Genomic DNA, 113,495 nt, shown 5'->3' with positions numbered 1-113,495 from the left:
TTTAATTGCTTTCCCGATGTCTCGACTGACATACACACCAGGCCCAAGTTCTTCTCTTGATGGTGTGAAACCATTCTTCTTTATCAACTCTGTAGCCTCTTTTGTGGTGCCGTGGAACATCACATATTCTTTGTGATCCTCTGGATGCTCATTGGTCTCAAGAATGTTTTCTAAGTAGTATGGTGAATTTGTTTTGTTTTTCTGCTTGGTGTACCCCTTCAACGCCATAATAATCAAACTGCAGCTGAATACACCTCTGACAAATGAGCTGTAATCCCCAAAACTATTTTTAAGGCCTAGCCATTTTGCAAATGATTTAGGCTGGAACCGTTAAAGCAAATTGTAATGTTTAAATAACTATTCAACGTATCCAGAATCAATGTTACAATAGTATTAGAATAGCATTATAACATTCGAAAGTAAAGACTGGTAAACAAAACAGTATTTGACTTATATCGAGTGTTCAATAATAAGACAGCTAACTTCTAGTGTTTCAAATAACATTATTCTCACCCGCTAAAGTAACAGACGAATGCAGGACTATACCGTATGTGAGGGTTTCCTCCCACTCAAGTTTCATTTCCTGGTTCTTGAGGAAAACGTTAGGTTTTCTGTTTCTTTGTAAGTAAAAACCACACCCACTCACGTTAGAATCTAATCTAATGGGTACATGATCATGAACATATGTGAAACGTCATGCCGTATTAAGACCTCTGGAGCGTTTTAAAATTGCAATGCGGACACCTTTGACAAATACATTGACGTTTTTTGTCTTTATACAGGACCAGTCAAAAGTTTGGCACGCCTACTCATTCAAGGGTTTTTCTTTATTTTTTACTATTTTCTACATTGTAAAAAAGTAGCGAAGACATCAAAACTATTAAATAACACATGGAATCATGGTCACCAAAGAAGTGTTAAACAAATCCAAATATATGTTATATTTGAGATTCTTCAAAGTAGCCACCCTTTGCCTTGTATATCAGACTACGATCAGAATCAGTAATGTGTTGTCGATCTAAACAGTGATCACACAACCACTGTCTGCGACTAACAGGAAGACACCGTTGATACGTCTATGGAAGGCACAACATTGACCAATATTATCAATATATTTCTACACCACAGACGCTGTACATTAATAAAACCTGTTTGGATTTTGTGGAGGTAAAACACTCAAACAGTATAGGGAACTTCTACAGTTTATTTGAGATGTATTATAGGAAGAAAACCCTTCTTTAAACAAGGTATGATCATTGATACACGTTCATTATCAAGTAAATATGATTGATTATATTTCTAAAATATATGATAAGGTTATATGATTGATTGCACATCAATTCCCATATCAAATCCTCAGCCTTTTGTGAGCCTATTTTGCTCCTTCTTACTGTGGACTGTTGCTGCATCATGCTGGACATTTGAACCATCCACTTCTGACACCGAAAATCCAGAAGAAAACCCTCTTGGGGTTCCAGACACTAAGACAAGAGTAGCTTAAGGGACATTTCAAAGTGTTTCAACTTCATTTTCATCATCTCCAGCACCACCCCAACATCAACATGCAGGGTGTGAAAATTGCACATTTCTATGTTTTGTAGTTTAAAAAAAAGATGTTTCCAATGACATCATCAACCAATTAGTAGAGAATTATTAGGCAACGTCTACTCATTATTTGTTAAAATCACACAAACGCACACCGATGACGTCATCTTTTTTACCACAAAACATAGAAACATGCCATTTTCTCATATGTTGTTGATGTTGGGGCAGTGCTGGAGATAATGAAGTTGAAGCATTTTGACGTTGCCCATTAGAGTCAGAGTGGATGCAGTACCACCCCAAGGGGAAGACCTGGCACATTGAGTATGACACTGCCTGGGTTTTACCTGGTGTTGGCATGGTGCCGAGCAACCAAGAGGAGGACTGTGTTTACGACCCAAAATGAATCATGAAGGGAACCATAGAGAACTTGTCATTCTGAATAATCCTGTTGAAGTGCAAAATACAGGTAACTGCCAAAATAATAGAAACAGTTGAGTAAATGAGGGGTACAAACTATATTGAAACCAGGTGCTTCCACACAGGTGTGGTCCCTGAGTTAACGAATCACTTAACATTCCATCATGCTTAGGGTCATGTATAGTATAAAAATGCTGGGCCATTATTTTGACTACCATGGCGATGCCCCCATCCACAGGGCACTAGTGGTGACGTAATGGTTTGATGAGCATGAAAACAATGTAAACCATTTGCCCTGGCCGTCTCAGCCACCAGATCTCAACCCAATTGAACACTTATGGGAGATTCTGGAGCAACGCCTGAGAGAGCGTTTTCTACCACCGTCAACAAAACACCAAATTATGGAATTTGTCATGGAAGAATGGTGTCACATCCCTCCAGTAGAGTTCCAGACACTTGTAGAATCTATGCCTGGGTGCATTGAAACTGTTCTGGATCGTGGTGGCCCAACACCCCATTAAGACACTTTATGTTGGTGTTTCCTTTATTTTGGCACTTACCTGTACAATACTGCACTTAAATATATAATGCACTTTAAAATAATGTACCTACTGGACAAAATGTATAATATTAGTCAATAGGTGTCTTCTATAGACTAATAGTATCTTCAATTTAGTCGCAAATGACAGCTGTGTACTCACTGTTCAGATTGACTCAACAACTGATCTTAGTCTGATGTATAAACACTACAGACATCAATTTACTGGTCAAAGGTGTCAGCATTGCAATTTCAAAATGCTCCAGACGTCTTGCTGGTGTAAGATGTACCAGACATGTTTATGTACCCATTAGATTGGGCTTCTTTCTCATTTGAGTTGGCGTGGTTGCTTTTCACTAGCAAAGAGTTATCCTGGTCATAAATATGGATGGACTTTGCTCTCTCTCTCTAATTAGAATTTGAGAGAGAGGGGGAGGGGGGAGAGAGCGAGGGAGAGGAAACCGAGGGGAAACGAGAACTAAACTCTGTCATATAATCCTGAATTAGTCTGACTGGTTGGTTGAATCTGATTCCACAGTAGCAGGTAAGGATGACCAAATTATAATTTGACTTTTTAGAAAGTTGCTTATTAGCTACTTCACAAATGTTAACATCGCATTGAAAAATTTAAATCACAAGCCAGAGGATATAATCCAATATATAGTATTTTCTATAAAAGTGAATGATACAATAGAGATTATCTGAATTATAATGTATTTATAAAATTACAAACAAGTTTCAAGTGCTTGTAACATACCAAGTACATTGTGCACTATTGACGTATTATTCATGTGAGCCAAAGAAATATACTAAGGCAACACAGTAGTTGGCAAAAGCATGTGACATTTCTGAATTAGTAGCCTGGATAAAGTCTATTTGTGGTCGACATGTTGCCCTTTATAATTCTTATTTAATTGGCAAGTATTACAATGTGCAGGCGGAGTCTCCTTTTATTACACTTCAGGTTACTTCCACAGGGCCTTCAGAAAGTATTCATACCTCTTGATTTATTCCACATTTTGTTGTGTTGCAGACTGAATTCAAAATCAATTAAGTAAATAAAAAATCTATTTGGAATGTCAAGGCAAAGGGGGTGCGAATACTTGTGTAAATGAGATATTTTAAATATTTTCAATAAGCTTGCTAAAATGTCTAAAAACATGTTTTCACTTTGTCATTATGGCGTATTGTGTGTGTAGATGGGTGAGAGAGAAAAACATTGAATCAATTTTGAATTCAGGCTGTAACAACAACATGTGGAATCAGTCAAGAGGTATGACTACTTTCTGAAGGCCTTGTAGGAGATCTAAATCGTTACTACAGGATTGCAGAAGTTTGTATATTCATAAAAGCATATTTTGCTACAGGTTCTCACAGCTAGAATCATCATGTTGACTAGGGCTTGCCTGAGGAAAATGAAACCAAACTCTCCATACTTAGACAACTTTCTCGACACTGGTGAACATCCTGAGGATCAACGAACATATGTGATGTTCCATGGCACCTCAGTAGAGGCTGCAGAGCTGATTAAGAAGAATGGCTTCATACTATCAAGAGCAGATATCAGCATGCTTGGTGCTGGTGTTTATGTTACACGGGACATTCAAAAAGCCTGTGAATACCCCCTTGGTGTTTCCAACTCTAAGAGAAGAGTACTAAAAGTCAGAGTGGATGTAGGGAAGGTTAAGATCATAGACCAGCAGGATCACCCCATGCAGAAGACCTGGCATACCGAGCATGGATATGACACCGCCTGGGTTCCACCAGGTGTCGATATGGTAGAAAGCAACCGACAGGAGAACTGTGTCTACGACCCAAAGAGAATCAAAGTCATGGAGGTCATGAAAGTAAACAAAAAGACCATGTAAGTATGAAAGAGACTGTTGTAGTGCAAACCCTCTGATTGGTTTTACCTGTAATGATGCAATAGATATAATTCTAGATCTTTCTAACGGATTTGTTTTTAGAGCCTAGTTTGGGAGGTCAGATGACCAGGAATTTAAAAAAACTAAATTTCCCCAATGACCTAAAAATCAAGTCTCCTTTAACAAATCATTATTTTAAATAAACTATGTGAAGATTGGAAGCTAATATAATATCATATTGAAGCAAAAACGGTCTGCTTGTCTTACAGATCTAGATACCGTCATCTTCAGAGTGGAGTCTCCCCTGAGGACAGCCACGTCTATGTGATGTATCATGGAACATCAAAACAGATTGCTGTGGATATACAGAGAAATGGATTCAAACCTTCCAAAGATGGCATGCTTGGTGCAGGTGTTTACCTCAGTCGAGACATCCGAAAAGTCATTAAATACCCCATTGGGGCCGATGACTCAGACAAGATGGTTCTGAAAGTGAAGGTGGATGTTGGCAAGGTTAAGATCATTAACAAACAGGATCACGACATGCAATACAACTGGCACACTAAGCATGGGTATGACACTGCCTGGGTTTCACCTGGTGTTGGCATGGTGAATAGCGACCAAGAGGAGGACTGTGTTTTCGACCCAAAGAGAATCACAGTGCTGACAATGCTGAAAGTGTCCACCATGAAAATGTGAGTGATATTGAGCCACAGTCAGTACCTTATCACAATGGAAGTACCCCTACAGTAGAAGGCTTGAAGGGCACTTAGTGTGAGTTCCACTATACACACATGCAGGTTTTAATTGAGACAGCTTGTATTCTATTCTGTTTCCTGCAGGTTAAACCCGTCACTGTAGAACTGATGGCGTTCTGCATTCAGTGGGAGCATCCAGCATCACCTCATGGTCACCAGAAGAGGATGGTTAGAATCAGACGGACCCACATGATGCAGTTCATAGGAAGAAGAAGCTATATTTTGCAGGCCAACAAGATGATTTCACATGTCAATCTATATGCAATCAATCATTTAACCTCATCATATTAAATATTCATATTTACGTGATGTAAATAATGCATGTGTAACAATGATCCTCGTTCCTATAATAAATCTCAAATAAACAAGTTTCACACATTGTTTGTTGTCTTTTCCCCCCCTCCGAATTCCAATCAGTTAATCTATTGAAGTATCTGTGCTGCGGAAATATATGAACTAATTTAGTCAATGTTGCGTGTCTTCCATAGACTTCCATAAACAGAGTTCTCACTGTTTGCGGAAGGTGTCAGCCATTTTGAAATGCTCAGATTGGGATACCATATATGTTTTTAGTTCGGTATTCATTAGACTACCTCTACTATCTGAGTGGGTGTTGTTGCTTTCCCCTTACATAGAGGCATCATGGTTCTACATTCCGAGGGACTACTATGCTCTAGGTCAGCGATCATCAACTAGATTCAGCCGCAGGTCCCATTTCTTTCTTGAACGGATGGTCGGGGGGCCGGAACATAATTACAAATCATTTGTAGACTGCAAATTGACCGCAAGAAGCACAAACAAATATGTTCGACTAAAACATAATTACAAACCTCTATTATACATGGAAATACCTTAGAACAGATTTCACAAATGAAAATCACTTGGAGCTGATTTGCTGGTGTTTTTACAGTCTTTTATGTCCAACCATTTAACTGGGCCACCAGTTGGAGATCCCTGCTCTGTGTGCCTTATCCATCTCTATAGAGACAAGCGTTGTAACCAGGAAATGAAATCAGTAAAGCACTCTGTATGAAGCACTACTGTAGGTTTCCTAAGAATACAGTATAATAATCCTGCATTTGTCAAGTAATAGCAGGTAAGAAAAATATCCTGTAATTCTAGACAAATGAACAGTCTTGTTATTGACTAGTGGAAAGCATAGTAGCGAGATCAGTAAGAAGCACTGTTTCCTAAGCATACACAGTATAATAAACAACAGTCTTTATTAAACAGTCTTGTTATTGGACACTTATCTTAGATATATTAAACAAACCCTGTTTACAAAGTACATTTATATGTAAGCATGATAATGTTACAACACTTGTAATATTACTGTAACAATAGTGATTCAGCATATTGTTATTTTCTAAACATCACTATTTGGTGTAACAGTTTCAGTTAAAGGACTATTTAATATTACAATGTGTTATTGTGCATTGTATTGGCTTATAATACAGTTCATCTCAGCAGAGGTGTATCCAGTTGCAGTTTGGTTTCTAGTTTATGGCTAACTCCACATACTACATCAACTTCCTAGACAGCAACACACTTCCTGAAGACCAGACAGAATATGTGATGTTCCACGGCACCACAACAGAGTTGATTAAGAACAATGGTTTCACACCAAGTGCAGACTAAAGTGTTCTTGGAACTGGTGCCTATGTTAGTTGGGACATTCTAAAAGCCATTGAAACCCCCCCTGGTGTCCCCTACTGGGAGAAAAGAGTACTTCAAGTCAGAGTGGATGTGGGGAAGGTTATTATCATAGAGAAGAAGAACCACCCCAAGCAGAAGACCTGGAACACTGTGCATGGCTATGACACTGGCTGGGTTCCACCTGAGGTTGGCATGGAAGAGGAGGACTGTGTCTACAACCCAAAGATAGTGAAAGGTCATGGAAATAACTTGAAAGTATGAAAGACTGTTGAAATACATTGCAAGCCATTTTTCTTGTTATTACCTGCGATGGTATGGGGTGGTACGTGACAACTTCACAGTAGAGCAGTGATTCCATTTGGTGATGAATTGTAAAAATATTTTACTCCCCCTTCCTCAGTCAAACAACAAAATAATTTGCCTACAATATGAAATAATGTAACATACCTACAAATGCAATATCTAATTTCAGCAAATACTGTCTGTTTTACTGATCTAAAAACAATCATGTTAAGAGTAAAGTCACCCCTGAAGGTTGCCGTGTCTACGCCATGCATGTTGAAACAACAAAACAGTCTGCGGTGACACTACAGAGATATGGCTTCACACCATCCAGAGATGGTATGCTTGTTGCTGGTGTCCGAAAAGCCATTAAATACCCCATTAGGTGTTCCTGAATCCAACAGGGGGGTTCTGAAACTAAGGGTGGATTTTGGAAGAGTTCTGATCATAGACAATTACCACTTGTTCTGACTCTGCCTGGCTACCAGCAGGTGTTGGGACGGTGCAGATCAACCAAGAGGAAGACTTGTGTGTCTACAATCCAAAGACAATCAAAGTGTGGGCAATGACATTGTGAATATTATTGATTATATTTCTGAAGTATTTGTTATGATTGTTACATGAATAATTGCATATTGCAAAAGGTGGCCTGAGTAGGCCTATTGTGAAATATAGCCTTAATTAGTGAATATGATCTATTCACTCATTAACGCATGGTGACGTCACCATGGAAGGCCAGAACTCCATCCCACCAAAACAGTCTTCTCAAACAGCTCTTACATTACCACTGAATGCACAAAACATTATGAACACCTGCTGTTTCCATAACATTAACAGATGTTTAAACCTTGAGACAACTGAGATATAGATTGTGTATGTCTGCCATTTAGAGCGTGAATGGGCAAGACAAAATATTTAAGTGCCTTTGAACGGGGTATGGTAGTAGGTGCCAGGTGCACCGGTTTGTGTTAAGAACTGCAGCGCTGCTGGGTTTTTCACAATCAACAGTTTCCCGTGTGCATCAAGAATGGTCCACCACCAAATGGGCATCCAGCCAATTTGACAACTGTGGGAAGCATTGGAGTCAACATGGGCCAGCATCCCTGTGGAACGCTTTTCCACACCTTATAGAGTCTATGCCCTGATGAATTGAGTCTGGATGGCTGAGGGCAAAAAGCAGGGTGCAACTCAATATTAGGAAGGTCCTCTTAATGTTTTGTATACTCAGTCTATAAAACACAGGAGTATCACGTTTTTGACTGCGCTGGGCCTTTAAGATGTCCATACCAAAGACCATTTAGCCATTTCATATAGAATTTTAGGACTCCTGTAGGGGGTGCTATAGCCCATAGAAACACATTGAATAACACATTCACTCACGGCAAAACAGATGGTAAAAAAATGTCATAACAAGGAAGTATGTTTTGAAACATGTTTCCTGTATCTGAGAGATATAAGAAAGCTCAGGATATTTTTTATGTGTAATAAAATGTGGAATGGCTCTATTCACCTCCAGTCATTTTTACCACAAAGTCACTGAATGACCGTCTGACTAGTCCTGTGAAGCTTGTGGGCGTTGTAGAGAAATAACGGACGACACTGCAGCTGGAGCCTCAGTCAGCACACCTGCCTAGCCAAGGGCCACAGGCCCCTTCACTAGACCAGCAGCAGCCAGAACCCCGGCTGACCCAGCATTCGTCGGCCCTCCAGTCCACTCGGCAGCCTCAGCGACGCCATCTATCCTCATCCAGGGTCCTCCAGTTCCTGCACTAGTGGGACAGCACACCTCGGGCCTGCTCTCCAATGCTGGATTGTGGCCCTCCTCTGTTGGGGAGACACCACCAGCACCTGACTGGAAACCTGCTGCCTCCAGAGTGCAGCCGTGGACTAGCCATGCCATGGAGTACTTGTCATATGGACACTTTCAACACTGTCCCCTGGCTACTGCTTGCTGCTGATGGGGTGGACCTGCCTTGGCCAAATGGACTTCATATTGACATTGGAGCAGGGAATTCTTTATTTTTGTAAATATGATACTCATACGTAGGGGTGGCAGTTACGAATTCCCTGCCGGTGAGCTCAACCTGAACTCAGTGGTAGATGTAGTATAGTAAATGTAAATCCGAGACACTCCATATAGTGTATGTTACGTTTCATATGGTATGTATTACATTGAACACAAATGTAAACGCAACATGTAAAGTGTTAGTCCCATGTTTCATGAGCTTAAATAAATGATTACGGAAATGTTCCATATGCACAAAAAGCTTATTGCTTTAAAATGTTGTGCAAAAATTAGTTTACATCCCTGTTAGTGAGCATTTCTCCTTTGCTGACATAATCCATCCATCTGACAGGTGTGGCATATCAAGAAGGTGATTTAACAGCATGATCATTACACAGGTGCACCTTGTGCTATGGACAATAAAATGACAAATCTAAAATATCCAGTTGTATCACACAACACAATGCAACAGATGTCTCAAGTTTTGTGGAAGTCCATCATCCATTTCGTATGATATATTACAAATTACAATTTGTTGTGGCTAACGCTAGCTAGGCTAGAGTTAAGGTTAGGATTAGGAGCTAGTTTAAAGAGTTAAGGTTAGGGGTTAGGGGAAGGGTTAGCTAACATGTTAAGTAGTTGAAACATTTCTAATTAGTTAAAGTAATCTTTGATGAGATTCGAATTGCACACATTTTGGATTGCAAAATGTGTGCATATTTTTCAAACATTCACTATGGGTTTTTACAAAGTGCAGGCCAAGCCATTCCATCAGAAATTCAGAACGTGTCATCTGACAGCTAGATATACCTACTTACATTTTGGAAGCTAATAGGTTGCATTTAGTTAAAATATGAGTCATAATAATTGTAATCAGAAGATAATATTAACATGTAAATATTATTGGTAACAGAATAAATATCAGAAGAATAACTGCAGATGAAATAATGCTGTAATTGAAAATCATAGATTAAATGTAGGCTACTGACATTTAATTTAAGAGCTAGAATATATTTTTTTGAGTACTTTGCCTTTCATCCAAGAGGTTATAGGTTCAAAACTCAACACTTGTGCTTTAGGTGATAAACATCGATGTCAGAATCCGAAGTGTAACGAATGTTAAGAAGTCTGTGGCTCTGGCGTTGTAGGTTTGAAACCAGTGCTGGCTCTCTATCATGGTTGCCTTAAAACTGAGCCCTCTGTTGCTGAGCAAGTAAAGGCTGCTGGGGGTAAAGGCTGCTGGGAGTAAAGGCTGCTGGGAGTAAAGGCTGCTGGGGGTAAAGGCTGCTGGGGGTAAAGACTACTGGGAGTAAAGGCTGCTGGGAGTAAAGGCTGCTGGGGGTAAAGGCTGCTGGGGGTAAAGGCTGCTGGGCGTAAAGACTACTGGGAGTAAAGGCTGCTGGGAGTAAAGGCTGCTGGGGGTAAAGGCTGCTGGGGGTAAAGGCTGCTGGGAGTACAGGCTGCTGGGAGTAAAGGCTGCTGGGAGTAAAGGCTGCTAGGGGTAAAGGCTGCTGGGAGTAAAGGCTGCTGGGGGTAAAGGCTGCTGGGAGTAAAGGCTGCTGGGGGTAAAGGCTGCTGGGGGTAAAGACTGCTGGGAGTAAAGACTACTGGGAGTAAAGGCTGCGGGGAGTAAAGGCTGCTGGGGGTAAAGGCTGCTGGGGGTAAAGGCTGCTGGGAGTAAAGGCTGCTGGGAGTAAAGGCTGCTGGGAGTAAAGGCTGCTGGGAGTAAAGGCTGCTGGGGGTAAAGGCTGCTGGGAGTAAAGGCTGCTGGGAGTAAAGGCTGCTGGGGGTAAAGGCTGCTGGGAGTAAAGGCTGCTGGGAGTAAAGGCTGCTGGGGGTAAAGGCTGCTGGGGGTAAAGGCTGCTGGGGGTAAAGGCTGCTGGGAGTAAAGGCTGCTGGGAGTAAAGGCTGCTGGGAGTAAAGGCTGCTGGGAGTAAAGGCTGCTGGGGGTAAAGGCTGCTGGGAGTAAAGGCTGCTGGGAGTAAAGGCTGCTGGGAGTAAAGGCTGCTGGGGGTAAAGGCTGCTGGGGGTAAAGGCTGCTGGGGGTAAAGGCTGCTGGGGGTAAAGGCTGCTGGGAGTAAAGGCTGCTGGGGGTAAAGGCTGCTGGGAGTAAAGGCTGCTGGGGGTACAGGCTGCTGGGGGTACAGGCTGCTGGGGGTACAGGCTGCTGGGGGTACAGGCTGCTGAGGGTACAGGCTGCTGGGAGTAAAGGCTGCTGGGAGTAAAGGCTGCTGGGAGTAAAGGCTGCTGGGGGTACAGGCTGCTGGGGGTACAGGCTGCTGGGAGTAAAGGCTGCTGGGAGTAAAGGCTGCTGGGAGTAAAGGCTGCTGGGAGTAAAGGCTGCTGGGGATACAGGCTGCTGGGAGTAAAGGCTGCTGGGAGTAAAGGCTGCTGGGAGTAAAGGCTGCTGGGGGTACAGGCTGCTGGGAGTACAGGCTGCTGGGGTTACAGGCTGCTGGGGGTACAGACTGCTGGGAGTAGCTGTGACACGTAAGATGGCTGTGCCTTGTTGGCCGGAAGAAAGCGATAAGTGGAGAGTGGTTCATCCTGGGATTCCCCTCTGCGGATATGGAACAGTAACCAGCAGTGGTTATGGAGGAAAAAGTAGACACTTTTGTTCCCGAACCACAGGATTAACCGGAGAAGGAATCCAATGCTTCTATCACCATCAGGTTAGTGCTACCAAAACCACATTGACCAGTCCAGGCTTGAATCTGTAACACCATGCTTCAAGGGCAAGAGCCACCAGCTACTTCACACGTGGAAAAGATCCCAGCATAAATCTGTGAAGGTAAAATGGGGCGGGACTAAAGGAATAAGCTAAAGACTTCGACCAACTAGTCTCATTGTACTAGTCTCATGTAGCCATACCTCCAAAATCACATTGTTGTCATGCTGGAGAATTGGAGAATTTTGTATGAGCCAAAACAGAATGGTCTGCTGGGTTCCAGCGGCTACATTTTGATTGGATGTTATATTTCAAGAAACCTCCCCCACATGCCCTTAAAAGGGAAGCTGCGTGTAATGTTCATCACAAGTCGATGAAGGCATTACAACTGCTCTACTAAATACATTTTGTTATGGTGTGTGTACATACAGCCTATGTTATACATCAGCGATTTCCTGGGCATCCTCACACACTGTTCCTCCTATGGCACTAGTGGCTACCTTTAGTGCTCCGCCAAAGCAAGGCAATTGATTGGTTTGACGTGTTGCGAGGCATCAATGGTTTCCACCCACTTGTAGCTACTTTCTGCCCTGAACTTCACCAGGGCTGCGTTCAGTATGTTTCTACGTTCTGAAACGGTTCAATTGAACGTAAACGGTGCTGTACTGAACAACCAGTTGAAAAATGGGGAGGGGTTGGGTTGTGGGTTGGAGAATGCTGTCAGCATGGCCACGGCCCTTTAAAAATAAAAATATGTCAAGCCACACCTCGCTACACCCACCAAACGTACCTCGAAGTCTGTTCAGGAACATTTCGGGGAAACGTGTCATTCAGTACAAAACGTTGCACAACATAGCAAACGTTCAAGAGAAGTCAACACATCTCTTGCTTCCTGAATAGGGAAGCTTGGTTCTCAACAGGGCTAGCCTGAGTAACAATACCATGAGGTTGACCTGCAACAAAACACTCATGTATTAAGTCTCCCACTGCAACTGTAGAACACATTCACATCAACCTGATAAATACTAGACTATAAAAGCACATATACAATCCATTCCTTCTGAAGGAATTTCACAAATTGTCAGATCACAAAAATCATCTAGTAAAAACGTTATACTACACATGTTCCTGTGTTTTTCAGAACCATGTAAGAGGTAAATAAAACTACACATTCCTATCCATTACACTCAGAACATTCCAGAGTTCTGGAGTCTCAACTATTTTTACAATACCTTAGTCCCCAAATCCCTGATGACATCACTTGCAGTTCTTCTGACACCATGATGAGGTCAGCTAAAAACTAAGGGTGTGTGGCTTTCATTCAATATTTAAGAATTGGTTAAAATTAGGATACGTTTAGTGTCCAGGTTAAGGTTGATGAGATGAGGCTTCGTAGCTACTACACCCATCTTCAACATCCATCTTCGCTTCCTCTACCTCTTCAACATCCATCTTCGCTTCCTCTACCTCTTCAACATCCATCTTCGCTTCCTCTGTCTGGACTTGGACCTGATGCTGCTTCACCAGATGTCAAACCTCTTGTCTGTCAGGAACGGACTTCTGTCCTTGATTCTGTTGCTGAAGAGCCTGTAGAGAAGAACACTATCATCATCATCATCATTATTAGTTTTAGAACATTACACTACAGACAACCACCATTAAATAGTTGCACCCAGAAAAAGAGACCATATGATCTCACGTGCACACACAAACTGACATCACACACACACTCACCGTACGGTGCGGATTGAAGTGTTGGTGGAGACCAGTTGGAGAATTCTGTCGGTCAGAGCATCAGTGATGTCATTGTGACTCAGGCTAAAATACAGAAACAGGAAGAGAATGAAGGATCAGACATTTGTCATGTAGTCACATGGACACACACACACAGAGTGAAACCCACTCACTCAAGGACTTCAACTTTGTGCAGGTGTGTGAGCAGGGGCTGTAGATGGCGGTCTGTGAGTTGGCAGTGGCTGAGGTCCAGTTCTGACAGCCCCTCTGAGTGTTCCAGAACCAGGGCCAGAGATCCACAGGCCTTTTGGTTCAGCCTGGTCTCACTGAGGTCCAGCTCCCCATCCAGGGCTCTGCACAGGGATACTGCGTTCCTCAGCACTCCCTCTTCAATCCCCTCACACACATGGTCCACCAGCTGAAGTAGCAGAGCTTTGCTGGGGCTGAGGGAACAATAACCAGAGATAACATTATGAGACAGCTCTAACTCCTACTTTTCTAAACTAGTTTGTCCTTGTGTATCTAACCTCAGCTTGACAATATGCAGGATGGGAAGCAGCTCTCTCAGTGCTCCGTGCTCCACCTCACAGTCTTTAAGGATGAGCTGCACCTGGGGCTGGTTTCGGGACTGGTTCTGGGTCGGGTTCTGAACCAGCTGTGTGCTGTGCTGGCTCTGCTTCAGAACAGAGTTTATGGCCCTACAGTGGTCAGTGGTCAGACACAGCGCCTCCCCCTGGTCGTGAGCCGACAGGTCCACAGAGGAGGAGCAGGAGAAGTCCAACCTGTGCTGCAGAGCCCTGAGCAGCTCTGCTGCTGCTGTTGTTATTGCTGAAGGTGGTGATAGTGCCCCCTGCAGGATCTGAGAGGCAGCGCAGGAGTGGAGGAAACTCAGCAACAGCATCCTGTCAACACTGCAGGAGAGAGAGAGAGAGAGCGCGAGAGAGAGAGAGCGAGAGACAGGATTCGTTTCACACCAGCACACAATAAAAACACTGATAAAACACACTACAACTCTGTGATTCACGTCAACTCCCATGCATTCCCCTTCAATTCCAACCCTGAGGGTAAGGTAAGTAAGTGCATTACACTAAGGTTAGGGTTAGTGGTTAAAATGAGTCTGACAGTGTAAAGCATCACAGTTCTATCCATTCTAGAATGGTCAAAGAGTGCCAACGAAACCTGAGTTGGGAGACTCTGTCCAGAAGAGGCAGGATGCTCTCTATCTCCCCCGGTGGTATGGAGGTCCACAGCAGGTTGACTTTGACTTGGTGGCTGTGCTGCAGGGTGAAACACAGCGCAGTACAGTCCACTCTGTCCAGCTCTCTGCTGTTCAGGTTGATCCAATGGTCTGAAGACCTCAACAAACTGGACACACAGTCACTGGCTCTACTGTCATAGATCTGTCTGATGGTGGACTTCACAAAGCTGGAACTGAGCCTGCAGAAAGATGTAGAATGGATTGTCATGGTTGTGTTAAGGTTATAAAAAGGATAACTCACATAACAACTACCTGGGTAGAACACTAATAGTTGAAGTCTATCAATATTAAATAAAGATCAAACACCTCTTGAATATAACCCTAATGATAATACAGGGTATAACTCTAAATAATGTCACTGTAAAATATTTGTTTTCTTCTTTCTAAAACGTCTTTAAATATAAAATTAAGTTCACTCACCTCTTGAATATAACCCTTCCCAGAAAGGGGAGAAGATCTGAGATGTTCTTCTCTAGAAGCCTGTTCTTCCTGAGGTCCACTGTGATGTTGTGGGTTGAATGCTGCAGCAGAGAGAGAAGCACCTCCCAGTCCAGCCTACAGGAGGTCAGGTCTCCACCAACCTTCTCCAGGAACCACCGAGTCAAGTCCTTGTCCTGAGCTTCATACACAACTACAGCCAGCTGCTGCAGAGTGTCTGAGTGCAGTCTAGGAGGTTGGAACATAAAGGCAGTAAATAACACAAATATAAATAAGAACACATACATAAGTTACTACTTCTACTTATTTCTACCACTTTTAAAAAAACAACAGCTTCAAACTGACCTGAGAGTGAGAGGGCCTTGGTGACAAAGTAGTGTGATGAGAGAGTGACCCTGGATGCAGAAGTCAGTCAGGTCCAGACACTGCACCGTCCAGAGTCTCAGCAGGGACGCCACACTACTCAGAGCCCTGGATAACACTCTCTCTGGTGGCTGGCTGCTCTTTAGGACCAGGGAGAGCTCTAGGACAGTCAGTGGAGAACCCCCTCTCCCTGTCCTCCTAGCCAGCCTGGCCAGTCTCACTGCCATGCCCACATTCAGCCTGGAATAAAATAAAATAAACTCAAGCCACTTTTAAACAGAGAAACCTTCTCAGATAAAATGCACAATAAGAAATCAAACTAAATAGACCTGTAAAATCTAGCTTACAAAACATACCTGAGCTTGTGTAGCTGTGATACATGTGTGAAGAGAAGTGAGGCTCCTTTCAGAGAGATCTTGCTGGGGGTGAGAGTGAGGTCCACTCTGGAGGCACAGAGGCCAAGCACTCTAACCACAGACCTGCAGGTTTTCCTGGGTAACTGTCCTCCCAGTGACAGGGTGGAGCCCAAGGCCTGGAGGAGAGAGGCCAACTGCTGGGCATCCTCTCTGGACCTCACAGGGATGGATTCACACACATGCTGGAAGAACCTGTCAGAATCACAGCTGAAACAGCAGAACATGAGGGACACATGAAATCAAACGACAGTTAGAATACATGAATATTGAACTGTCGCATGGAAAAGTAATACCATGTGATGTTACAGAGAAAGTTACATAATATGCCATGACATAACGTAATACGAGTTTTATAGATCAGGTATTCTGAGTAAACATTGAGGTTTCATGTTACAAGATTTCATAAAGACACATCACTATTAGCATCACATAATCACTAACCACACACATTATGTTCAGACTCACCTCAGCTGTGAGATATAGGGCAGACACTGAAGGAAACTCCTCACTTCACTCTCTTCATCTGACCAGCCTGTCAGCTGTACTGGTTTCTTCTCTGGTTGGAGTTTCAGCACTTCTAGGAGGAGGGAGGCCTTTCTCTCGGAGAGGTCTATGGACCAGACTGCAGGAGCTGACTGGTAAAGTGGCTGTAATGCTGGAAGGACACTCCGGCCTGTTTGAGTCTCATAGTCCTTCACATGTGAATACAGATCCAGCAGGAGATCACATTGAAACGACTCATCAAAATCATCCCCGTCACAGAAAGGGAAGGTTCTGTAAATACACACTGATGACACCAGCTTCAGTGTCTTCTCTCCTGACTGCTCCTCCCACTCTGCTGCTTGAGACAGGAGACCCACCAGGAACTTGATCAGCTTTGAGATATCAGACCACCATGGACAGAAACTGCAACAAGGACAGTAACAGCTGATTCAGACATGGATGGACACGTGAAACCAGTCATCGCTAAAATATATATGAAGCAGTTATACATTTACATAAATGTACTTCTGTTTGATGAAAAAAATTATTTTAGAGAAATTCAAAATATATATGTGTGACATTTCTTAATGCAACATGTTCATTCAGGAAATCTGAGTATAAATGTTACCAGATTCACCAACATTTGAACTTTTATATTTACCAGGTTTCTAAAAGACAATAATCATTAGCATCACATAATCACTAACCACCACACATGTTCAGACTCACCTCAGCTGTGAGATGTAGGGCAGACACTGAAGGAAACGCCTCACTTCAATCTCTTCATCTGACCAGCCTTTTAGCTCTATGGATTTCTTCTCTGGTTGGAGTTTCAGCACTTCTAGGAGGAGGGAAGCCTTTCTCTCTCTGAGGTCTATGGACCAGACTGCAGGAGCTGACTGGTAAACTGTCTGTAATGCTGGAAGGACACTCCTGCCTGTTTGAGTCTCATAGTCCTTCACATGAGAGTACAGATCCAGTAGGAGATCCCATTTCCGACCCTGATAAACTTCAGACAGTGACAACACTTTCTCTACAGTTGTTTGTATGGTTTCTCTCTCATGGAGGGCTGCTTGAAGACACAGATTCAGTAGGAATGTCTTCTCTCTCTTTCTCCACTCTTCAGGTGATCCTATCTGATCCTGTGGTGGAGCAAACCTGAACAAACAGTGTAACATTAAAGAGATGAAGAAAGTGTTGGATGGAGGATATGAATTTTGAATGGTTACATTATAGTAGATAAAGTAGAACTATCTCTCTGCACTCATCATGCACTTCCATTGTTCCGTAGACTACAAAGTAAGATTGCATCTTTTCAAAACAGTATGTGTATACTTAGCATATTAGGCTAATGCAGAAAGCTACAAACAAACCTCTCTAAAGGGAAATAAAGGGACAGACAACTACAATCCATGAACTGTACTGATTCAACTCACCTCAGCTGTGAGATGTAGGGCAGACACTGAAGGAAACTCCTCAACTCAATTTCTTCATCTGACCAGCCTTTCAGCTCTACTGATTTCTTCTCTGGTTGGAGTTTCAGCACTTCTAGGAGGAGGGAGACCTTTCTCTCTCTGAGGTCTATGGACCAGACTGCAGGAGCTGGCTGGTAAAGTGGCTGTAATTCTGGAAGGATACTCCTGCCTGTTTGAGTCTCATAGTCCTCCACATGTAAGTACAGATCCAGAAGGAGATCCCATTGAAACGACTCATCAAAATAAACCTTGTCACAGAAAGGGAAGGTTCTGTAAGTACACACTGATGACACCAGCTTCAGTGTCTTCTCTCCTGACTGCTCCTCCCACTCTGCTGCTTGAGACAGGAGACCCACCAGGAACTTGATCAGCTTTGAGGGATCAGACCACCATGGACAGAAACTGCAACAAGGACAGTAACAGCTGATTCAGACATGGATGGACACATGAAACCAGTCATTGCTAAAATATATATGAAGTAGTTATACATTTACATAATGTGCTTCTGTTTTATGAAAAATATATAATTTTAGATAGACATTGTTAATTCATGTGACATTTTGTATGTCCATTCAGGAAATCTGAGTATAAATGTTACCAGATTCACCAACACTTGAACTTTTATATTTACCAGGTTTCTAAAAGACAATAATCATTAGCATCACATAATCACTAACCACCACACATGTTCAGACTCACCTCAGCTGTGAGATGTAGGGCAGACACTGAAGGAAACTCCTCACTTCACTCCCTTCATCTGACCAGCCTTTCAGCTCTACTGGTTTCTTCTCTGGTTGGAGTTTCAGCACTTCTAGGAGGAGGGAGACCTTTCTCTTTCTGAGGTCTATGGACCAGACTGCAGGAGCTGACTGGTAAACTGGCTGTAATGCTGGAAGGACACTCCTGCCTGTTTGAGTCTCATAGTCCTTCACATGAGAGTACAGATCCAGCAGGAGATCCCATTTCCGACCCTGATAAACTTCAGACAGTGACAACACTTTCTCTACAGTTGTTTGTATGGTTTCTCTCTCATGGAGGGCTGCTTGAAGACACAGATTCAGTAGGAATGTCTTCTCTCTCTTTCTCCACTCTTCAGGGGATCTTCTCTGATACTGTGGTGGAGTAAAACTGCATGAACAGTTTAACAACAAATAGATGAATATGTGAGATATAATCTGCATTTCAGATGGTCACATTATGTCAGGTAAAATAACATGACTATCTTTCTAAACTCATCATCCACTTCAACTGTTCCTTATAATCTTCACCACAAAGTAAGATTGTATATTTTCAAAACTCATCATCCACTTCAACTGTTCCTTATAATCATCACCACAAAGTAAGATTGTATCTTTTCAAAACTCATCATCCACTTCAACTGTTCCTTATAATCATCACCACAAAGTAAGATTGTATCTTTCCAAAACAGTATGTGTATGTTTAGCATATTCGGTTGTTACGAACAAACTTCCTTTTTAAAAGGGAAATACAGGGACAGACAACAATCCCTCAGCTGTACTGATCCAACTCACCTGAGCTGTACTGATCCAACTCACCTGAGCTGTACTGATCCAACTCACCTGAGCTGTACTGATCCAACTCACCTGAGCTGTACTGATCCAACTCACCTGAGCTGTACTGATCCAACTCACCTGAGCTGTACTGATCCAACTCACCTGAGCTGTACTGATCCAACTCACCTCAGCTGTGAGATGTAGGGCAGACACTGAAGGAAACTCCTCACTTCACTCTCTTCATCTGACCAGCCTTTCAGCTGTACTGGTTTCTTCTCTGATTGGAGTTTCAGCACTTCTAGGAGGTGGGAGGCCTTTCTCTCTGAGAGGTCTATGGACCAGACTGCAGGAGCTGACTGGTAAAGTGGTCTCAATGATGGAAGGACACTCCTGCCTGTTTTAGTCTCATAGTCCTCCACATGTGAGTACAGATCCAGCAGGAGATCACATTGAAACCACTTATCCTCATCATCCCCGTCACAGAAAGGGAAGGTTCTGTAAGTACACACTGATGACACCAGCTTCAGTGTCTTCTCTCCTGACTGCTCCTCCCACTCTGCTGCTTGAGACAGGAGACCCACCAGGAACTTGATCAGCTTTGAGATATCAGACCACCATGGACAGAAACTGCAACAAGGACAGTAACAGCTGATTCAGACATGGATGGACACATGAAACCAGTCATTGCTAAAATATATATGAAGTAGTTATACATTTACATAAATGTACTTCTGATTTATGAAAAAATATATAATTTTAGAGAAATTAACTATATCTATGTGTGACATTTCTTAATGCAACATGTTCATTCAGGAAATCTGAGTATAAATGTTACCAGATTCACCAACATTTGAACTTTTATATTTACCAGGTTTCTAAAAGACAATAATCACTAGCATCACATAATCACTAACCACCACACATGTTCAGACTCACCTCAGCTGTGAGATGTAGGGCAGACACTGAAGGAAACTCCTCACTTCACTCCCTTCATCTGACCAGTCCCACAGCGCTACTGATTTCTTCTCTGGTTGGAGTTTCAGCACTTCTAGGAGGAGGGAGACATTTCTCTTTCTGAGATCTATGAACCAGACTGCAGGAGCTGGCTGGTAAAGTGGCTGTAATGCTGGAAGGACACTCCTGCCTGTTTGAGTCTCATAGTCCTTCACATGTGAATACAGATCCAGCAGGAGATCCCATTGAAACGACTCATCAAAATAATCCTCGTCACAGAAAGGGAAGGTTCTGTAAGTACACACTGATGACACCAGCTTCAGTGTCTTCTCTCCTGACTGCTCCTCCCACTCTGCTGCTTGAGACAGGAGACCCACCAGGAACTTGATCAGCTTTGAGGGATCAGACCACCATGGATAGAAACTGCAACAAGGACAGTAACAGCTGATTCAGACATGGATGGACACGTGAAACAAGTCATCACTAAAATATATGTGAAGTAGTTATACAGTGCCCTGTGAAAGTATTCGGCCCCCTTGAACTTTGCGACCTTTTGCCACATTTCAGGCTTCAAACATAAAGATATAAAACTGTATTTGTTTGTGAAGAATCAACAACAAGTGGGACACAATCATGAAGTGGAACGACATTTATTGGATATTTCAAACTTTTTTAACAAATCAAAAACTGAAAAATTGGGCGTGCAAAATTATTCAGCCCCTTTACTTTCAGTGCAGCAAACTCTCTCCAGAAGTTCAGTGAGGATCTCTGAATGATCCAATGTTGACCTAAATGACTAATGATGATAAATACAATCCACCTGTGTGTAATCAAGTCTCCGTATAAATGCACCTGCACTGTGATAGTCTCAGAGGTCCGTTAAAAGCGCAGAGAGCATCATGAAGAAAAAGGAACACACCAGGCAGGTCCGAGATACTGTTGTGAAGAAGTTTAAAGCATGATTTGGATACGAAAAGATTTCCCAAGCTTTAAACATCCCAAGGAGCACTGTGCAAGCGATAATATTGAAATGGAAGGAGTATCAGACCACTGCAAATCTACCAAGACCTGGCCGTCCCTCTAAACTTTCAGCTCATACAAGGAGAAGACTGATCAGAGATGCAGCCAAGTGGCCCATGATCACTCTGGATGAACTGCAGAGATCTACAGCTGAGGTGGGAGACTCTGTCCATAGGACAACAATCAGTCGTATATTGCACAAATCTGGCCTTTATGGAAGAGTGGCAAGAAGAAAGCCATTTCTTAAAGATATCCATAAAAAGTGTTGTTTAAAGTTTGCCACAAGCCACCTGGGAGACACACCAAACATGTGGAAGAAGGTGCTCTGGTCAGATGAAACCAAAATTGAACTGTTTGGCAACAATGCAAAACGTTATGTTTGGCGTAAAAGCAACACAGCTGAACACACCATCCCCACTGTCAAACATGGTGGTGGCAGCATCATGGTTTGGGCCTGTTTTTCTTCAGCAGGGACAGGGAAGATGGTTAAAATTGATGGGAAGATGGATGGAGCCAAATACAGGACCATTCTGGAAGAAAACCTGATGGAGTCTGCAAAAGACCTGAGACTGGGACGGAGATTTGTCTTCCAACAAGACAATGATCCAAAACATAAAGCAAAATCTACAATGGAATGGTTCAAAAATAAACATATCCAGGTGTTAGAATGGCCAAGTAAAAGTCCAGACCTGAATCCAATCGAGAATCTGTGGAAAGAACTGAAAACTGCTGTTCACAAACGCTCTCCATCCAACCTAACTGAGCTCGAGCTGTTTTGCAAGGAGGAATGGGAAAAAATTTCAGTCTCTCGATGTGCAAAACTGATAGAGACATACCCCAAGCGACTTACAGCTGTAATCGCAGCAAAATGTGGCGCTACAAAGTATTAACTTAAGGGGGCTGAATAATTTTGCACGCCCAATTTTTCAGTTTTTGATTTGTTAAAAAAGTTTGAAATATCCAATAAATGTCGTTCCACTTCATGATTGTTTCCCACTTGTTGTTGATTCTTCACAAAAAAATACAGTTTTATATCTTTATGTTTGAAGCCTGAAATGTGGCAAAAGGTCGCAAAGTTCAAGGGGGCCGAATACTTTCGCAAGGCACTGTACATTTACATAAATGTACTTCTGATTTATGAAAAAATATATAATTTTAGAGAAATTAACAATATCTATGTGTGACATTTCTTAATGCAACATGTTCATTCAGGAAATCTGAGTATAAATGTTACCAGATCCACCAACACTTGAAGTTTAATATTTACCAGGTTTCTAAAAGACAATAATCACTAGCATCACATAATCACTAACCACCACACATGTTCAGACTCACCTCAGCTGTGAGATGTAGGGCAGACACTGAAGGAAACTCCTCACTTCACTCTCTTCATCTGACCAGTCCCACAGCTCTACTGATTTCTTCTCTGGTTGGAGTTTCAGCACTTCAAGGAGGAGGGAAGCCTTTCTCTCTGAGAGGTCTATGGACCAGACTGCAGGAGCTGACTGGTAAACTGTCTGTAATGCTGGAAGGACACTCCTGCCTGTTTTAGTCTCATAGTCCTTCACATGAGAGTACAAATCCAGCAGGAGATCCCATTTCCGACCCTGATAAACTTCAGACAGTGACAACACTTTCTCTACAGTTGTTTGTATGGTTTCTCTCTCATGGAGGGCTGCTTGAAGACACAGATTCAGTAGGAATGTCTTCTCTCTCTTTCTCCACTCTTCAGGGGATCTTCTCTGATACTGTGGTGGAGTAAAACTGCATGAACAGTTTAACAACAAATAGATGAATATGTGAGATATAATCTGCATTTCAGATGGTCACATTATGTCAGGTAAAATAACATGACTATCTTTCTAAACTCATCATCCACTTCAACCGTTCCTTATAATCTTCACCACAAAGTAAGATTGTATCTTTTCAAAACTCATCATCCACTTCAACTGTTCCTTATAATCATCACCACAAAGTAAGATTGTATCTTTTCAAAACAGTATGTGTATGTTTAGCATATTCGGTTGTTACGAACAAACTTCCTTTTTAAAAGTGAAATAATGGGACAGACAACAATCCCTGAGCTGTACTGATCCAACTCACCTGAGCTGTACTGATCCAACTCACCTGAGCTGTACTGATCCAACTCACCTGAGCTGTACTGATCCAACTCACCTGAGCTGTACTGATCCAACTCACCTGAGCTGTACTGATCCAACTCACCTCAGCTGTGAGATGTAAGGCAGACACTGAAGGAAACTCCTCACTTCACTCTCTTCATCTGACCAGCCTTTCAGCTGTACTGGTTTCTTCTCTGGTTGGAGTTTCAGCACTTCTAGGAGGAGGGAGGCCTTTCTCTCTGAGAGGTCTATGGACCAGACTGCAGGAGCTGACTGATAAAGTGGTCTCAATGATGGAAGGACACTCCTGCCTGTTTTAGTCTCATAGTCCTCCACATGTGAGTACAGATCCAGCAGGAGATCACATTGAAACCACTCATCCTCATCATCCCCGTCACAGAAAGGGAAGGTTCTGTAAGTACACACTGATGATACCAGCTTCAGTGTCTTCTCTCCTGACTGCTCCTCCCACTCTGCTGCTTGAGACAGGAGACCCACCAGGAACTTGATCAGCTTTGAGATATCAGACCACCATGGACAGAAACTGCAACAAGGACAGTAACAGCTGATTCAGACATGGATGGACACATGAAACCAGTCATTGCTAAAATATATGTGAAGTAGTTATACATTTACATAAATGTCCTTCTGATTTATGAAAAAATATATAATTTTAGAGAAATTAACTATATCTATGTGTGACATTTCTTAATGCAACATGTTCATTCAGGAAATCTGAGTATAAATGTTACCAGATTCACCAACATTTGAACTTTTATATTTACCAGGTTTCTAAAAGACAATAATCATTAGCATCACATAATCACTAACCACCACACATGTTCAGACTCACCTCAGCTGTGAGATGTAGGGCAGACACTGAAGGAAACTCCTCACTTCACTCCCTTCATCTGACCAGTCCCACAGCTCTACTGATTTCTTCTCTGGTTGGAGTTTCAGCACTTCTAGGAGGAGGGAAGCCTTTCTCTCTCTGAGGTCTATGAACCAGACTGCAGGAGCTGGCTGGTAAAGTGGCTGTAATGCTGGAAGGACACTCCTGCCTGTTTGAGTCTCATAGTCCTTCACATGTGAATACAGATCCAGCAGGAGATCCCATTGAAACGACTCATCAAAATAATCCTCGTCACAGAAAGGGAAGGTTCTGTAAGTACACACTGATGACACCAGCTTCAGTGTCTTCTCTCCTGACTGCTCCTCCCACTCTGCTGCTTGAGACAGGAGACCCACCAGGAACTTGATCAGCTTTGAGGGATCAGACCACCATGGATAGAAACTGCAACAAGGACAGTAACAGCTGATTCAGACATGGATGGACACATGAAACCAGTCATCACTAAAATATATGTGAAGTAGTTGTACATTTATATAATGCACTGTTGTTTATATTATTTTAGAGAAATTCAAAATATCTATGTGTGACATTTTGCAATGCAACATGTTCATTCAGGAAATCTGAGTATAAATGTTACCAGATTCACAAAAAAAATTTACTTTTATATTTACCAGGTTTCTAAAAGACAATAATCACTAGCATCACATAATCACTAACCACCACACATGTTCAGACTCACCTCAGCTGTGAGATGTAGGGCAGACACTGAAGGAAACTCCTCACTTCACTCTCTTCATCTGACCAGTCCCACAGCTCTACTGATTTCTTCTCTGGTTGGAGTTTCAGCACTTCTAGGAGGAGGGAAGCCTTTCTCTCTCTGAGGTCTATGGACCAGACTGCAGGAGCTGACTGGTAAACTGTCTGTAATGCTGGAAGGACACTCCTGCCTGTTTGAGTCTCATAGTCCTTCACGTGAGAGTACAGATGCAGCAAGAGCTCCCATTTCTGATTGTGATAAACTTCAGACAGTGACAACACTTTCTCTACAGTTGTTTGTATGGTTTCTCTCTCATGGAGGGCTGCTTGAAGACACAGATTCAGTAGGAATGTCTTCTCTCTCTTTCTCCACTCTTCAGGTGATCCTATCTGATCCTGTGGTGGAGCAAACCTGAACAAACAGTGTAACATTAAAGAGATGAAGAAAGTGTTGGATGGAGGATATGAATTTTGAATGGTTACATTATAGTAGATAAAGTAGAACTATCTCTCTGCACTCATCATGCACTTCAATTGTTCCGTAGACTACAAAGTAAGATTGCATCTTTTCAAAACAGTATGTGTATACTTAGCATATTAGGCTAATGCAGAAAGCTACAAACAAACCTCTCTAAAGGGAAATAAAGGGACAGACAACTACAATCCATGAACTGTACTGATTCAACTCACCTCAGATGTGAGATGTAGGGCAGACACTGAAGGAAACTCCTCACTTCACTCCCTTCATCTGACCAGCCTTTCAGCTCTACTGATTTCTTCTCTGGTTGGAGTTTCAGCACTTCTAGGAGGAGGGAGACCTTTCTCTCTGAGAGGTCTATGGACCAGACTGCAGGAGCTGACTGGTAAAGTGGCTGTAATGCTGGAAGGGTGCCTGTTTGAGTCTCATAGTCCTTCACATGAGAGTACAGATCCAGCAGGAGCTCCCATTTCTGATCGTGATAAACTTCAGACAGTGACAACACTTTCTCTACAGTTGTTTGTATGGTTTCTCTCTCATGGAGGGCTGTTTGAAGACACAGATTTAGTAGGAATGTCTTCTCTCTCTTTCTCCACTCTTCAGGTGATCCTATCTGATCCTGTGGTGGAGCAAACCTGAACAAACAGTGTAACATTAAAGAGATGAAGAAAGTGTTGGATGGAGGATATGAATTTTGAATGGTTACATTATAGTAGATAAAGTACAACTATCTCTCTGCACTCATCATGCACTTCAATTGTTCCGTAGACTACAAAGTAAGATTGCATCTTTTCAAAACAGTATGTGTATACTTAGCATATTAGGCTAATGCAGAAAGCTACAAACAAACCTCTCTAAAGGGAAATAAAGGGACAGACAACTACAATCCATGAACTGTACTGATTCAACTCACCTCAGATGTGAGATGTAGGGCAGACACTGAAGGAAACTCCTCACTTCAATCTCTTCATCTGACCAGCCTTTCAGCTCTATGGATTTTTTCTCTGGTTGGAGTTTCAGCACTTCTAGGAGGAGGGAGACCTTTCTCTCTCTGAGGTCTATGGACCAGACTGCAGGAGCTGGCTGGTAAAGTGGTCTCAATGATGGAAGGATACTTCTGCCTGCTTGTTTCCTATTGTACTTCACATGTGAGTACAGATCCAGCAGGATGTCATATCTTTCAGTTTGATACACAGAGAACAGTGACAGCAGTGTGTTCACAGCACCCTGGAACGTTTCTCTGTGACATAATCCTGCTTGTAGACACAAATCTAGTAGGACTGCTTTCTCTTCTGTCTCTAGTTTTTCAGGGGATTCTCTCTGATCTTGCAGTGGGGTAAAACTGTGAACCATAAAGCATAAGAAAGTCTTTTTTTAGATACTGTAAATACAGGTAGAAAGTGACTGCCTCTTTTACAGGCTAAATGCTGTTGCCATGTGTCTTGTTGTATTGTTGCAGTGACTTCTTTGTCTAGATATTAACCTCTTGATATTTACATTGACAACCTATGTTTTTAATCGACTTAAATGAATTAATAGTCACAAAGACATTGAATAAATATATCCTGGCAGTGTAAACACTCACTGGAGTTTGTTGATATGTGTTAAACACTTTAAAATGGTCTTGTTGAGAGCCTCACTGAGAAGAGTTCTCCGATCCCAGTGTAGACAGAGGTTAACCCTCTCTAGGCTCTGCTTCATCACTTCTTCTGCTCTCTCAAACACTCGTCTTTCACCCAGGAATGGAAGGTGCAACTCATTTCCACAGAGCCCAAGTAAGCTAGTGAAGTCAATGTCTGCCTCGCTGCGCAGCAAAGTTGTCCAGAGTTGACACAGCATTGAGGGGTCAGATCTATGATCAGAAAAGGGTTTTAAAATAGAGTTTATTATAATTACATTTGTCAAAAAGTTTCAAAGTAGCATGAAACAGAGGTGTTTATAACTCAGTATCTGAGTGGAGGAGAATACAACATATAAATGTATCATGTTTAGGATAAGGTTAGCCTTATCCTCATTTTTATTTATTGACTAGTTAATTGGAAATAAATTGGTGCATTAGATAACTAAATTACACAAATACATAACAAATATTACCTGAGATATCGGACATTCTTCAGAGAGCCCAGTATCAGCCTTAGTCCTTGGTCTGACACAGTGCAGCTGTTCAGGTCCAAGTCAACCTTTCTCTCTGCAGACTGACTGATCATATAGGAGACTGCACAGCACTGGTGAGGATCAAGATGTTCTTCATCCAGGTCTAGAGTGTAGTCCAGTTTGTCCAGAAGAAGCAAACAGGCCTCAGTAGACTGAGATTCATACAAGCACTGACATAAAAACAGAAGATCTATCTCAAACTCAGGAGCACCACCTTCTGCATGATCTTGGTTTGTTTGAAGTGGAAGAAATGTGTTCACCACTTCCTTGAAGAACCAATCTGATGTCTTCTTGATCTGTTGAGCTGGAACTAGACCATTTACCAATCGAATATTCCTCTCATTCAGAAGCCCACACATGAAAGGAACCATGTGTTTTGTATGTTTCCATTCTTCAGTCTGGCACTTCTGTAGAACCTCTCTGATTTTGTCTGGATTCTGTAAGAGCCAAAGGGCACCAAAGAACTCCTGCATTGTGTAATGGAGAAATGCAGAGTAAGTGTCTGATACTGTGGGCTCGACCATAATCATAAGAGCCCCCAAGAAAGAAAACTCGACACTGCTTACTTCGCAGCTCAGTTCTGTCAAGTTCATCGTTTTTTGCTGTGTTGCATCGAAAGCCATTTCTGCTAAAGACAATATTTTTTCTCTGTTTTCTGCGAGACACTTGTCGAGATCATTCATCTGTTTGCCACTGTGTTTTAGGATGCAGTAACGGAGGATGTTGATGTACATCTTAGTTGTAGGCCATGGCTGCTTAGAAGCCTCTTGGGTGGAATAATACATGCAGGCAACCACCATCAATGCATACATCGGGACATGGCACAGACTGAACAACTCTAGGTTGTTTAACACAATGCTCAAGGAATCATGGTTTGGCGTAGGGTTAGGCTCAGCACTCAACATCTTTGTTAAGTAAGCCCGGATGGACTCATTACTGAACCCTTTCACCTCCACTCTGAACGAGGGCCAGTCTGTCAGGAAGTCTCCTGATGGAACCTCTGGTCTGCATGTGATCACAATCTTTGCATCAAGGAGGAGGTCCTTGTCCACAAGTTTCTTTATCACCGAATGAGAGGAGAGGTCTGTGATTCCATCAAAAATGATGACAACGTTTTCAGAGTTCTTCTTAATATCCTGTAACACTTCTTCTCTACTTTCTTCTGGCTCACTGTACATGTTAAAGAGAAGGTCCTCCAGTCTCATGGGATGTGTGCTGGGTGAAATGTCTCTCACATCAAAGTAAAACATGTAATCTAGTTCTCTGTGATCTTTCTGTGCCCAGAGGTTCAACATTTGATGGGCGACTGCTGTCTTTCCAATTCCAGGTTTTCCAACTAAGAGGATCCTTCTCTTGGGTGTTTTAAGCAGGTCAGTCGGGGACGTTTCCTGTTTGGCCACGGGGATGAAGCTCTTTAGCTTTTTAGGGCGAGCTTTCTTGCATCTTTTGCTCTTCGTTTCGATTTTAGAGAGAGATGAAGGCACGTCTGTATCTAACACAAGAGGGGTGTAAGAGAAAGTCACCTCATTTCTACACCTCTCTGGTAGGAGACTACAGCTTTGTCTCCATGCAGCCTCTGTGATCTTTCGAGCTTTACATTTCAGCTGTGACTGATATCTGTGACAGGGTTTTGAACCTAAAATAATGATACAAAGGAAAAGCGAGAGTAAATGCACTGTGCCAACAGAAACCCTGTCCACCCGATGCACACAGTAAGCTAAATCAAACACACCTAAAAAAATATATATTTTCTGCCCAGCCAATTGTATACTATGTACTGGATACTAATTGTATAATATAATAATCACTTGCCAACAAGGTAGTCTGACATCTCTGGGTCTTCCTTGAAGGGGAAGCAGCTGATCCATTGCTGTAAGTCAGCGTTGTCTAAGGTCCTCTTCCTTGTGATGTCTAGAATCATCAGTAACTCGTAGCATGCAGCTTCTCCTTTGGCCGTGACCCAGTCCAGTATTTTTCTGGTTTGGTCAAAACGGTCAACTTCTGCCTGAATTTTACTGACTTCCTCCTCCTGAAGAACCTTGCGCTGGAACAGGTTTTCCACAATGAGGGACAGATTCTGGAGCCTTTCAACAAGGAGTCTCCTTCCATTTTGAATGTACTCTAAAGCGGATTGCCTTGTACAAGCCATGTCACCGGGTGTGATTCTGCCCCATCACTGGTATGTCACAACATGAAGGATATCTAGAAGATAGTATATAGTCAGTCAATAGTCGAACAGTCAAATAATGAGGTTTATTTACTCAAAAAAATCTTCTATTTTGAAAAAACATACCCCAACTGAATGTCAATTTATCAATTTATCTATGTGTTAAAACAGGCTTATATTTGGGGTTTTGATTTGGTTCGAACATTGATGTATGACAGTTAAACTATGGTCATTGGGCATGTATTAATCTCTGTTAACCCAGAAGTAAATCCCGCACTTGTGTTTACACATATTAGAAATGGAGAATTCCGCAGCAGGACCAACTCATGGAAAGAGCAGTTGTCTTTAATGTATATGTTCCATGGGTATATAGCCACAAACTTGCCAAATAATTCGCATTTAATAGTTAAAAAAAATAGGTAGTAGGACAAAGGCTGGGCACAGCAGATCATGTGTTGGTTTCACAATCCGTTATCGATTGTTAGAAAAGCCTTACCTTGTCCCCAAAATCTTTCTCGCGTCGTATTTCAGTGAGCTCGTGTAGCTTTAGCTATTTGTACTTTCACTTATACTTCGGCGTATAAAAACATTATTTGGGCGACGTTTGGCTACTAAACGGGGTGTTGTTGTATCACTAAAACTGCGCGCGTTGGTTTTAAAAACTAATACAGAGAAGAAAGGAGATAGGGGGTGAGTAGATAAGAGAGGGGTGAGAGGAAAGAGAGAGAAAAACAGTACATGCCAGGGTTGACTTCACAAGTGCATAGCGTAGCACAATGTTTTGCAACGAAAACGAGCGTTTCTCAGGTTAGTCCCGCCCCGTTTCTGCCCGTTTATTTCCGTTTGGATCTTAATGAATACACCCCACTTTAGATCCGGAATGTGAGCGAACGGCCGAGTGAACGTCGAACATCAAAACAACGTCCTAAAAAGCCCACCGAGTTCATGAGCTGGTCAAAAAAAATCTCCATAGACAGTATATTAGGCCTACCCAGATATCCTGAAAGTGAATTCTGAGCAGAATTCTGCATTTAAATTGGACAATTATGTAATTACATGATAACATTAATATGTGGCCTAACTAAGACAACACATAGGCTAAGTGTAGGGTACCTGCCATAAGTATTCAGTAAAATGAATCCTTCCTCCTCCTCTATGACAGATCCAGCCTCTCCAACCTAGTGTGTGTGTGTGTTGGGTACAGCAGAAGAAACGTTGCCATCTTGTGTGGATAATAAAGTATTTTTCTTCTCCTATACAAGTTAAACATTAGAATTATTCAGTACAGATTCCCCCAGACCAGTTATGTCTGATCAGTGCATTGAAGAAGGATGGATAGCCTGGCTACCTATTCACATTGCTCCGACCAACTGACATTTCTTCTCTAAGATGAGTATGGATTTGCCACCCTAGAACGCAAACTCATTCTGACTGTTCTGATTGGTTCCAGAAACCGAAGGGATGGGCCAGAACTAGCCTACAAATTGACAATTTCAGACCACAGTTAGATTACCCTAAATTTGACTGGTCCCCCAGGAAGACATGCTGACGTCATGGTAACACTCCTCTTCTCCCCTCTTTCCTCTCTTTCCTCTCATCCCTTTCTCTTCACCTCTCTCTGCTTTCTTCTCTGTTTGCATTAGTTTTCAAAACCAAAGTGCCCAATTACAAGGATCTGTCCAGAAACAACCCCTAGCCTAGCGCCTAGACACTTCTCCCCTAACCCATATCCCCTAGACACCAGTGTAGATCTAAGAGCATTGTACAGACGTTAGAGATATCTTGCTAACACTAATTCAATCCCTTTAGATCTACACTAGTGTCTAAAATGATGTCAGGCCCAGTGGGGAAGAAGGGAAGGTGTACGTCCCAAATGGCACCTTATTCCCTGCACAGGGCTCTGGTAAAAAAGTAGTGCACTGGAAAGGGAATAGTGCACCTTTTGGGACTCATTCCAAGGGGTTGTGGTTAGAGATTGTTTTTAGACTGAGTTCCACATGGTGCCTTCCTCTAAGACGATTTGTCACAAAACGATGCGTCTGAAAATGTAAACAGAAAATAAAGACGTCAACGAAAACCCAACTTAACAGAAATTCCCACTAGACAGTAATTATTACAATACAAACATTTAGAAAAATTAACCAGGGTTCTTTTTTCTTCTCCTCATTCCTCCTTTTCTATATAACATGTCAGACTGTGTATTCCAAATAGCACCCTATTCCCCTTATAGTGCACTACTTTTGACCAGGGCCAAAAAGCACCCTCTAGTGAAGTGGAGCGTTTCTTTACAGTTAAATTAGGGTTGTAAAATTCCTCTAACAAACATTTTTGTCAAGTCATTTAGCCTAATTAATGACTGATCAGGCTACATGCATTGGATTCCCAATCATCTGCAGAGCCACACTATTGGCTGCTGTCAGCCCTCCTCTCTGGTTGTGACTAGATGGAGTACAGCTACGACCGGATGTTACTTTTCGTTACAGGTTAGGAGAGCAATGTAACTAACCCTAACCTTAACCTCAGTCTCCTAACCTTCTACGTTAATTCTCCTAACCTGCTGCATAAGTTCTCCTAACCTGCTACGAAAAAGTCACTTCTGACTAGGTGGAATACATAGCTGGAGATGAAAACTAGGTTACAAATGTTATGTTCTGAGGCAGTTGTCATTCATTCATTTGTTGTTGTTGTATTATTCATTATATTCAACAACCTTCTATTTAAATAGCATAGTAATTCTTTGAATATTGTAGTTCATGATACAAAACAATGTTTATTTCATGTCAAGACAACTGTGAATATAACAACAACAAAATTCTTCCCACATTAATCCCATTTCAACTTTCAATCATTTGACCGTTAAACATTTGGGTATGAATAATTTGGGCATGAATAATTTGGGCATGAATCATTTGGGCATGAATCATTTGGGTATGAATAATTTGGGCATGAATCATTTGGGCATGAATCATTTGGGTATGAATAATTTGGGCATGAATAATTTGGGCATGAATCATTTGGGCATGAATCATTTGGGCATGAATCATTTGGGCATGAATCATTTGGGCATGAATCATTTGACTCTAATATGCAACACATATATTAGCAGCAGGTTTAAGGGGAGAGAGTCAGTATAGTGCAATAAGCCAAAGTAAACGTAGTTTATAACAATAGAGAAACCATTAAAAAGCAAAGCAATACATTCCTATTGACCAGCAATGGAGGCAAATCTCTACTAAGACTGAAATTAAGAATGGACAGTCTTAGACAAGAGAACATTTATGAACAGGTGGATATACATTTTTGTTTTATAATGTCCTAGATGGGTTGTTAGGAACATCATCCGTAGAGTATGAGATTTAGTCTACTCTCAGCAACTCTCTGTATGATGGGTTGTTAGGAGCATCATCCGTAGAGTATCATCTTTAGTCTACTCTCAGCAACTCTCTGTATGATGGGTTGTTAGGAACATCATCCGTAGAGTTTCAGATTTAGTCTACTCTCAGCAACTCTCTGTATGATGGGTTGTTAGGAGCATCATCCGTAGAGTATCATCTTTAGTCTACTCTCAGCAACTCTCTGTATGATGGGTTGTTAGGAACATCATCCGTAGAGTATTATCTTTAGTCTACTCTCAGCAACTCTCTGTATGATGGGTTGTTAGGAGCATCATCCGTAGAGTATCATCTTTAGTCTACTCTCAGCAACTCTCTGTATGATGGGTTGTTAGGAGCATCATCCGTAGAGTATCATCTTTAGTCTACTCTCAGCAACTCTGTATGATGGGTTGTTAGGTGCATCATCCGTAGAGTATCATCTTTAGTCTACTCTCAGCAACTCTCTGTATGATGGGTTGTTAGGAACATCATCCGTAGAGTTTCAGATTTAGTCTACTCTCAGCAACTCTCTGTATGATGGGTTGTTAGGAGCATCATCCGTAGAGTATCATCTTTAGTCTACTCTCAGCAACTCTCTGTATGATGGGTTGTTAGGAACATCATCCGTAGAGTATCAGATTTAGTCTACTCTCAGCAACTCTCTGTATGATGGGTTGTTAGGTGCATCATCCATAGAGTATCATCTTTAGTCTACTCTCAGAAACTCTCTGTATGATGGGTTGTTAGGAGCATCATCCATAGAGTATCAGATTTAGTGTACTCTCAGCAACTCTCTGTATAAATGGTTGTGAGGATGTGGCATCTCTACACCTCATGGCTGAAGACGTGGTCTTCAAATATAGTCTGCTCCACTCCGTCACAGATGAGGGTGCAGTAGGGGCACAGTCTGTGGCTGTCCTCATGCAGCCTCAGCTCATCCTGGGTGATGCCAGGGAACCACTCATGGCAGTGACGACACTCCAAGGACAACTATGGGACAGGCACATGTCTTAGGTGGTAACATCCGATAGATGGATAGTTAACTATAGTGTAGTACAGAAATGATGGTGCATAAACCATTGTGAAATCAACCCTTTGATCCCAAATCACTAGTGTATCTTGTTGTAAACGTGTAAACTGCATTTATACCATGTATATCAGGGGTGTCCAACTCATTCCACGGAGGGGCCCGTGTCAACGGCTTTTGGTTTTTTCCTTTCAGTTAAGACCTAGACAACCAGGTGAGGGGAGTTCCTTACTAATCAGTGACCTTAATTCATCAATCAAGTAAAATGGAGGAGCGAAAACCCACAGACACTCGGCCCTCCGTGGAATGAGTTTGACACGTGATGTATACCAGGGATGTCAAACTCCAGTCCTCGAGGGCCGAGTACCAGCGGGGTTTCACTCCTCCCTTAGTAACACATCCCCCTCACCTGATTGTCTAGGTATTCAATTGGTCAGTAATTTAAAGTAAATAACAAAACCAGGAGACACACGGTCCTCCAGGAAGTGAGTTTGACACCCCTGATTTATACCATAGGAATGACTCTACATACCTCTTCCTCCTGGGAGTTTGGAGCAGTTTCTGCAAACAGAATCATATGTCAATCATAATTGAACATGTTTTGTTATTTTTCAAGGAGGAGTGTCCGTGAGGCACGTGGCGTTCATTTCTCATTCAGGAATATTTAGGTGAGACTTTCCAACAACTGGAGAATTGAGATTACCTGGGGTCTCATAGTGGTTCCCAGAGAGTAGACAGGCAGATAGTACATCTAGCTGCTGCTCCTCAGTGGGGGTGAGGTCAGTTGGAGAGCCATAAGGGCTGGGATGCTCCATGGACACTGGAGCAGCCTGGAGGTCAGTGAACTCCTGGGAATATATTCAGTAGAGTATCAGATTTAGTCTACTCTCAGCAACTCTCTGTATAAATGGTTGTGAGGATGTGGCATCTCTACACCTCATGGCTGAAGATGTGGTCTTCAAATATAGTCTGCTCCACTCCGTCACAGATGAGGGTGCAGTAGGGACACAGTCTGTGGCTGTCCTCATGCAGCCCCAGCTCATCCTGGGTGATGCCAGGGAACCACTCATGGCAGTGACGACACTGCAAGGACAACTATGGGACAGGTACAGGTCTTAAGTGGTAATAATATCAAAGTCACCATTGGCCTCATGGTGAGATCCCTGAGCAGTTTCCTTCCTCTCCGGTAACTGAGATAGAAAGGATGCCTGTATCTTTCTAGTGACTGGATGCATCCAAAGTGTAATTAATAACTTCAACATGCACAAAGGGATATTCAATGTCTGCTTTTCTTTTTACCCATCTACCAGTGGGTGCCCTTCGTTGCGAGGCATTGAAAAACTTCCCTGGTCTTTGTGGTTGAGCCTGTTTGAAATTCACTGCTTGACTGAGGGACCTTACATATATACTTGTATGTGTGGGGTACAGAGATGAGGTAGTCATTCAAAAATCATGTTAAACACTGTTATTGCACGCAGAGTGAGTCCATGCAACTTTTTACGTGACTTGTAAAGCACATTTTTACTCCTGAACTTATTTAGGCTTGACATAACAAAGGGCTTGAATACTTACTGACTCAAAACATTTCAGCTTTTCATTTTTAACTAATTTGTTAAACAAGTTACTTTGACATTATGGGGTATATTGTGTGTAGGCCAGTGGAACAAAATCTCAATATAATCCATTTTAAATACAGGTTGTAACAAAACAAAATGTGTACAAAGTGAAGGGGTGTGAATACTTTCTGAAGGCTCTGTAAGTGAAGGGGTGTGAATACTTTCTGAAGGTTCTGTAAGTGAAGGGGTGTGAATACTTTCTGAAGGCTCTGTAAGTGAAGGGGTGTGAATACTTTCTGAAGGCTCTGTAAGTGAAGGGGTGTGAATACTTTCTGAAGGCTCTGTAAGTGAAGGGGTGTGAATACTTTCTGAAGGCTCTGTAAGTGAAGGGGTGTGAATACTTTCTGAAGGCTCTGTAAGTGAAGGGGTGTGAATACTTTCTGAAGGCTCTGTAAGTGAAGGGGTGTGAATACTTTCTGAAGGCTCTGTAAGTGAAGGGAAGGGGTGTGAATACTTTCTGAAGGCTCTGTAAGTGAAGGGGTGTGAATACTTTCTGAAGGCTCTGTAAGTGAAGGGGTGTGAATACTTTCTGAAGGCTCTGTAAGTGAAGGGGTGTGAATACTTTCTGAAGGCTCTGTAAGTGAAGGGGTGTGAATACTTTCTGAAGGCTCTGTAAGTGAAGGGGTGTGAATACTTTCTGAAGGCTCTGTAAGTGAAGGGGTGTGAATACTTTCTGAAGGCTCTGTAAGTGAAGGGGTGTGAATACTTTCTGAAGGCTCTGTAAGTGAAGGGGTGTGAATACTTTCTGAAGGCTTTGTAAGTGAAGGGGTGTGAATACTTTCTGAAGGCTCTGTAAGTGAAGGGGTGTGAATACTTTCTGAAGGCTCTGTAAGTGAAGGGGTGTGAATACTTTCTGAAGGCTTTGTAAGTGAAGGGGTGTGAATACTTTCTGAAGGCTCTGTAAGTGAAGGGGTGTGAATACTTTCTGAAGGCTCTGTAAGTGAAGGGGTGTGAATACTTTCTGAAGGCTCTGTAAGTGAAGGGGTGTGAATACTTTCTGAAGGCTCTGTAAGTGAAGGGGTGTGAATACTTTCTGAAGGCTCTGTAAGTGAAGGGGTGTGAATACTTTCTGAAGGCTCTGTAAGTGAAGGGGTGTGAATACTTTCTGAAGGCTCTGTAAGTGAAGGGGTGTGAATACTTTCTGAAGGCTCTGTAAGTGAAGGGGTGTGAATACTTTCTGAAGGCTCTGTAAGTGAAGGGGTGTGAATACTTTCTGAAGGCTCTGTAAGTGAAGGGGTGTGAATACTTTCTGAAGGCTTTGTAAGTGAAGGGGTGTGAATACTTTCTGAAGGCTCTGTAAGTGAAGGGGTGTGAATACTTTCTGAAGGCTCTGTAAGTGAAGGGGTGTGAATACTTTCTGAAGGCTTTGTAAGTGAAGGGGTGTGAATACTTTCTGAAGGCTCTGTAAGTGAAGGGGTGTGAATACTTTCTGAAGGCTCTGTAAGTGAAGGGGTGTGAATACTTTCTGAAGGCTCTGTAAGTGAAGGGGTGTGAATACTTTCTGAAGGCTCTGTAAGTGAAGGGGTGTGAATACTTTCTGAAGGCTCTGTAAGTGAAGGGGTGTGAATACTTTCTGAAGGCTCTGTAAGTGAAGGGGTGTGAATACTTTCTGAAGGCTCTGTAAGTGAAGGGGTGTGAATACTTTCTGAAGGCTCTGTAAGTGAAGGGGTGTGAATACTTTCTGAAGGCTCTGTAAGTGAAGGGGTGTGAATACTTTCTGAAGGCTCTGTAAGTGAAGGGGTGTGAATACTTTCTGAAGGCTCTGTAAGTGAAGGGGTGTGAATACTTTCTGAAGGCTCTGTAAGTGAAGGGGTGTGAATACTTTCTGAAGGCTCTGTAAGTGAAGGGGTGTGAATACTTTCTGAAGACTCTGTAAGTGAAGGGGTGTGAATACTTTCTGAAGGCTCTGTAAGTGAAGGGGTGTGAATACTTTCTGAAGGCTCTGTAAGTGAAGGGGTGTGAATACTTTCTGAAGGCTCTGTAAGTGAAGGGGTGTGAATACTTTCTGAAGGCTCTGTAAGTGGTAATACCAGATAGATGGATAGTTAACTATAGTGTAGTACAGAAATGATGGTGCATAAACCATTGTGAAATCAACCCTTTGATCCCAAATCACTAGTGTATCTTGTTGTAAACGTGTAAACTGCATTTATACCATGTATAACAACAGGGTTCCCCTATAGGCGCGCCGGGATTTTTATGAGCCACAAAAAAGAACACAAACACACATAACAGACTTTAAAAGAAGGAAATCAGGAAATCAGCCCAAAGTGATTTTAATTTAGGAAATCTGTTCCCAACTATTCCCACGTATAAATAGATATATGTGATCGTATCCCCATGTAATCAAGGTTTGAAATTATTCTGTTTTTGTCAAATACTTTATCTGTTTGAGATTCTTTAGGTCAATTTGAAGTGTACAAATGATTTACAACTATGTTCTGGCTTCCTGACCATCCGCTCAAAGAAAAATTGGGTTGAATGTAATTGGGGACCCCAGATTTATACCATAGGAATGACTCTACATACCTCCTCGGAGTTTGGAGCAGTGTCTGCAAATGAAGTCATTTGTCAGAATTGAACACGTTTTGTTATTTTTCAAGAAAGAGTGTTCATGAGGCCCAAGTGGCGTTCATTTCTGATTCAGGAATATTAAGGTGAGGCTTTCCAACAGCTGGAGAATTGAGATTACCTGGGGTCTCAGATAGTACATCTAGCTGCTGCTCCTCAGTAGGGGTGGGGTCAGCTGGAGAGCCATAAGGGCTGGGAGGCTCCAAGGACACAGTCTGGAGGTCAGTGAACTCCTTGCGAAGTCTCTCAATATCTCTTCTGAGGTCCTGACAGAATACAGTGGAAAACTCCATGATGAGAAAACATCACCAACTCTACAGTAAAAACAATGAAAAAATTGAATGACTAGTAAATAGTAGCAAAATTCATAGCAATCACCTGATTTTCTCTGGACAACTCCTCATTTTCTACTTTAGCCATCTCTGCTATGTTTTCTTTCTCCTCAATGATTCTGCGTAACTCTAAAAGTTGCATCTGGGAGGAGAGAACAGGCAACTCGTGATCAGCCAAGAGAATAAGGTTAGTGTGTTCTCTATTCATTTACAGGTGGACTAACTTCACAGAACAAACAACATATTGATAAACAAAAATCATATCCCTTTTGGTGGATCGGAAAATTCAATAGTGTCTAAGATATCCTTAAAGCACTTCTAGTTTAGGCCTCCTGAGTTGCGCAGCAGTCTAAGGCACTCTATTGCTGTGCTAGAGGTGTTACTACAGACCCGGGTTCATTCCCGGGCTGTCCCACAACCAGGGTTGGTTAGGTTACTTTCTGAATGTAATCTGTTAGTTACCTGTCCAAAATTGTAATCAGTAATATAACTTTTGGATTACCCAAACTCAGTAACATAATCTAACTACATTCCATTAGTTTTAGATTACTTTCCCCTTAAGAGGCATTAGAAGAAGATAAAATGTATCTTACCAATTAAACAACATCTATTGAAGGATAAATCAATGTTAAAGTTTACATAGCTGGCCATATACAGATGTTAAATGTTACTTTATGGGTTGGTTATGTAGGCTTCTTCTAACCCATCGCTTTCTACTACATATAATATAATATGATTAAATGATATCTTTACATTAAAAACCAAAGTATATTAGAATTCCAGTCATTCCAATAAATGTCATACCCTTTGATATCTTGATAATATGCAGCTGTTTAAAAGGCACATCCACTGATGAAACAATAACAAAACCGCCACCCCCGCCTCTGTTTTGGTAAAAAGCTGAGGGATGGGCCTGGAGAAATGTAACCACTCTTGGATGAATAGACAGAGCTACGTATCTAAGGACTGACCATCCATGATATATATTTTTATTTTAACCTTGTCATGAGGCTACACAGTGTTTGTTTACATTTACAATGTTTACAAACATTGGAATATTTTGGGTTCCCATGGAGTGTAACAGTTGAACTAAGCTCATGGGGGATTTAGAAGTTATATTCTTCAAGAATCAGTGGATATATATATATATATATATATATATATATATATATATATATATATATATATATATATCCACTGTATATACAGTATCTTGCGAAAGTATTCGGCCCCCTTGAACTTTGCGACCTTTTGCCACATTTCAGGCTTCAAACATAAAGATATAAAACTGTATTTTTTTGTGAAGAATCAACAACAAGTGGGACAATCATGAAGTGGAACGACATTTATTGGATATTTCAAACTTTTTTAACAAATCAAAAACTGAAAAATTGGGCGTGCAAAATTATTCAGCCCCCTTAAGTTAATACTTTGTAGCGCCACCTTTTGCTGCGATTACAGCTGTAAGTCGCTTGGGGTATGTCTCTATCAGTTTTGCACATCGAGAGACTGAAATTTTTTCCCATTCCTCCTTGCAAAACAGCTCGAGCTCAGTGAGGTTGGATGGAGAGCATTTGTGAACAGCAGTTTTCAGTTCTTTCCACAGATTCTCGATTGGATTCAGGTCTGGACTTTGACTTGGCCATTCTAACACCTGGATATGTTTATTTTTGAACCATTCCATTGTAGTTTTTGCTTTATGTTTTGGATCATTGTCTTGTTGGAAGACAAATCTCCGTCCCAGTCTCAGGTCTTTTGCAGACTCCATCAGGTTTTCTTCCAGAATGGTCCTGTATTTGGCTCCATCCATCTTCCCATCAATTTTAACCATCTTCCCTGTCCCTGCTGAAGAAAAGCAGGCCCAAACCATGATGCTGCCACCACCATGTTTGACAGTGGGGATGGTGTGTTCAGGGTGATGCGCTGTGTTGCTTTTACGCCAAACATAACGTTTTGCATTGTTGCCAAAAAGTTCAATTTTGGTTTCATCTGACCAGATGTTTGGTGTGTCTCCCAGGTGGCTTGTGGCAAACTTTAAACAACACTTTTTATGGATATCTTTAAGAAATGGCTTTCTTCTTGCCACTCTTCCATAAAGGCCAGATTTGTGCAATATACAACTGATTGTTGTCCTATGGACAGTCTCCCACCTCAGCTGTAGATCTCTGCAGTTCATCCAGAGTGATCATGGGCCTCTTGGCTGCATCTCTGATCAGTCTTCTCCTTGTATGAGCTGAAAGTTTAGAGGGACGGCCAGGTCTTGGTAGATTTGCAGTGGTCTGATACTCCTTCCATTTCAATATTATCGCTTGCACAGTGCTCCTTGGGAAAGCTTGGGAAATCGTTTTGTATCCAAATCCGGCTTTAAACTTCTTCACAACAGTATCTCGGACCTGCCTGGTGTGTTCCTTGTTCTTCATGATGCTCTCTGCGCTTTTAACGGACCTCTGAGACTATCACAGTGCAGGTGCATTTATACGGAGACTTGATTACACACAGGTGGATTGTATTTATCATCATTAGTCATTTAGGTCAACATTGGATCATTCAGAGATCCTCACTGAACTTCTGGAGAGAGTTTGCTGCACTGAAAGTAAAGGGGCTGAATAATTTTGCACGCCCAATTTTTCAGTTTTTGATTTGTTAAAAAAGTTTGAAATATCCAATAAATGTCGTTCCACTTCATGATTGTGTCCCACTTGTTGTTGATTCTTCACAAAAAAATACAGTTTTATATCTTTATGTTTGAAGCCTGAAATGTGGCAAAAGGTCGCAAAGTTCAAGGGGGCCGAATACTTTCGCAAGGCACTGTATATATACATCCAAAAATAGATGTAACAACTACTGATTGCCCCTTTAAGTCTATCAAAAATGTGAAAGTTTGAGCATGTGCCCATTAGGTCTATGGATTTCTCTTTGTTTGTCAGCATGAATTAGATTGAGCAATACAAGCCCCACTTTTATTCCATAGGCTTGGATCTGCACTATGCAACTGTTGCAAGAGCGCATTTTTCACTGGCTGTCTAGTGAACTGTGATTGATAGGCACCTTAAACCTCTTGAATTCAACCATTATTAGGTTCAAATACACATTTAAATTTGTGAACAGCCATCCACAACAACCACAATCAGCAAGGTGCAAATAGCTAAATGAGAGAGCAGCAGTGTGATTCACATCAATGCGCTATGTAAATATCAATAATAGGTGATATCCGTATCGTCCATAGGCTACAACACCACTGCTGTCATCCTTACCTCCAAGTGTTTATTCAAGTTGGATAATCTTTGGATGCCGACAGCATTGGCACCATTGGAAGACATAGCTTGGACTGTAGCCTACAAAAGCCTATTCCTGCTCTTTTCCCGCAATCCATCAAACACCTTTGGCGTGTCATCATAGTCGTCTCTGACTTGTGGTCAGACTCGCTGAGGTGGAACAAACTTAAATTTGCACCTTTTTTGTCATTGAGAAAACTGATTTTTTTTCCACAAACATCCTTTCTGAATCTAAAAGTAATCCTCGATGTAATCCTCAAATGTATCTGTAATCTGATTACAATATTTTTGCTGGTAATGTAACGGATTACAGTTACAGGTTTTGTAATCCTCTACATGTAATCCTCTACATGTAATCCTCTACAAGTAATCCGTTATTCCCAAACCCTGAACACAACCGGCCGTTGTCCGGGTCAGGGGAGGGTTTGGCCGGGGGGGGCTTTACTTGGCTCATCGTGCTCTAGCGACTCCTTGTGCCGGCCCGGGAGCCTGCAGGCTGACCCCAGTCGCCAGTTGAACAGTGTTTCCTCCGATACATTGGTGTGGCTGGCTTCCGGGTTAAGCTGATGGTTGTTAATGAGCGAGGTAAGGCGGGTCATGTTTCGGAGGACGCATGACTCGACCTTCGCCTCTCCCGAGCCCGTTGGGGAGTTGCAGCGATGAGACAAGATCAAAATTGGGGAGAAAAAGGAGAGTAAAATATATATTTTTTTAACTATAAATGCACCTCTAGTTTGCTGCTCTTCTGCTTGGTCTGAGCAGTCGTCATGGAAGTGCTCTCCATGCGCTCATAGACCTCCTCCAGTTCCCTCTCGGCTTTCTCTGCACGTCTACGGGTGTTGTTGGAAGCCTGCTGCTCCTGGTGCAACTGTGTCCGAGCCTCCTGCAGATTCCATGACGTTGAATGAATTAGTCAACTAGTCTTTTAAAGAGCGTATGTGTGTTAAAAGCATTCACTCTCATTGATTACTCTGCTGAGTGTGCTGACCTGTAGAAGTTGAATGTAATCCTTCAGTCTGCGGTTCTCCTGCTCAGATTTGAGCCTTGGGGTCAGCCTGTTTACACAGACACGGGGGCATGAGGAACCACATTGGTACACTAGTGTCAAAAAAATCCAAGGCAGCATGATATCATGATATGACTGGAAAGGTGTTGGACTAGAACGCTATGTTCCCATGCATTGAATGGATTGCTTGAGACAAGAATGACTCACTGTGCAATCTCCACACTTTGGACCTCAACCTTCCCTTTCAACTCCTCTTGCTCCTTCTTCAGCTGTTGGATCTTGATCAATGCTTGTTCATATTTTTCATGAATAGATGTCAGAGACTGCAGCCATTCATGGAAAGAAACAGTTAGAAATAAGACAAGCAGAGAGAAACCATTGAAAAGCATTGATGGTATTCAGCTGTATAGTGTAGAGCCTACAGCTGTCAGATTGTATTTTATTTTTTACTACCAATAATAATTAGTTGTAGTAGTACTGGTAGTACATATATATAAAACATATATTCTCATTTCCATTCTGACACAAGACTAGGGTCTAGAAAGGCAGCCTGGTCTCATAGACTACACGTAACATAGTTAATGTAAATCCAGGACACTCAAATTAGTATGATATATTACGAAAAGACAGATGGTTACTAAGACAAAAAAATTAAAGTAGGGTTGTTGGTCGGGGTGGGAGTATAATGCGAACGTCTAGCAATGTCTAGCAACCCAAAGCTTGTGAGTTCAAATCTCATCACAGATAACTTTAGCATTTTAGCTAATTAGAAACGTTTCAACTACTTACTACTTTTTAGTTACTTTGCAGCAAACCCTTCCCCTAACCTTAAACCTTTTGGCTAATCCTTCCCCTAACCTTAAACCTTTTAGCTAACCCTTCCCCTAACCTTAAACCTTTTAGCTAACCCTTCCCCTAACCTTAAACCTTTTAGCTAACCCTTCCCCTAACCTTAAACCTTTTAGCTAACCCTTCCCCTAACCTTAAACCTTTTAGCTAACCCTTCCCCTAACCTTAACCCTTTAATCTAACTCCTAAACTTAACCCTAACCTATAGCCGAGCTAATATTAGCCAGCTAGCTAACGTTAGCCACCTATCTATAATTCGTAAAATATCATACGTTTTGCAAATTTGTAACATATTGTACATTTTTCAGTCGTAACATTTTGCACGTTTTGCAAATTCTTAACATTTAATACGAATTGTAATTCATAACATATCAAACTAAATGAGTGATGGACTTCCACAAATGAATACATACCATGCAAAACGTAACATATAGTAAAAGGAGTGTTTGTCGGATTAACCTACAGAATAATACAAAATGATCTGAGATCAGCTTGAGAAAGAAGCTGCTGTTGGAACAAACAACTTGAAAACAAACCTTGAGGCGATCAATCTCTTGCTGTTGCTCCTTCAGGACACTTCTCAGAGTCTCATGTTGCTCTTTCAGTTGCTCTATCTCCATGACCAGCTCTTTTTTCTCTCTCTCACTTTACTCTACCTGTTCCTAGATTCAGAAACACACATTATGTCATGTACATATCCTCTCCTATGGATCATTTTAGCTAATATGTTCTTGTGAGGAACATCATCAATCCCAACAGAGAGTGCTGCCTTTTAAAGACAAGTAGTTCACGCATGGTCTTCAAAACACAATCTTTGGATTTGAGATATTGTGGATTGTATTGTTCCTGTGTTGTGATGACCAACTGGTTGTTTTCCAGGCAGTAGTCTGTGTTTTGGGGTTTTAAAGCAGAGGGGGGTGCTGGCTCCTCTCACTTGGTCATTACTATCAGCATACCAGAGCTGATAGAACTCTGCAGAATCCTCTGTATGTTATCAGGAATACAACATCATTGTCAGTGTAATCCCCAGCATAATATTGATCACTTAAATATCAAAGGAAAAGTACATTTACATTTGTTTGTGTATAAAATCAAGAAGTTAACATAGGCCTACTGGTACCATCAAGAAAGTGTAACCTAAACTGAGCACACTGATTAATATCAAAGTCCATGTTAGTTGAAAAGTCTGAGGATAAAATGCACACATGGTCTTACCACGAAAAACCACTTGTTTTCTAACTAGATCCTGTCCTATCAGATCCAATGATGGTTCTACCCACACAAATGTGTCCTTTGTGGTGCTCCGCTCCAGCCCACCTGCACAATAATGCAGTTATTAAACAATCAAGACTGACAACATAGGGAGGTATTCCAGACTATGGATATTTATTGTTGAATATAGGTTAAAACAATGAACATTCATGACTAAAGGTATATAATCTAATCTTGAATACCCAAGCCCAGTCTCTGGGGTTCGGTTTGATGGTTGCTGTCAGAGAGTAGCAGCAAATCACCCGCAGCATTAGTGGGGGATTACCTGGGAAACATTTGCCTGCACTTTTGCTGCTTTCCATTGACCTCTGAAATGGGAAATATAGCTAAATGAAAACAAGCAGGCCAAGATGCCCATAAAAAATATAAGGTTTGAACTAAGCAGCAGGTGCAACTCGCTTAAACCTTAATTTATGTTGTTAACTGAACCCTTAGGCTATATATCTTCTTTAGCAGCACACATTGTCCAAGAAGGTCAAAAATGTTATATTACATAAAAATGTAATTAGCCTACACCATCATCGTTATACATTCTGATGTACTACGACCTAGGTCAGGAATCATAAACTAGATTCCGCCACAGCAGATTTTTGGTCAGGGGGCTGGAACATGATTACAAATCATTTGTATACTGAAAATTGACAGGTTCAGATATAATATTTTACTTAACATTATAATTTCAAACCTTGCCTACTTTTGTATACGATCACATATTGTAGCCTATATCTCTCTATTATGCGGGGAAATACTTTGGAACAGATTTACAAAATGTAAATCACTTGGAGATTATGTTATGGTGTTTTTAGTATTGCATGTCCAACACTACTGACTTTGTTATGTTCGCAAAACCTTTTGACAAAGTTTGACTTTCATTTTAAATGTGTTGTGTAATTTATAGGTTTCCTACCGACCTGGCCCTCATATATAGAGCTATTTTTTTTCAGAAGATTTATGGCGTTTATAAAATCGTCAAACATACACTTCTAACTCAATACGTTACGGCAGGTAGCCTAGTGAGGTAGCCTAGTGATTAGAGCGTTGAGCCAGTAACCGAAAGGATCCCCGAGTTGACAAGGTAAAAATCTCGTTCTGCCCCTGAGCAAGGCAGTTAACCCGCTGATCCCCGGGCGCCGACGACTTGGAAATCGATTTAAGGCAGCCCTTGCATCTCTGATTCAGAGGGGTTGGGTTAAATGCGAAAGACACATTTAAGTTGAATGCATTCATTTATACAACTGACTAGGTGTCCCCCTTTCCTATTACCTTATTCGAAATTGTTTTACTCTGTTTAGCCTACTCAAGCCATGAACATATACTGCAGGTAACGTTACAAGGCCACAAATAAATAAAAAGACGGAGAGAGAACGAATATGAAAGTAAACGCAATTATGTCATTATTACGATCAAATATGTTATACTGTTTAGCTCAAATAAATGATTTAAATTGTTGACCTTACAAGAAGTTTGGACTGCCAGTTCAACTCAGAGTGGTGTCGCACTCGCAACTCAAACGTCAAATCGGAATAGGCTAGGCTACTTGGTTTGTTCAAAACATCCCGGAACTCGGAAATCTTCGACTTCAGTGCGTTCAAAACAACTGGAAACTAGGATAAAAATTAACTTCAACTGGGAAAATAGTTTTGAACTGTCATCCAACTCGGAATTTGAAGTCGGAAACTCAAGCATCAACCGGTTTGTCTATAAGGGATACAGCTTTTCTCAAAATTGACTTTTCATAGCAGGTTTGGGAGAACCTAAGCAGCAGGTTAGGATAACTAACGTAGCAGGTTATGATCATTAGGTTAAGGTTAGGAAAAGGGTTAGGGTTGGCTAAATGCAACAACAAAACGTTTTAAGTCAAATTGACCAACTGTATCCCATCTGGTAATTTCGGCATCATCCTAGAGCTCCGACTTCTCCGCTCTGAAGGTCACTGTCGTCACAGTCTGTGCTCGTTTTATCAGAGATCACAGGTGTCGTGAACAACCATGCGAAAATCTCAAATTGTCATAAATCTGTCTCCTCGCCTCCTTTTCAAAACTCTTTGATGAGGTCAGAGGGGCGGGACCTCTGACTTTGGTTTTGAGAAGGAGGCGAGGAGTATTCAATTGAGATTCTCTCCCAATGTCACAGGCATGGGACACTTTTCACCGAACTTCGATACAAATTATTTTTCGTTGCAGTTTAGGACATTATTTTCGCTAACCCTAACCATTTCCCTAACTTTAACTTCCGTATCCTAACCTGCTACTGAAAAGTCACTTCGGAATCGAAGTGCAGTGAAGAGTCTCCCTCACCGGTATTGGTGGTGTTCCTGCCCGAATAGATCCACAGACGTTGCATTGCATCAACCATGGGTCAAATTGCTAGATCACATTATTTGGTTAACTCACCTCAGCTCGTGTTGTACGGGGTGGGCCGAAGGCCCATTCCACCGAAGGCCTTCACCAAGTTCTGGCCCACCCTCACGTGCCTGAAGGAAGCACTGTGGTCCTCCCGTAACCTGCTGGTAGCAAAAAACGTAGAGACCACCCCCCAGGCAGTGGCCATGGTAGCCACGGAAGCCCTGGGGTGGTACGGAAGGAAGGGGGCCTCGACCCCAGGCGAAGGGTCCCCCACAACACCCTAGGTCCCGGCGGCCACGGCCTGCCAGCGCTGCGGCGCCTAGGGCGATGCGCCTAGGGGAGGGATCTCCTCTGGGCCCCGAAGGACGGGACGATGGTCTATTCGGAAGAGCAGGATGAGGCGAGTTTGATAAGGACTCACTCACCCCGCTCCTGTACAAGGGACAGAAGACAGCCTTTTAACAAAGTGGCTTTTTAACACGTTTCTCATGTCTTAAAAATGTTTTACCTTTGTTAGATCATTAGTACATATTTTAAATGGCTTTTACAGATTTGATGTCTACAAGGAAAGTACTTTTATTCATGGTTGTTTTCATTGATTTTAACAACACGTACTTTTTAACAAATTTAAATGTAACCTTCAAATGCTGTGTTTTATGCCTTGTTGCCGTTTTTTATGTGTATAAATGATGTAAAGAATGTATGAGCTGTTTTTAAAGGAATTGTGTTAATAAAACTTTTCAAAAAGAAAAAAAATGGTGTATATACAAATCACTGGGTTAGCTGATATGTTAAACACTTATCCCGCCTTTGTGAGATCTGGAATTAGTAGGGCAGGAACACCATCATTAATTTGAAGTGCGCACAAACCTAATCATAACCCGTACTGGCGAAATGTAGTTTCTCAAGGGGATGGCCACGACCAATCAAAAGGCTACTTTCCCTTTTATCTTGCTGATTAACGGATTAAAATATTCCAAGGGGAAAAGGGAAACACACTCAGACAATGTGGGGAACTTTTACATATTTATTTGAGATGTATATCAGGAAGAAAAACGTTTTTATTTTATTTTTTACATATGATCATTGATACACATGTATTATTGACATCAACTAAATATGATTGATTATATTTCGAAAATATTTGATATGATAAGGTTATATGATTGATTGCATATAGATTGCCATGTCAAATCATCAGCTTCTACTTCCTATGAGCTGTATCATGTGGGACCGTCTGATTCTAACCATCCTCTTCTGGTGACCATGAGGTGATGCTGGATGCTCCCACTGAATGCAGAGTTCGAGTTCATCAGTTCCACTACACAATGTTTAACCATGGGTTTACCCTGGGGAAAGAATCAAATAGAAACGCCTCAATCAAAACCTGAAGTGGGGTAAGCATAGCATATGATCTGGTATCAAGTAGTCTTTCAAGTCTTTCTTGAAAAAAGCATTACTTTACTGATTGTGTTATATGACTGTGGCTCAATATCATTTACTTTTTTAAATTGGCGACATCCAGCATTGCCATCACTTTGATTCTCTTTGGGTCGTAGACACAGTCCTCCTCTTGGTTGCTTGGTACCATGCCAACACCAGGTGGAACCCAGGCAGTGTCAAAGCCATGAGTGTGCCAGTCGTATTGCATGTCGTGACCCTTTTTGTCGATGACTTTAACTCTGCCAACATTCACCTTCACTTTCAGAACCATCCTGTTTGAGTCAGAAGAACCAAGGGGGTATCTAATGACTTTTCGGATGTCTCGACTGAGGTAGACACCTGCACCAAGCATCCCAACTTTAGATGGTGTGAAGCCATTTCTCTGTATATCTACTGCAGCCTGTTTTGATGTTCCATGGTACATCACGTAGACGTGGCTGTCCTCAGGGGAGACTCCACTCTGAAGATGATCATACTGAGATCTGTAAGACAGGAACACCACTTGTGTTTATAGATATGTAAGAAATGATATTGTGTTCAGTAGGTTAATTATTTATAGATATGTAAGAAATGATATTGTGTTCAGTAGGTTAATTATTTTTAAGGTACATTATATCTTTACATTTATTGAAAAAAAGTGTTGTATATGAAACTTTAAACAGTCTTTTTCATACTTACAAGTTCTCTTCGGTAACCTTCATGACCTCGATGACTTTGATTCTCTTTGGGTCGTAGACACAGTTCTCCTGTTGGTTGCTCGCCACCATGCCAACATTAGGAGGAACCCAGGCAGTGTCAAAGCCATGCACAGTGTGCCATGTCTTCTGCATGGGGTGGTTCTGCCTGTCTATGACCTTAACCCTGCCGACATCCACCCTGATTTTTAGTACTCTTTTCTCAGAGTCAGGAACATCAAGAGGGTATTTACAGGCTTTTCGGATGTCCCGACTAACATAAACACCAGCACCAAGCATGCTGATATCGGCTCTTGATGGTTTGAAACCTTCCCTTTTAATAAACTCTGCGCCCTCTTTTGAGCAGCCATGAAACATCACATATTCTCTGTGATCTTCAGGATGAGTCTTGCTGTCAAGCAAGTTGATGTAGTATGGGGAATCAGGGTTAACATCCATAGTAACCAAACCGTTGTTAAATACACCTCTGCTGAAATGAGCTGTAATTTAAGTACATACATTGCAATTACCATTTGTAAGTTAACATAGTTGAACATTCCTAAGGCTGAAACTGTTACACTAAATTGTTATGGCTGAATAATATTTCAAAATATGCTGAATTATTACACTAGCATTATAACGCGATCATGTAAAGACTTATTTAGTAAGTAAACAGGGGTTGTTTGATAACCACGTGTCCAGTAATAAGTTAACATGTCCTGAAAAACAGATGAGACCGTTCTTACCTGCTGCTGCAAGACAAATGCAGGAATACTCCGTATGCTTAGGAAACCTAGCGCTTAGGTTTCAATTCCTGACTGCAGGCCAATCTTACCTATTTAGGTTTCGTTTCCTGGTCTAGTCTTGCAGTGGCGACCCGTCATTCAAGGAAGGTGAGAACCACATTTTTAGCAAAAACAAATGTAACCCTCTCACCGGGTTCGAATTTGACTCTCACGATATTACCTTACATAGAATATCTCGAATGTTAGGTGAGAAGGACATCTCCAATAAGAATCCCTATTGTAAACTATCTAGGGTGATGACAACTAGGGTATTAACTTCAGATGGAATGATTATAGGTTTGCTTTGACACCCAGGCAGTGTCAAAGCCATGCATTCAATTCAATTGAAACAGTAAATGACTCCACCAAGACAACATACACAAGGTTCAAAATGTGTATTATTACATTTTCAAAGCACCACATCAAAATAAAAATAAAACACTTGTCACCGTTATAGGGCAATTAATGTATTGATTAGGGTTGCGTCTTTGCTGGCATGCATCTAAAAACATACAGTGCCTTGCGAAAGTATTCGGCCCCCTTGAACTTTGCGACCTTTTGCCACATTTCAGGCTTCAAACATAAAGATATAAAGATAAAGATTTTTTTGTGAAGAATCAACAACAAGTGGTACACAATCATGAAGTGGAACGACATTTATTGGATATTTCAAACTTTTTTAACAAATCAAAAACTGAAAAATTGGGCGTGCAAAATTATTCAGCCCCTTTACCTTCAGTGCAGCAAACTCTCTCCAGAAGTTCAGGGAGGATCTCTGAATGATCCAATGTTGACCTAAATGACTAATGAGGATAAATACAATCCACCTGTGTGTAATCAAGTCTCCGTATAAATGCACCTGCACTGTGATAGTCTCAGAGGTCCGTTAAAAGCGCAGAGAGCATCATGAAGAACAAGGAACACACCAGGCAGGTCCGAGATACTGTTGTGAAGAAGTTTAAAGCCGGATTTGGATACAAAAAGATTTCCCAAGCTTTAAACATCCCAAGGAGCACTGTGCAAGCGATAATATTGAAATGGAAGGAGTATCAGACCACTGCAAATCTACCAAGACCTGGCCGTCCCTCTAAACTTTCAGCTCATACAAGGAGAAGACTGATCAGAGATGCAGCCAAGAGGCCCATGATCACTCTGGATGAACTGCAGAGATCTACAGCTGAGGTGGGAGACTCTGTCCATAGGACAACAATCAGTCGTATATTGCACAAATCTGGCCTTTATGGAAAAGTGGCAAGAAGAAAGCCATTTCTTAAAGATATCCATAAAAAGTGTCGTTTAAAGTTTGCCACAAGCCACCTGGGAGACACACCAAACATGTGGAAGAAGGTGCTCTGGTCACATGAAACCAAAATTGAACTGTTTGGCAACAATGCAAAACGTTATGGTTGGCGTAAAAGCACAGCTGAACACACCATCCCCACTGTCAAACATGGTGGTGGCAGCATCATGGTTTGGGCCTGCTTTTCTTCAGCAGGGACAGGGAAGATGGTTAAAATTGATGGGAAGATGGATGGAGCCAAATACAGGACCATTCTGGAAGAAAACCTGATGTAGTCTGCAAAAGACCTGAGGCTGGGACGGAGATTTGTCTTCCAACAAGACAATGATCCAAAACATAAAGCAAAATCTACAATGGAATGGTTCAAAAATACACATATCCAGGTGTTAGAATGGCCAAGTCAAAGTCCAGACCTGAATCCAATCGAGAATCTGTGGAAAGAACTGAAAACTGCTGTTCACAAATGCTCTCCATCCAACCTCACTGAGCTCGAGCTGTTTTGCAAGGAGGAATGGGAAAAAATTTCAGTCTCTCGATGTGCAAAACTGATAGAGACATACCCCAAGCGACTTACAGCTGTAATCGCAGCAAAAGGTGGCGCTACAAAGTATTAACTTAAGGGGGCTGAATAATTTTGCACGCCCAATTTTTCAGTTTTTGATTTGTTAAAAAAGTTTGAAATATCCAATAAATGTCGTTCCATTTCATGATTGTGTCCCACTTGTTGTTGATTCTTCACAAAAAAAATACAGTTTTATATCTTTATGTTTGAAGCCTGAAATGTGGCAAAAGGTCGCAAAGTTCAAGGGGGCCGAATACTTTCGCAAGGCACTGTATATTTTGAGTTTGCCCCACCAAGATTTACATGCTAAAATCGCCACTCTTGTCTTGTCCCAACAGCTTAGCATCATTTTTATCAAATCTCAAATGAAAAGCAACCGTGCCCACTCAGATAAGCCTAATCTAATGGGGACATTATGATACTTCTTACTTTCAAAATGTTTGTTATTGCACCACTGGCAAGTTGATGTTCCTTTATCACACTAGAATCAGCTTCAGTAACATGTTAGCATCTTAATCGTAGTAGCATCTGTAAGGTTCTAGAACGCTCATGCCATCCACATGAAAGGATACCCACTCAGGCAGTAACCATTACATATGTGGCCTCCAACGACGAGCCACTGGCCAATGCTGACTTATTCAATATCAGCTGTTGATTTCAGTTTTGAAACATTTATTACTATTTACAACTCCACAGTTACAACAACAGTCTTTCCCATTCCCATATTGATTTATTGGCTAGTATTAAGAGCAGTTTTCCATCAGATTACAAGAACAGCAGGTAGACAAGGTGTTTGGTTTCAACACAACGGTACAAGCCACATCAGCTTTATTGCCCATGTTATCCCTGAGAATGATGCATAGAAATGAATGACTGATAAGAAATTAGTTGAAGTATTTTATACAAATACTTTTTAAATGTAGGCCTTTACAGACAGTCACTGTAAATAAGACAAATAAAACCCAATCTTTGACCCCCTTTTTTTTTTAACCTCATACAGCAAAGTGGCACATCCCAAATGAAAGAGCACCTTTTGGCAGAACAGTACATAACATCCTACATAGTGAGGTGTAAAACTAACTTTTAAAGGTAAATTAAATGTCTTCCTACCCACCGAGGCCAGCATTATGATTCTTCCAAAAAATGACTTGTGTTGTCATTTGAAGGGCTATGAGAGTTCGCCTCATCCGCAGAGGCAGATTGGGACAGAACCCCCTCACTATGTGTGGGTGTGTCAGAAGCAGCAGCAACATTTATAGGAGGCTTGGCCTCCAGCACTCCACTGTCCAGACCCACAGGTGGAATCTGCTGTTCCCAGTCTTGTAACATGGACTCTAGCAGGCCAGAGTCTGCAGGGTTGCCTGTGGTGGTGGTTGTGCTAGGCGCTAGCACGCTGTTGCTTGTGCTGCTGCTTACCGGGCAGGTGTGGTTAGCATCGTTAGCGCCTTCGGCAGTATGTTGGTCACTGTCGCTGTCTATGGTGATGACAGTGGGCGAGTGTTTCCTGGACCCTGTGCGCTCTTTGCTCCTGTGCCTCTTGCCCTTCTTCTTGTGCTTCTTCTTCTTCTTCTGGTGCTTCCTGGTTTGCTCCGAGGAGCTGCCCTCAAAGATGATCTCCACGCTGAGGCTCCTGCTCCTCTTCCCCCCAGACTTCTCCTTGGACTTCCTGTGACGCTTCTCTTTGCTCTTCTTCTTGTCTTTCACATAGGACGAGGTGGTGGAGGAGGGAGGCTCGTCGAGGGCTTTGGAGGACTGGTCTTTGGGGGAAGGTTCCTCCAGGTGTCTCGATTTGTACTTTCTCTTCCCGCTGGGCTTCTCGTGACGAGACTTCCTGTGAGCGCCGGACGGCGAACAGGTGCTGGAACGACTTCTGGAGCGCCTCTTATCCCGCCGGTGGGAATCAGGACTCTGGCTCGGGGACCTGCAATCGATGCTCCTGTGTGAGCTGGAGTAGTAGGACCTCCTCTCTGTGTAGAGCGTGGCACTGCTGTCCCTCTCACTCTCCCGGCTGTAGTAGTGCCAGTGATAGGAGTGTGACGATGAGTCGTGGCTGCGGCCTGATCGGCTGCTATCTTTATTGTCCCTCGTCTTCTCCCATTTAGTGTGGGAGCGGTCGCGGCTTTGGGAGCGTGACTGCCTCCTGCCTCTGGACAGAGTGCTGTCGCTGTTGATGGAGATAGCCGGGCTCTTGGTCGAGCGGCTGCGGTCGGCGCTCCTGGACCTCCTCCCCCGGTCTCTGCTTCTCGACCGTGGCCTCTCTCTAGATCTATCTCGACTGTGACATCTCCTGCCGTCTTTCTCAGTTTGTCCTCTGTTTTTGCTTGCTGACTTACTGGATGATGTCTCACATCTAATTGAGGGTGAGGTGTTACGTCTCTCCTTGGAGCACGATACATCTTGCTTCCTTTCCACCCCCTCTGCCTTCCCAGGACATTGGCCTTGAGAGGAGGCGGGGCTAAGGCTGGTGAAGCGGATGTGTTGAAGCAGCCTGGGCACTTCATCTTTGATCTCCTCCAGAACAGACTCCTCTGAGTCAGAGGACAGCTTGACCAGCTCCGGAGTCCTTTCAGCAAGGGGTTTTACAAAGCCCACAATGATGCAATCCTCATCGCCAGAGGAGGTACACGCCTGTCCGTCCTTGTCGGTTTTCACCCAAGCAGAGTCTGCAGTCAGGCGAGGGGCCTTTGGCTGTAACACTGCTCCGCACTCCTCCCCCACACTGCTCTCTGAGTCAGAGTCTCTGATGGATAGCAGCAGGGCCCTGGTGGGTTCTGTTGTGGAGTACGAAGGTCCGGGTGTCTCGTCGTCCCATGTTGACTGGCTCAGGGCGCCCCCGGACATGGGATCCAGCTCCACAGAATCGCCCTCCTCCTCATCCTCGGAGATGGCAATCACCGAGGAGTTGGAGCTGCTGCCCTCGTCCGAGGACGGCGCAGGGCAGTCGTAGACAGCATGCTGGTCGTAGGCCTCCATGTTGAAGGGTGCTCGGGCGAAGTTGACAAACTCATGCAGGAAGTGATCGGTGCGGGCCTGGAGGAAAGGCTGCAGCTCCTCGTGGATGGCCCGGTCCTCCATGTCATAGCGGGTGATGCGGGACATGATAATGTGCTGCACGATGTTGACCAGGGAGCCGTGAGCGCCGTACAGCACCACCAGCTCTCTCTTCAGCCAGGGCAACAGGCGGTGCAGGCAGGCCGGGTTCTTCTGAAAGAACTCCGCCGAGATGTCCCGGGAACGGCCACCGTCTCGCACGCTCCGCACTCGCACCCCTCGCCGGTAGAGCGCCCGTCTGAACTTGATCATCTCCTGCTCACGGAGGCTGCGCACGGTCCGGCCCTCGCTTTCTGCCCGCCTCCTGGCCGCCAGGCGCGCCATCATGCGGCGGAGGCCTCGGTCCTGTCGAGGAGGGGGGGAAGCCCCCGTTAGGGCCTCGAACATGACCCCGTTGTCGGGGGGAGGGGATGTTCTTCTCTGGTCCTGCCGACGCGCCCCCGTCAGCGTGGTGCGGTAGCGGAACCGTTCCCCTGCGAAACTCCCAAAGGAACCGTTCTCCGTGGGCCGCAGGTCATACTTCTTGAAGTCCTTCTCTGATTGTATACTGTGATAGATAGAGTTGAATGGCTGCTTGCATAGCGGGCACTCAGCTTTGTTCTTGGACCACTCGTGGATGCAGCGGAAGCAGAACTTGTGCAAGCAGAGATCGAGGTAGGCCATGTTGTTGAATCGGTCCAGACAGATGGGGCACTTAGAGTCTGGAGACGCCTCGGCAGACAAAACCTCAGAGGACTTGTCCAGGGCACTCTTCTTGCGTAGCCGTAAGGTCATCTTTGCTGCTGCCATGGTGATAGTCTAGGGAAGAAAATATTGCCTCATGTTAAACAGTGTTTTCAATAAAGGGACACAACACAGCACCGACTTTGTTCAAACTTAATTTTCTGTAATATACTGTCACTAGCTAGGCCCATTGGCAGATGCAGAGACAACTCTTTCATCTACACACCCTTACATATAATTTCAAAGGTGTTAATTCAACCTGCAAACAGGGAAGAATTTTGCAAGAGGAGCATCTAAACATTTTGTCATTATCCAATGTGTTACATAATCAGAACACTATAATAATAAAGATTGTACAGGGGTCACAGCTAACTGTGTCAGAGCCATTTAGCCACATTGACCATGGATGGCAAAATGACTGTCAACCAATTTCAACAGAATCTTACAATTAGCTCACCACAGTTGTAAAATGATAATAAAGCCCAATAACTTCCCATGTAATGTTATATTACTTGAACGTGTCTTTTACTTGGTACGGTTAACGTTAGCCAGCTCGATAGATAACTTTAGCAGCTACGTTAGCTGTTCTGACTCATCTAGGGTTGGACAGTGAACACTCATAATGGTTGACTTTGGCCCTAATCTCTGACCGATAATCCTGACAAGAAATTATGTATTCATGACATGTTTGTGAGTCTGAATTGTGATAAATGACAGCTTGGGTAAATTAGCAAAATAGCTTTCAGCTAGCCAGCTTTCAGCTAGCCATCTTTCGTCCCTTTGCTTACCCAAAAAAAAGCCGGGGATCCGAGGCAAATGTCTAGGAATCCTGTCGGCGACAACACTCAAGACCTCTCATATTATCTTTTCATATTTCACTATTTCCATATGTACTAAAGAGAAGTAAATTAATTTAGTTGTTTACCACACTCTTTGGAGTTGGCCTCCTGTTTCATACCGTGATGTAATGCTACATTTAAAAAAAAAAACGCAAAGGATGATGGTATACTGGAGGGTGTTGACCTTCCGCTTTGGAGTGAAGTACTTTTTTTATGGTCTCGTGCGCCACCTATTGACAGTAACTTTTAACACAGAGGATGAATTATCTGGAAAGCAACCTAATCTGGACATAGACGACAGTAGTGTACTAATAAACCATAGCCATCCATAATATACAAACATCAAATATGATTATGAGTTTGGTTACACTATTGGTTACTTGTGTCAAATCGTTTGCAAAGCTCTTATTTTAAACGTTTAAACAGAGGGTAGTGTGAACGGCCCAATACATCACTGAGGCCAAGCTTTCTGCCATCCAGGACCACTATACCAGGAAGGCCCTAAAAATTGTCAGACTCCAGCTACCCTAGTCATAGACCGTTCTCTCTGCTAGCGCACAGCAAGCAGTACCGGAGCGCCAAGTCTAGGTCCAAGAAGCTTCTAAACAGCTTCTACCCCTAAGCCATAATACTCCTGAACACCTAATCAAATGGCTACCCAGACTTTTTGTATTGACCCCCCCCCCCCCCTTTTACACCACTGCTACTCTGTTGTTATCATCTATGCATAGTCACTTTAATAAGTGCCCCCACACATTGACTCTGTATCGGTACCCCCCCTGTATATAGTCTCGCTATTGTCATTTTACTGCTGCTCTTTAATTACTTGTTACTTTTATTTCTTATTCTTATCTGTATTTTTTTTAACTGCATTGTTGGTTAAGGGCTCGTAAGTAAGCATTTCACTGTACCCGTTGTATTCGGCACCTGTGACTAATACATTTGGATTGAAACACTGGATCTGAATTAGTCAAATAAATGCAGCACTCTTTCCCCCACATTCTTGTCCAAATATACTTCTCTGACATGTATTAGTATTGTAAATATTATTTAATGACATATACATAAAGTTTTTTTACAACAGGGCAGGGACAAAAAGACTGTGTAATTCTTTCAACTATGTCTTCTTCAGTGGTGACCATGGCTCTCTGGGAGGTCTGGAACAACCTCTCCCGTCTCCAAGATGGTGTCGCCCTGAACACAGACAGGGAAAATTAACAGATAATGAAAGAGTCAGTTGCTAGATGTCCCTACTCTTTCATTGCAAGGTCTAGGAAAGCTGTCTGGGAATCCAGGGCTTTTGTGGTCCGTGGTAGCTCAGTTGGTAGAGCATGACTATTGTAACACCAGGGTAGTGGGTTCAATTCTCAGGATTGCCCATATGTAAAATGTATGCACGCATGACCGTAAGTCGCTTTGGATAAAAGCATCTGCTAAAATACATTATTTTGTGTTACCATAGTAGGCCACAATTACAGTGCAGTTTATATATAAGCTACACTGCAATTCAGTTCTTTACTGTAAACTGCCAAAGTGCACCATTGTGTCACATGCATCTGTTAATAAATCTATAAGCAATAAATCACATTTTATTGGTCACATATACACATGGTTAGCAGATGTTACTGCAAATGTAGCGAAATGCTTGTGCTTCTAGTTCCGACAATGCAGCAATATCTAACAAGAAATCGAACAATTCCACAACAAAACCTAATACACACACATCTAAGTCTGATATCCAGTAGTTCTTCCCGGCTGTACGTAATAACACTTAAGATTTTCTGGGCTAACAATGTAAGAAATAACACATAAAAAACAAAACACGGCAAAGCTTCCTAAGGACTAGAAGTGAGGTGACCCTCTGTCGGCGCCATCTTGTCCAATCATCAATACAAAAGGAAAGGGAAAGGGGGATACCTAGTCAGTTGTTCAACTGAAATATGTCGTCCGTATTTAACCCAACCCACTGGGTACAGATGGCAGTTCAACATCTACTTTTGATTTACATTTGGTTGAGTTGTCAACTAATATGAATTTAATGTGAAATCAACCAAAAATGTCACCCAGTCATGTAGGTTAAAAGTTAGGTGAAAAAAATACAAAATTCCCTAATGACTTTTGCAAAACCAATTAGTTTTCCATGTTGACATTTGCATTTCTCGGTTGAAATGACATGGAAACAATGTATGTTTCAACCTGTTTTTGCCCAGTGGGCAGTGAATCCACTGTAACACTAAGAGCCAGTTCACAGACACAGATTAATCGTATTCTGGACTAAAAAGCACTTACAATGGAGATTCTTCATTGTATGTGCTTTTTCATACAGGACTAGGCTTAATCGTGTTCCTGTAACAACACATGAGATGTACTTACAGGGAACAGTCTGGGCTTCAGCTCCACGATGCCATAGGGCTTTTTCTGTGACAAACACAAGCAGGACAGGTCAATGTTTTAGATTGAATTGAAGACTCTTCTATGACACATGCATGATACAACTTTCAATAGAGCAGGTATAGTGAATGAACACCAACAACACAGGGCTAAAAACTGCAATCCACTACTGTATAATAACATTTCATAAATCGATGCACAATTAACTTTGAACATCCAAGGTCAAACACATGATCAGTCTCCTTGACCATTAGGTCTCAGCCTTTTAAATCAAGACCTGTCTGTCTAGGCAGTAGGTCAAGGGAAAGCATTAGCAATGCTGATTTTTGAGTGACACAGCCTGGCATTTCATGTCTGATTTAGAGCTGGGAGGCCTGGTGTTTTAAATCGAACCAATTAGGCCTGTGAGGTGGTTGGAAGAATCCAGGTGGTATCTGGTTGGGCCAAAAATCCTCTTACACTAAAGGAACAGGTTTTCCTAACAACAACATTACTACATGAATGAAAAGACAATATAATTGTTGGTGTTGAATTGATTGAACTTACAGCAACATGATACTTCACATAATAATGCACAACCCAGGCAGGGATCAGCAACCGGGTCAAGGCGAACACTCCACCAGTGTAGACTTTGTAGGTCTGGAAAGAGAGCAACACAAAGGGGACGTGTGTCACAAATGTTAACAGGTGTTGTTGATTTCTTGCTGACAACAGTTGATGCACTTTTTCGGTACAACTACTAGTTAGCAACATGCCAGTAGCTATGTTACATTCAGGTTGGCAGTGGCACAGGTGACTGGCATCACACCAAGCATGAGAATACTAGTCAATGTGGCTATGGTAACTAGTGACGACCCATGCAACTGGCTAGGCTAGCTAGTAAGCAGTAACACCGACGTCTCAAAACAAAAACATAGCACGTAGCTATCACAAATACTAGCTAGTTCGTCATTCTAATCCAATTCACACAGTGTTGTTCGTTGATATAGTACAATGAAATGGCCAAAATGATGAACTCACGTAAAGTCTCCACAGGGTCTTCGGTTCCAGAAAGCCAGCCCAGAATTTTGCCACCGGCCCGGGGGCTGTCTTTGGCAGCACGGGCTCTCTGGGACTGAGCTCTTGGTCCTTCAGCCATTTCCTCCTGAGGTTTGAAATCTGCTCTACGCGGAGCTTTTCGTCTGCTGTGTAACCAGTCATGATTAAGAAGGGCTAGTTCTTATTTTCTTGATATTCAACCTCACTACAATGACACCATGGAGGACACCGCCATGGAGTGCACCGCCAAAACTCACGAAGAAGAAAACAGTCAACGACAACGGTAACTACACATTTCCCCCCTTGGCTGAGTGTGTGAGTGACATCTACGGGACTGGAGGAGGAAACAAAACAGGGATTTTTCATGATCACTGATTTCTCTGATGCCTTGTGCAAAATATGCTACACACAATTGCTTACTACATTTTTTTACATTCATCCAAAATGAAGGAAACTCTGTATTATGTATCCATATGCTTTTTACTATAATGGTAAATGTCTTTGTGAATTGCTATTAAGATGTCATAAACAGTGAATGATAATGAGTTTTCTGTTTGGATGCGGTTGCAGCATTATAAACTGTTGTCACCATATGACCATTCTACCACTGTCCCGAGGGCATAAGCAAGTCCTCAATCAATTGTATTTTATAAAGCCCTTTTTACACAAGCAGTTGTCACAAAGTGCTTACAGATACCCAGCCTAAAACCCCAAAGAGCAAACAATGCAGTTGTAGAAGCACAGTGGCTAGGACAAACTGTAATCTAATTTGTGCCCAGTATAGACTGGTGAGGTGTGAAACCTTAGCTATCATCAAACATTATTGCTTCAGAGGGCTTTTTCAATCATTAGTCATAACACTTAAAATACGAGCTGAAATGTTTGACATTTGTACATAATATGGGTTATATAAGGACTAGTTATAATGTGATGTATTATCAATAGTTAGTGATACAGTATAGTCAACTGTCTTGATCATCAATTTGTTAAGCAAACTATATCAATGTCTTCTGAAATATAGTGGACTTTATCAACACATCCACAAAATCATTCATCCGTATGTGATGCAGAGTGTAACAGAGTAGGTCAACTAGTGTGTAAGTTGCCATCAATACATAAATCAATGAACAGAAATAGTGTGCTCTCCTGACAGTAGTACTACAGCCAAATATATAGTTGAGTGTTCCCTCCATTCCCCGTACTGGGTTGTAAAACAACATGATTGCTTTCTGATGACGGACAGTGTCGAAATACTCACGACATTAAAAATATATAAAATACGGATATTTTATGTCACTCATCAAATAAAACCACTGACATGTCCATCTGAAATGTCTCTCTTTTCTTATTAGAATTATGAATTTATTTCCAACTGACCATAGGCTTATATATAGGCTTATATATATTGGAATATATAGGCTTATATATTCCAAGTACAGAGGACATAAAGGCTTGACGTAAACTCTGTTTCAAGTGGACTTTTCCCCATTGAAACTGATGTGTGTTGTCTTTGCATTTGGATCCGATTGAAATAAGATCTACTCCAAATCAGATACGCTGTGACGGCTTTACATGTGTACAGAACGCGCCCAAGCATAAATCAATAGTGATTTATTTTAGTAGCATATCATAAGAATTGGCATTATCCAACGAAAGATATGCACCAGTCCTGTCTATGAAATGCATTGGGAATTGTTTTCAAACCAGAGTCATTTAAATGACACAGGCCCCAAATTATGCATCATTAACAGTGTCATATGCAGAGATAGTTTAGTAAACTGATAAGCCTTTCATCAGAGTCCATGAGGATTTGCACAATATAGACTTATATCAGGCGGAATTCCGAGGCCACCAAGTGTACAGTAATCCAACCTGCAGCTTCTATCTAAACCACACACTAATCAAGTGGCTGTGGTGCAACCTAACCCAAGTGTTCCGTTCCTTGCAGGAAGTTGGCACTCGCCCCGATGAGTGCCGAAGAAACCACAGAAGGTTGACGAGAGCGGATACAACCCCAATAGCAGTTAGATTAGGAGAATGGCCTCTCCTCCACCTTTATCAGTGTATGTCTCCTCTGTGTGTATACAGCTTCTCTATGAGAAGTATATACTATATATATATATATATATATATATATATATATATATCTTACTTTTGGACTTTGACTCTTACAGCATATTAGGAAAAAGTGAAAAAATAAAAGGTTTGTTGTAGATGTAGGATCTTTATTCAATCACCCTGTTGCAGGAGAACGTTCCTGCAATGCAGGAAATTAAAAACGTGTAGTTTTCCACTTTGAAATTTCAGACTTGATGTGTCAACCCCTACAAAATGTCCATTAACTATAATCCACATAATAATTCTAATTTCCTCTTGCTGCAGGATATTTTCCTGCTGTAGCAGACTGTCTCATATTAAAGATCCTACATCTGTAGGTCAGAGTTGTTAGAGCGATAGTGCCATTGACTTCAGAGTAAAACATGATAAAGAAAACATTACAGTGGCAATCAAACCAGGCTCTCTTTAGTTGCATGCACATCAATGAACCCATGACCCTTTCCGTGTATTTTTCCAAAACATTTTGATACCCCAAGGATGACTCCCCATGCACAAGCAAAGGGACACACCCAGTTTTGATTTACAGCAAGGGGCTGGTTTTGCTACCGCCCTCCTATCATGTATCACTCAAATACGAGACCATTGAAGGAGCATCTCCGACTCCCCCATATGCATCAGACAGCACTGGGGGAATTGGCGTCTTCCTCTCTCACTAGTAGAAGCTTGACCCATGTCAAAACATCTTCCCTTGAAATGGGGGCCAGGACACACCCCGAAGCCATTTAAATCAAAGTCCAGAATTAGGTTCATAGGAGGTATCGTCATCTGTTGGACCAAGGTTAGACCCAGAGAGCTGATCTCGTTCTCTATATATTTGTTTGTGGTTTGGGTAAGGCACACTGTGTCTCTTGGCTAGAACCACAGAGCAGATGGAAGTGTTCGGGATGACTTTCATTCCACCTCTAGTAAGTCAGATCCTGTTCTAAAGGGTACGTGTCCATCTTCAACCTCCCTAGACTGTCTCCAAACACACAACCAACCACAGTTATATCTAGACAGACTTCATCAGGCGATGCAGCACAGACCAACTACACCCAGCCTTTCCATTGAATGAATCATTCATAAAGTGTGAATATAATTCATGTTTGATAGAGGTTTTTCTACTAATTCAAAAGTGACTATTTTCTGAGTAGTTCAAGTGACTTGCAAAGGAAAACTGCAATTTACTTTTTGACAGGGGAAAGTTTATACTTCAGTGAATATGGCAGTTGCCTACCACCATTTGTTATGAAGTGGAGAAGGTAAGTACAACACAAACTAGTGCTGTGTAATAGTTAAGAAAGAGAGCTGAAGGCATGACATGCCTGGTTGAAAAGTGTGTTAATTAGACACTCAATGCCATTTGAGTGATCGACAGATTGCATGCGCCCGACATGTCCCATCTTGTGAGTGGATTAGGGTTAGGGTTAGACTCTGGAATACAGTGTTACAAGAGGACTGTGAGGAGTGTACCGTCTCGAAGTGAGCAAACTCAGTGACGTGGAGGGCTGGACACCATGAGGGTCGACGACATGAACCCCCGCACAGGGATGGTGGTGGCCATCAGCAGCCCCTTACTGTTCTTTGGCTTCATGTTCACCATGTCGGGCATAAAGGGAGAGACCCTGGGCGGGATCCATCTCATCGCCATTGGACCTGCCATCTGCCTCCCAGGGGTGGTGGCTATCATTCTGGCTAACAGAACCAACGGCTGCACCAAGTTCCCCACCCGGCGCCAATGTCTCAACTGCCTCTGTCGCAAGTGTAGGAGGAGGAAGCAGATGCCTAGAACCAAAGAGTCTTCCAGGGTGGCCAGAGACTCAGAGGAGCCTGATGGGGACAAGAGGACTGAGACTGGGTATAGATCTGGGGCTGGAGCAGACTCTGTATCCATTACCATTACAACAGTGAAGGAGTCTGGTCATCTGATCAATAAAGTGAACCACAACCATGATGAGGTGCGACGCTACCCAGCTAGTGCCTTGATGGCCATGGCAGGTGCCCCTAACTACAGTATCTATGATAGTAAGTCCTACTCTATGGACAGTCACTGTGGGGCCTATAGTAGTAAGGTGCATCGTGTGCCTCAGCAGCAGCGGAACAGTTTTGTGGTGTACTACGAGGGAGACTTCTCTCCGTACGGACCCGGTCACTGCTACACCAAACTCAGAGATTTTATGTGGGGCATAGAGACTGTGGTCTAAGTGTGGATACTGAAGCCTACTGGGGAAACCCTATTACTGGAACTCGTAAACTACTACATCTATTTAGGTGTACCTGGGACATGAATAGTAAGCCTGTTTATCATACAGATAAATAATACTGCAGTACTAATGTTGAAGCAGGTAACATAAGAAAGACATCTGCAGTATTTGTTTCATGAATGAATTGTGTGTTCCCTATTTATTTTGGATTTTTATTTCATATTGTATAAATATCTAATCTAAATGGGCATTAAGATATTTCTCTAAATGGACATTTACATTTGCACTATTTTATATATTTTTGTCTTAATGATCAAGTATCTATTGCATATCTTATTCAGCAAAATCCATTTAATGCATTGGTGTGTTTGTGGTATAGTTACTAAATAAAGAAATGATGAAACGTTTTTGTGATTACATCTGCCCAGATCGACGTGAATCATGCAAACAGTTCAATCTGCACATTACAAACCTGTTACAGAGACCACTAGAAGGGGATATACCACTGCCAATGTACTGTAGAGGCTACTAAAAACAAATTATTAACAGTTTGGATGTGAATTATTACCTTACATTATTTCAAAATGTAAACATCTCCAAGAACAGACAAATAACGAAAGATATTCCTGTTTAAAAAAAGTATACATCATGACAATGTATCTTCATCGGCGTGGTTTTCACCAATGAAGTCCAATAGAAGAAGAGAGTTGTAGTCCTATCATGAATATTCATGATTAAAGCAGTGCATTGTTGGATACTACACATGCCATTTTTGGACTAGGCAACTTCCCGATTCAATGACGACTGCTGTTACGCTACTATCAAAATAGGGAACATGACGGAGGAAATCTAACTATTGGTGCACTGAAAATCCCCATAAATGCTGCGATAGTATATCAGGTATGTGAACAGTAAATACTTGCCATAGTTCAGTACAGTTTGATAACTTGATATAATCTGTATTTTGAGGAATTAGCTAGCTAAGCTACTCATGCTAACACGTAACAAAACGATAGCTAACGTTACATTTCACTCTGTGAAACTGCTAAAATTATGTCAGTAAGCTAGACAAACCCGTATAGTAGCGAATTACTAGCTAGCTAATAATTTATGTAGCCTTCATAATCGTGCATGAATTTAGTGTTTTTGCCAGCTAGGTTGCATAATAGCACGATCAGTCAATGTGACATGTTCCACAAAGACCAGCACGCTCAATCCAGACAAGTACATTGTAAAGGGAACGGGAGTTATGTTCTTGGCAATGTAGCTAGGTATTAATAGAACAAGATTAATTTCAAAACCGGTATGCTTTTTCGATTGAATGAGCAGTTTGATGGTTGTCACTAGTTACCACAGTCACAAAGTCAAAATGGTCAAGTTCGTAAAAATGAATTAAAACAAAAATGTGCTTTTTGGTCTTTAAATTAAGGTTAGTCATAAGGTTCGCAGTGTGGTTAAGTTGAGGGTAAAGCTTGGATTTTAAGGAGATAATTTGTATGAACAGGCGGGGTTTAGTGATAATTATGACTTTGTAGTTGTGGTAACTAGTGAAGACCTTGTGCCAATCGTCATCTAACGTCACAACTGTCACATGTTGCAGGGGGTCACGTTATTTCCCATGCAACCTGAGCAATGTTGCTTCTCCCCTTGTACAGTATGTGACTGAATCTGTGACAGGTCTAGTAAAGCGAACGGAGATACCCCGCAGGGTGTACTGGTCTAAGTTCATATGATACCTGTGTGTATTTGACCCAGCTGTCAGGAGATACTAAGCTAGCTACTTTTACACAGTACATCCTATTTTGTGGGACTGGCAGCATGTAGCCTAATGGTTAAGCGCATTGGGTCAGTAACTGAAAGGTCACTGGTTCGAATCCACGAGCCGACTAGGTGAATAATCTGCCAATGTGCAAGGCACTTAGCCCTAATTTCTCATGTAAGTCGCTGTTAAATTGTGTCTGTTAAAAAGTGTCTGTTAAATGACTAAAATGATTGAAGCTGCACATAATAACCACAGAGGGCTGTATCTAGCCAGTAGTAGCTACAAACCTAGAGCAGAGCAACACATCTTTTTGGTTCTGTTTTGAACACATACAGTATCTGATGTTATCAGACCTACATGTAGCTGAGATAAAGGTCTGTTCTATTATACCTGTTATCCTGAAATATCCCTCTCTCCCTCCCTCCACCTCTCTTCCTCGCCAGGGTTCAGTGTGTGCGTCAGGTGTGGATGGAGTCAGTAACATCAGAGCACCCAGCATAGTTATCACAGACAGGACAATTCGAAATAGTCCGTGTTCAGACCAACAGCCTGCACATCGGCAGGCAGGGGGAGAATGGTCAAGTACTTCTCTAACGACGTAGACATCAGGACCACGTGGGACCATGTTGTCTCTGCCTTCTGGCAGAGGTATCCCAACCCATTCAGGTACAGGACCTCGCGCTGACCTTTTTATGGCGGATGCCTCAATGATTTGGTGAGATGCGCATCTAGTAGGAGAGAGAAGGGATATGCCTATTTACCATTGAGTAACAAACTCCAGACCCATGGAAAACCTGTCTGCTTTCTCCTACTATCAGCTGTGAATGTGAATCTGCACAAACGGCACCAACTGTCATTCTATAGCCAAACTGTGCATCTGCACTGTTCAACCAAATGTGTTTTTGCAAAATGTTCAGTGGACATTGGTACAAGTAGTCCTTATGCATAGAGTTGTACAGTTTGTTTAACTTTGCAGTCATTGTTTTTTGTTTGATATACTTTCTAAAGTGAAAGAATCGGAGTCTCAGCATCATTATGTTACTGTGGAATTGCCCTGCTCTCAATCACAATGAGACGATGGTGTCTGACGCTGTTAGACAAGTTTAGAAAAAACAACAGTGAGAAGAGTTTATTAAGATGGAGAACTGAGAATGACCACAGTGGAGAAGTGATGCCAAGCTTTGTGAGATCAGAAGGAAGTGACTTAGTCAGTCAGTGGCTTCATTTAGTTTGTATTGTTAATTTCTGCTCTGTATTTAACCCAGCCATCTTTCATTTGACTACTTGATTCAAGGTTTGTATTCGATTGCTAATAATCAAATACAAGTACTTGAAATGTACAAATCTGCAACTATTTAGCAGGTTAAATGCAGAAGTACTGACAATGTTCAAAATTTGTTTGTGGAGTATGTTAAGTGTCGTGAAAATATGTTATGTTGTCTGAACAACTAGTAATTGGACCAACTGATAGCATACCGCAAACATTGTGTGTGTTCCCGTGCATCAGCACCCATGTTCTCACAGAGGACGTGGTGATCCGTGAGGTGACGGCGGACCAGCGGCTTCTCTCCAGACGCCTGCTCACCAAGACCAATCGAATGCCTCGCTGGGCCGAGTTCCTCTTCCCCTCCAACCTATCACGCTCCGTCTACATCGTAGAGGACTCCGTCGTCGACCCGGTCACCAAGAGCCTCACCACGTACACCTGGAACCTCAATCACACTACGTTAATGGTGAGGTACACCCCGACATATGCTCCGTTCTGAGTCGACCCCTAGCCCCTACACCAAGAAGTGAGTAGGGGCTAGGTGTTGATTTGGAACCCAGGGATACTGGTTCCCACAGCGTAGTGGTTGGAGAATGGTGCTTGTAACACCAAACGTGTGGGTTTGACACTCATGCCAGGCACATGTAGTTCATGTATGTGTTTGTTAGTACGTGTAGATTTCTCTGTTTTACTAGGTTGGTGGACGCTCATGTCCCTGTACAGTACACTGACTCAGCACCATGTAGTGTCTTGTATTTGTTAGAAATCCGTGTTCTGTCTTTAGGAGATGATATCAGCACCACCACCAGACAGAGGAACACACTGCGTTTCCCCTACTGCATCTAGCAGCGGAGCACCGCCTATAAAAAAAGGAAACACTGACTCTATTAGTATTGACTAAGATAAGAATGTATCTACGTATTCGCACACAGCCTACGATTGAACAGAGACTTTGATATGCACGTCTACATGAAAACGGCTGTCCAAATAGTGTTATTATTGCATATCTTTAGATACGGAAGGAAATATATTTTCCTCAATGGTTTAGGCTAGGTTGGTATCTGTCCCTTCATGACCTCCAGTGGTTGACCTATATTACAGCCACAAGACCCTAGACATTGACAAGAAAGTGCCCTCTGCGTTGCCCCGCCCCCCTGAGAGACTGGCTTGTTTACTGGTTGCGCTTGTTTGTTTTCTCTAGCAACCGACCGTCTCCAAGCCTACAGCACAATGAATATACTGTTTCCCAGAGAAATTCCTTCATGCTGATACCCACAACGTTTTCCATTGTATATAATTTGTGACATTTCCTAAAAAAAAGAATGTGCAACAGTTCCGCAGTCTGGCTGGATATTGGTTCAGACTGGTAAGCCCTTGACTAAAGAGACACAGACGTGAAATGTATTGTTGGTGGTTTTCTGTTTCTCAGGGACCTGGTTTGTTGGATGAGAAAGAGATGAAGTTGTGTAACCTCCTTTGAGTCAGCCGGGTGGGTGGATATCTCATGGTTTACATCTCAAGTCTCTACGAGAGTCAGAGTTCACTCCATTCTACGGTTAGCAATAGAACAAGGCTTTAATGTGAGAGACTGAAGAGACATTTTATCTCACCATACTTGGTCAATGTCAACTAGACCTACACTACAATCATACACAGACCTTTTCATGATTCAACCAACACTTTGTCCATCCCCTTCCCACTTTGTGTTCGTCTCAAGATCACCAACACTTTGTCCATCCCCTTCCCACTTTGTGTTCGTCTCAAGATCACCAACACTTTGTCCATCCCCTTCCCACTTTGTGTTCGTCTCAAGATCGCCAACACTTTGTCCATCCCCTTCCCACTTTGTGTTCGTCTCAAGATCGCCAACACTTTGTCCATCCCCTTCCCACTTTGTGTTCGTCTCAAGATCGCCAACACTTTGTCCATCCCCTTCCCACTTTGTGTTCGTCTCAAGATCACCAACACTTTGTCCATCCCCTTCCCACTTTGTGTTCGTCTCAAGATCACCAACACATGACGTCTATCTAACAAGATATGGTGCTGTCAACTTGATGGATGAGCAAAGAGGAGCACCATAAGGAACACACAGCCACCCACCCACACCCCACCAGATTATGTCCTCCGTCTAGTTAACGCGAAGCGTTGTGGTGGCGTGCTAGCGAGCGCTGTCTTGTTTTGATTCCAGTAGACGGCAGCTGAAGGAGAGAATGACTCATATCACTAGACAGATGGAACAACTTTGTAATTATCTACAAGATCATATTTCAAAACAAAATGTCAGATTCTTCCAAAACAGTATGTTATTATCGCATGCAACCAGTTCCTCAAAATGAAGTGGAATTGATAACTTGTTCTTCATTCATTTTGCATTGAAGTTGTTTGCTTCTTTATGTATTGTGCCCTATAGTTGATGTCAGCAAACCAACACCACCTGGTTAACAACCCTCTCTCTTCCATCCCTTCCTCCTTTCTTTCCTAGACTGTGGAGGAGCGCTGCGTGTTCCAGGAGTCAGAGGACCGGCCTGCCTTCACGCTGCTCAGACGAGAGGCCTGGATCTCTTCTGGAGTCTACGGCTTCTCCAGACCTATCCAGGTACAGCACCGATGTAGTACAGACCAGCACAACAGAAAATACCACAGCCCCAGAGCAGCTATAGGACAGGCCAGCCCCAGAGCAGCTATAGGACAGGCCAGCCCCAGAGCAGCTATAGGACAGGCCAGCCCCAGAGCAGCTATAGGACAGGCCAGCCCCAGAGCAGCTATAGGACAGGCCAGCCCCAGAGCAGCTATAGGACAGGCCAGCCCCAGAGCAGCTATAGGACAAGACTGCCCCAGAGCAGCTATAGGACAAGACTGCCCCAGAGCAGCTATAGGACAGTCCTGTCTCCCTGTATGGATACAGTGCCTTGCAAAAGTATTCGGCCCCCTTGAACTTTGTGACCTTTTGCCACATTTCAGGCTTCAAACATAAAGATCTAAAACTGTATTTTTTTGTGAAGAATCAACAACAAGTGGGACACAATCATGAAGTGGAACGACATTTATTGGATATTTCAAACTTTTTTAACAAATCAAAAACTGAAAGATTGGGCGTGCAAAATTATTCAGCCCCTTTACTTTCAGTGCAGCAAACCCTCTCCAGAAGTTCAGTGAGGATCTCTGAATGATTCAGTGTTGACCTAAATGACTAATGATGATAAATACAATCCACCTGTGTGTAATCAAGTCTCCGTATAAATGCACCTGCACTGTGATAGTCTCAGAGGTCCGTCAAAAGCGCAGAGAGCATCATGAAGAACAAGGAACACACCAGGCAGGTCCGAGATACTGTTGTGAAGAAGTTTAAAGCCGGATTTGGATACAAAAAGATTTCCCAAGCTTTAAACATCCCAAGGAGCACTGTGCAAGCGATAATATTGAAATGGAAGGAGTATCAGACCACTGCAAATCTACCAAGACCTGGCCGTCCCTCTAAACTTTCAGCTCATACAAGGAGAAGACTGATCAGAGATGCAGCCAAGAGGCGCATGATCACTCTGGATGAACTGCAGAGATCTACAGCTGAGGTGGAGACTCTGTCCATAGGACAACAATCAGTCGTATATTGTACAAATCTGGCCTTTATGGAAGAGTGGCAAGAAGAAAGCCATTTCTTAAAGATATCCATAAAAAGTGTTGTTTAAAGTTTGCCACAAGCCACCTGGGAGACACACCAAACATGTGGAAGAAGGTGCTCTGGTCAGATGAAACCAAAATTGAACTTTTTGGCAACAATGCAAAATGTTATGTTTGGCGTAAAAGCAACACAGCTCATCACCCTGAACACACCATCCCCACTGTCAAACATGGTGGTGGCAGCATCATGGTTTGGGCCTGCTTTTCTTCAGCAGGGACAGGGAAGATGGTTAAAATTGATGGGAAGATGGATGGAGCCAAATACAGGACCATTCTGGAAGAAAACCTGATGGAGTCTGCAAAAGACCTGAGACTGGGACGGAGATTTGTCTTCCAACAAGACAATGATCCAAAACATAAAGCAAAATCTACAATGGAATGGTTCAAAAATAAACATATCCAGGTGTTAGAATGGCCAAGTCAAAGTCCAGACCTGAATCGAGAATCTGTGGAAAGAACTGAAAACTGCTGTTCACAAATGCTCTCCATCCAACCTCACTGAGCTCGAGCTGTTTTAAAAGGAGGAATGGGAAAAAATGTCAGTCTCTCGATGTGCAAAACTGATAGAGACATACCCCAAGCGACTTACAGCTGTAATCGCAGCAAAAGGTGGCGCTACAAAGTATTAACTTAAGGGGGCTGAATAATTTTGCACGCCCAATTTTTCAGTTTTTGATTTGTTAAAAAAGTTTGAAATATCCAATAAATGGTTGTTCCACTTCATGATTGTTTCCCACTTGTTGTTGATTCTTCACAAAAAAAATACAGTTTTATATATTTATGTTTGAAGCCTGAAATGTGGCAAAAGGTCGCAAAGTTCAAGGGGGCCAAATACTTTCGCAAGGCACTGTAGTGTACATCCAGGACTAAAGTAATGTTCGAAGCAGACCTGGGTTCAAATAGTGTTTGCTTTCTTTCAAATACTTTGAGTGTTTGATTGAGCCTGTCTGGGTTGCCGAATGAGTTTGGTTTTGGGACTACTCCATTGGTGACATTGCGCCAATCAGGCTCAAACAAGTGCAGCTAAATTATTTTAATGGATAACAAATACTATTTGAACCCAGGCCTGATGGCTATTGAATACATCCACGTATACGAGGCTCAGAGGACCACTACACTACAGCAAAATAGTTCAAGTACCTCACCTCCAGTTCACCTCAGGACAGACGATCCCTTTTCATCACCAAAGCCATGACCCGTTTAAATGGGAGCAGATATTGAATAGCAGCAGTCTGCAAAGCAGCAGTACATTTGGATTTGTAGCCTGGGAAATCAATTTGAAGGATCTGCTTGCGGTCGTTGTTGGACACCTATGAGAACATATGTATATAATCCATCTATAACTAAAGCCCAGTCTGAGTTGAAAAACAGATTTTCCCTTAAGTTCCACCCAGATATTTGGTCGGACAAATCTAAGAGGCCCACATAAGTATTTTCCACCTCAGCAAGCTAGGCATTCTCTCTCTCTCTCTCACACACGAGAGGGTTTATAGGGTCGAGTAATGGCACAAGAGGAAAAGTGTCTGCAGATGCCAAAACAAAGAAATGGTCATCTTCCACCAGGAATGTTTTCTACGCAAGGCCAGTTTTCTACGCAGGGTAGAATTATTATTATTAGCAGTGTGGGCTAGCCTTGACTACCCCTAGAGAGAGAAAGGAAGTCGAGATGAAGGGAAAGAGAGAGAACAAGAGAGATGAAAGGAGGGAGAGAGAAAGAGGGGGGGGGGGGGGGGGGGAGTACCCTGCTGTTCTCATGTCTCCCCATTTAAATCCTGCTGTTTCCTGTCATGTCTGTCTGTTCTATTCCCCAGGAGTTTGGCTTGGCCCGCTTCAAGAGCAACCAGGTGAAGGCCATGAAGGGCCTGGAGTACGCTCTGACTAACTTACACGGTACGTACTGAAGTAGGAGAAGCAGGGAACCAAACAACTTTATTTCTGGGATTTATGATGTGGTTGGAGGCGATGGGCAAACTTTTCTTAGAGGGAAAAAGTTATATTTTTGGGAGATTGTGTAATGTGGAAAATATGACGGAAAGCACCAAAAAGTATGTCAGTCTCCTCATGGCTGATTGCTGTGGTATGAAGTGAAGTCGTGAAATTAATCACAGCTCCCACCCACCAATCAACTCTCAACACTAACCCTCTCATCATGCCTTTGGGTGAGCAGACGCCAGATCTCTCTCCCCTGGAAGTGTAACACACAATCGTCTGTAGATAATCAGGCCGTGATTGCGTCTCTCGAAGTCCTTCGCCGAGTGGAGTGATACGACGATAATGATTACTGATTTACTGCATGTCTTGAGTATGGCCATTTTCTCGTCTCGGAGATATCCCTCCCTAAAGATTGACACCTACTAGTTCCCACTCTCCTAATTGAACGAGTCTGGTTGAGTCAATGATTCAACCGTTTGTCTGTCTATGTTCAGAGGCTGAAAACATCCCATGTGACTAGCTTAAGCCGTATAGTCACAGACAAGTGTTTGGTCCCACGCGTTGCGTGACTGCGCCATATGCCACAGGGCTTTCAGGAAGTGTTCATTACCCCTTGACTTATTCCACATTTTGTTGTGTTACAGACGGAATTCAAAATGGATTAAATATATCGGTTTTCCTCAACCATTTACACACAATACCCCATAATGACAAAGTGAAGACATGTTTTTTGAAATTTTTGCAAATTTATTACAAATTAAATACAAATCTCATTTACATAAGTATTCACACCTCTGAGTTCAATACTTTGTAGAAGCACCTTTGGCAGCGATTACAGCTGTGGGTCTTTCTGGGTAAGTCACTAGGAGCTTTCTACACCTGGATTGTGCAACATTTGCCCATTCTTTTCAAAAATCTTCAAGCTCTGTCAAATTAGTTGTTGACCATTTTCAGGTATCTCCGTAGATTTAAGTCAAAACTGTAACATGGCCACTCAGGAACATTCATTGTCTTCTTGGTAAGAAACTCCAGTGTAGAATTTGGCCTTGTTTTAGGTTATTGTCCTGCTTATAGGACATATTTCCATTGTTGTGTCTTTGTCCCCTCTGTCTGTGTGCATCATGCCGTCACTACTCTGGACTAGGCCTCAGGTTTATTGCGATGGTAAGTACAGTACTGTCACTAGGTCTCATGTTTGTGGTGGTCAGTACAGTACTAGGGTCTGTCACTACAGCTGGAATAGGTCTCATGTTTATTATGGTGGTCAGTACAGTACTAGGGTCTGTCACTACAGCTGGAATAGGTCTCAGGTTTATTATGGTGGTCAGTACAGTACTAGGGTCTGTCACTACAGCTGGACTAGGTCTCAGGTTTATTATGGTGGTCAGTACAGTACTAGGGTCTGTCACTACAGCTGGACTAGGTCTCAGGTTTATTATGGTGGTCAGTACAGTACTAGGGTCTGTCACTACAGCTGGACTAGGTCTCAGGTTTATTATGGTGGGTCAGTACAGTACTAGGGTCTGTCACTACAGCTGGACTAGGTCTCAGGTTTATTATGGTGGTCAGTACAGTACTAGGGTCTGTCACTACAGCTGGACTAGGTCTCAGGTTTATTATGGGGGTCAGTACAGTACTAGGTTCTGTCACTATAGCTGGACTAGGTCTCAGGTTTATTATGGGGGTCAGTACAGTACTAGGGTCTGTCACTACAGCTGGACTAGGTCTCAGGTTTATTATGGTGGTCAGTACAGTACTAGGGTCTGTCACTACAGCTGGACTAGGTCTCAGGTTTATTATGATGGTCAGTACAGTACTAGGGTCTTACTACAGCTGGACTAGGTCTCAGGTTTATTATGGTGGTCAGTACAGTACTAGGGTCTGTTACTACAGCTGGACTAGGTCTCAGGTTTATTCTGGTGGTCAGTACAGTTCTGGGATCTGTCACTATGGTGACGGTATGGCTACGTTCCAATATCCATACTATTGTACCACTTGTCCAGTGCAGACTGTCTGAAGTTGATCCCTGTGCCCTATATAGTGCACTACTTTAGTCTTATGGGCCCTGGTCAATAGTAGTGCACTGCACTATATAGTACATAAGATACCCTTTCAGACACACCCATAGCTTCCTCCTAAATGGTATGCATCAAATCAAAGTTTGTCACGTGCACCGAATACAACAGGTGTAGACTTGTGTGGATATTGCAACAGAGCCATGGATCTGTGACACCCTCGTCCCAAACCCTTGCTGGGGGATGTCACTCGTCTGTCTGGTAGTAGCTTCTGTAGCCACTAGGCAGCCATTTCTAGAACAATCTCTAGTATCCACAGTAGTTCAGGAACAATGCAGTCCAGTACAGTCATGATTCCCTTAGACATCAATGTGGACAGACATGACCAGCTATTCTAGAGCATTAGATCCTGTATTGTGTTTCTGTAGCTGCTGCAACTACTGTGTACAAAACATTAAGAACACCTTCCTAATATTGAGTTGCAACCCCCTTTGCCTTCAGAACAGCCTCAATGTTTCGGATCATGGACTATAAGGTGTCGAAAGCATTCCACAGGGATGCTGGCCCATGTTGACGCCAATGCAAACTGTTAAAAGTGGAAAATCCCAGCAGCGTTGCAGTTCTTGTGCACCTGGCATATACTACCATACCCCATTCAAAGGCACTTAAATCTTTTGTCTCGCCTATTTACTCTCAGAATGGCACACACACACAATCTGTGTCTCAAGGCTTCACCTATACTGATTTTGAAGTTGATTTAACAAGTGACATCACACAATTGGCCCAGCGTCGTCCGGGTTAGGGAGGGTTTGGCCGGCAGGGATATCCTTGTCTCATCGCGCACTAGCAACTCGTGTGTTGGGCCGGGCGCAGTTCACGCTGACTAGGTCGCCAGGTGTACGGTGTTTCCTCTTCTGGGTTGGATGTGCATTGTGTCAAGAAGCAGTGCGGCTAGGTTGGGTTGTTTCGGGGGACGCATGGCTCTCAACCTTCGCCTCTCCCGAGTCCGTACTCGAGTTGCAGCGATGAGACAAGACTTAACTACCAATTGGATACCACGAAATTGGGGAGAAAAAAAAAGGGCAATTTAAAAAATAATTTTTTTTTAAAATTTAAAGTGACATCAATAAATGATTCACCTTGTCAGTGTGTTTCATGGAAAGCGCAGGTGTCCCTAATGTTTTGTAGACTAGTACCATCATTTTGCCGCGGTTGATGCAAGTGCATGTAGGCTGAAGGAATTCTAACTTGAGATGAATGTCAAGGGGGATTTTATTTTAATGAAAAAAGTAGTTTAGCTGTGAATCATGTAGTTATGATTCACATAATATTCCACTCTAAATTGATTTGATGTAACTTCTGTGATATATTTAATTTTCCTATTCAGGCGACATGAACAAAGGACATTTTCTAGTTTCATGCGTTTTTATTAATTCACTTACTCTGAGAATATAATATTTCCTCAGGGTGCAGAACCCCTGCCAGATCATTCCCCCACATAGTGGAGGATCGTTCCTAGCGTTTTTAAAGCTTTACAGGGTCTCTTTATCTTAGCACCGCTCTGCCTACCCAACCTCCCACTGTGCCAGACTTTTCAGTTAATTGGGCTCCACCGCCTCCACAGGAGCGGCCAGAACCGATACACCGTAGCTCCAGTACTGTGAAAGGAGTTGGAGCAAGGATGATACAGAACTGAGAAATAGTCAAACGAGCATACCAGATGTCCAAGAAGGTTTGATCAAAGTCACGTGCGTCTGGAACAACACCCTATCCACTATGTAGTGCACTACTTTTGACCAGGGCCAATAGGGAGTAGGGTGCCATTTCAGACAGTGTGGTAGAAACAACCAGGGCCAATAGGGAGTAGGGTGCCATTTCAGACAGTGTGGTAGAAACAACCAGGGCCAATAGGGAGTAGGGTGCCTTTTCAGACAGTGTGGTAGAAACAACCAGGGCCAATAGGGAGTAGGGTACCATTTCAGACAGTGTGGTAGAAACAACCAGGGCCAATAGGGAGTAGGGTGCCATTTCAGACAGTGTGGTAGAAACAACCAGGGCCAATAGGGAGTAGGGTGCCATTTCAGACAGTGTGGTAGAAACAACCAGGGCCAATAGGGAGTAGGGTGCCATTTCAGACAGTGTGGTAGAAACAACCAGGGCCAATAGGGAGTAGGGTGCCATTTCAGACAGTGTGGTAGAAACAACCAGGGCCACCTCCTGCTGTCATTGTCCAACATCAATCAGGTTTTTATTCATAACGGAGTGTGTGAGACTGCACGTATTTCTGTTGGTGTGTGCGCTAGAGACTATCCGACCGCGTCGGTGTGTCTGCTTGTGTTTGCGACTGCGTACATACACACACGTCCGTTTGTGTGAAGCGACTAATCTTCCCTCCTGCCTGCATCTCCAGCCACGAGGTTCGCGACAGCGTCCGAGGAAGAGAAGCGAAGAGAAAGAGAGCGGGAGCGAGGGTTGAGCTCAAAGAGCCCAGAGGAAAGATGTGGCTTTGTGTGGAGGCCTCAGAAGCCTTCTATACCCCCCAGAGAGAGGGTGCTCTGAGGGTCAGCCAAGGCAGCCGGCCCTGGGAAGGGACCAGGGCTGTGGTTATTCTGGTCAGTGGCTCCAGACCTGCAGCTGGGCTGGGTTCAGTCAGGGGGAGACGGAGGGAGAAAGGGAGCTACAGTTACTGTAGCTTCCTCCTGTCCCCTCTCTCCTTGTCACTGTTCCCAGTACAGTTACTATAGCCTCTGTCGCCTCTCCTTGGCCCTGTTCCCAGTACAGTTACTCTATTAGCCTCCTCCCTCTGTCCCATCTCTCCTTGTCCCTGTTCCCAGTACAGTTTATCCCCTGAGCTAAGGTTCCTCTGGGCCACATCACGCTATGCTGCCACTGACCCCATCTCTTGTAGGCTGGCCAGACTCGGTGGGCCTGACCAACTCACTGACCAATACACTTTTGTCTAGATCTCTCTTACTGGAGTACCCGCCACCTTTTTCTGAGTATCTTTCTCTCGCCCTCTTTCCTAACTTTCATCTTAGTCTTTCTTGGCCTGTCTGACTGGATCCATTGTGCCTGCCGTGTGTGTGTGTGTCTCTCTTTCTCCCCCTCCTCCCTACTGGTCGCTCCAGATAGGATCTCTCAGCCTCAACAACCACTCCAAGATTGGCTCCTCTCCTCTGACAGTCTAAATATTTTCCAGATGTTTGAAGTATCTGTTAGAAGCATTTGGATGGCCTCCGTGTTCACAACTCACACTGAAGAAGAGGAATGCTCTGCTTGTCTTTGTTGTGACGGTGCTAGTGTGTTGACTAGGAGACCTCTGAGGATGGTAGAGATCTACTTAACTCTAACCCCTACGTCTAAAATAATATTTTATAGGTGGATGGATAGATGGAGGGAAGATTATGATATTGTTTCACACATATGTTTTAAAATTTATTTCCAATCAAAATCCTATTTTCCCTAAACATTTTGACCGTCACTCTAACCCCTAAAATAGCCTTTTTCCTTGTGGGGACAGGCAAAATATCCCCACTTGTCAAATGTTCCTTGTTTTACTATCCTTGTGAGGACTTCTGGTCCCCACAAGGATAGTAAAACCAAACCACACACACTGTTTGAGAGAATGCTGACCCAGGAACAAACCCCTGACCAGAAGTCCTGCTGGCTTCCTCATCATGACAAGAGTCCTGTTACCTGAGCCTTGTGATCTTTCCAACACACACACACACACACTTTTAGACTCAGGATATCAAATCTTGAAGTAATGTGGAGTTGTATTCATTCACTCCAGGTTCACATTTTGCATTCATGGTACCACCAGTTTTGGAACCGAGTTGGTTAGTTTACTGTATACACACTCACTCCATGTCTCTCTCGTCTTCTGCCCACAGGAGAGGCACCCCAGCGCCAGCCCTGCGTCCGGGACACAGTGAAGACTGCTACAGAGAAAGCCAAGACCCTGGCCTCGGCCGCCGCCCCGCAGAAACAGCCCCAGCAGTACGTGTGACAACAGGGGAACATCCACTGCCCCCGGCTGGAACGGGACACTGTGCACGCAGGGCAGGCACAAGCAACACATTCACATGCAACACACAGACTGGCCAATTCTGATCTTTTTAAGAGCTGATCTGATTGGTCAAAAGACTAATTTGTAAGGAAAAACAAATCAGAATTGAGCTGTGCATGCACACACTCTTTTAGCTGCCTTTTCATTGACTGGAAGTTTGCTTGTATCAAGGTCTCGGTGTACAGTATGTGTACAATATGTCCATCTAAACCACTAACAGCTCTGCTCCTCTGGGGTTAGGCTCTGCTCCTCTGGGCTTAGGCTCTGCTCCTCTGGGGTTAGGCTCTGCTCCTCTGGGGTTAGGCTCTGCTCCTCTGGGGTTAGGCTCTGCTCCTCTGGGGTTAGGCTCTGCTCCTCTGGGGTTAGGCTCTGCTCCTCTTGTTTTCATTAGCCTAGCATTAATACATCTCAGGTACTGAGCCCCTGTCTGACTGCCTGCCACAACCTAGGGACATGTTCAATAGGCACCAAACGCGAGAAAACGTTCTCAAACCGAGTGAAACTGAGATAAAAGTATGTGGACAGCCCTTCAAATGATTGGATTTGGCTATTTCAGCCACGTGTATAAAACCAAGGACAGTCATGCAATCTCCATAGACAAACATTGGCCTTACTGAAGAGCTCAGTGATTTAACGTGGCACCGTCATAGGATGCCACCTTTCCATCAAGTCAGTTCACATTTCTGTCCTGGTCAACGAAGTGCTGTTATTGTGAGGCGGAAATGTCTAGGAGCAACAACAAGCTCACAGAATGGGACTTCCGAGTTCCAAACTGGGTCTGGAAGCAACGTAAGCGCAATAATTGTTCGTCAGGAGCTTCATGAAATGTGTTTCCATGGTTGAGCAGGCGCACAAAAGCCTAAGATCACCATATGCAAAGCGTCGGCTGGAGTGGTTTAAAGCTCGCTACCATTGGACCAGCGGAAATGCATTCTTTGGAGTGATGAATCACGCTTCACGATCTGGCAGTCTGACGGACGAATCTGGGTTTGGCGGATGCCAGGAGAACGCTATCTGCCCCAATGCATAGTGCCAACTGTAAAGTTTGGTGGAGGAAGAATAATGGTCTGTGGTGGTTTATGGTTCGGGACCCTTAGTTCCAGTGAAGGAAAATCTTAACTCTACAGCATGCAATGACATTCTAGACGATTCTGTGCTTCCAACTTTGTGGCAACAGTTTGGGGAAGGCCCTTTCCTGTTTCAGCATGTGCACAAAGCCAGGTCCATACAGAAACGGTCTGTCGAACTTGACTTGCCTGCACAGAGCCCTGACCTCAACCCCATCGAACACCTTTGGGATGAATTGGAACGCCGACTGCAAGCCAGGCCTAATTGCCCAACCTCACTGGCTGAATGGAAGCAAGTCCCCGCAACAATGTTCCAACATCTAGTGGAAAGCCTTCCCAGAAGAGTGGAGGCTGTTGTAGCAGCAAAGGGGCGGGGGGACCAACTCCATTTTAATGCCCATGATTTTGGAAGAGCAGGTGTCCACATACTTTTGGTCATGTAGGGTACTTTCTGAACTTATCCAATAGAAACACTTTTCTGTTGCAAAATGTTTTTATACGGTGTGCCATAATGAACACGACCCTGACTTGAGTAAGCTCTGGGATACATCTCTTGTGCACTCAGTGAGGCCTGTTTTGAAAAGCATAACGTGACAAATCAGACATGCCAAATAACAGTGAAGGTACCAAGACAAGCTGAAGAAATAATATAAATTCCACAACACTGGATGCATGCTGGAGTTTGAGAGTGTATCAAATAATATAAATGATTAGTAATTATTGTATTACCCTTCAACTGCGTCGTTTGACTGAATTTGTCAGTGAGGTCTACGATTGATTTGTTGGATATATCAAGCTATATCAAATTAGGAATTTGACTTGACATTTACCAGGGACAGTTGATGTATTTCATTTGTTTTATTGTACATTAATAATGTATTAGTCTGACATTGGTTTGTCTGTCTCTTAATATTTTTTGCTGCATTCCTTTTAAGGTAGAACTAGCTATTATGATTTTGAAATCATTTTGGCTGTGATTTTAGACTGGAGGAAATTGTCATAAGTCTTAACATTGAAAGAATACTGCACTTAAATAAACATCTGATTTAATGTTATTTGGGATACAACTTTATCTATCTTCATTTAGTTTTGGTTCAGGCGTTGTAAACTACTGCATATTATTGTCATGAAATCGGGTAATGTTCAATGCCATGGTTGTCATATTCTTATGAACTAAGTCGCTGTGATGCTATTGCAGTAATCTGACAACAGGGGGCCTGAAACAAGCCTGTAGAAGTTCAGCATGCCAACTATTTAAAGGGGCAGTGCAGTCAGGGATTTATATAAGTTGGAATAATACTGTGAAATTGTCCTTTTTAGCATGAGAGCTGTTGGAAAAGACTGCCTGAACTTATTGCATTTTGCTAAGAAACTATTCTTTCTTTGACGATTTTAACTCTGGCTTTTAATTGTTACCCAGAACTGATTTGATATTGAGATGAAAACGGCTGCATTGGACCTTTTATATTACTGTTTGGCCATTTTCTCCATAAATCACTTCACCGTCCTGTGTTTATCATTCTCTCCAGTCTCCACCAGACTACAGAGGTTATTTTACATAAATCACTTCACCTTCCTGTTTATCATTCTCTCCAGTCTCCACCAGACTAGAGGTTATTTTACATAAATCACTTCACCTTCCTGTTTATCATTCTCTCCAGTCACCACCAGACTAGAGGTTATTTTACATAAATCACTTCACCGTCCTGTGTTTATCACTCTCTCCATAAATCACTTCACCGTCCTGTGTTTATCATTCTCTCCATAAATCACTTCATCGTCCTGTGTTTATCATTCTCTCCATAAATCACTTCACCGTCCTGTGTTTATCATTCTCTCCATAAATCACTTCACCGTCCTGTGTTTATCATTCTCTCCATAAATCACTTCACCTTCCTGTTTGTTTATCATTCTCTCCAGTCTCCACCAGACTACTCCACCAGACTAGAAGTTATTTTACATAAATCACTTCACCGTCCTGTGTTTATCCTTCTCTCCAGTCTCCACCAGACTAGAAGTTATTTTACATAAATCACTTCACCGTCCTGTGTTTATCATTCTCTCCAGTCTCCACCAGACTAGAAGTTATTTTACATAAATCACTTCACCGTCCTGTGTTTATCATTATCTCCAGTCTCCACCAGACTAGAGGTTATTTTACAAACTCTATCGCTTCACCTTCCTGTGTTATTGCACAGTAATAGGATCATTTGAAATTCCATTGAATCAAGTACTTACAACAGCCTGGACAAGCCTATCTCAACCCAATCCTCGTTGCTCCCCAGTCGTTCCATAATGATGGTGTAACACCAGCACACCTGATTCAAATTAACAGCAGCTTGATGATTAGTTGACTACTTTCAGGTGTGCGGCTGTTAGAACTACATCAAATCTTTTTAACGGCTGGCCTAGACCACAGGTGGTTGGTGGACCCTTCATTTGGGAGGAGGGGGCTCGTGGTAATGGGCTGGAGCGGAACAAGTGGAATGGTAGCAAATACATGTTTGATGCCATTCCATTCGCTCTGTTCCACCCCTTATGAGCCGTCCTCCCCTCAGCAGCCTCCATTGGCCTGGACGTTAGTTAGACCTTCTCAGAACCACTATAAATATTAAAACACAAATATATTTAAATCATGCAAATAAGGAGGCTGCGACAACCTTGTGTAAAAAACATTTTTTTAATTATATTACAATTAAAGAATACACCGTAATACCTTCAAGTGTGTGCCAAAATGTTATCCAGCACCAGGTAAACTCATGTATCCATACATAGGAATTTATATAATATAGCACATCTTTTGAAAGCATATTACAACATCTGCTATTAAAGGAACATATTCACAGGTCTCTGGCACAGAACTCTCCCTACTCAGTGTTTTGCCTGACTACGATGCCAAGCTCCCTCAGACCCCTTCATCCTCTCCCTCCCTCTGAACCTAATCTCAACCAGCCCCCCCCCCCCCCCCGGCCAAAGTTCCGAGGCCCCTAAACTGTCTATCAACGAGACACACAACACCCTCGGGACTAAGAGTTCTCTCATGCCAACTCGACAACAAGACGACAACAAGAGAACGATCGCAGAACTCATAACATAAAAGAGGAAAGAAATCATTCCTATCTTCAGACGGTGCTCTAGCAATGTCACACAGAAAGAAACAGAAAGGACAGTAACGGGTTAGAGGGATTAAAAAGAGAGACAATGATACATTTGGGACTAAAATCTACATGTCATGTTGCTATTAAAGCTGATTTAAGATGGGATTCCATAGGTGTCTGATGACTGTCCGCAAGGGGGTGGAAAGGAAATCAAAGTGACTAGTTATTTGGCAGGAATCGGGTTTTCGTTACGGCATTATTCGATTGTTTGTTCATAGAGCTGCACTTGGAGAGGACAGAGGACAGGAATGGGTTCTATTTGTCTCTGAAAGTAACTGTCAGACCTGAGCTCAAATAGGAAGATTTCAAATACTTTGCTTGTTAAGTCTGCCTGCCAGCCAAATGGGTGGGATTTGCTCTTTTGGGCCCATTCCATTAAAAACAGGCAGACAGCCACAATCAAACACAGCTAAAGTGTTTTCAGAGATTTCACAATACTATTTGAACCCAGGTCTGTTGACTTTCCCCTTGCCTCTATACAGGCTTCACTTGTTTGGTCTGAGCCTCAACCTTATTTCACCCCAATCTCTCCCTCCCACCCTCCTGCTGACTCCCTTGGCAGCAATAGCCTGGCAGACAGACTCAATCATCATTTTGCTGTGCTTTTGTGCTTTAAAAAAGAAAAATCAAACACACTTGGATAAATTTCAGACTAGATGATTTTTAAAGCAGGGATCAACCACCTCTCGGCTTCGACAAAAGTCAACACATCTTGATTGATAAGTGTGTCAATCCCCCCCCCCCCCCCCCCCGCTCTGACGTTTAAAGGAAGTTTGTTGGACAGCACCATTGATTACTTTTACAATAATGTTGTTTTTGCATTGTGAAAAGGTTGAGAGTCGAGCACACATCTTTCAACCGATACTTTCCCCAGGCGTTTCCAAACTCATTCACAAATCAACACATTTAGTGTTCAATGCCTGTCGCCAAGTGATTTGCTCGACAATCTCTGTCACACTTTAAGTACAATCTCTCTGGTTAAAAGAAAACAACGTTATTTTCAAGGCACATCATTGAAAGAAATTCCATAACCACCATCCAGCAGTCTTATTCCCTGAAACCTAGTGAGCGCAAGGCTTTGAAAAGGCCACGTCTTTTCAACCAAAAAAGTCATTTTCAACACAAAATGTACATTTTTCAACCAAAAAGACGTCTGCTTAACGTCTTTTCAACTTCTTTTGCTCCTACATTCAGTATCTGAATCAGTATCCTCCTCTGCTAATACACCCGCCCTCCAACCACTCACTCTTTCTGAACGTGCGCTATGTGCATTATAAAATGATGTTGCTGAACATGAGAAATCTCATACCTGGCCCAGGTGTGTTTCCGTTTACTTAATCATTGCCTCACATTAGCTGATGGGAGGTTCTGTGCAAGACAATATTTAGTTTTCATTTGACAAGTTTTACTCAGTTGTTCATTTCAAAAGCAAACTGAAAGAGTAGTACATCTGTGCTCCTAACAGTCGTAGGTCCTTGACATGAATGTAAACTCAAGAACTGTATCTTTCTCGGTTAGTTTCTTTTCGCCCTCCTTCAGTGTATGGAGAGAGTTCAGAGGTCAAATCCATCAACAGAAATGTTAACATTGTTGGTCACAAAATGAACCACAGAGTCGAAGCACGAACCTGGCTTTTTCTTCTTAATTTAAAACCCAAGCCTGCCTACCAACCAACCGCCCACTTCCTCTTTAAAAAGCACAAGATGGTCATATTGCTGTGTCTCGAGACGCCCCATGACCACCAGGGTCACGGTAAAACTATGGTAGTAGAGTAGAGTAGGGAAGGTGCCACCGGGAGGAGGGAGGGAGGAGAACACCACGAGCTGCCTTCATTGATTGGATTTCTCCTCCCTTCTCCTCGCCCAATGGTTTCCTGTTCAAAAACAAGTGCATTTCATAAACAGAGCTAAAACAAAATGGCTGCCACAACAACAAAATAAGCAGTTTAAACCCCTAATCAGGTTGACTGATTGAACCCCAATAATGACCAGCCAGGGCGAGTGAATGGAAGCTGCCATCGGGAGTTACCAGTATGGTCAGTGTTGACTTTAAGAGGCGTGGCAGGCAGGCGTCAAGTGGGTAGGGCGTACCTGGCAACCGCACCAGGGGTACACCTTGAGGAGTACTCGATGGAGGCAAAAGGGGCTAAAATCAGTTCTTCACGTGCCCCTTCTTCACTCAGGGAGGAGACAGATTTACCATTTGGCTTGGGGTGGAAGGGGTTAAAACAAAGTGTTCATCTACTCCGAAAAGGGGTGGAGCTGGGGGGCAAGGGGGTGGAGCTGGGGGAGTGTGTAGCAGGGTCAAGACCTGAGTAGGGATGGAGGGAGGAGGAGGGAGGGGGACACACGACAACAGTCACCAAGGCTCACCAAGGCACAGAATGACATTGGGGAGAGATCTAGAGAAGGGGGCAACCAGGTTCCTAGCTTCCCTGTTCTACACTCTCTCTACCTTCAACTAGCCTGGCCTTCTGTCTGTCTGCCTGTCATATATTTATATAGATATACTCTTCTTTTTTGTCTTTTCGTTAAACGACAACATTTAGGAAAATAGAATAGAAAATATAGACTACAGTATCACTTTCAGTGACCGATAGCTGTTTTTTTTTTCATTGCAACGTTTTTCTAAGTCTTTTGTGATTTTTTTTGTTTGTTCTTTTTTTGGTCAGACCTGCCAAGTCGTGGACTGGCCCTTTTTGGTCAGACCTGCCAAGTCGTGGACTGGCCCTTTTTGGTCAGACCTGCCAAGTCGTGGACTGGCCCTTTTTGGTCAGACCTGCCAAGTCGTGGACTGGCCCTTTTTGAAGTGTTGGAATGCCAAGCTCTAAGTGTTGGAATTCTAAGGATTACGAGAGAAACTCAGGCCTAAACGGTTAAATGTTCAGAAGGCCAAAGATATGCCTCTTCCGTCAATATTTTACACTAGTGTGCATGGCTTTGGAGACAGTGCTGTACATTTCTAAGAATACATTACATTGGTCTTTTACAATGTCCCCAAAGCTTCAGAAGTAGTATCTAGCTAACAGATATAGCAGAGAAAATACACTAATCTACCTTTGAGTTAGAGAAATGAAAGCATTGTTATGATTAGTTTTGATGCAATACCTATTCCTCTACAGAGAGCCGATCATTAGAGCTGGCTTTTTATTCTTATGCACTTCTACAACTTTGACTTGTCAATGTGTACCGACCGTGCACACACACACTTACGCATGCACGCCTGCATACACACACACACACACACACTTACGCATGCACGCCTGCATACATACACACACACACACGCATACACATACACACATCTAGAACTGTTGGAGCTAGGAGTAGACTGATGACAGCAGGGTAATAAATGGATCTATTAGTGAATAACAGAATGGTTAGCCTGATCCTGCTGATCCACTGTCTTCCCCTCCAAAATGCCCAGTTGTCCTCTATAACTTAGTAAAAGAGGACAATCATGCTGCCATTTTGGGACAAAATTGACCCACCAGAATCGCTTAAATGCCTGAGAAAGCAGTATCTTCCCGTGTTTTATTGCTACATCAATATGCTACTGAAAAGTAAAGTATGGTCTTCGATTCTGAGGATGCACCGTGTGTGAATATTTAGGGAATAGGGTGCCATTTCAGACACTTGCACCATATAGGGAATAGGGTGCCATTTCAGACCCACTTCTAGTGTCGTGTTCAGTAGTGTGGAGTAGTGGTTAAGGAACTCAGCCAGAGGGAGAGATATCAATGTGCTGCCCTTAGAAATATTGACCCTAATGGCCAGTACATTTGGTAACATTGATTGGGGTTTGCAGATTAACAAGAGATATGTTCCAATAGAACACTCCAATTCTTTTTTTTCTCCATCAGAAATTGTGCCTCATTCAAATGACGGAGTTGAAGTTTGTCCCCAGCTAATGCTCTATCCTATACCACACACACACACACACACACACACACACACACACACACACACACACACACACACACACACACACACACACACACACACACACACACACACACACACACACAACACACACAAACAGAGTTAAACACACACGCTGAGTTCCCATTGACAAGTCAAAGCTGTCTGCCACCACACCACAGAGGTCCCCAACAAAACCACAAACTGCTCTGCTATATCCGAGCCTGCAGCCACAACAGGTAGAGAGAGGTGAGGGAGGTCTGGGGGTCAGGTTAGGCAAGATAAGCGGGATAAGGGGTGATAGGATAGGGGTGAGGTAGGGTGTGGTGTAGGGGTTAGGACAGGAAAAAGTCAGGAAGTCAGCCACGACAGGAACGTCTACAGTCTACTTCCTGGTTCCAGGGAATAAGCGCCAATGGGGACATTGGGGAGGGGGAGACCACAGCCGCTGTTTGCTGGGGGGGTGGCTGATGACCGCGTAGCGTGGGCTGGAGGGGGTGCGTGCTGGGGCAATGTTAGGGGGGGTAGGAAGGGAATAGGAGGGTACGCGGGGCTGGGGTCATAGAGGGCTGATTGGAGGTGTGGCCCTCAGGGGCCCCCTGGTGGCCCCTAGCAGTGGTGCGGCTGCAGTCTGTGTGAGGAATGCTGTGTGTAGCTGGCGTCGCTGGAGCTGCTCTGCAGGTTGTAGTCCTCCTCCTCCTCGCCGTCCAGGAGGCCGTCGTCACTGATGCTCTCGTCCACGCTGTCCCCCTCGCCCTCGCCAAGCTCACCCTCGCCCAGGGGGGACTCCATGCCTTCAATGTCCACCTCTGCATAGAGAGAGAGGGGGACAGACAAACTGTTATTCTCCACATTTCATGGAATCAAATCAATAACTACAACAGGACTTTCAGAGAGATAGAAGCAAAAACAAAGAGAGAGAGATGGAAAGGGAGAGGGAGGGAGAGAGAGGGAGATGGTGTGTGTGTGTGTGTGTGTGTGTGTGTGAGAGAGAGAGAGAGAGAGAGGGGTACAAAACAGCGTTGTTGTATTTTGTTCGTGTTGAACTTTGGGCACGTACACTGAGGAGCCCTCTCTGTGTGTCGCCGGGCGGATTAGGGCCGGATTTAGACGGCCATTAACTTTGTATAACAGGCAGGTCTCTGTACTACCTCCAGTAATCCCTCCCCCTACTGATAAACATCCCCCACGTGTTTACCACCCTCATGATCAGTAAACAACAACACCCGTCTCCTACCCAGGGGCCTCCAGGAGTCAAGTAGGAGAGATACTGTATACATTTCTTCCACTAATTGGTATGTTGACAAATCAAATCAGATTTTTTCACATCATATATTTTTCAGAGCTGATCTGATTGGTCAAAAGACCAACTAGTGAGAAAACATCAGAATTGGACTGCATGTGCAAACGAAGCCATAGAGCTTGGTCACCTCGGTTCCCATTTAAAAAAATGTCTGGAACGTGGTCATTTGAGAGAAGCCATCCATGTCATCGCCCAATAAACGGTCATTTTGAGAGTTTCATACAAAAACTTTGAGGGATTAACTTAAATGAACTTCATTTGGGATAAGCAGAAGGAGTAGAAAGGGCATCTTTAACTGCACCAGCCCCTTATAGCTCAGCCTAGATCCAGCCTAGTTCCAGTCTAGCTCCAGCCTAGTTCCAGCCTAGCTCCAGCCTAGTTCCAGTCTAGCTCCAGCCTAGTTCCAGCCTAGTTCCAGCCTAGTTCCAGTCTAGCATCAGTCTAGCTCCAGCCTAGCTCCAGCCTAGTTCCAGTATAGCTCCAGCCTAGCTCCAGCCTAGTTCCAGTCTAGTTCCAGCCTAGCTCCAGCCTAGCTCCAGCCTAGCTCCAGTCTAGCTCCAGTCTAGCTCCAGTCTAGCTCCAGCCTAGCTCCAGCTTAGTTCCAGTCTAGCATCAGTCTAGTTCCAGTCTAGCATCAGTCTGGCTCCAGCCTAGTTCCGGTCTAGCTCCAACCTAGTTCCAGCTTAGTTCCAGCCCGGCTCCAGTCTAGTTCCAGTCTAGCATCAGTCTAGCTCCAGCCTGGCTCCAGTCTAGTTCCAGTCTAGCATCAGTCTAGCTCCAGCCTAGCTCCAGCTTAGTTCCAGCCTGGCTCCAGTCTATTTCCAGTCTAGCATCAGTCTAGCTCCTGCCTGGCTCCAGTCTAGTTCCAGTCTAGCATCAGTCTAGCTCCAGTCTAGCTCCAGCATAGTTCCAGTCTAGCATCAGTCTAGCTCCAGTCTAGCTCCAGTCTAGCTCCAGCCTAGTTCCAGTCTAGCATCAGTCTAGCTCCAGTCTAGCTCCAGTCTAGTTCCAGTCTAGCATCAGTCTAGCTCCAGCCTAGTTCCAGTCTAGCATCAGTCTAGCTCCAGTCTAGCGCCAGTCTAGCTCCAGTCTAGCTCCAGCCTAGTTCCAGTCTAGCTCCAGCCTGGCTCCAGTCTAGCTCCAGCCTGGCTCCAGTCTAGTTCCAGTCTAGCATCAGTCTAGCTCCAGTCTAGTTCCAGTCAAGCTCCAGTCTAGCATCAGTCTAGCTCCAGTCTAGCTCCAGCCTGGCTCCAGTCTAGTTCCAGTCTAGCATCGTTCTAGCTCCAGCCTGGCTCCAGCCTGGCTCCAGTCTAGTTACAGTCTAGCATCAGTCTAGCTCCAGCCTGGCTCCAGTCTAGCTACAGCCTCTGTGTTTAGTAATACTGTGAGTGACAGCAGAGTAGCTTGACCTTGACCCCCGGGCGTGACCTCTAAACCAGGCCGTTCTCAGCAGGAGTGTGTGGTCTTCACCAGGGGTCAAGAGGGGCGTTGTGTGTTTACAGGTGTGTGTGTCTGTGTGTGTGTGTGTGTGTGTTTGCAGGTGTGTACAGAGTAATGCACTGGCCTGTAGTTCTCTCAGGCTCTGTACAGATTGAGGTGTAGGCAAAAGCACTATAGGAGTCCATCAAGTCAACACTGTGTCCAGAACAGACAGGGAAGGAGAGGCATCACAATAGACTAGAGCATGGTAGAGGGAACTAGGTTGTATCATGGGCCTGGAGGCTTCAGGGCAGTATCCACTCTATGTAGTAGAGGTTGAGGTCAGGCAGAGTCCTGCACTGAAGCTGTGGATAGTATTGATCTTCATTACATGTGGATCAGTGCTTCTGCTAGATAAGGAGTGGTTCAGTGGACTACTCAGCTGTTTTAAGGAACAGTTATATCAGATCAAGTGAAGAGGTCAGGGCCCCTCAAGCCGAGTCAGTGGTTTTAACGAAGCTGCGAACAATATAGAGAATTGGTCTGTATAACTTGGCTTGGTTATATGCAGATGGGGTCGGTGACCTGTTTGCATTATGTATGGATCAGTGGCTATACACAGTATAGGGATTTGTGTGTCTGTACAGATGTAAGATCTTAATTTGATCACCCTGTTGCAGGAGAACTATCTTTTGCAGGAGAATACTTGTTGTGTATTTGAGGTTTAAAAATACTTCTAAAGTTTGTTATTTCCACTTTGTAATTTCAGACCTGATTTCCCATTACAAAAAATGTATAAACCCCTACAAAAATATAAATGAATTATAATCCACATAATAATTCACATTTTCCTGCTGTAGCAAACTGGCTCACTGGTACTGGTAGATCATTGGCTAAGGTAATGCAGTGGTGTATAGGGGTTCTGTTTGGTGCTGTTTGGTGCTGTTTGGTGATGTTTGGTGCTGTTTGGTGCTGCTTGGTGCTGTTTGGTGATGTTTGGTGATGTTTGGTGATGTTTGGTGCTGCTTGGTGCTGCTTGGTGCTGTTTGGTGATGTTTGGTGCTGTTTGGTGCTGCTTGGTGCTGTTTGGTGCTGCTTGGTGCTGTTTGGTGATGTTTGGTGCTGCTTGGTGCTGTTTGGTGCTGTTTGGTACTGTTTGGTGCTGCTTGGTGCTGTTTGGTGTTGTTTGGTGATGTTTGGTGATGTTTGGTGCTGTTTGTAACATACTATATCTTGTGGAATAGATTAATTCTGTGCTAGAAAATACTGAGTGTTCTACTTAAGAGCTGCAGTGCTGCCAGTTCTTGCTCCCCTCCCCTTGACCACTAATTAGTTCATTTACGGTCATTGACTTGACCTAAAGAGTCCCCACATCTGGTTCTATTGATCCACATCAGTTGTTAAATCAAAGGGGGGTCAAAGGATAAATGGAAACCACATTCATAGGTTACTAAAGGCTTCAGGGAGTCACGTGTGTGTGTGTCATGCTTATGTCCCAGCGTACCTTGCTCTGAGTACCTTGTATCTCGTGTGTCATGCGGGTGTCCCAGCGTACCTTGCTCTGAGTCGGTGGAGATGGTGGAGCCTAGGCTGTCGGTTCGGGTACGTTCCACGCCTCCAGGCATCACCAGCTGTTCCAGACGTCGTTTGAGGTAGCGGTGCTCTCTCTGGAGCTGCTCTTTGGTGTTCAGAGCCTTTCTGTCCGCCTCCTCCAGCTTCTACAGGGGAAACACACACACACACACACACATTTATAATGATATTGGGGCACACACACACACACACACACACACACACACACACACACACACACACACACACACACACACACACACACACACACACACACACACACACACACACACACACACACACACACACACACACATTTATAACGACATTGGGACACACACACATTCATAATGACATTGGGGCAAACACACATTTTACACTTGACAGACGTGTTCAAATACATGTGCATTTGAGTATCTGGTATTTAAAATACTTTTTCTGTGTATTTCAGTATTTTCAAATACACAGCCCAAAACAAGTACTTTTATTTGAGTATTTGAATGGTTATTTGTAAAAAACAAATTGTCTACCAAATTGTATTTGACAGTATTTTCAAATACTTATTTCAAATACTGTTTTCAAATACCTGGGTTAAATGCACAGGAGTGTATTTTAGTCAGTGTATTTTGAGAATTTTAAGTGTATTTCAGTGTATTTTGAGAATTCTGATTGCTTAAACTCAGCTGTTTGGAGGTTGAGCATTACGCACACACGTGCATGCTCTCACATTAGTGATTATAATAAGGAAGTGAAACCATAGCAACAACATGACTTCAGCTGACCCAACGGCAGATATTACTCACACACTACCCAGATTGCGACACAATTCCAACCAAGGGATTTTTAAACAGGGGAAGAACAAGAAAATGATACCAAGCGCTGTAATCCCGTGCTTTTAGAGATTCCTACTAGCCAAACTAAAACCGTAGATATTATAGCACCAGCACACCAGAGGACAGGCCTATGTATCGTAAACAGGATGTGAAGAGTTAAATGAGGGTTTTTCCACCGACCACACGCTCTCACCCACACAGTCCGTGCAACAGCTGTGGAGAACTAGACTGTAACCATCTGAAGTCTCCTGCATCGCAACGGTAAAGCCACAAACTGGAATTCGTTTGGCAACTAAAGTACAGCCCTGCCACTTGGTTTGGTAGAAAGTTGAGGGACCTGGTTAGAGAAATGTAACCGTTCCCAAATTCACAGATGAAGTTCTATTCTTTAAGACTCAGTCCACTGTCACTTCAGATTGTAGCTTTAATGCAGGAAGTAAACAATGTTGTAGCGCTTGCGGTTTTGTAGCGGTTCCAAAAAGAGTATCCACTTCCCTTCATAACGGTCCTTCTGCGGTCCTGTTTACCGACCGTATTCAGCTAACGTGAAATCAACAAAATTGTCCCATGTCATTGCATTTAGGTTACAAGTTGGGTGAAAAAAAGACTAAATTAGGTTGATTACTTTTTTCAAATCCAGTCAGTTTCCCACGCTGATTCAATGTCATCACCATTTTTTGGTTGAAAGGACATTGAAACAACGTTGATTCAATCTGTTTTTGCCCAGTGGATTGTCACTTGGTGTACATGAGCTGCAACAAGTAATGAACTGTAGAGGGGGCTGACCCAAAGCCAACCCCAAATCCAATTATAACGTTCGACCTCATGTCTGAAAATCATCCCCATCTGACTCCAGATTTTTTCTCTCGATGTTCTAGAAGTTTCTCTTTGTTGACTTATCATTTGTAACAAGCAAGGGGGCTTTCTTTCTTCCCTGGTCTAGGGGATGGGAATGCTACTTTTTGCACGCTTGCCATTTTTTTAGGGCTTAACGGCTCTGATTGAAAGATTAGAGTATGTTTTCTTATTTTAGGAGAGCGAGAGAGAGAGAGCGAGAGAGAGAGAGAGAGAGAGAGAGAGAGAGAGAGAGAGAGAGAGAGAGAGAGAGAGAGAGAGAGAGAGAGAGAGAGAGAGAGAGAGAGAGAGACTTAAAAAGAAAGATGCAGAGAGAGAGAGAGAGAGAGACAGAGAGCGAGAGAGACAGAGACAGAGAGAGAGAGAGAGAGACAGAGAGAGAGAGAGAGAGAGAGAGAGAGAGAGAGAGAGAGAGAGAGAGAGAGAGAGAGAGAGAGAGAGAGAGAGAGAGAGAGAGAGAGACAGAGAGAGAGAGAGAGAGAGAGAGACAGAGAGAGAGAGACAGAGACAGAGAGAGAGAGACAGAGACAGAGAGAGAGAGAGAGAGAGACTTTAAAAGAAAGATGTAGAGAGAGAGAGTAAGTGCCTGGCGATGCAGGGAGACTCTGAGGAAACAGCAGCTGAGCACTGAGCCTCTGAGGTAGGATCAGGAGGTACTTCCTGAGGACAGGGAGACATTCCTGACCTACTTCCTGTCTGTCTGTCTGTCTGTCTGCTAGTGGGTAACTCTCTGGGGTCCTTTAAAAGGAAAAGGAAAAGCTCTGATGTAGTAATTTATTCACCTCTGGAGTCCGACTGGGCCCAGTGGCATAATTATGACTTATTATGATTACAGTACAGCCTTTCAAAGGCCTGTGGTTTTGTGATTTGACGTTCAAGAACTTTCAGTTTCCGTTGTTCTGGAATTACAGTAGAAGATTATGTCTGTGGCCCGTAGAATTACAAACCATAGAATGATCTTCCAAAAGACACCAAGTTTGGTGACATCATATCATGTTCATTCTAGTAATTGTACTTCTACACTGACGTCCCTGATATGGCAATTCTAGAAGGACGCATTTAACATTCAGCGTGGCTCTGGTTGTGGTTGTGGCTCTGTGTGGTCGTGGTACCTTGATGTGCATCTTGGCCCTTTTCAGCAGGCTCAGTGTGGTGTGTCTAGTGCTGTCCGGACCCAAAGGAACCAGCTCCTTCAGCTGCTCAAGGTACAGCCGTAGTTTGGCACGTCTGTAACACAAACAACCAGAGGTGGAGAGTGGTGAGGGAGTGAGTTGAGTCAGCAACATGTACAGGAAAGGCTCCTACACTGCAGGGTCAACACAGGTGAACTAGAGAGATCCTTTTGAAGTCATCTGCTTGGTAGAAACACAGAGGAGCACAAATGCACGCAGAGACTGAGAGTAGATGGCAGAGCTTCGCTAGAGAGCGATCCTAATCACGTGACTGTTCTGTTGGTTTTCAGTGTCATACTTTCCTCTGGAACTCAACCACAATGCTTATCAGGTGGGGGGGGGGGGGGGTCAAAGTGAAACATGCTGGGAGCATACACATCCTGGTTGCAATGTTCATTCCGGCAGAAAAACAATAGTCCAAACCCCATGTCTCTACCATATGTGGTTCCAACGTTACAGACGATTCACTCTGAGAATGTAGCATGTTTACGGTGATAGGGAATGTCAGCACAGGCATGATCAACAAGGGGTCACTGCTCCATAGAACTCTGTGGCGCTGCTCCAGGGCAGAACGGCGCCAACGTCCATCGTCAACTGACAAGCTAACTAGTGGCTGCAGGTTCGGGAGTGAAAACATGGGCTTTTTCTACATGAATTCCGCTGACTACAAAACTAAATAGGGACTAAATATATATTTATTTACAAAGAGTATTTCCCTTTAAATTGCCATAGAAACGTCCCCTGTCAACATAGATTGATCGCCAATATAGACAATGAAAGCCAAGGATATCAAGTTGATTTTGATTGGTCCAACCAGCGTCAACACCAACAAATGGTACCACCCCACAACACCAAATATGGAAGAGCTACAACCAAGAGTGGTGCAGTCTAAACTAGCAACTGTCCCAGCAAATTAACGCTCTTACTTCATCAACACTGGCAAGGACAAGTATATTAAGGTTTTAATATTGTAGAGAACAATCTAATGATTCATTCTATGTAATGTATAATGACGTAGGGCAAAGAAATCTAGTGTTTGACGTTCATTTTGTAGCACCCTCTTGAACTGCCCCGTTTATCTCTACGTTGTACGGTGAACGTCCTACACTCTATAACACCCAGCTTCCCCAACTGCTCTTATCACACACACACACACACACACACACACACACACACACACACACACACACACACACACACACACACACACATCCACTTTCTATTCTCCATACATCCCCACACACACGCTCCCACACACTCAAGCTTGTGGACGAAGTGTGTTGAGAGAGTGGAGAGGGTCGAGCGCAGGTCGCACGCACGCACGCGCACACACACACACACACACACACACACACTCCTTCTGCAGGTTTAATGGCCTGTCCAAACAACACAGCCATGCAGATTGCATAACCCCCGACAGCCGCAGTGTGTGAGTGTGCTTTCTGTCACATTATGTCATAGTACAGAGAGAGACAAAGAGAGAGAGACAGAGAGAGGACAATATGCTTGTGTTGAGCACTGCCTCTGGTAGCAGGAGAGCCAAAGAGATGGGCTACGTCCCAATCGGCACCCTATTCGCTACATAGTGCACAATGTGCTCTGAAAAAGTAGTGCACTATCTAGGGGATAGGGTGCCATTTTGGGATAGAGGCCGGGGCCTTTTACGTCAACTCGTGAGCAAACGGTTGCCCTAACGAGCACCCGAAATGCATTGTAAACTGAAAATTGAAAAGGGTAATCAAACATCAATAATGTGTGGGCCTTTTGGTCTCACAATGGGGGGAGGAGAGGAGGAGAGGTGGTGCAGGAATACAAGCTGACCATTTATGACCAGCCAGGGATGAAGAGATGATGGAGGGATGGAGAGATGAATGAACGATGCTCGGGCAATATGCTAGAGATGATACTCCACCACCATAAAACATGAAATCAACATTTAAGGAGAGATATTATCTTGATGCATGTTTTAATCAACATTTAAGGAGAGATATTATCTTGATGCATGTTTTAATCAACATTTAAGGAGAGATATTATCTTTATGCATGTTTTAATCAACATTTAAGGAGAGATATTATCTTGATGCATGTTTTAATCAACATTTAAGGAGAGATATTATCTTTATGCATGTTTTAATCAACATTTAAGGAGAGATATTATCTTGATGCATGTTTTAATCAACATTTAAGGAGAGATATTATCTTGATGCATGTTTTAATCAACAGTTAAAGCTACAAAATGTAAACTTTTTGGAGCCCGACAAAATGCACTTAAGAAATGTGAGTTATAAATCTGTCATTCTCATTGAAAGCAAGTCTAAGAAGCGGTACATTTGATCAATGTGCACTATTTCTAGGCTTCCCTTTTGGTTTTGTACAGCAGCTTCAAACAGCTGGAAATACAATATTTTTGGTTGTAGAACATATATTTCACAGCGGTTTAGATGGTACAATGATTCTCTACACTCTACTAGCTTGTTTTGTCACACTGACATTAGGCGAACCTATAGAATTGTATCAACCAGGAAATGGCGGATGCATGTTTTAATCAACAGTTAAGTACAGATCGTACCTTGATGTATGTTACGGTGGTCGTAAGCTTACAAATGACTTGGCCTATGTCCAGTCCCAAACAGGTCACGACATGGGCTACACATATCCAGGGCCTGACAGCCTGACACACTGACCTAAATATCACAGGGCCTATGGCTTTACTGTCTCCTCTACTCTCTCCAGGCTATATCTCCTCCTGCCAGACTCATGGCAACGCTGGCCAAGAAAAACCCACACAGGTGTTCTCAGAAAGACGTCGTAACGTGAGTCGACCGCCCCCAAAACCAAAGAGCACATCACACGGCCAAGGCATCTTTAGACCCAAAATGGCCGCTCTGTGTGTATATTGTACTGCAGTGTACGATCTTCAGAGAGAAAAAAACATTGACCCAAGGGGCCCCAGATGCCAACGCCCCAAAATGACCCCCTAACCACAGTCACACCAGTCAACAGAGAAAAGCACTCGATAATTTCATGACAGTCGTTTGAGTGATGTGTGGTAGAATTAACAAATGTAAAAGTACTTGCCCCTACACTGGATATGGGCTGTGTCCGATAGTGTGGCGTGTTACTGCAGCAGAAGAGAACAGAAACCAGTTGCATGAGGTTTCTGCATGATGCAACTTGATATAAACCTACTGTTATTGACACAACACTGGTTATGTCCTAGTGGGATCAGATCCTCCACTCCTATCCTATACTACTCCTATAGTCAGGTTGTGTCCTAGTGGGATCAGATCCTAGCACTCCTATCCTATACTACTCCTATAGTCAGGTTATGTCCTAGTGGGATCAGATCCTAGCACTCCTATCCTATACTACTCCTATAGTCAGGTTATTTCCTAGTGGGATCAGATCCTAGCACTCCAATCCTATACTACTCCTATAGTCAGGTTATGTCCTAGTGGGATCAGATCCTAGCACTCCAATCCTATACTACTCCTATAGTCAGGTTATGTCCTAGTGGGATCAGATCCTAGCACTCCTATCCTATACTACTCCTATAGTCAGGTTATGTCCTAGTGGGATCAGATCCTCCACTCCAATCCTATACTACTCCTATAGTCAGGTTGTGTCCTAGTGGGATCAGATCCTAGCACCCCTATCCTATACTACTCCTATAGTCAGGTTGTGTCCTAGTGGGATCAGATCCTAGCACCCCTATCCTATACTACTCCTATAGTCAGGTTGTGTCCTAGTGGGATCAGATCCACCACTCCTATCATATACTACTCATATAGTCAGTTTGTGTCCTAGTGGGATCAGATCCTAGCACTCCAATCCTATACTACTCCTATAGTCAGGTTATGTCCTAGTGGGATCAGATCCTAGCACTCCAATCCTATACTACTCCTATAGTCAGGTTATGTCCTAGTGGGATCAGATCCTAGCACTCCTATCCTATACTACTCCTATAGTCAGGTTATGTCCTAGTGGGATCAGATCCTCCACTCCAATCCTATACTACTCCTATAGTCAGGTTGTGTCCTAGTGGGATCAGATCCTAGCACCCCTATCCTATACTACTCCTATAGTCAGGTTATGTCCTAGTGGGATCAGATCCTCCACTCCAATCCTATACTACTCCTATAGTCAGGTTGTGTCCTAGTGGGATCAGATCCTAGCACCCCTATCCTATACTACTCCTATAGTCAGGTTGTGTCCTAGTGGGATCAGATCCACCACTCCTATCATATACTACTCATATAGTCAGTTTGTGTCCTAGTGGGATCAGATCCTCCACTCCTATCCTATACTACTCCTATAGTCAGGTTGTGTAACTCTTTTCATAGCTACTTTTATCCCATTTTGTCCAAAAAGGGGCTTTAAAATATATAGACTTGTATATAGACTTTTCTACTGTGTTATTGACTGTCTGTTTGTTTATTCCATGTGTAACTCTGTTGTTTGTGTTGCAATGCTTTGCTTTATCTTGGCCAGGTTGTAAATGAGAACTTGTTCTCAACTGGCCTACCTGGTTAAACAGAGGTGAAATTAAAAATAAATAAAATGCCTTCTGTTTTCTAGGATAATGCATGAAGCCTTTCTTTGTCCTAGCTAGGCTTCCTTCCTTCCTCTCCTCCAGCTCCAGGCTTCTCTCCACATGAACAGTAAACTGGTTCTAACTGCAGACTGCCTCCAGTCTGTCCTCAGGTCATCCCTCCATTACAATCAGTCTAATCACAAACAGGCTGCTAGCTCTCTGGCTGAGGAGCCCAGCACACCTGGGTCTGTTGTGAACACGCACACACAGCTGCATGTACACACACAAGCAAACACACACTCACACACATGAACGCTTACACACACACACACACACACACACACACACACACACACACACACACACACACACACACACACACACACACACACACACACACACACACACACACACACACACACACACACACACACACACACACACACACACACACACACACACACACGGGGTCCTTGTACTTATCCCAAGCTAGTTGTTTCTATTTCACGGCAGGGCGTTGCCTGTGTTTTATAGGAAGAGAGACCCTCTTCCTCCCAGCCCACTCCATTAGGAGGTCAGTATAAGACCCAGACAACAGAAGGTGAACCGTTAGACTAGCAGCCATCTTCTCTCCCCAACATCAAACATCGTTATTCCCCTCTAACATCAATTAGAATGGCACCTTTCACTTCAGTGTGTTTAATCATTGTGGTCTTCAGAAAAACGTACAGCATTTCTATAAAAATAGTTGAGCAAAAACATCTTGCAGGTGCAGACAGGAATTCAGCTGAAAACGAGGGCCGTGTGAAAGTGCTCCAGCGCTTTCATTCCTATTTCTCCCAAGGGGGCACCTACCCCCCCCTAATACGTTACCCCACCCTGGCTGCCAACACCAACACACCCTCCTCACCCTCCACCCCACAGGAGAACAAGTGTCTTCAGAGGAGGATCAGGGGTGGGGGCCTCCACCCCACCACCTCCAACCTGCCCCACTCTCCCCACTCCCCAGCCCACATGAAGCAGCTGGACCCAGGCCAGGGGAGGCCAGAGGAAGCGGGCAGGAAGGAGGCCGAGGGCCGTGGCTGGGGTCCGATCTGGTGGTGGAAGACTACTTTCTCCTCTGGCTGGAAACATCCGCTCAGTGTGCTCAGCTGCACTAGGCAGGGCTCAGCGAACACATCATCCGAGCGTAACCCGAGCCAATGGGCGACCATCTTGGCTCTATGAAAAAGAAAAAAAACAAGGCGTAGCCCCTCTATAGTCCCCAATTCCCCTCCTCCACTCCTCCTCTGGAGATTTACCACTGTTTATTTACCTGGAGTCAGTTCCAGATCCACACCTGCACAGAGACCTGGTCTTTAGTATCCTAACTGTCCTGAGTGATCTGACCTGAAACCAGGTTCTGTTTATCACAACAGCAGTGAAACAGAGTTCTGTTTGGACACCTCATACCAGGTAAACACAGACCTAGCTCGGAGGGGGAGAGAAACATCTGTAAAGTATTTTAGGATGAGATGATGGATGGAGTTTGCCGTTATGTCATTCTCCAATAAATGTTTCATTTTATCCCCCCCCCCCCCCCCATTTTAAAAAGTAGATGATTATTCGATTAGACTTTCCCTCCCTCTCTTTCTGACCCAAACCTTGCATGTCAGAGGCTATGAACCAGTTGTTCTCATGCCTGGTCACCTCGCTCCAGAAATCTCTTAGTGTGTGTGTGTGTGTGTGTGTGTGTGTGTGTGTGTGTGTGTGTGTGTGTGTGTGTGTGTGTGTGTGTGTCCCTCCCTGACAGATCCTTGCTGTTTCGTACTTCTGTTTGTTATTAAACCAGACCCTGGTCACTCAATATTCATCAAGAATGCCTGGCTGACACACACACACACACACACACACACACAAACACACACACACACACACACAATAGTGTCCTTGAAAAGGGATGCCCATTTCATTCTGTTCCCGATACACAACGTTGAGACCGAGCTACTTCACATTTCTCATTCCAATTCATCAGGGTGGGTTGAAAATAGTATCCCCTTTTATGTTCATGTGAATAGGAACCTTTGATGATCCAGACAGCAGACATGACAGAGAACTGGTTGATCTGAACACACTATAAGGTGCTCATATTTACCTATGGTCAAACCGGTCTGGGAACACTTCCCCCTAACGACCCGTATGAATGGAAACACATCAAGGTATGGTAGCATACAGACACGGCTGTATTAACATCAGAAACATATATATATATATATATAGCTACATAGAGACATATATCTATCTATGTCTAAATATCTATGGTTGACATTATAGTGAGTCTAAGGGCTTGTGACATAAGGCTCTAAAATGGATTATAAAGACTCATATGGTTATTAGCCTCCAGGCAGTGCTGTAGGTCTCTGGAATAGACTATAGTCCCCCTCTCTGGTGGAATGTAAGGGTTTGAGGTAACAAGACTGTAAAGCTGGCTCTCTGGACTGTTGTGACCGCGAGAGGCGCAGCCCATTCACGGTCACGTCCAAGAGGAAGCCACCTGACCGCTGTCATTTGCTCCCGAGATTGGGCTCAGTCGGGTGGTTCATTTTGTGAATTACTCTGATTTTTTTTTACTAAACCCTTCCGTCCACTCACTCACTCACTCACTCACTCACTCACTCACACTCTCACACACTCACACACTCACTCACTCACTCACTCACTCACTCACACACTCATTCACACACACACTCATTCACACACACACTCATTCACACACACTCATTCACACACACACACACACACACACACACACACACACACTTAAAGGCTTAATGCCAAACACAAAGCAAAGGCTTAATGACAAACACAAAGCACCCACTTAAAGGCTTAATGCCAACTCCCTTCCTTCAGAACACTGTGTCCACATTCTAATCAGTCCTACTTAACATAACCCACTCCCCTAACCCAACTCCCTTCCTTCAGAACACTGTGTCCACATTCTAATCAGTCCAACTTAACATAACCCACTACCCTAACCCAACTCCCTTCCTTCAGAACACTGTGTCCAGATTCTAATCAGTCCTACTTAACATAACCCACTACCCTAACCCTCTCACTTTGCTTTGCTTGCTTTACGTTATGGCTTTTTGAATGACAACAGCCCATAAATACACACACACTCACACATACACACACTGACCCGTGGATGCGGAGGAATGAGCAGCACGCCTGCGCCTGGCGCTGGACCAAGCCTGTTCGTTCTAGTAAAGGTCAGGGGTCAGCAGAAACACACTGCTGCGATGTTTCCCCTCGCTCGCCAGGCCAACTCGGTTCGTCATGTTTGGCCTGGAAGGAGAAAAACCCATCCTGCCGTGCCTGACACGCTTGTTTTGACTTCAGAACAGAGACCGAGAGAGACGTCCACATTGTTCAAAGAATAAGAGAGGAGGAGAAAGACATGAGCTAAATGTCCAGTACAGGAGGGAACATAGCCTGACTGGCTCTGGAAAACATACTCCGCCATCCTCTTTGTTTCTAATTCTGACCACTTCAACTCAAAACAGAACCCCTGGTTCATCTGGTGACAAAAATGGAAGCCTCATTCCCTTTAAATTGATACTAAGCTGTTTACCAGATATGGGTCATGACATTACGACACACTCCGGGAAAAAAACCCTCTTAAAAGCTTCATTTAAAAGCCGAAAACGTTTAACTTAAGTAGTTCTAAATGCCCCCACGGTGTTAGCCTACTCTACTTCAAGTAGTGTAAGTGGTGTAAGTGGGCCTGAGCTGGATCGCCTGTATCGTATCGCCACGGTGGGTTTATAGAATTTTGGGGTTGCCAAGTATGGTGAATGGTTCCACATCTGGCAACCAGACAGACAGACTGAAGGGGGAGGGAGAGGGGACGGAGAGAGAGAGGGAGAGAGAGGGAAAGAGGGGAGAGAGAGTGAAGGAAAGAGAGAGAGAGAGAGAGAGAGAGCGAGAGAGAGGGAAATAGGGGAGAGAGAGAGGTAAAAAGGGGAGAGAGAGAAAGAGAGAGAGAGACAGGGGTCTAAAGGAGAGAGAAAAGGAGAGAGAGGGGAAGTGGGACAAGAAAGAAGAGATCCAGTCCCAGCCTGGGGGCTAGCAGACACAGAACACAACACAGAACACAGCCCTCCTCTCCTCATCAGTCTCTCTCTCTGTCACCCTCTGGTCCTCAGCCCCTGCCCAGGCACACATGTTTACATTAACAAGAAAGAAGAGAAGAAGAGATCTGATGGGCCGACCGCACCATCCTCAGAAACAGCGGAACGGAGAGAAAAACAAGAAAAGAGAGACAGTCGTCCCATGTGAACGTGTCTTTGTGGTGAGACACAGCCCACGCCATCAGTGGTGTAGTGGAGGGCAGACGTAAGTAAACACAGGTTCCACACTTGTTTCTTTTGCTTGACAGTATACACATTGAAAGTACAGGGTGTGTTGCTTTAATCACCACCACTGGCGATAAGAGTTTACCCATCAACTTTTTTACCACAACATCACTGCAAGCAATGTACTGTATGATAATAGAGAGAGAGATAGATAGAGAGGGGAGAGAGAGAGAGAGAGAAAGAAAGAGGGGAGAGAGAGAGAGGGAGATAGAGAGGGAGAGGGATAGAGAGAGTGAGAGAAAGAGGGGAGAGAGAGAGAGAGAGGGGGGAGAGAGAGAGAGAGAGAGCGGGAGATAGAGAGGGAGAGCGAGAGAGAGAGAGAAAGACAGGCGAGAGCGATAGAGAGGGGGGTCTAAAGGAGAGAGAGAGAAAGAAAAAGAAAGCGAAATGGAGAAGGAGAGAGATAAAAGACAGGCAGACAGAGGGAGATGATTTCCTTTCAGATATGAAATGTCAGTTCTCTGGAACAGACAGTCAGGCTTTATTTGTTTTCTGTCAGCGAGGACGACACACCCACTGTGAGAATGTATGCGTGTGTGTGTGTGTGTGTGTGTGTGTGTGTGTGTGTGTGTGTGTGGAGTGTTTAGTGACAACTGTGCGAGGCGAGACAGAGACACAATAGGCCCCATCAACACACACACACACACAGACCTGGCCACAGAAACAAGGGCTATGAGTCACGAGGCTCCGTCTTTAGCACGCAAGCGACTGAAACCTGCGTCAACACAGCAACTTAGCAAAACAACACAGTGTACGCCAAGGAGTGAGTGACACGGTCAACGTGGCTAGCTGAATTAGCCTACTTCAGCAGGAAATGCCTAAGTCTCCACACACGTTTTGATTTGTCTCTGTTGCCATAGAAAACAACAGGTTTGTTGTTGTTCAGTCGTTGGTAGTATTTTCATGTCTAACTGGAATTTCCATGTCTATTGGAATGCCTTGTTGCGATTGGTTTCGTTTGTCTCTTTCCAAAACTGAAACTAGCCCTGGGGTGACTGAAACTAGCCCTGGGGTGACTGAAACTAGCCCTGGGGTGACTGAAACTAGCCCTGGGGTGACTGAAACTAGCCCGGGGGTGACTGAAACTAGCCCCGGGGTGACCGAAACTAGCCCGGGGGTGACCGAAACTAGCCCGGGGGTGACTGAAACTAGCCCAGGAGTGACTGAAACTAGCCCCGGGGTGACTGAAACTAGCCCCGGGGTGACTGAAACTAGGAAACTAGCCCGGGGGTGACTGAAACTAGCCCCGGAGTGACTGAAACTAGCCCCGGGGTGACTGAAACTAGCCCCGGGGTGACTGAAACTAGCCCTGGGGTGACTGAAACTAGCCCTGGGGTGACTGAAACTAGCCCCGGGGTGACTGAAACTAGCCCCGGGGTGACTGAAACTAGCCCCGGGGTGACTGAAACTAGCCCCAGGGTGACTGAAACTAGCCCCGGGGTGACTGAAACTAGCCCTGGGGTGACTGAAACTAGCCCGGGGGTGACTGAAACTAGCCCTGGGGTGACTGAAACTAGCCCGGGGGTGACTGAAACTAGCCCTGGGGTGACTGAAACTAGCCCGGGGGTGACTGTAAAGCACGTCAGATTAAAAACACCTTTGATTCAACATGCGCTGTATATACAAAGGTACGTGGACACCCCTTCAAATAAGTGGATGAGATGTTCGACGAGCAAGTGTCCACATACTTGTTGGTCATGTAGTGTACCTCTGTCGCGTACAAAGCAGACGTAGTGTACAAAGCGCCAAAAAAGAAGAACGAGTGAGAATAGAGAATAGGAAACGAGTGAGAATAGAGAATAGGAAACGAGTGAGAGTAAAGAATAGGAAACGAGTGAGAATATAGTATAGGAAACGAGTGAGAATAGAGAATAGGAAACGAGTGAGAATAGAGAATAGGAAACGAGTGAGAATAGAGAATAGGAAACGAGTGAGAATAGAGAATAGGAAACGAGTGAGAATAGAGAATAGGAAACAAGTGAGAATAATGGAGTGTGAGAAGTCAAATGTCAGTTTGGAGATCGACCACCAGTTGTGTTCGATGAAGTGATGTGGTTCAAATCAAATCAAATGCTATTGGTCGCATGTTCACATAGTTAGCGGTTGTTGTTGTAAGCTTAGCGAAATGCTTGTCTGTAGTGAAATGCTTGTGTTCCTAGCTCCAACGCTGCAGTAGTATCTAACAAAACACACATCTAAAAGTTAAAGAATGGTTTGGTGTGCATCTCTGTATCATTTCAAAGTCAGGAGCGCCCAAACTAAATATGCACGTTTTCCAAAGCTGTAACAACAGTCTGTAATGTCATTATACAAGAAGTGTAACAACAGTCTGTAATGTCATTATAAAAGAAGTGTAACAACAGTCTGTAATGTCATTATACAAGAAGTGCAAGGAAACGCTCGAAATGTCCCTTCTGTCCTGAGTTGCATGACAGCTAAGGTTGGAGTCGGACAGACAGACAGACTAGTGGGGACACTAGTGGGGACACTAGTCCCACCTAGGGACACGGTGAAATGGGCCTACAGGTCTGCATACACACTGTACCGATGTCAATGATTAACACACAATAACACATAACCCACTGGCACAAACCACCAATTCTCTCCTCTCCTCAGTGTCAGTATAAGAATGGGTTTCTGAGAAAGAGGTGGTGGGGGTTCCATGTATATTATATCATCGGACTAGTATTGTGTGGGTTGCACAATGGGTACACAATCTCCTACGATGTCACGTAGAGGCAGAGAGAGAGAGCAAGAGAGGGGTAGAGAGAGAGAGAGATAGAGAGGGTAGAAAGAGAGGGGCTAGAGAGAGAAAGATAGAGAGAGAGAAAGAGGGGGTAGAGAGAGAGAGAGAGAAAGAGGGGGTAGAGAGAGTGAGAGAGAAAGAGAGGGGGTAGAGAGAGAGAAAGAGGGGGTAGAGAGAGAGAGAGAGAGAGAGGGGGTAGAAAGAGAGGGGTAGAGAGAGAGAAAGAGGGGGTAGAGAGAGAGGGGTAGAGAGAGGGGGTAGAGAGAGAGAAAGAGGGGTAGAGAGAGAGGGGGTAGAGAGAGAGAAAGAAAGAGGGGGTAGAGAGAGAGGGGGTAGATAGAGAGAAAGAGGGGGTAGAGAGAGAGAAAGAGGGGGTAGAGAGAGAGAGATGGGGTAGAGAGCGAGGGGTAGAGACAGAGAGAGAGAGAAAGAGAGGGGTAGAGAGAGAGAGAGAGAGAGGGGGTAGAAAGAGAGGGGGTAGAGAGAGAGAAAGAGGGGGTAGAAATAGAGGGGGTAGAGAGAGAGAAAGAGAGGGGTAGAGAGAGAATGCAGACTGTTTTACTTTCTTTCCTCTGAATCTCTGAATCTCAACACCCAGAATCAAACCTTGTGTACATGGAAACAGAGAGACTATCTGAAAGGGAATTCAAATTCAGTTGTGTGTGTTGTGTGTGTTGTGTGTGCACAACACCATGCATCAAATGAACTCTTCAAACAAACCTCTCTAGGTGTAGCTAGCCATCCACTTTCCCAAACCAAATCAACTCCAGTCTCTTCTCTCTCTAGCTGTAGCTAGCCATCCACTTTCCCAAACCAAATCAACTCCAGTCTCTTCTCTCTCTAGCTGTAGCTAGCCATCCACTTTCCCAAACCAAATCAACTCCAGTCTCTTCTCTCTCTAGCTGTAGCTAGCCATCCACTTTCCCAAACCAAATCAACTCCAGTCTCTTCTCTCTCTAGCTGTAGCTAGCTATCTACTTTCCCAGACCAAAACAACTCCAGTCTCTTCTCTCTCTAGCTGTAGCTAGCCATCTACTTTCCCAGACCAAAACAACTCCAGTCTCTTCTCTCTCTAGCTGTAGCTAGCCATCCACTTTCCCAAACCAAAACAACTCCAGTCTCTTCTCTCCCTAGCTGTAGCTAGCCATCCACTTTCCCAAACCAAAACAACTCCAGTCTCTTCTCTCTCTAGCTGTAGCTAGCCATCCACTTTCCCAAACCAAAACAACTCCAGTCTCTTCTCTCTCTAGCTGTAGCTAGCCATCCACTTTCCCAAACCAAAACAACTCCAGTCTCTTCTCTCTCTAGCTGTAGCTAGCCATCTACTTTCCCAGACCAAAACAACTCCAGTCTCTTCTCTCCCTAGCTGTAGCTAGCCATCCACTTTCCCAAACCAAAACAACTCCAGTCTCTTCTCTCTCTAGCTGTAGCTAGCCATCCACTTTCCCAGACCAAAACAACTCCAGTCTCTTCTCTCCCTAGCTGTAGCTAGCCATCTACTTTCCCAAACCAAAACAACTCCATTCTTACATGAAGTGGTGACGTGGCTTTGCTAGCTTGCAGTACATTCTCCTAGTACTACTAGGACTATTTCTACTGCCTGCAAGCTGAGTGTGTCACCCTCCCCTTTCCCCCTACCCGCCTCTGTTACACAACTCAACATTCCACCGTATGTGTGTGTGTGAGTGTGTGTTACGTGCAGAGCTGACCTCATTTTCAATCTGCTCTACTCTGCTGTGCCCGACACACCAGCCACGTCCTCCAGTAGCAGTCGGGAGGCCCTTCCACCCTAACCTCCAGCGTCCTCCAGTAGAAGTCAGGGGGCCCTCCCACCATACCCTCCAGCGCCACAGAGGAATCCCCACAGCCCCCCATCCCCTCCACAACACAAACAACACCCATGCCTGCCTGACTTTCTAGGAATGGCAGAGTCAAGTCGGCCCAGCCTCGCTCGCTTTCTGTTCCTCACTTGTTTTGTGCTTCTGTACTCAGGGGCGCAGCTTTGGTTTTAGAAGTGGGGGGACATAACTTTTTTTTTTATCTAGACGGATAAACACTCCAAACAGCCTACCCGACTGCTCGGAGGCGTCCACATGGTCCTAAAGCACACCGTTGCCTCGTTTTGTATCACATTTCAATGATAAAATCAGGGGGGGGGAACAAAAATGCAATTTCAAAAAATGGTGAGTGAAAGTTGCGCCCCTGGTTGTCCTGTCGTATTTCACAACTCAAAGAACTGCCTTTATAGAAACAACATGCTATTCTTCTCTCTCTCTCTCAATACAATACAATACATTATAATACAATACAATACAATACAATACATTACAATACAATACAATACAATACAATACATTACAATACATTACAATACAACACAATACAATACAATACAATACAATACAATACATTACAATACAATACAATACAATACATTACAATACATTACAATACAATACAATACAATACATTACAATACAATACATTACAATACAATACAATACATTACAATACAATGCAATACAATACAATACAATACAATACAATACATTATAATACAATACAATACAATACAATACATTACAATACAATACAATACAATACAATACATTACAATACATTACAATACAATACAATACAATCCATTACAATACAATACATTACAATACAATACAATACATTACAATACAATACAATACAATACATTACAATACATTACATTACAATACAATACAATACAATTCAATACAATATAATACATTACAATACATTACAATACATTACAATACAATACAATACATTACAATACAATACATTACAATACAATACAACCAGAATCCATCTCTCTCTCTCTCTCTCTCTCTCTCTCTCTCTCTCTCTCTCTCTCTCTCTCTCTCTCTCTCTCTCTCTCTCTCCCTCTCTCTCTCTCTCTCCATCTCTCTCTCTCTACCCCTCTCTCTCTCTCCCCATCTCTCTCTCTCCCCATCTCTCTCTCTCTCTCTCTCTCTCTCTCTCTCTCTCTCTCTCTCTCTCTCTCTCTCTCTCTCTCCCTCTCTCTCTCTCTCTCTCTCTCTCTCTCTCTCTCTCTCTCTCTCCCTCTCTCTCTCTCGCTCTCTCTCCCCATCTCTCTCTCTCCCCATCTCTCTCTCTCCCTCTCTCTCTCTCCCTCTCTCTCTCCCCATCTCTCCCTCTCTCTCCCCATCTCTCTCTCTCTCTCCCTCTCCCTCTCTCTCTCTCCCTCTCCCCATCTCTCTCTCTCTCCCCATCTCTCTCTCTCCTCCCTCTCCCTCTCTCTCTCTCCCTCTCTCTCTCTCCCTCTCCCCATCTCATGGCCACACAGCTCCATAGTCCACTCCAGGCACAGTGTGTGTTCATGACTTGTTAAAATCTATTTTTTTACGAGGGGCATCAGCTACTTTGCGTCAGTTGAAAATGATTTAGTGACAGAGGGAACTGAGCCCGGACCGACGACCTGAAGGCTTCAACACCTGATATGGTGTGACTACCTTCTCATTGAGATGTGGGTATAGGAGGGGTACACCTACATAGGTGTGAAGTGTGCATAACATAGACTACGTGAGCCTACACACATACTGTGAGACAGACACACACCACACATGGACATGAGCAAACACACACTAAAGCAGACATGTACCACATACACAACAAGCATGCTGACACACCCGGACATGGACACACATACACAACAAGCATGCTGACACACCCGGACATGGACACACATGTGAACACACACATACACATGTACGGTATTGTATTGTATTGCAATGTTTTTTATTGGTTGTATTGTATTGCAATGTATTGAATTGTATTGTATTGTAATGTATTGTATTGTATTGTATTGTAATGTATTGAATTGTATTGTATTGTATTGTAATGTATTGTATTGTATTGTATTGTATTGTATTGTATTGTATTGTAATGTATTATATTGTATTGAATTGTATTGTATTGTATTGTAATGTATTATATTGTATTGAATTGTATTGTATTGTAATGTATTGTAATGTATTGTAATGTATTGTAATGTATTGTATTGTATTGTATTGTATTGTATTGTATTGTAATGTATTGCATTGTATTGTATTGTATTGTATTGTATTGTATTGTAATGTATTATATTGTATTGAATTGTATTGTATTGTATTGTAATGTATTATATTGTATTGAATTGTATTGTATTGTAATGTATTGTAATGTATTGTAATGTATTGTATTGAATTGTATTGTATTGTATTGTAATGTAATGTATTGTATTGAATTGTATTGTATTGTATTGTAATGTAATGTATTGTAATGTATTGTAATGTATTGTAATGTATTGTAATGTATTGTATTGAATTGTATTGTATTGTATTGTAATGTAATGTATTGTAATGTATTGTATTGAATTGTATTGTAATGTATTGTATTGAATTGTATTGTATTGTATTGTATTGAATTGTATTGTATTGTATTGTATTGTATTGAATTGTATTGTATTGTATTGTAATGTATTATATTGTATTGAATTGTATTGTATTGTAATGTATTGTAATGTATTGTAATGTATTGTATTGAATTGTATTGTATTGTATTGCAATGTATTGTATTGTATTGTAATGTATTGTATTGAATTGTATTGTATTGTATTGTAATGTAATGTATTGTAATGTATTGTATTGAATTGTATTGTATTGTATTGTATTGTATTGAATTGTATTGTATTGTATTGTAATGTATTGTATTGAATTGTATTGTATTGTATTGTATTGTAATGTAATGTATTGTAATGTATTGTATTGAATTGTATTGTATTGTATTGCAATGTATTGTATTGTATTGTAATGTATTGTATTGTAATGTAATGTATTGTATTGTATTGCAATGTGTTGTATTATATTGAATTGTATTGTAATGTATTGCATTGAATCGTACTGTATTGTAGATGATTGAAGGTGTCCAGGTTACTGGCATGCATGTGAACCTACCTTCACACCTACTGTACATTTCCATGCACACCTATGATTAAGTCAACACACACACACGCAGACGCACACACGCACACACACATTATGACAGTACAGTCCAGTAGACTGAGAGACTGACACGTGGCGTCTTCCGCCCCCATTATCCCCAATGAGTCACTGATCACTATTTAATTATGTGGAATGTTACAGAGCGACTTGGCAGCACGGCGTGACCAAGAACCATAAAGGTCAGAACCATAAAGGTCACATGTCCTCAACACAGAACATGCCTATCTACCTACTCAGGATTAATATGAGAGAGAGAGATGAGAGAGAGAAAGAGAAAGAGAGAAATGGCTGGCAATAACAGAAGCACTGAAGATAACAATTATGTCCCGTCATCAGTTCAATGTGGTGTTTCTGTGTCTATGACCTTAGGTATATGAGTACATGACCTTACAGTATATCATAGTTATAGTTAAAGACCCAACACAGACGTTTTTATATCAATATCAAGGACCTTTCTGCAATACATTTCAATTCAAATGGGCAAAATGGGCTTTTTAGCAACAAAAATCATTCTCAAGCAAGAATTTAGTCCGAGTGGGGAGGGGAAAACTGACAACGGGCTGTTATTGGTGGAGAGGTTTGCCCATGCAAACCTGCTGATTAGAAAAGCCTGTGTAGATTGTATTTTCACCCAGAAACTATCAAGAAATAAAATGTCTTAATACATTTACAGTGTTAGTTTCATCAGCTGTTGTACAATATGATATAAAACAACACAGGGAAAACTTAATTTTGACTGCACTGGGCCTTTAAAACCTCATCATGTCCAATATCACAGGCCTTCGGAAAACGTTTGCAAAGTTTCTTATTGGACAAGTCCTGGTAGTCCTTCCCTGTTTCAGTATGTTTTTGTCTGTTCGCTGCCTAATGACCACAACCCTGTTGTCTTTGTATCAGATGACTTCCTCTCACTCAGATGCGAGATCCATTTCAGACAGGGCAAGCCAGCCAGGGACTCTCTCTCATACAGTTTCCTGTCACAAAAGAGTCAGCCCCCCTAACCCAAATAAAAGGTAGGAGGGAAGAAGGGAGGAGAGAGGCATTTTGGCAGAGAGAGAGAGAGTGAGGAGGGTCTACTGTGAGCAGGGGCTCTGTAGGTACCCCTCCTCCCCATCTGCTTTCATCCTCCTCTTTCCCTCAGCCTTCTGCTGACTCAGTAAGAGAGAGAGAGAGAGAGAGAGAGAGAGAGAGAGAGAGAGAGAGAGAGAGAGAGAGAGAGAGAGAGAGAGAGAGAGAAAGAAAGAAAGTAAAAAGAAAAAAAGAAAGAAAACAGAAGAAACAGATGTGGTCTCTTTGGAGAGAGAAGGAGAGAGAGAAGGAGAGAGAGAGAAGGAGAGAGAGAAGGAGAGAGAGAGAAGGAGAGAGAGAGAAGGAGAGAGAAGGAGAGAGAGGAGAGAGGAGAGAGAAGGAGAGAGAGGAGAGAGGAGAGAGAAGGAGAGAGAGGTGAGAGGAGAGAGAGAAGGAGAGAGAGAAGGAGAGAGAGAGAAGGAGAGAGAGAGAAGGAGAGAGAGAGAGGAGAGAGAAGGAGAGAGAAGGAGAGAGAGGAGAGAGGAGAGAGAAGGAGAGAGAGGAGAGAGGAGAGAGAAGGAGAGAGAGGAGAGAGGAGAGAGAGAAGGAGAGAGAGAAGGAGAGAGAGAGAAGGAGAGAGAGGAGAGAGGAGAGAGAAGGAGAGAGAGGAGAGAGGAGAGAGAGAAGGAGAGAGAGAAGGAGAGAGAGAGAAGGAGAGAGAGGAGAGAGGAGAGAGAAGGAGAGAGAGGAGAGAGGAGAGAGAGAAGGAGAGAGAGAAGGAGAGAGAGAGAAGGAGAGAGAGGAGAGAGGAGAGAGAAGGAGAGAGAGGAGAGAGGAGAGAGAAGGAGAGAGAGGAGAGAGGAGAGAGAGAAGGAGAGAGAGAAGGAGAGAGAGGGAGAGAGAGAAGGAGAGAGAAGGAGAGAGAGGAGAGAGGAGAGAGAAGGAGAGAGAGGAGAGAGGAGAGAGAAGGAGAGAGAGGAGAGAGGAGAGAGAGAAGGAGAGAGAGAAGGAGAGAGAGGAGAGAGGAGAGAGAGGAGAGAGAGGAGAGAGGAGAGAGAGAAGGA

General features: G+C 43.3%; 9 protein-coding genes across 10 annotated transcripts; 3 read left to right on the top strand and 6 right to left on the bottom strand.

Moving 5' to 3' along the window:
- Positions 1 to 3,915: 3,915 nt before the first annotated feature.
- Positions 3,916 to 7,040, top strand: LOC139375536 (uncharacterized). The gene is made up of 3 exons (XM_071117366.1): positions 3,916 to 4,364; positions 4,635 to 5,060; positions 6,791 to 7,040. Exons 1-3 carry the CDS (start codon positions 3,916 to 3,918, stop codon positions 7,038 to 7,040), a joined length of 1,125 nt encoding a protein of 374 aa, XP_070973467.1.
- A 2,909-nt stretch (positions 7,041 to 9,949) lies between these two features.
- Positions 9,950 to 30,692, bottom strand: LOC139375535 (uncharacterized). Its single transcript, XM_071117365.1, has 25 exons — positions 30,414 to 30,692; positions 29,563 to 29,952; positions 28,317 to 29,386; positions 27,691 to 28,217; positions 27,182 to 27,448; positions 26,510 to 26,938; positions 25,809 to 26,231; positions 25,102 to 25,530; positions 24,363 to 24,803; positions 23,613 to 24,053; positions 22,725 to 23,153; positions 20,352 to 20,792; positions 19,602 to 20,042; positions 18,601 to 19,029; positions 17,863 to 18,303; positions 17,156 to 17,584; positions 16,409 to 16,849; positions 15,884 to 16,150; positions 15,510 to 15,767; positions 15,147 to 15,392; positions 14,648 to 14,905; positions 13,996 to 14,379; positions 13,642 to 13,911; positions 13,469 to 13,552; positions 9,950 to 13,321 (listed from the first exon to the last, which is right to left on the bottom strand). The coding sequence occupies exons 2-25, from the start codon at positions 29,897 to 29,899 to the stop codon at positions 13,255 to 13,257; spliced, it is 9,249 nt and encodes a 3,082-aa protein (XP_070973466.1). The 5' UTR covers positions 29,900 to 29,952; positions 30,414 to 30,692; the 3' UTR covers positions 9,950 to 13,254.
- Positions 30,693 to 32,667: 1,975 nt separating this feature from the next.
- Positions 32,668 to 47,698, bottom strand: LOC139374691 (calcium-binding and coiled-coil domain-containing protein 2-like). The gene is made up of 12 exons (XM_071115759.1): positions 47,633 to 47,698; positions 44,504 to 44,629; positions 43,326 to 43,441; positions 43,101 to 43,167; positions 42,840 to 42,995; positions 38,884 to 38,979; positions 38,627 to 38,771; positions 38,464 to 38,486; positions 35,255 to 35,413; positions 35,022 to 35,166; positions 34,851 to 34,879; positions 32,668 to 34,281 (listed from the first exon to the last, which is right to left on the bottom strand). The coding sequence occupies exons 2-12, from the start codon at positions 44,585 to 44,587 to the stop codon at positions 34,117 to 34,119; spliced, it is 1,185 nt and encodes a 394-aa protein (XP_070971860.1). The 5' UTR covers positions 44,588 to 44,629; positions 47,633 to 47,698; the 3' UTR covers positions 32,668 to 34,116.
- Positions 47,699 to 48,758: 1,060 nt separating this feature from the next.
- On the bottom strand, positions 48,759 to 50,565 carry LOC139374692 (uncharacterized). The gene is made up of 4 exons (XM_071115760.1): positions 50,448 to 50,565; positions 49,706 to 50,201; positions 49,087 to 49,509; positions 48,759 to 48,933 (listed from the first exon to the last, which is right to left on the bottom strand). The coding sequence occupies exons 2-4, from the start codon at positions 50,158 to 50,160 to the stop codon at positions 48,906 to 48,908; spliced, it is 906 nt and encodes a 301-aa protein (XP_070971861.1). The 5' UTR covers positions 50,161 to 50,201; positions 50,448 to 50,565; the 3' UTR covers positions 48,759 to 48,905.
- A 2,580-nt stretch (positions 50,566 to 53,145) lies between these two features.
- On the bottom strand, positions 53,146 to 57,100 carry LOC139374690 (E3 ubiquitin-protein ligase Topors-like). Of its 2 annotated transcripts, none has more exons than XM_071115756.1 (2): positions 56,911 to 57,100; positions 53,146 to 56,197 (listed from the first exon to the last, which is right to left on the bottom strand). In XM_071115756.1, the coding sequence occupies exon 2, from the start codon at positions 56,186 to 56,188 to the stop codon at positions 53,474 to 53,476; it is 2,715 nt and encodes a 904-aa protein (XP_070971857.1). In that variant the 5' UTR covers positions 56,189 to 56,197; positions 56,911 to 57,100; the 3' UTR covers positions 53,146 to 53,473. The 2 variants fall into 2 exon arrangements, with proteins under 2 accessions (XP_070971857.1, XP_070971858.1); XM_071115757.1 differs by having other exon boundaries at positions 57,048 to 57,094.
- An 892-nt stretch (positions 57,101 to 57,992) lies between these two features.
- LOC139374117 (NADH dehydrogenase [ubiquinone] 1 beta subcomplex subunit 6-like) lies at positions 57,993 to 60,634 on the bottom strand. The gene is made up of 4 exons (XM_071115113.1): positions 60,373 to 60,634; positions 59,899 to 59,991; positions 59,335 to 59,379; positions 57,993 to 58,155 (listed from the first exon to the last, which is right to left on the bottom strand). The coding sequence occupies exons 1-4, from the start codon at positions 60,550 to 60,552 to the stop codon at positions 58,090 to 58,092; spliced, it is 384 nt and encodes a 127-aa protein (XP_070971214.1). The 5' UTR covers positions 60,553 to 60,634; the 3' UTR covers positions 57,993 to 58,089.
- Positions 60,635 to 64,004: 3,370 nt separating this feature from the next.
- Positions 64,005 to 64,691, top strand: LOC139375534 (transmembrane protein 215-like). Its single transcript, XM_071117364.1, has one exon. It carries the CDS (start codon positions 64,005 to 64,007, stop codon positions 64,689 to 64,691), a length of 687 nt encoding a protein of 228 aa, XP_070973465.1.
- A 723-nt stretch (positions 64,692 to 65,414) lies between these two features.
- LOC139374689 (PRELI domain-containing protein 1, mitochondrial-like) lies at positions 65,415 to 81,536 on the top strand. Its single transcript, XM_071115755.1, has 6 exons — positions 65,415 to 65,591; positions 66,897 to 67,119; positions 67,961 to 68,186; positions 70,203 to 70,316; positions 73,210 to 73,288; positions 79,239 to 81,536. The coding sequence occupies exons 2-6, from the start codon at positions 67,028 to 67,030 to the stop codon at positions 79,352 to 79,354; spliced, it is 627 nt and encodes a 208-aa protein (XP_070971856.1). The 5' UTR covers positions 65,415 to 65,591; positions 66,897 to 67,027; the 3' UTR covers positions 79,355 to 81,536.
- Positions 81,537 to 87,693: 6,157 nt separating this feature from the next.
- Positions 87,694 to 95,301, bottom strand: LOC139375533 (max dimerization protein 4-like). The gene is made up of 4 exons (XM_071117363.1): positions 95,261 to 95,301; positions 94,654 to 94,768; positions 91,837 to 91,999; positions 87,694 to 88,368 (listed from the first exon to the last, which is right to left on the bottom strand). Exons 1-4 carry the CDS (start codon positions 95,299 to 95,301, stop codon positions 88,169 to 88,171), a joined length of 519 nt encoding a protein of 172 aa, XP_070973464.1. The 3' UTR covers positions 87,694 to 88,168.
- Between the last annotated feature and the right edge of the window lie 18,194 nt (positions 95,302 to 113,495).

Source organism: Oncorhynchus clarkii, chromosome 19 (assembly GCF_045791955.1).
Source record: "Oncorhynchus clarkii lewisi isolate Uvic-CL-2024 chromosome 19, UVic_Ocla_1.0, whole genome shotgun sequence".
Classification (NCBI taxonomy): Eukaryota; Metazoa; Chordata; class Actinopteri; order Salmoniformes; family Salmonidae; genus Oncorhynchus; species Oncorhynchus clarkii.
This window is presented reverse-complemented; position numbering and strand designations above follow the sequence as displayed.

Excerpts from the sequence above, each read along its gene's own strand:
- LOC139375536 (XM_071117366.1), top strand. The coding sequence starts at position 3,916 with ATGAAACCAAACTCTCCATACTTAGACAACTTTCTCGACACTGGTGAA. Across the intron at positions 4,365-4,634 it reads AAAGTAAACAAAAAGACCAT|ATCTAGATACCGTCATCTTC; the intron begins GTAAGTATGAAA and ends CTTGTCTTACAG. Across the intron at positions 5,061-6,790 it reads AAAGTGTCCACCATGAAAAT|TTGGGACATTCTAAAAGCCA; the intron begins GTGAGTGATATT and ends TGCCTATGTTAG.
- LOC139375535 (XM_071117365.1), bottom strand. The coding sequence starts at position 29,899 with ATGGCTTGTACAAGGCAATCCGCTTTAGAGTACATTCAAAATGGAAGG. Across the intron at positions 14,906-15,146 it reads GGAAGGGTTATATTCAAGAG|GCTCAGTTCCAGCTTTGTGA; the intron begins GTGAGTGAACTT and ends ATCTTTCTGCAG. Across the intron at positions 14,380-14,647 it reads GACAGAGTCTCCCAACTCAG|TGTTGACAGGATGCTGTTGC; the intron begins GTTTCGTTGGCA and ends TCTCTCCTGCAG.
- LOC139374691 (XM_071115759.1), bottom strand. The coding sequence starts at position 44,587 with ATGGAGATAGAGCAACTGAAAGAGCAACATGAGACTCTGAGAAGTGTC. Across the intron at positions 38,980-42,839 it reads AGAAGAGCAGCAAACTAGAG|ATGCAACTTTTAGAGTTACG; the intron begins GTGCATTTATAG and ends CTCTCCTCCCAG. Across the intron at positions 38,487-38,626 it reads TGTACTATCTGAGACCCCAG|ACACTGCTCCAAACTCCGAG; the intron begins GTAATCTCAATT and ends CTTCATTTGCAG.
- LOC139374692 (XM_071115760.1), bottom strand. The coding sequence starts at position 50,160 with ATGGATGTTAACCCTGATTCCCCATACTACATCAACTTGCTTGACAGC. Across the intron at positions 49,510-49,705 it reads AAGGTTACCGAAGAGAACTT|ATCTCAGTATGATCATCTTC; the intron begins GTAAGTATGAAA and ends CCTGTCTTACAG. Across the intron at positions 48,934-49,086 it reads GATGTCGCCAATTTAAAAAA|GGTAAACCCATGGTTAAACA; the intron begins GTAAATGATATT and ends TTCTTTCCCCAG.
- LOC139374690 (XM_071115756.1), bottom strand. The coding sequence starts at position 56,188 with ATGGCAGCAGCAAAGATGACCTTACGGCTACGCAAGAAGAGTGCCCTG.
- LOC139374117 (XM_071115113.1), bottom strand. The coding sequence starts at position 60,552 with ATGACTGGTTACACAGCAGACGAAAAGCTCCGCGTAGAGCAGATTTCA. Across the intron at positions 59,992-60,372 it reads AGACCCTGTGGAGACTTTAC|ACCTACAAAGTCTACACTGG; the intron begins GTGAGTTCATCA and ends CTCTCTTTCCAG. Across the intron at positions 59,380-59,898 it reads ATGTGAAGTATCATGTTGCT|AAAAAGCCCTATGGCATCGT; the intron begins GTAAGTTCAATC and ends TGTTTGTCACAG.
- LOC139375534 (XM_071117364.1), top strand. The coding sequence starts at position 64,005 with ATGAGGGTCGACGACATGAACCCCCGCACAGGGATGGTGGTGGCCATC.
- LOC139374689 (XM_071115755.1), top strand. The coding sequence starts at position 67,028 with ATGGTCAAGTACTTCTCTAACGACGTAGACATCAGGACCACGTGGGAC. Across the intron at positions 68,187-70,202 it reads TCAATCACACTACGTTAATG|ACTGTGGAGGAGCGCTGCGT; the intron begins GTGAGGTACACC and ends TTTCTTTCCTAG. Across the intron at positions 70,317-73,209 it reads GCTTCTCCAGACCTATCCAG|GAGTTTGGCTTGGCCCGCTT; the intron begins GTACAGCACCGA and ends TCTATTCCCCAG.
- LOC139375533 (XM_071117363.1), bottom strand. The coding sequence starts at position 95,301 with ATGGACGTTGGCGCCGTTCTGCCCTGGAGCAGCGCCACAGA. Across the intron at positions 92,000-94,653 it reads GGGCCAAGATGCACATCAAG|AAGCTGGAGGAGGCGGACAG; the intron begins GTACCACGACCA and ends TTTCCCCTGTAG. Across the intron at positions 88,369-91,836 it reads CTCCACCGACTCAGAGCAAG|AGGTGGACATTGAAGGCATG; the intron begins GTACGCTGGGAC and ends CTCTCTATGCAG.